The sequence below is a fragment of the Rana temporaria genome, chromosome 7 (assembly GCF_905171775.1).
Source record: "Rana temporaria chromosome 7, aRanTem1.1, whole genome shotgun sequence".
Taxonomy (NCBI): domain Eukaryota; kingdom Metazoa; phylum Chordata; class Amphibia; order Anura; family Ranidae; genus Rana; species Rana temporaria.
In genome coordinates this window covers 112,376,979-112,521,157 of record NC_053495.1, presented here as the reverse complement: position 1 = coordinate 112,521,157, position 144,179 = coordinate 112,376,979, and the positions used below count along the sequence as shown (strand labels likewise).

Genomic DNA, 144,179 nt, shown 5'->3' with positions numbered 1-144,179 from the left:
CAAATCCAATGATGCAGCCGCCCAGGGACGGGACGAGTCATACACTCTGTGTCTATGGACACAGAGTCTATGACAGGGAGCATGCTAGCAAGCTAACCTCCTCGGGAGGGAGCTTCCCAGAGGGGGTTAGCTATTCCAGGGAGGAGCCGAGACAGCTGCCAAGGGACCCTCTGTACAAAACAAACTGCACAGTGGAGGTAAGTATGACATGTTTGTTATTTAAAAAATAAACCTTTACAACCACTTTAAAGCTCTAGGAAGTTATCACAAATTGTTATCAAAATTGTTTTACATTTTTACATGGGAATGCATTACAGAAAATGCAGTGCACGTGTAACCATGTGTGCTTGTGCACGGCATTATCTGTAATGCATTTCTTTGGACAACAATTTGCTGCAGCTGTGGCTCCCTGGTGCCACAACAACAGACATATTTTGCACTATATACCCATGCTCTGTACTTTATAGCTGGTAATAAGGCGATAAACTGTGTGAACTGTTCAAAATGGTATTTTAGGCAAACAAGGGGTTACGTTTTACAATTTCACCCTTTAATAAACATAGGCTATACACTGTGAACCTTGATAACTGGCTGAATTCCCCACACAGCCCTAATACATAATTAAAAATTTTAGGTATCCAATGATTTCTGCTTTATATGAATGGAAGACTTAACTGTGCTTTTCTTGGATATTGCTGTTGATATACCCTTGACTTTATCTACCATAATGTAGATATGCCCATTTTAAATTGGCAATGCACATCTTGCCATTTTTTTCATTAAATATTGAGTACAATGAAATGTATGATAATACAAACTGTATTCATGACTTTTACAAATACTTTCAATTATCCCATCTATTTCTGATTCTAATAGACTTTCTTATTTCAGTTTTGGGCCTGTTCTTTATATACAGGCATACCCCACTTTTAAGTACACAATGGGGTTTATTTACTAAAGCAGGAAAGCGCAAAATCAGGCTGACTTCTGCACAGAAACCAATAAGCTTCTAACCCCAGCTTCTTCAATTAAAGATTCTGTAAGAAATGTGAAGGCATGGGTATAGTTTGGATAAGGTAAGACAGACTGGGAAGGATTGCCATTTTAAATATACTGTTGTGTTGAAATCAGTTAAATATATTTCTCTTTAATTGAACAAGCTGGGGTTAGAAGCTTATTGGTTTCTATGCAAAAGTTAACCTGAATTGCGGTTTCCGGCTTTAGTAAATAAACCCCATTGTGTACCTAAAAGTGGGGTATGTCTGTATATATATATATATATATATATATATATATATATATATATATATATATATATAAGTTTTGGTTGGATCATGGGTGCAGTTGAAAATATTTTGTGCTGTATATATTTTGTATCAATACAGCCAATCACTATTTCCCTTACATCGGTTAGTTATAGAAATGGACTGCCCTCTACTGGTAAACCCATAGATATCAGGATCACTGCCCAGTGTGACTATTTCAGGTGATAGTCCTCTCATATCCACAGACCCCTATTGTCAAAGAATGTCAGGTGCATGTTAGCAGATGCGCATTTTTTCCCGGGGAGTTTTCAGCTTTGGTGTTAAAAAAGTTGTAAAATGGATAGTCTTCACAGGACCAGCTGTAAGCCCTCAGCTGAGACTGACACATTTTTCTAGGTTGTTGTTTGCTTTCATAGCAAAACTTTTCCTTCTTCGTGAAAGATTTCTCGGCACATTTGCCAGTTTTATAGTGTTGTGAGGAATTCGGCTGCAGCAGTTAGTGGATTTTTCTCACATAAAGGGGTCATTTGTCATGATAAAAGGTTTAAGGTAAGAAAACGAGCTGTCATTTGTAACTGGATAAAAGGGAAAGTACGTTGTATAATGCATTTTTAGTCAGCACATATTACTAGGTCATGCAATATTTTATGTATAAGTAAAGAAGAGTCTGGCAAAAAAAAAACTGTCAATGAGTGGAGTTGCAGTCAAAGTAGTTTCTCTCGGGCCTCGTACACACGACCGTTTTCCTCGAACGGAATCCATCATGAAACTTGGTGGCAGAGCATTTTTGCAGAGGAAAACAGTCGTGTGTACGTTCTCTTTTTTCTCGTCTGGAGTCTCAATTTCCTCGTCGTGTTTCTCGTCGGGGTGGTTTACGACGAGAAACACGTTCGTGTGTATGCTTAGAAACCCGCGCATGCTCAGAATAAAGTATGAGACGGGAGCGCACCTTCGGTAAAAGTAGCGTTTGTAATGGAGATAGCACATTTGTCACGCTTTAACAGACTGAAAAGCCCGAATCGTCTGTTACCAAATTTTTACTTAACACGCAGTAACATGAGATTAGCGAAAGCAGCCTCAAGGGTTGTGCCAGTGGAATCGAACTTCCCCTTAATAGTGCAGTTGTACGTGTTGTACGTCACCGTGTTTGAGAACGACAAGATTTTGTCTTGACAGTGTGTACGCAAAGAAAGCTTGTCAAGATTCTCGACAAGCCTGACAAGGAACTTGTCGAGCAAAACGATGTTTCATTTACGACAAATTCCTCGGTCGTGTGTACGAGGCCTTAGACCTCGTACACACGACCGTTTTCCTCGACAGAATCCATCAAGAAACTTGGTGGCAGAGCATTTTTGCAGAGGAAAACGGTCGTGTGTATGTTTTTCGTCGAGAAAACTGACGTGGAACTCGACGAGAAAAAAAGAGAACAAGTTCTCTTTTTCCTCGTCGGGAGTCTCAATTTCCTCTTCGTGTTTCTTGTCGGGCTGGTTTATGACGAGAAACACGTTCGTGTGTATGCTTAGAAACACGCGCATGCTCAGAATAAAGTATGAGACGGGAGCGCACCTTCGGTAAAAGTATCGTTCGTAATGGAGATAGCACATTTGTCACGCTTTAACAGACTGAAAAGCGCGAATCGTCTCTTATCAAACTTTTACTTAACACGCAGTAACATGAGATTAGCAAAAGCAGCCTCAAGGGTTGTGCCAGTGGAATCGAACTTCTCCTTTATAGTGCCGTCGTACGTGTTGTACGTCACCGCGTTTGAGAACGATAAGATTTTGTCTTGACAGTGTGTACGCAAAGAAAGCTTGTCAAGATTCTCGACAAGCCTGTGGCCTCAAACACACGACCAAGTTACTCGTCGGGCGAAACACATCATTTTCCTCGTCGAGTTCCTTGTTAGGCTTGTCGAGGAACTCGACAAGCTTGCTTTGCGTACACACTGTCAAGACCAAATCTCGTCGTTCAGGGGAAGTTCGATTACACTGGCACAACCCTTGGGGCTTATTTTCCTAATTTCATGTTACCGTGTGTTAAGTAAAACTTTGGTGATAGAAGATTTGCACTTGTCAGTCTGTTACAGCTTGAAAAATGTGTTATCTTCATTACAAATGCTACCTTTACTCCCGTCTCATACTTTATTCTGAGCAAGCGCGGGTTTCTTAGCATACACACGCTCGAGTTTCTCGTCGAAAACCAGCCCGACGAGGAAATTGAGTCTCCCGTCAAGGAAAAAGAGAACTTGCTCTCTTTTTTGCTCGTCGAGTTGTTCGACAGTTTCCTCGATGAAAAATGTACACATGACCAGTTTCCTCTGCAAAAAAGCTCTCCCACCAAGTTTCTTGATAGATTCTGCCGAGGAAACTGGTCGTGTGTACGAGGCCTGACAAGGAACTCGTCAAGGAAAACAATGTTTCATTTACGACGAGTTCCTTGGTCGTGTGTACGAGGCCGAAGAATTGTCAGGAGTTGTATGCTTTAATGAAACATCAAATTTCTTAATGTCGTCTGGGTGTCTCCATGTGGTCTGCCAAGAAGACATCACAGTTTCAAGCATTATATCAGTGTTAACCTCCTGAAATGAAGTTGTGTCAACTTAAAGCTACACAATATGTTTTATTTGGTGAAATAAAGACATTTTATATTTCATTAGAGCAGAAAACTCCTGCCAATTTTTAGACACACCACTTTGGGCGCCTCTGCAGATCAAACCACCACCACTTTTTTTTTTTAACCAGGCTCTTCTTACTTATTCATTACACCTTCCTCAGAAACCCACTGAGAACCCACAATGGGAATCCCAAAGCTTAGAGAGAGACCACTTGGACCCTGAGAAGAGACAGCTTCAACTCTGCACTTGAAAGGTTGCGTGTTTCCCACCCAGGGTTGCCACCTCATCCCTTTAAACCCAAACACATATTAATTACAGGTTCTCTGGCTGTCTAAGGTGTTAATTAAATCCACTTGGTACCTTATCTGAATTTAATTAGCCTCAGAACCTGTTTAATTCATATGTGTTTGGGTTTAAAGGGATGAGGTGACAACCCTATTCCCACCTTTTTGAGTGACCACAGCCTTTACATATGTAAGCCTACTTTTATCTTTCCTCTAGCCACTGTGGAATCTCTCTCTATGGTTTCCCCCCCATTTTGAAGCCAAATACTCTCTTTGTGTAGTACTTAACTACACTGTAAGGTCTCTCCTGCCTCCCTCTTTTATTTTTTGGTGGATACCCTGACCTATACAAGAGACCCCTGGCCAACTATTGAAGATTCTTTCAACCACTTTTGACCACCCCATCTTGTACCCCATACACATTTTATATCATTTTTATATAATGTTTTGGACAGATAGACCTTTCCTTTGGTGATATTTATTAACCACCAGTTTCCTTTACCTTGTGATAAAAAAAACATACTGTATTCAATAAAAATGCCAGGACAGCCCCCTCTTCCCTTCCCCTCCAAAAAATACACCTTTTAGAAAAGTGATACCCCAAGGTGATCTAGTTTTTTTGCCACATTTTTGGGAAATGAAGAAGCATGCTGGTAATGAGAGGGTTCAAACATGGCACTTAGAAAAAGTACAGTAGATACATTAAATGTACAGGTCATGCACAGAGGTAAAAGTATGTGAATGGAGTAATGTACAGGTCACAAACAGTGGGAGGATAGAGATTAACGGTGGACTTACATGCAGTGATAAATGATCATTTTCAGTTCTGATCAATCTCTTCTAAAAGGAATATTCAGTCTATAGTTGTCAACCCATTCGATCAAATGCCACACACAGGAAAGTGGATTTTGGTCGATAAATAAAACACACATTTAATTTACGATTCTAAGATATTGGTTGCTGCTCTGTTTCCACCATGTAATCTCAAAAATTGATTGAAATACGATTGTAAATATGAACAAAGTATCTCAGTGATGTTGATGCAAAATTATGCAATGATGTCTGCCCTGGCTTAATCGAATTCGATCTAAATCAAGTTTAAACCGATCGGCTTTGACATCAACTTTAAACCACTTCTAATATCCAGTAAAACTGACTTTTCCTGCTGGCTCTGAAATATGTTTTCCTGGTTTCAACACAACAGTATATTTAAAATGGCAATCCTTCCCAGTCTGTCTTACCTTATCCAAACTCATGCCTTCACATTTCTTACAGAATCAAAGTTTTACCTTTCTACGCTTTCTATAGGCCAGAATGCAGGCTGAAACTAACCAAATTCATTAAACTCTAGACGGTAGGTTAGGATTTCCTGACTGAGTTAGATATTATAAAGCCGCACATCTGCATTAAAGAACATTGCTTTGAGACAACCTATTTGTTTAGAATGGGCTGCAAACACACCTAAGCAGATAGAAAATGTAAATTTCATGGTGTAATGCACTTAGTAATGTAGAGGTGCAATGGGGTATCATTCAGCTGACACCTAAATCAAACAGTCCTGCATTTTGTATGTGTGTGCATGGCACTTTTTAAATGTTTTTTTTTATTATATTCATTTATTTTATTATATTTCACATGTTTAAACACTTTTTATTTTATCATGTAACTATATTGCTATCTCAAGGAGGTTTACAGGCCACTGTACAGAGTACAACCAAATATTACCCCTGTCCAATAGGATCAGGCGATCCTATTGGACACCAAGAAGGATGAAAGAGGAGATGCAGGGCGGAAAGCTTGAAGGAAGCCGCTCGATCAGAGGACACCGGAGCTGCAGCCCGCAGTCCGCCACACTTGAGGACACTGGAGCTGCTGCCTACAGCCCGCCACCTTAATGGCGTAAGTGCTGGACCAACCGTCAGACAGCGGGAGTGGGGGACCCGCCGGCAGCCCGGGGGGGGGGGGGGTAGTTTGCACCCCCCAAAAAAACACTAGCTGCCACTGCTAGGAACATAAGAGAGGGTGATTCACAGACCTCAATAAAAGCCTAACAGGGGCTCTAACTTTCCTACTCTATACAAAGTTGAACAAAAAGTTTGAGCTTTACATACACTTTAGATTGTTTCATATTTGTTACAAAATATCTATATACAGTAGTAACAATTAATTTATGAACATTAACAGTGTATGTTGAAAGAACTTTGAGAAAAGCTACTCTGAGGACATCTAGTGGTGAGTTCCTAAAACTATGTAACACGCAATTCATGGCTCTGCAAGAGAAAGGCCATACTGTACCACTTTACTACAGTACTCAATACAGATATAATAATGAAATATCACAATACGAGATCAGTCCATAAGACTTATTTGTTTATTTTTGTGGATAAAGGCCTGTCCATTATGAACTTCCTATGGCAGAGCTGTGAATTGTAGCTTAAGTCGTTTTAATAATTCACCACTAGATGTCCTCAGAGTAGAGTTTTCTACATTTTTTCAACTTTCTCTGATTTAAAATATAAATGAATACTTGAAAATGTTTTAACAAATACAGGGTAAATGAAAGTATAAGTATAAGACATGGCTACATTGCCTAAACAGCAAAAACACACCAAATTTCACGTGTTTTAAGTTTTCACACACACATTAAAAGCAGCATTTGTTGCTAGTTAATGATATAGATCAGTGGTCATCAACCTTGTCCTGCAGGGCCCACTAACAGGCCAGGTTTGCAAGATAACTGAAATACATCACAGCTGATATCATTTGCTCCTCAGTGATTGCAGTATTCTAGACTGCATCTCCCCAAGGTAATACATAAAACCTGGCCTGTTAGTGGGCCCTGCAGGATAGGGTTGATGACCACTGATATAGATGACATATACAGTTAGGACCATATATATTTGGACACAGGCACAATTTTAGTTTTTTCAGGTATTGTATTCAAGCTATAGTATAATGGTTTAGGAATTACAGCTTTTAAGAATAGCAACACCCCCTTTTTTCAAGGGACCAAAAGTAATTGGACAATTGAATAATAAAGCTGTTTCATGAACAGGTGTGGGCTACTCCTTCATTATTTCTTCATCAATTAAGCAGGTAAAAGGTCTGAAGTTGATTCTAAGTGTGGTATTTGCATTTGGAATCTATTGCTGTGAACCTACATCATGCGTTCAAAGAGCTGTACATGCAAGTGAAACAGGCCATTGTAAGGCTTCAAAAACTAAACAAATCCATCAGATAGGTAGCAGCAACATTAGGAGTGGCCAAAGAAACAGCTTGGTACATTCTGAGGAAAGAAGAACACATTGGTGAGCTCAGCCACATAAAAAGACCTGGACGTCCACAGAAGACAACGGTGGTGGATGATCGCAGGATTCTCTCTATGGTAAAGAAAAAAACATTCACAACATCCAGACAAGTGAAGGACACTCTCCAGTAGGGGTGCTGAATATAATCGTTGCATCAATGCATCGCGATTCTGGTGTCCCCGATGCGGCATCGATGCATGTGAACCCAATAATCGATGTCGAGTGATGTCATCCCGACTTGCCCCTCCCCTCCCGGGAGAGTGCTCCGAGCGTGTCTATTAAAATACCCGTTTTGTAAAACATGCCGTTATAATCCATTAAGTGGCCACCGCTGCATGTGCTTTTTAAAATATACAGTGTTTCATACCTATATTTCTGTTTGTATACAGTGTATATTCCGCTCATGTCACTGTTCGCTCGGGCCCGCCTCTCACCTCCCACGTCTCTTCTGACGTCAGCCCCACTCGCCTCTCTTCTCATCTGATAGCTACAGTCGGTGGGCGGGGCTGAGAACTCCCACTGAAGTCAGGAAAGAGGAGAACGAGAGGTGAGAGGCGGGCTGGACCAGACAGAGTCACATGTGCGGAATATACAGAGTATACACAGACAGAAATGCAGGTATGAGAAGCAGAATATATTTTAAAAGGCACATACAGCGGTGGCCACTTAATGGATTATAACGGCATGTATTCCAAAACGGATATTCTAACAGCAGTATGCTTTCTCCTACACATGCTCTGTGTTGAAATGTCCCTGGGCTCCCAAGTTTGCACATTCCATTGTGTTAACTCCTAGTGTGCTGGAATGTGCAAACTTAGGAGCCCAGGGAAATTTCAACACAGAGACAGTACAGGGAACTTGCAGTGGATTCTAATCCCTCCTGACCTCCCACCATCCACATGTGTGAATTCCTGTACCCTGTAGGGCACCGTATTAGTGCACTCTTTATAGTGGAGTTCCACAGTTTTTTAGTTTAGTAAAAGTCAGCATCTACAAAAAGTGTAGCTGGTGACTTTTATTAAACCGACACTTACCTGTCCCACAGTCCAGCGATGCGGCCGCACAGAGCACCGTACCTTTCTCCGCTCCTCTCCTCGACACAGTCATATCTACTGTGGGCACCCGGCAATGATATGTTACGGCTTCATGGCCAGGCGCGCACTGTGCTCTGCCATTGGCCAGCCAATCTTCTGGGACCTGTGTTGTGTCCCAGAAGATCGCTGGCAGGGAGGGGCCACCTAGGGCGAGAGGAGGAGTCACCTAGGCGGCCGGGATAGGAAGTCCCACTAAAAAGAGGGGGGCCCCATCAGGGATGCCAGGCTCAGTAAAACCAGGGACAGTATGTAAAAATCTGTGTTTTTTTACATCTGTCCCTGATATGTCCGAAACTGACATGCTTTTGATGTGAAAATCCTGAGATTTTAGCTGCCCCGCCTCTGCACTGCCTCCTGGCATGGTGGCCATCTGTAAGCCCGGGGGCCCCATAATCTTCTATTGCCCGGGGGCCCCATGAGTTGTCAGTCTGCCCCTGCTTGTAATCCAAAGCACTCGTATATCAAAACAAGATTCCCCATAGGGATCAATGGAAACTCAGACAATTCTTTCCAGTGTCACTGCTAGTGTATGCAGTACCGCATGTGGCCAGAGGTGGGGGGAGACACTCGGGAACGGAGTGTTTCCGAGTGTTTCAGATCGTCTCCGAGTGTCTCACCAGCACCCCCCCACCTCTGGCCACAGGCTTGAATTCTGCTCCTCTTGCGAGACAAAGCTTGCAAATTGAGTCAGGATTTAAAAAAAAAAAACAGCTTGTATTGCGAAACGCTCATAAACCGCATTACACGCAATCTGAGGTTTTGTATACACCACTGTGACTTGATCCAAACAGTGCAACCCACCATCAATGTAAGGATTGCAATCGCCAACTTAGGTTGCCCAAAATATGTTAGCCACTAGCCGACCAGCCGCAGTTATACGGCGGAAGGTCGGCTCGGCTGCGCGAGATCACGTAGCTATATGTCATCTCGCGATTCAGCCAATAAGAGTGTGTGCGCGCCGCCGGAGGCGTGTGCGCACGCCCCCCGATCTCCCCTGGTCCCGCGATCGCTCGTTACAGAGCGAGAACCGGGAGCTGTGTGTTTAAACACACAGCTCCCAGGCCTGTCACGGGGAGAAATGACTGTTCGTCTGTTCATACAATGTATGAACAGCGATCTGTCATTTGCCCAAGTCAGTCCCACCCCCCTTCAGTTAGAACACACACAGGGAACATAATTAACCTCTTTCTCTCCCCCTAGTGTTAACCCCTTCCCTGCCAGTGGCATTTTTATAGTAATCAATGCATTTTTATAGCACTGATCGCTATAAAAATGCCATCGGTCCCAAAAATGTGTCAAAAGTGTCCGAGGTGTCCGCCATAAGGTCGCAGTATCGATACAAATCGCTGATCGCCGCCATTACCAATAAAAAAAAATATTAATAAAAATGCCATATAACTATGCCCTATTTTGTAGACGCTATAACTTTTGCGCAAACCAATCAATAAACGCTTATTGCGATTTTTTTAATGAAAAATATGTAAAAGAATACGTATCGGCCTAAACTGAGAAAAAAAATGTTTTTATATATTTTTGGGGATATTTATTACAGCAAAAAGTAAAAAATATTATTTTTTTTTCAAAATTGTTGCTCTACTTTTGTTTAATAGCGCAAAAAATAAAAAACGCAGAGGTGATCAAATACCACCAAAAGAAAGCTCTATTTGTGGGAAAAAAGTTACATGAAAGCGAACCAACCGACCAAATATCGTGAGACCAGCTCACAGATTTTCCCAGATTTATCAGGAGAAACGCTATCGCGTAGAAGAATATTGAAGCCACTACTGGAGCTTCTTAGATCAAATAATATTCAGTATACATGGGGTTTTCCTGCCTGCTTGACTGGCCGTAAGGAGGGCCGATCGGCAACACTAAGATTTCCAGAGGAGACCCCAAATTTCTGTAGGAGATTGAATATAGATCTAATTGAGATTCCAGGATGGTGGGAGAATCAAGAGCAAATTGATAACTCAGAGGAAGCACAGGAATGGCAGCCGGTTTGGAAGAGACCACAGGGGAGAAAGAAAATGTAGGAAAAGATAGAAAGGGCATGAAAGGGTATGGGTCAACCAGGAGAAGGAAGGGAGGAAAAGGGAAAAAAAAAAAAGAAAAAAAAAGAAAAAAGAAAAAAGAAAAGATTAAGTCGCTTGCTTAGGGATACATAGGTGGAGGTAGCATATGTGAGGACGCTTCAGAGGGATGGAGCTGGAGGGGGTGGACACGGGTGTGCAGGGTGATCGGTTTCTGCCCTCCTTCAGAGCTCAACCTTGAGGAGGAGAAGCCAGGGGGCCGGGAAAAGGAAAGGAGGGCCACGGCCAATGGTCTTGGAGAGACCAGTATTTCCTCCAAGGGAAAGGAGGGTGGGGATGGAAGAGGGGGGGGAAGGGGGGAGTGGGATGGAAGTAGAGGGGGGTGAAGACAGGGGAGGGGGGGAGGGGGGAGGAGGGGGGGATTGGGAGTAGGGAAGAGGGTACCCCAGAAATCCACGAAATACCAAGATTATCTTACAAAAAATGTCAGAGATAAATATAATATCTTATAATGTGAGAGGCCTAAATGCACTCATTAAGCGCGCAAATATAATGAAGGAGCTTAGTTTATTGAAGGGGGATGTGATTATGTTGCAGGAGACCCATCTTACTATAGAAGCAAATCGCAAAAATATGACACAATTTTACCCGGTATGGTATTTCGGAGACTCCCCAATTAGTCGAGCGAAAGGGGTCGCTATTGGTTTTGCCAAAGAGATCAGGTTTATAATAGATGAGAGAAGGACAGATCAGAGGGCAGTAGAGACCTCATTGGCAAACATATACTCCCCAAACAAAAATCCTATCCGCTATGTAATGAAAACGATAACGGAGTTCATGGAATTTAAACGAGGAATCGCCATAATAGGAGGGGACTTTAATTTCCACATGGACCCAGATCTAGATAGTACGTCTCGTGCACAGGGGACCGGAATGGCATGGAGAAACAAACTGAAAAAAAAAACTCCACCAGTTTCAATTAGTTGATGTATGGAGGATACAACATAATAAACAGCAGGACTATACATTTCGTTCTCCAGTGCATGAGACCTACTCGAGGATTGATTTCTTTCTGGCAGAGCGTAGATCTTTGGAAAAGTGACTGGAAAGTGATTCCAGTATAGGTATAGCAACCTTTTCTGACCACTCGCCAGTTTTATTACGACTAAAAATAGGGGAGAAACGGGTTAATAATATGAAGTGGAGGCTAAACGAAGAACTCCTGCAGGACAAAGATATAGAAATCAAAGTAAGAAGGGAGTTGGAGGAATTTTTTGAAATAAATTTGACAGAGGATGTCTCAGAGGCTATAGTCTGGGATACACATAAGGCTTTTGTGTATTAATTAAGATCGGGGCGGAAAAAAAAAGAAAAAACAATGAGAATAGATTAACTCTCATAAAAGAAACCTATAAATTAGAACAGCAATTTAAAGAAGATAGAAATAAAGAAACTTTGTTAAAATTAAACATTAAGAGAGAAGAGTTAAGAGAGGAAATAGAACAAGAAACTAGAAGTACGTTTAATCAAGTAAAGAAAGAGAGGTACTTATGGGATAACAAACCAGGGAAACATCTTGCAAAATTATTAAAAAAGAAAAAAAATCTTAACTTTATTGAGAAAATACAAACAAGTCGGGGGGAAGTAGTGCACAAATCTACTGAAATAGTAGAGAGCTTCAAGGAATATTACGAAAAACTTTATTCAATTAATAAACAGGAAAATTTGGAGGAGCAAAGATTAAAAGGAAAAAAAACATATGAATTCTTAAAGGAAATAGAGTGGGATGAAATTTCTGAAGATAATCTCAACAAGCTAGAAGCTCCGATCACAGAAAGAGAAATCAGAGAAATAATTAAAAACATGCCAAACGGTAAGAGCCCAGGACCGGATGGCCTAACGGTGCTATATTATAAAAAGTTTATCGACATTTTGGCCCCGAAAATGTGTTCGTATTTTAATGGCTTAGGTGTGAAGTGGGACATGAGTAAAGAAGCTACTGAAGCTACTATCACCTTAATTTTGAAAGAGGGGAAGGATAGCACATTATGTGCGAATTATAGACCAATTTCTTTACTAAATTGTGACACTAAGATCTTCTCCAAAATCTTAGCAGAGAGAATGAAAGGTGTAATGAAGGACCTGATCCACCCTGACCATGTGGGTTTTGTACCAGGACGGGAGGGGAGAGATAATGGGATAAGAACGTTGCTAGCCATTCAGAAAATAAGTGATAGGGGTGCCCCAGGCCTACTCTTATCGATAGACGTGGAAAAAGCGTTCGATAGAGTGGCTTGGGGCTTCATATATAAGACGCTAGAGAGAATAGGAATAGGCCCAAAAATGTTAAACTGGATCAAAGCACTGTACAATAAACCTGTAGCCAGGGTAAAAATTAACGGGATCCTCTCAGGGGCGTTTGAACTCCATAACGGCACAAGACAGGGCTGTCCCCTATCCCCCCTTTTGTTTGTTCTAGCATTAGAACCACTTCTTAGGAGAATAAGGAAGAGTTCTGACATAAAGCGCATAGAAGTAGGAAGTGAGGAACACAAACTCGCGGCATACGCGGACGACATCCTGTTCTACCTAACACGCCCAAAAACAACGTTATCAAATTTATTAAAACTAATGAAAAAATATGGAGAGCTTTCTAATTTTAAAAAGAATCCAACTAAATCTGTAACTCTCTCTTTCAATATAGCTAAGAATGACCAAAACACCTTTCAAAAGGAGTTTCCATTTGTGTGGGGGAAAAAGGAAATAAAATATTTAGGGGTAAAAATAGCCACTTCAAAAGACAGGATCTATAAAGAAAATTTCGCACCTTTGCTGGATGATATTAAAACAGAACTCAGTAGACTCTCTGCAGGTCAGATATCCTGGGGGGGAGAATGAATATTTTTAAGATGGTAATCTTGCCTAAAATTATGTATAAGATACAGATGTTACCGATCGCTCTACCTCAGAAGTACTTTAAGACCCTACAAACGATTTTATTAAAATTTGTCTGGCAGGGTAAAAAAGCGCGCATCAGCTGGGCAACTTTAAAAAAAAATAAGACACAAGGGGGATGGGGAGCACCAGATATCAGAAGTTATTATGAAGCAGTAATTCTCACAAGAGTGATTGACTGGATTAGGGACACTAAGCAAAAAAGGTGGGTAAGCATTGAATACCATATGAGCAAGGTTCGTTTAGGGAGTATTATCTGGATTCCAGATAAATATAGGGAGTTAGATATACAATCACATAGCATTACACGGAATGCTATCAAAACCTGGGATAGAGTTCACAAGAGGGAAAAATGGGATTTTAATTCACCATTTATGCCATTAAATGATTCAAAATATTTTACACCAGGGTTAGAGAAAATTTATGGGAAATGGATCAAAAAAAAAAATGCTCAGCTGAAGGATGTCATGACGCAAGACAAATTAGGTACCTATGAGGAATTAAAGGCCAGAGGGGAGGTAATAGAGATAAACGAATGGCGATATGGCCAGTTAAAACACTTTTTTGAGGCTCTCCCACAGCCACATAGATCTGTGGAAAACCTACGTCCCCTGGAGAGAATTTGTCAGGGGGATTCAGGGAAAGGAGTTATCTCAAAAATTTATAAATGTCTAATAGAAGTGGGTCACTTGGACATTCCACCATATATCAAAAAATGGGAGGAAGAATTGGGATCCTCTGTGAGTCTCCTCGAATTAAAACAAATATGGAGAAGAGTGCACACCGCGTCAGCTAATAGTAAAATAATTGAACTAAATTACAAATGTCTGATGCGATGGTATATCACTCCAGACAAGGCTCATAAATATAAAAAGGAAGCCTCAGAAATGTGCTGGCGAGGATGTAGACAGATCGGAGATATGGCGCATATATGGTGGCAATGTCCAAAAATTAAGTGGTTCTGGAGAAGGATTAGACAGTTAATCACTAAAATAACGCACATAGAGATTCCAGATGATCCGTGGGGATGCTTGCATCAAAGGATCAGACTACCTATGAAACAATATCAAAAAAGTCTTATACCCCATCTTTTAACAGCTGCCAAAAGCCAAATAGCCAGTCACTGGCAAGACAAGGAAAGTCCCCCCATTAAAGAATGGTGCAACAAAATAAACTTGATTCAAAATTTAGAATCCCTAAGGCTAAGTGACACAGATGGCATAGAGGAATATGAAAAGACATGGTCAAAGTGATCAGAGTTCAAACATTCCATGGTATTTGCGGAGTTAATGGGTGCATAGGGCATAGGGTTTGAGTATGTAAGATTATTTAGATATCCAGGGCGGGATACAATTTAAGAAAGCAACTAGATAGAAGATAAGACTGAATAGAAGATACAGAAAGGAAACTGGAGGTACAGGGGGAGGGGAGGGGGGCGGGGAGGGGAGGGGAGGGGGGTTGAAGGGCCACGAAGGCACTAAAGGGTTAAAGTGTTATTTATAAAAAAAAAAAAAAAAAAAAATCCTACACTAGAAATTGAGGTATCTATTTGCTCCTCGTGGATCGGGGAAAAAAGGAATAAAACTAAGAACAACAAAAAAAAAAAAAAAAATATATATATAAACGTATAAATAAAAACTACCACATATGATGCAAAACCAGAAGGAGATTTGTTGGGCAAATGAATGGCAGGAAAACCTCGCCACCTTCCTCCGGTAAATGGTTAAGTCTGAAGTGAAAAAAAAAATAAAAAAAATAAATAAATAACGCGCTCCCGCGTATACCGTGCACCCCTAAAGTTGCCCCCAATCCTGTGGAAAAAAAGTTTTTTTTGTACTTACAGTTTTGGTGTCTTGCGCGGCGTCCATTGGCGGCCTCGTCGGGTCCGGCGTTCGTCTGCGGCTTCGGGTGTCCTCTTCGTCGGGTCCGGCGTCCTTCTGCGGCTTCGGGTGTCCTCTTCGTCGGGTCCGGCGTCCTTCTGCGGCTTCGGGTGTCCTCTTCGTCTGGTCCGGCGTCCTTCTGCGGCGTCCTTGCGTCCTCCCCGCTCGTTTCCCGCGCCGAGTTTTGAATACTGCGCCGACATATACAGAGCGCAGTACACTCGTGTATTGTCGGCAATGCTCGGCTACCCGCGCTGACGTCCTGTACGTCCAGGACGTGAGCGCGGAAGGAGCCGAGACTGCATGACTATACCCGAGTGTACTGCGCTCGGTATATGTCGGCGTAGTATTCAAAACTCGGCGCGGGAAAGCGGGTATCGGCGTATACCGCGCACCCACGATTTTGCCCTGATTTTCAGGGCAAAAAAGTGCGCGGTATACTCCGATAAATACGGTATATATATATATATATATATATTATTATTATTATTATTATTAAAGGGCCCAGAGGTCTCCAGGGCCCCCGGATGGCAACCCCCCCTTTTTATTTTTTATAAAAAAAATTATATATATTTTTTTATTTTTATTAAAGGGCCCAGTGGTCCCCAGGGCCCCATGTGGCAACCCCCCCCCCCTTTTTTTTTATAAATGTTTATTTTTTTATTTTTGTTTATATTTTTTTTTTTACACAAAGGGAGAGAGAAACACGGGGGGGGGGCACGGAGGGATACACGAAGGGAGAGAGAAACACGGAGGGAGAGAGAAACATGGCGGGGGACATGGAGGGAGGGAGACTGCAGCAGAACAAAGGGGGGCTGGAGGAGGACACGGGACAGTCAGCGGTGATCGTGTGTGGGGGAGTTTCAAGCACCGATCACCGCTGATTTTAAAGCAGCTGAAAGCTGAGGGAGGGAGAGAGAAGCGGAGAAATTACTTTTAAATCTATACAGTGGTGATTGGTGCTTGTAGCTTCCCCATGCACTGATCACCGCTGATAGTACAAGTATCGGGTGAAGCATCGGGAGCATTTGCCCGAGTACAAGTACTCGGGCAAATGCTTGGTATTGGTCCTGATACCGATACTAGTATCGGTATCCGGACAACCCTAGTTATAATGGATGATGGCAGATGGGGAGGATTGATGCAGACAAGATCAGAACTTCTCATATACAGGCATACTCAAAACCAGATATGCAAATGACAAGATAGACTGAACATAGTGTAATCCCATTTAATAAAAAAATTTAAATCCAAGTAACAAGCCAAGTGGCCGCTTACATTTGTGGATGCCTCGGACCCGGCACTGAGGCTGGATAGCAGTAACTATGGCTGAGTACACAAGAGTCCCGTAATGGAGATACCTGGCGTGCGTTCCACCTGTGACGGCGGTGAGCCAGGGGGACCGGAGGTGATGTAATCACGTGACCTAGTTGCGCCTCGACAGCTGTTTCGTCATCAGGAAGTGTGCTTAGGTCACAAAGATACTTCCATTATAAAGGCTGTCAATTAACTATAGATGGGAGGAGTAAGGAAACTGGATCCAGCCTCTGACCCGGGTCCTTCCATCCCATGCAAATAGCATGATAACTGATTAATTAGACACATAATACCTCTAAGCTAAAATTAGCTACTTTTAAATAGATATCACATGAGACATCGTCACAAACAAGTAGCTAATTACTACAGAATTATTAATTGACATTAATCGTAAAACAACATACTTTAAAAGCCACCTAAAATAAAAAAAATATATTTAAAATTAACAATCCTATAACCATAGAAATATAGTACCTTAGGAGTTGAAAATTAAAATTTAAAAATATGTTTATAAAATTAGCTCAGATACAAAGAAAGGTGGAAGAACTAATAATTATATAATACAACTACTTCAGACACCCCAATATTAGTAGACCTAAATACACTGTTATTCATTGGTTAAAAAACAATTGAGGTCCAGCTCTATATTGAGTCCCTTGGGCTGCATAGTATCCAATCGATACAGCCACTGGGTCTCTCTTTGGCATACGGCCTTCTTGAGGTCTGTTCCTCGCCAGTTGTATATGGCTCTATCTATGCCATAAAACACAAGCTGACGGGGATCTTTGTTATGACATTGGAGAAAGTGACGTGACACACTGTGATTAGAAAAGCCCTTGGTAATGTTTGTCACGTGTTCATTAATCCTGAGTTCTCTCGTAGTGCGCCCCACATATTGTAGGGAGCAGGGACATTCCAACACATATGTTACCTGTTTAGAATAGCAGGTTATTAGAGGTTTGATCATAAACTCCTGTTGTGTTACAAATGATTTGAATTTGGTGATTTTTTTCGATGATCTAGAGGTAATACGACAAGCTTTGCATCAGGTACAGTAATGAAAATCTGACCCATCTAAAAATGTTGGAGGTTTCTTAGGAGGGTCTGGAACATTAGGTGAAATCATGTTCCTCAATCCTGGAGCCCTCCTATAAATGAATTTAGGTCGTGGAGGCAGGAGTGATTCCAAATCTCTTTCCTTTAATAATATTGGCCAAAACTTTTTGAAAACTAGCTCCATGCTTTTGTACTACCTGCGAAAACCAGAGACGAAAGCCAGCTCTCCTGTATGAGGGGATTTTTTTTATAGGTCAAAAGTGTGTCTCTACACATGTTGGCATCCTCATTCTTGACTTTGGAAAGCATATGAGCCGAATACCCCTTTTCATTAAACCTTTCGGTGAGTATTGCCGACTGCATATCGAAATCACTCATGCTATCGCAGTTACGCCGGTTGCGCATAAATTGCCCTTTGGGCACTGCCCCCAGCCACTGGGGATGATGGCAACTATTAGTCAACACAAATGCTTTTCTGTCTGTTGCCTTAAAAAAGGTTTTAGTTCTAATCCTATGGTCTTTTTTATACAAGGTGAGATCTAGGTAATTGATCGTACTCAAACTGAATTCAGCTGTAAACCTAAGGCCATATTGATTTTGGTTAAGGCATAGGAGGAAACCCTCCAAAGATGTTTGCGATCCTGCCCACAGCAAGACCACATCATCTATATACCTCTTGTAAAACAGCAGGGCCTGAGGGTTGTCTCTATAAATGGTTTCCCCCTCCCACTTATTGAGTACTAAGTTGGCTACACTGGGGGCATACCATGCCCCCATAGCTACCCCCTTTACTTGATTATAAAATTTCTCTTGGGCCCAGAATTAGTTGTTGCCCATAGCTTTCTGGAGCCCTTCCACCAAGAAGTTCACCTGAGACTTTTTTAACTGTGATTCCTCCATCAGTGCTGATTTAACTGCCACTAGGGCATCCTCCTGTTTGATGTTAGTGTAGAGTGATTCTATGTCAACTGTGACCATTAGGGTGGTCTCAGTCACCTCAATGGTTGACATTTAATCAACTCTCGACTATCTTTTAGATAGGACTTCCCCCGCGTGACCAGGGGTTGTAAATAGATGTCGAGATACTCCCCCACTCTGAAATATAGTGAACCTATCCCACTTATTATGGGTCTCCCAGGAGGTTGTTCTTTGTTCTTGTGGATTTTGGGTACTATGTACAAAACAGGGGTACGCGGTACCCGGGGTATGAGGTATTGAGCCTCTTTAGTATCCAAAATATTTTGGGTAACCCCTTTATTAACACCCAATTATTTAACTCAGCCTTTAATTTAACTAGGGGGTCAGCTATAAGTGGTTTGTAGGTACTTGTGTCACCTAATAAACGCTGGATCTCACCATAATAACTCTCTTTGGTAAGTACCACCACACCTCCACCTTTGTCCGCTGGTCGGATTACTATGTTTTTATTTGTTTCAAGTTGTTTAATCCCCTCAATCAGAGAATGATTAGTCTTAGCCTTCTTGACCTCTATTTGTTTAACCTCGTCCTGTACCTGACATTTAAAGACCTCTATATGATGATGTGTTCCCTTTTGGGGGTTGAACACTGAATTATTTTTCAAACCACTATGGGCCAGATTCAGAGAGACTTATGACGGCGTATCAGTAGATACGCCGTCGTAAGTCCGAATGAGCGCCGTTGTATCTTTGCGCGCATTCTTTAAATGAGTTACGCCTCACTGTTGCCAAGATACGACCAACGTAAGTCTCCTACGCCATCGTATCTTGGCTGCATATTTACGCTGGCCGCTAGGGGCGTTTACGTTGATTTACACGTCGAATATGTAAATGAGCAAGATACGCCGATTCACGAACGTACGTAGGCCCGTCGCAGTAAGCTACGCCGTTTACGTAAGACATACACCGGCGTAAAGATAAAACACCTCTCTAGGTGGCACAGCCCATGAAAAGTATGGACGTCGGAACTGCTGTCAGATTTTACGTCGTTTACGTAAGTCATACGTGAATGGGGCTGTGCGTAAGTTAGGTTCACGTCGTACGCATTGAGCCGTTGTATCGTAGGGAGTATTTGCGACGTGATTCTGATCATGCGCGCACATGCACCGTACCAACAGCCATTAATTTACATGGGGTCACGGTTACTTTACATGTAACACGCCCACTACCTGCCTAATTTGAATTAGGCGGGCTTACGCCGGCCCATTTTCGCTACGCCAACGTAACTTAGGGAGCAAGTGCTTTGTGAATACTGGCCTTGCCTCACTATGTTACGTCGGCGTAGTGCAAATGGGATGCGCTACGCCGGCCAAAAGATGCGCCCAGGTACGTGAATCTAGCCCTATGTTGGTACCCAGTTTCAACACCCCCCAAGGGGTTGGTGAAAGACCAGGAAGCAAAAAACTTTTTTATATTTAGCTTCCTAATGTATTTCTCAATGTCTATAAATAACTGAAATTTGTTGAGATTTTTATCTGGTGCAAATTTCAATCCCTGTGCCAGATTAAAGATCCCTGCATCTAGTTGTCCATTGGTCTTTTTCTTTCTGGCTCCCCCTCGTTTACCTCTTTGTCTATATACTCTTTGGGGTACTGTGGTGTAGTAGGTGGGATTTTGTAGGGTTCTTTCCATCCCCTCCATCCCCCCCCTGCTGGTAGTTATTTTGATATGGGGCTGGTCTACCCCTAAAATTACCTCTATAGTTACCTCTGGGAGGCCTAGGTGGATAGTGAAAGTGGGGAGCCAGAAAGAAAAAGACAATTAGACGCAGGGATCTTTAATCTGGCAGGGGTATCCTTTTCAGAAAATGAACTGAGTATTAGCATAGGGATTGAAATTTGCACCAGATAAAAATCTCAACAAATTTCAGTTATTTATAGACATTGAGAAATACATTAGGAAGATAAATATAAAAAAGTTTTTTGCTTCCCGGTCTTTCACCAACCCCTTGGGGGGTGTTGAAACTGGGTACCAACATAGTGGTTTGAAAAATAATTCAGTGTTCAACCCCCAAAAGGGAACACGTCATCATATAGAGGTCTTAAAACGTCAGGTACAGGACGAAGTCAAACAAATAGAGGTCAAGAAGGTTAAGACTAATCATTCTCTGATTGAGGGGATTAAACAACTTGAAACAAATAAAAACATAGTAGTCCGACCAGTGGACAAAGGTGGAGGTGTGGTGGTACTTACCAAAGAGAGTTATTATGGTGAGATCCAGCGTTTATTAGGTGACACAAGTACCTACAAACCACTTATAGCTGACCCCCTAGTTAAATTAAAGGCTGAGTTAAATAATTGGGTTAATAAAGGGGTTACCCAAAATATTTTGGATACTAAGAGGCTCAATACCTCATACCTCGGGTACCGCGTACCCCTGTTTTGTGCATAGTACCCAAAATCCACAAGAACAAAGAACAACCTCCTGGGAGACCCATAATAAGTAGGATAGGTTCACTATATTCCAGAGTGGGGGAGTATCTCGACATCTATTTACAACCCCTGGTCACGCGGGGGAAGTCATATCTAAAAGATAGTCGAGAATTGATTAAATCTTTGTCAACCATTGAGGTGACTGAGACCACCCTAATGGTCACAATTGACATAGAATCACTGTACACTAACATCAAACAGGAGGATGCCCTAGTGGCAGTTAAATCAGCACTGATGGAGGAATCACAGTTAAAAAAGGCTCAGGTGAACTTCTTGGTGGAAGCGCTCCAGCAAGCTATGGGCAACAACTAATTCTGGGCCCAAGAGAAATATTATAATCAAGTAAAGGGGGTAGCTATGGGGGCACGGTATGCCCCCAGTGTAGCCAACTTAGTACTCAATAAGTGGGAGGGGGAAACCATTCATAGAGACAACCATCAGGCCCTGCTGTTTTACAAGAGGTATATAGATGATGTGGTCTTGCTGTGGGCAGGATCGCAGACATCGTTGATGGGTTTCCTCCTATACCTTAACCAAAATCAATACGGCCTTAGGTTTACAGCTGAATTCAGTTTGAATACGATCAATTACCTAGATCTCACCTTGTATAAAAAAGACCATAGGATTAGAACTAAAACCTTTTTTAAGGCAACAGACAGAAACACATTTGTGTCGACTAATAGTTGCCATCACCCCCAGTGGCTGGGGGCAGTGCCCAAAGGGCAATTTATGCGCATCTAGCGTAACTGCGATAGCATGAGTGATTTCGATATGCAGTCGGCAATACTCACCGAAAGGTTTAATGAAAAGGGGTATTCGGCTCATATGCTTTCCAAAGTCAAGAATGAGGATGCCAACATGTGTAGAGACACACCTTTGACCTCTAAGAAAAAATCCCCTCATACAGGAGAGCTGGCTTTCGTCTCTGGTTGAGGAACATGATTTCACCTAATGTTCCAGACCCTCCTAAGAAACCTCCAACATTTTTAGATGGGTCAGATTTTCATTACTGTACCCGATGCAAAGCTTGTCGTATTACCTCTAGATCATCTAAAAAAATCACCAAATTCAAATCATTTGTAACACAACAGGAGTTTATGATCAAACCTCTAATAACCTGCCATTCTAAACACGTAACATATGTGTTGGAATGTCCCTGCTCCCTACAATATGTGGGGCGCATTACGAGAGAACTCAGGATCAGGATTAATGAACACGTGACAAAAATTACCAAGGGCTATCCTAATCACAGTGTGTCACGTCACTTTCTCCAATGTCATAACAAAGATCCCCGTCAGCTTGTGTTTTATGGCATAGATAAGGCCATATACAACTGGCGAGGAACAGACCTCAAGAAGGCCGTATCCCAAAATGAGACCCAGTGGCTGTATCGATTGGATACTATGCAGCCCAAGGGACTCAATATAAAGCTGGACCACAATTGTTTTTTAACCAAGGAGTAACGGTGTATTTAGGTCCACTAATATTGGGGTGTCTGAAGTAGTTGTATTATATAATTATTAGTTCTTCCCCCTTTCTTTGTATCTGAGCTAATTTTATAAACATATTTTTCAATTTTAATTTTCAACTCCTAAGGTACTATATTTCTATGGTTATAGGATTGTTAATATTAAATATATATTTTTTATTTTAGGTGGCTTTTAAAGTATGTTGTTTAATGATTAATGTCAATTAATTATTCTGTAGTAATTAGCTACTTGTTTGTGACGATGTCTCATGTGATATCTATTTAAAAGTAGCTAATTTTGGCTTAGAGGTATTATGTGTCTAATTAATCAGTTATCATGCTATTTGCATGGGATGGAAGGACCCGGGTCAGAGGCTGGATCCAGTTTCCTTACTCCTCCCATCTATAGTTAATTGACAGCCTTTATAATGGAAGTATCTTCGTGACCTAAGCACGCTTCCCGATGACGAAACAGCCGTCGAGGTCACGTGATTATGTCACCTCCGGTCCCCCTGGCTCACTGCCGTCACAGGTGGAATGCACGCCAGGTATCTCCATTACGGGACTCTTGTGTACTCAGCCATAGTTGCTGCTATCCAGCCTCAGTGACGGGTCCGAGGCACCCACAAATGTAAGCAGCCACTTGGCTTGTTACTTGGATTTACATTTTTTTATTAAATGGGATTACACTATGTTCGGTCTGTCTTGTCATTTGCATATCCGGTTTTGAGTATACCTGTATATGAGAAGTTCTGATCTTGTCTGCATCAATCCCCCCCATCTGCCATCATCCATTATAACTACAAGCACATTAGACCTCTTTTTTAATTAAAAAGAGTTCTGGTTCTGGTAAGCTGCCATCCTTACCTTGAGCACTTTTGGGTGTCGTTTATTTGCAACTGTGGTGAAGGTGAATGTAGCAAGTCACTTTAATTTTTGGATTGTTTCCTTCAACGGACGTTTTTTTCAAGAAAATCATCACCAAGATTGTTACTACAATTGTGTTTATGCACTAATTTTGTCTTGAGGACTTTATTAGGACTGGCTCTGTTCTGTTTTGATATATTTATTCCAAGCAGCATCACTTTATGGATCTAGTCCCATTTAGTTGGGTATAGAGTCAATTTACCAATCGGGTTTACACAGAGGTGTTCACATTTGTTTCACAACAACACGCGTGGTTTATATTTTATGTGCACTTTATTACTAATCTTAATTTGTATATAACAATTATTTTAGGTTTACACACTATTTTTAGCAATTTAGATGGTGTGGGCAGGCTGGTGTCTATACTATTAATCAATTAGTTTTTGAGCGCCCCCATTAATATATTATTTTATATAAATTGTTTTCATTCCTTTACTACTGCTATATGCACCATTCACCCCTAGGAATTCGGAAGAGCCACAAGGTAAATATGCCACCCAAAACAAACCAGCAGCTCCTCTGGGGGTAGTGCTACACTATGAAAGCTTTCTACATTTTATTAAATGATTACACTCACATAAAAATGATAAACAGAGCCCAGCATAAAGTAGAACTATAGCAATCCTCTCTCTCTCAAGCAGCTATCAGTGTGTCAGATCTAATTGCGGCCACTCCATCACCAATCACTAAAGGTGCAACAAATGGAAATTTTGGTACTGAAACAGAAAATACAGGATGCACTTGGCCGAAAAATGGCAGTTTTAAAAAAAATATTTATATTTTTATACATAATTATATTATATCCGACATTTGAATTATTATCATCAATTTAAATGAATATGAATTTATTGTCGCCCATTATTGGCATCTTTAAGGCTGGTTCCCACTGCTGCGATGTCAGACATGTGATTCGCACCACACTGCTGTGCAAATCACATGCGATGTCTGTGTAATGCAAATTCAGCCATACAGCTTGTAAAGCTGAATTTGCATCGAATTCAAACCCATCTCACACAGGACCCTCTTTTTGGTCCACACCAGAATTGGATCGCATGGGTGTATATACCCATGCGATCCGATTCCTGCCCGAATTGACGGTTCGCACTGCGATATGCAAACTGAAATGGGGATGTCATTAACTTTGCATTGACACTCGCGGCAGTTCACATAGGGCAGTGTGAATTGCCTGCAAGTTGTATGCGATGCGGAAACCCACACTGGATTCCCGCATCGCTGCAGTGTGAACCGAGCCTTAGCGCAAAAAAAGCTCAAGAAAAATGTATCCCTTTCAATTCTATGTATGTCTTTACACTGGTCTGTTGCGCTTCCATCATGGTGTTAGAAATCCAGCTTGCTGCGTTTTTGGTCAGTTATAAAAAACGCACAAAAAACGCGCCTCCCAGTTCAAATGCATTGAAAACGAAGCAAGAACGCATCAACGCACCCGTGTTGTTTTTGATGCGTTTTTTTGAGTCACATGTTTTATGAAAAACACAACATGAGCAAAGTAATCATGGTAAAATCAGTGCAAAATCACAACAAACTCCTGGTAAAATCACGGCAAAATTGCCTAGAATTCACGGCAAGGCCCCTTCAGACTGCCGCAACTTGGCCACGATTTTCCTGTGATTTCAGTGAATGCCTGTGTAAACTTGAGGTCTATGGACCACAACTCCCATCAAAGTCGGCCAAAGTAGTACAGGGACTACTTTGAAGTTGGTGCGACTTGAAGTCGCATATATATGAATGGTTATCATTGGGAATCATGGGGTATGACTTGTCATGCGACTCTGATGTCCAAAGTTGCAGGAAAAGACAGAAAAAGTGTGAAAGAGGCCTAAAATCGTGGCAAAATTGCCTAGAATTCACACTAAAATCACGGCAAAAATGCAGTGCGTTTTCAGTGCCATTATCACCACCTTTTCTGTTATCTGCTTTCTGCCAATAACACAATTTTTGGTCATGTTTAGGCAGATGAAGGTTTGGTGCATCTCTGATCACTGCAGAAGGTGCACACCTTTCGTGATTTTGAAGCTTGGAGGAGGATATGCTGTGAGGCTTGGACTGACTCATCCATCCAATCAGGATTTCTTGCTGTTTGAGCCCAAATTACCATACCCTATAATGTCAAAAGTTTTAGGACACCTGCCTTTACACACACATGAATTTTAAAGGCATCCCAGTCTGAATCTGTAGGGTTCAATATTGAGTTGGCCCACCCTTTGTAGCTATAACAGCTTCAACTTGTCAGACAACAACTTGTCTGGGAAGGCTGTCCACAAGGTTTAAGAGCGTGTCTATGGGAATGTTTGATGCATTTGTGAGGTCCGGCACTGATGTTGGATGAGAAGGCTTGGCTTTCAGTCTCTGCTCCAATTCATCCCAAAGGTGTTCTATCGGGTTGAGGTCAGGACGAATCAAGTTCCTCCACCTCAAACTTGCTCATCCATGTCTTTATTGGACCTTGCTTTTTGCACTGGTCATGTTGGAACAGGAAGGGGCCATCCCCAAACTGTTCCCACAAAGTTGGGAGCATGTAATTGTCCAAAATTTCTTGGTATGCTGGCGCCTTAATATTTCCTTTAACCGGAGCTAAGGGGCCAAGCCCAGTCCCTGAAAAACTACCTCACACCATAATCCCCCCTCCATCAAATGATTTGGACCAGTGCACAAAACGGGCCATAAATACATAGATGAGCGAGTTTGGGGTAGAGGAACGTGACTGGCCTGCACAGAGTCCTGACCTCAAGCTGACAGAACACCTTTGGGATGAATTAGAGTGGAGACTGCAAGCCAGGCCTTCTCATCCAACATCAGTGCCTGACCTCACAAATGGGCTTCTGGAAGAATGGTCAAACATTCCCATAGACACACTCCTAAACCTTGTGGACAGCCTTATCAGAAGAGTTGAAGCTGTTATAGCTGCAAAGGGTGAGTCAACTCAATATTGAACCCTATCAACTAAGACTGGGATGCCATTAACCGGTTCCCGACCGGCTCCTGTATAGATATACACATGTTGCTTTGAAATTCCCGCGCGTCCCTGCCGCGAGCTCCGTGCCCGTGCCCGCGGGACCCGCAGACTCGATGTCCACCGGTGTCCCGCGATCGGGTCACAGAGCTGCAGAACGGGGAGAGGCAAGTGTAAACATGCGTCTCCCCGTTCTGCCTAGTGACACTGTCACTGATTGTCTGTTCCCTGTGATCGGGAACAGCAATCAGTGATGTGTCACATGTAGCCACGCCCCCTAACAGTAGGAATCACTTCCTAGGGAACACTTAACCCCTTCAGCGCTACCTAGTGGTTAACCCCTTCACCGTCAGTGTCATTTTCACAGTAGTAAGTGCATATTTATAGCACTAATCACTGTAAAAATGACAATGGCTCTTCCGAATTCCTAGGGGTGCATGATGCATTTAGTAGAAGTAAAGGAATGTCCGCAACAGGTGCTCTTTGCTGTGCTCTTTATTACCTAGCCGGGTAAAAACAATAAAACTTGTGGTGAGGAAAGTAAAGTTGAAGGAAGAAAGGAGAATAGCAAATTCAGGCGTAATGATAGGGAAACAGTCCTGCTCCCAAACGTAACACTTCTCTGCGCCACTCCTGCCAGAGTGGGATTAGCGTACCCGGACAGGCCTCTCTCACTGACCTGGCAGCTGGAGTATCACTCGAACATTTGTAGGATAAAGTCCCTGACACAGACCCTCCTTAGTGAACTTGAACTTGAGGAAAAGTCTCTGCCACAGACCCTCCTTGGTGAACGTCAGGGAAACACCTCTGCCACAGGCCCTCTCTGATTGTAGTTACGGAGGAGATGCTCCTTGGGTGAATTACACCTGGGTCTCCTTCAACTTGTCGCCCAGGTATCGACTGACAGGTGATCAATCCTTCAGTGTCCGGCTACCTTGATCCCCGGTGGTTTGTCGAGGCCCTTTTGGACCGCCAGCCTCTCAATGACGCTCCTCAGACGGACTCCCCACCGAACAGCACTACCGCTTGGGATCCTCAAAGGTGGAAACCCAGTAGCTCACTGGGTCCCTATCGCTGCTCAAATGTTCCAGGCCAACGTGGCTCCGGAACCAGGAACACCACATGGCATGCACGCCCTGGCCAGGTAGGCCATAACGCCGGGGGGGCCGTGATGTGGCCACCCTAAAGGTGGGTGCCACACTGGACGAAGAAGAACCCAGAACCAATGGCGTCTGCCCCATAAATACCCTCCCCCAGCAAGGCCAAACCCTCCTGATTGGCTGCTGGGGAAGAGCACCCAAACCTTGACCTTACTGCTGCCACCTACTGCACAGGGGTGGGAAGAACACCCCAGCACAGCAGAATAAGCCCACAGCACAGCCAAGCTGAGACAGAGACCCTGTTTTGCACATGACAGTTTGGATCAGAGTTTAATTACACTCTAATCTCCCTCTAAATTTAAATAGCACCGGTACCTAAAGTAACCAGGCGCTACACTAGTAAAAATAAATTATTAATAAAAATGCCATAAAACTATCCCCTATTTTGTAGACGCTATAAACTTTTTGCGCAAACCAATCAATAAATGCTTATTGCGATTTATTTTACCAAAAATATGTACAAAAATACGTATCAGCCAACACTGAGAAAAAAAAAAATTATACGTTTTTTGGGGATATTTATTATAGCAAAAAGTTCAAATTATTGCTTTTTTTTCAAAATTGTCGCTCTATTTTTGTTTATAGAGCAAAAAATAAAGACCGCAGAGGTAATCAAATACCACCAAAATAAAGCTCTATTTATGGGAAAAAAATTACGTCAAGATTGTTTGGGAGCCACGTTGCACGACCTCGCGATTGTCAGTTAAAGCGACGCAGTGCCAAATCGCAAAAAATGCTCTGGTCTTTGGCCAGCAAAATGGTTTGGGGCTGAAGTGGTTAAAGTTCATGTGCGTGTAAAGGCAGGCGTACCAATACTTTTGACAATATAGTGTATGTTAGGCAACATATGTTGATGAGTGCAAATCCTTAAGTTGGTGGCAGGTTGCACTCAGGGGTCAAGTCCTGGGAAAAAAAGTGTGGGAACTCCCACCCAAGATCCATTCCCCCACCAAAAATAAATAAATGATACGCTCATATGCATAATTACTAAACCGCATGTTTTTTTTTTTGATCCACTGTACCTTAGTAGTCCTTTATGTAACTGGCCGCTTCCTGTATATGGATTCATCGGGTAGTGTGCAGGTATTCCGTCACTTCCTCGATTCCGCAATGTCTCCAGTGAGGCCCGGAGCAAACAGGGAAGAATGACAGTAGTGGAGGGCCGGGCATGACAGGGTGTTCAGGACCCAGCACAGCAAGGGTTAAGCATTTGAGGGGTGGAGAGCAAGCAGAGGAAGGCAGATGGTGGGGGTGCGGCATTAGAAAAGGAGAGGCGGGGCCGGAAAAGGGAACAGTTTTCCGGGACATTTAGTGGAGGAGGCAGTTTTTCCCACCCTCCCTCCCTGTGTTTTGATATTTGTGTTGTTGTTGTGTTTTCTTTTTTGCAGGTGCACGGGACGAGGGTCGTCCTGACAGCTGTGAGATGGCGGTGTTTGTCTGTTGGTCTTTCACGGTGACAGTAAGAAATGTGATGGAAAATGGGTGGGGGGCTCATCGGTAGTATGTGCCCCTCCGGTGTATTCCAGCTGAAGGTTGGCTGGAATAACGTAATGGTTGCACTGCGGGCGGGGGTTTTTCTCCGAGCGGACTACACGGCTGGAGGCCTAAGGTGTTCTATGGGCCCGCAGTGCATTGGTTATAGATGTGTTTGAGTTTGGGGGGCTGCCCAGAAAGACCAACAGACTTTGTTAATGATTTTATGTGTTATTGTTCTTGATTAATTTTAATTGGAGTTCTAACCCACATTGTTTAAATATATAGGCTGTTATGGCCACTTTTACTCCAAAACCAAGGTGTGGTCTCGTTACTTTATAAGTTAAGTATGGGGTGGGAGTAGTAAGTGGTGTAACGGTTTTAAGGGTGGGTAACTCTGGACTACACCAGTCATGGGAGCTTTTGTCATTGTTCCCAGGAGACATTGCAGAGGTCTGCCGCAAGTTATCGCGGGATTTAGAAAGAACTTTAACCCCCCTGGCGGTAACCCTGAGCGTGACTCGGGTTGGATTTTTTCTGCTGCGATCGGTAACCCCGAGTCACGCTCGGGGTAGATATGCAGAGCCTGCAGCGTGCGCTGGCTTACCTTGTCCTGGATCCAGCGATGTCACCGCGCTGTGTGAGCGAGCGGGACCTGGCTCGATTCACACGTCCTCCTGTGCCGCCGATCTCCGTTCCCTGCGACGTTACGACGCACGGGAGCGGAGATCGGCGCCAAATTCAAAAACATAAACAAACACCTTACATACAGTATACTGTAATCTTATAGATTACAGTACTGTATGTAAAAAAAAAAAAACCCCCCTTGTCCCTAGTGGTCTGCCCAGTGCCCTGCATGTTCTTTTATATAATAAAAACCTTTTTTTCTGCCTGCAAACTGTAGATTGTCCATAGCAACCAAAAGTGTCCCTTTATGTCAAAAATAGTTTTAGATCAGCTAGAAAACAGCGATAATAAATTATAATCACTTGCAGAATTGTGCGATAGCGATTTGTGGGGAAATTCGTCATAAAAAAAAAAAAATTATGACAGCGACAATTCTGCAACTGAGAACATTTCAGTGATTTTGAGTTGATTACATTATTGAATAATTTTTATTAGAATTATATAATTATTTGTTATAATTATTTATAATTATTTATTATATTATAATTTATCATTTTGTTTTTAAAAAAATGTCATACCCGGGATGCCTATTAGATTCTTGTTTGGTCAGATTTAAGTGAGTTATTCCTAAAAATTACAGGCCTACAGTATAAAACGCCAAATTTCCTTGCAAATAATTGTACCGCTTTTGGTACGTAATTCCAGACAGAATCATACCGCCAGGGAGGTTAAGCAAGTTCTTTCTAAATCCTGTGATAACTCACGGCAGACCTCTGCAATGTATCCTGGGAACAATGACAAAAGTTCCCAGGAGACATTGCGGCATCGAGGAAGTGACGGAATACCCGCACACTACCCGATTAATCCATATACAGGAAGTGGCCAGTAACATAAAGGGTTACTAAGGTTCGCCTGCCCGACAGTGACTCGAGCTGGGCATCGCCGCTTAATGAAGGATTGGCTCGGGCGACTCGGCTGCTCTCAGCTGCTCTAGTCCTGCAAAGGGAACTGCGTTCCTGCTGTGAAAAAAGTGCAGGGACTCCGTTCCCACGCGTTCCCGCAGGACTTGAGCCCTGGTTGCACTGTTCGGATCAAGTCACAGTGGTGAATACAAATATATAAAGACGGACTGAGGCTGATACATAAAGAATTAAATATTCTGTGGATTGTGTTATGCTGTGTGTTTGTTAGGTGGGGCAATATTAAAAAAAAAATTTGTGGAGAAACACTTTAAGTGAAGATATAGCAATGATCAGTTTGTGTTATTTTTTGCACCTATGCAGAAAAGTATTTGAACATAAATGCCTGCTTCTTGATAAATTGTTCCTTCATGGACTAACATTTTAATCTTTAGCATATTTGGTCTAAAGTTTCTTCCTGTTAGAATGCAGAGTAGTACATTTTTCATAACAAACACTTTTCTGACAAACGTGACTTCCCCTTTTCCTTGAAGGAAGGAAATATTAATATTATAATACCATGAAAACAGATATGATGGGCTCTGTCATTTCGTGTTGCAACAAATAAGGAGCACAGCTAGAGCTGCATACATATGCTAGAAAAGATTTGTAAACCCCTCAGGCCTCGTACACGCGAACGAGAAACTCGACGGGCGAAACACATCGTTTTGCTCGTCGAGTTCCTTGTGAAGCCGTCGAGAAACTCGACAAGCCAAGTTTCTTCATTCCCGTCAAGGAAATAGAGAACATGCTCTCTTTTTGGCTCATCGAGTTTCTCGACAGTTTCCTCGACGAAAATGTACACACGACCGGTTTCCTCTGCAAAAAAATATCTCCCAGCAAGTTTCTTGCTGGTTTTTGCCGAGAAACTCGGTCGTGTGTACGAGGCTTCAGAAGTGACTGGCTTGCTGTTGGATTGTCTCCAAATGTCTGAACTCCTTGTAAAAATGGAAAAACGCAAGCTACGGTACTTAAACTAAAAACATGTGTAGCGCAGACTCCTTGACTGGTCCCGTGTTTTTATATTTCTGGATAACTCAGATAGGGCAAACGAAGCTGTGAGATGCTGCAGAATGTTGAACAATAATGGGAGTACTCCCTTTATCCTTCAGCTATTTCTTAGAAATGTCCCTTAGCAATATCTTTGGGAATGAACAGCACTGGGACACCATGAGCAATGTTCCAGGCCAGGCAAGCCTCAGTCACTGTGCAACAGGGGGGTTAACAACAGCAGAAGTCACCCAGATCCTGCCCTCAGCTCGGTACTCAAATACAAATTCTTGCCCTCAGAATCAGGCAGACAGTTATTTAGAGAACTCTCCAGACTGGACCCTAGATGAAATCCCCTTTCTTTAGCTTGAAGTCCCTCAGAAAGTAGGACCCCAACCACAGCTTAGCTGGGGCCTTGCTGGGCTCTTGATAAATGTGCTGGGATGCCTAAGAGGGTGGCATCACCCCAGGCTGGGTGCTTCTCCTACTGTACAAAACCACAGATTATTTATGTGCTCTGCAACCATCTACTGGGCACACCTCCTCAGGAATTTGGCTAAAAAAAACATAAATATTCAAACTGCTCATTAACCTCATCCCCTCCTATGTTCCGAAGCTTTGCAGAAAGCAGAGAGAAGCAATCAAGCCTACAGCCTGGTGGACCCCGATCTACATTTTCTTCACAACCTAGCTTCTAACTAGAAGGGTGCCACACATGCCAAGAACTTTACTTGTTTATGTATTTTTTTTAACACACAGTGGGGGTTATTTACTGAAACCTGAGGAGTGTAATATCTGGTGCAACTGTGCATGGTAGCCAATCAGCTTCTAGTCTCAGCTTGTTCAATTACGTTTTGATAAAAAATAGAAGCTGATTGGGTTCTATGCAGAGCTTTACCAGATTTTGCACTCTCCAGTTTTAGCAAATCAACCCCAGTGTACACATTGTCCATGTCCATGTTGGAAACGTTTAGGACAATTGCATTTAGCAATTAATTAAACAACTTTTTGCAGAAGTAACTTTTACCATAAAATACCTGTGGCTGCTAAAGTGAACAGTGGTTGGCAGACATGTCAAACCTATGTTCTATACAAAAGTATTTATGATTGTTGTTATTTCTGCCATTTCATGCATGTACATCTGTCTTTAAGTCATCCAACCATATCTTGTATAGAATGTGGTTTAGACTTTGACTTCATCATCCCAGAATACAAATATTGCTCTCCTGTTTAAGCCATTCAGTTATTCATATAGGGCTAGATTCAGAGAGGAGTTACGTCGGCGTATCTCCAGATACGCCGTTGTAACTCCGAATGCGGGCCGTCTCATCTCGGTGCCTGATTCATAGAATCAGATACGCCTCAATGTTGCCTAGATATGAGCGGCGTAGTCTCCTACGCCGTCGTATCTTAGGGTACATATTTACGCTGGCCTCTAGGTGGCGCTTCCGTTGATTTCCACGTAGAATATGCAAATGAGCTAGATACGCCAATTCAGAAACGTACGTCCGCCCGAGGCATAGATTTATGTCGTTTACGTAAGGCTTTTTTCGGCGTAAAGTTACCCCTGCTATATGAGGCGTAGTCAATGTTAAGTATGGACGTCGGGACAGCGTTGAATTTTCCGTTGTTTACGTCGTTTGCATAAGTCGTACGCGAATAGGGCTGTGCGTAAGTTACGTTCACGTCGAAAGCATTGCCTATTTGCGGCGTAATTTGGAGCATGCGCACTGGGATACTTTCACAGACGGCGCATGCGCCGTTCGTTAGAAGCGTCAAATACGTGGGGTCACGGGTAATTAGCATACAACAGGCCCCCTACCAGCCTATTTTGAATTAGGCGGACTTACGCCGGCCCATATACGCTACGCCGCCGTAACTTCTGGCGCAAATTCTTTCTGAATACGGGACTTGCCTGTCAAAGTTACGGCGGCGTAGCGTATATGAGATACGCTATGCCCGCCTAAAGATAGGCATTTCTCTGTGAATCTAGCCCATACTTATTTACTTATTTGATCTTTCTGAACAAACTGTCCAAGTCTTTGGACTGGTAAAAGCAGCTGAAAATCAAGATAGACCCTCCACCATGCTTCAAGGTTGGGATGAGGTTTTAGTAAGTGGTATCTTTTCTTTAACTACTTCTCTACCGGGCCAGTTCTGATGTTTCTCTCCTACATTAAAAAATCATAATTTTGTTTGCTAGAAAATTACTTAGAACCCCAAACATGATATACTTTCTTTAACCGCTTAAGGACCTCCTCCTGCACATATACGTCGGCAGAATGGCACGGCTGGGCACAAGCACGTACATGTACGTCCTCTTTAAGTGCCCAGCCGCGGGTCGCAGGCACTTAAGCTCCGTGACCGCAGGACCCGCGGACCCGATTGCCGCTGTAGTCACGAACGCCGCTCCGAAGCTCCATGACCGCGGCCGCGGGACCAACGGACCCGATCGCCGCTGGAGTCCCACGATCGGTCCCTGGAGCTGAAGAACGAGGAGAGCTGGGTGTAAACACAGCTTCCCTGTTCTTCACTGTGGCGCTGTCATTGATCGTGTGTTCCCTGATATAGGGAAGCACGATCAATGACGTCACACGTCCAGCCCCGCCACCCTACAGTTAGAAACACATATGAGGTCACACTTAACCCCTTCATCTCCCCCTAGTGGTTAACTCCCAAACTGCAATTGTCATTTTCACAGTAAACAATGCATTTGTATAGCATTTTTTGCTGTGAAAATGACAATTGTCCCAAAAATGTGTCAAAATTGTCTGATGTGTCCGCCATAATGTCGCGGTCATGAAAAAAATCGCTGATCGCCGCCATTAGTAGTAAAAAAAATTATTAGTAAAAATGCAAATAAAACTATCCCCTATTTTGTAAACACTATAAATTTTGCGCAAACCAATCGATAAACGCTTATTGCGATTTTTTTTACCAAAAATATGTAGAAGAATACGTATCGGCCTAAACTGAGGAAAAAAACGTTTTTTTATATATTTTTGGGGGATATTTATTATAGCAAAAATGAAAAAATATTGAATTTTTTTTAAAATTGTCGCTCTATTTTTGTTTATAGTGCAAAAAATAAAAACTGCAGAGGTGATCAAATACCACTAAAAGAAAGCTCTATCTGTGGGAAAAAAAGGACGCTAATTTTGTTTGGGAGCCACGTCGCACGACCGCGCAATTGTCAGTTAAATTGACGCAGTGCCGAATCGCAAAAACTGGCCAGGTTCTTTACCTGCATTTTGATCCGGGTCTTAAGTGGTTAAGCAAAGTCCCTAGAGAATAGAATGGTGGGGTTTGCAATTTTTAATGTCACACAGCATTTGTGCAGCGGTTTTTGTAAAGGCAAATTATTTTGGAAAAAAAATTAACTTTAATGAATTTTAGTGCAAACACAATATAATACCCATTTTTGGTAAAATGTCAAAGATGATGTTACGTGGAGACACATAACATGTCATGCTTTAAAATTAAGAAGGCTTATGAAATGGTGCCAAACTACGGTAGTTAAAAATCTCCATAGGCGACGCTTTAAAATCCTTTACAGGTTACCAGTTTAGAGTTACACAGGAGGTCTGTGTAACTCTAAGCTAGAATTATTGCTCTTGTTCTGTTGTTGATGGCGATACCTCACAGGCATGCGCGACCTACGTATGCGCTCTTTTTTTTATTTAATTATTCATTTTGTTTAATTACTTTCTTTTACACTGTCTTGTGATAGCATAGACAGTGACACATACTCTTTACTGAGACATCTGGGTCAATTAGACCCCAGATCCCTCCTCTGCCCTTAAAAGCATCTGATCAAACCGAGATCCGTTTTATCAGACGATTTCACTAGCCAGCAATGGCTTGTTTACATACTGCCGAAACCAAAAGTGACAAAATACTTGTCGGAACCGGTGAGTCAGGAGTGCCCAGAAATATGGCAGAAGATGGCGGGAGTGGGGGACCCCCTTCCTCTGCATGTAAAAGCAGTCCAGCGGCTATTTAGCTAGGAGACTAGGCAGGACATAGGAGGGAGGTGGGTCAGACTGCAGAGGAAGAGGAAGCAGCAACATCTATCTGCAGTGCTCTTGCTCCCCCTGAGGGAGGACAATGTGCCTTGGGGTTACCCATCCTAGTTCCAGGAGAGAGAAGAAAGAGCCATGGAGCTGGTTTAGCTATCTGTTTCCCTCATCATGGGTCAGAAAGAACATAGGTCCATCTAATTGCAGGGACAAGAGCAGCCACCAGTAGGGCCTGGGACCAAGGGTCTGTTACATGACTAAACTGTGTTGTTCTATTGATCCATGATTCATTGAGGCTTTCAGTATACGAACGTTAACCACATCCAGCCTTTTGGTGCCTTTATTCAGTAAGAATGCAGCTCAGGGGAGTGTGAGCATGAATTCTACCAGTGTTGCCTGGCTGTGAAAAAAAGAAATGATCCTGGACTGCCGCACTCTAATAGGCGATTTATTGAAACAAAATTAACAAAGGATCAAATCCAAAGCTGTATGACATCCAAAAAATCATGCAACACTGCAATCAATAGTAGGAAGTGGACACAGGGGACAAAAAGACTAAAGCCTCATACACACGATCAGTCCATCCGATGAGAACGGTCTGAAGGACCGTTGTCATGGGTTAACCAATGAAGCTGACTGATGGTCCGTCGCACCCACACACCATCGGTTAAATAACCGATCGTGTCAGAACGCGGCCACGTAAACCACGTACGACAGCACTATAAAGGGGAAGACCAAAGCCTTTGGTGCCACCCTTGGCGCTGCTTTTGCTGATTCCGTGTTACCACGTGTTAGTGAAAGTTTGGTTAGAACCAATTCGCGCTTTTCAGTCTCCGTGCTTTGCAGATCGTATTCTCGGGTTCAGTTTGTTCTTGTGGGTTCGTATTTGGCATTCAGTGCTTGCAGTCAGGTCGTTGCTGTTTTGCAGTGCCTTCCTGTCCGCTCGTATCTGTTTTTTCAAGTGCGTTCTTTACAGGCCTTGCTGTACTTGGTTGCTTTCTGTTTTAAGTGTTCTGCCATCATACAAGTGATACAGAAGGTCTATATTACTATATTAAGGTAAGTTGTCTCCTTTCACATCTGTGAATGTCCCCTTTGTCCCCATGCATGTTGTAAGCTTTCAATGCTCCTTTTTTGGCCTACATGCATATTTCCCTTTACTAACCTGTCCAGCATGCTATCCTAGGCCCGAACACACCTAGCCTAGTCTTTTTACAACTTTTGTTTTGTCTGCTCCATTGTAGTTCAACCCCCCCCCCCCCCTTAAAATGTGTCCCAATGTATGTTTTTTCATTCCATTTTGGCAGAGTGCTAGAGTGTTTATTTTTCTGGGCCCAAACTAAGCTTGAAACCCCCCCCCCCTTACTGGATTACCCCCCAGAACTGCTTGAGATGCCCGTGATATATACATTGAGTACTTCACTGGTAGAGGGGCCATTGCTATGCCAGACCATATTTATTTTAAAACAAAAACCAAAAAAGACAGAGGCGCATGTCCCAGCTGGAGGAAGAGTTTCTGCAGGACATTAGGGAGGCAGCTGAAATCATGTGGGCCCCCTTAACCCTGTTGAGGACTACAGCACCTACCTTGCTGACCAGCTGCAAAAAAAGGATGAGTGACAACGGGCCCTGGCAAAGGATTTTTAAGCCAGAGAATATGATGCGATTCATCGAGAAATATTGCACTTTTACAAACCTCTGCCTGGAAACTGGAAATTGTCCATAGCAACCAAAAAGTGTCCCTTTACATCAAAAGTGTATTTAGACCAGCTAGAAAACAGCGATAATTTTTTTAACATCACTTGCAGAATTGAGCGATAGCGATTTGTGGGGAAGTTCGTCATCAAACAATAAAAATAATGACAGTGACAATTCTGCAACTGAGCAAATTTCAGTGTTTTTGATTTGATTACATTATTGAATCATTTTTATTATAATTACATTATTATTTGTGATAATTATAGTTATTTATTATATTATACTTTATGATTTTGTGTTTCAAACTTTATCATACCCGAGTTGTCTACTAAACTCTTGTTTGGACAGATTTAAGTGATTTATTCCTAAGAATTGAAGGCCTACAATATAAAACGCAAAATTTCCATGCAAAATAATTGTACAGCTTTCAGCACCTAAGACCAGAAGGAATCATACCGCCAGGGAGGATAAAGGAATGATGTAAAAAAAACTCTGCTGAAACCAAAATGAAAGAATTCCCTTTCCTATCCATCATTAACTGGGAGGCCCCATACACACGAGAGGATTTATCCGCAGATACGGTCCAGCGGACCGTATCCGCGGATAAATCCTCTCAAAGATTTCAGAGGATTTCTATGCGATGGCGTGTACACACCATCGCATTGAAATCCGCGCTGAAATCCTCTGCCGATGACGTGTCGCGCCGTCGCCGCTATTATGACGCGGCGACGGGCGCGACGCTGTCATATAAGGAATTCCACGCATGCGTCAAGTCATTACGACGCGTGCGGGGAATCCCTTTAGACGGATGGATCCGGTAAGTCTGTACAGACGAGCGGATCCATCCGTTGGAATGGATTCCAGCAGATGGATTTGTTGAGCATGTCAGCAAATATCCATCTGCTGGAAATCCATCCCAGGGGAGATTTATCTGCGGATAAATATCCCACGGAGTGTACACACCATAGAATCTATCCGCTGAAACCCGTTTGCACGGATTTATCTGCGGATAGATTCTATGGTGTGTATGGGGCCGGAGTGTTTTTGGATCCCCAGATAGCAGTAAAACCAGATAGGCGAGTCCTATCATTTTCCGCTTTATCTAATACAAACATGACAATGGTTTGTGGTTTGACACTTTAAAGTGTGTATTTTTAAAAAAATTGTATAGCAGTTTGCCCTATGCAAATGGAACACACACAAAAAAAAAATGCTATTGAATTATTTCCTGTACTGGTCCGGTGTTTTTCTTCAATTTAGTGGAAAATACCACATTTATCCACTAGATGGCACTAAGTATCAAAGAAATTTTGAATGACACTTAAAGCCATCTAGTGGCCAAAAGATGATAGTTTTAATTTTAAAGGTTAAGTTCACCTTTTGTAGCACCCCGCCCCGCACCCCCCGAGTCTCCATTCTCAAAACAAACGGAGGATTTTCTCCCCCGCTTGAGATTGCAATCTAAAAAAAGTGGCCATGCGTGACAGCCAGTCATGTCATTCATTTACAGTGTTCTGTGAATGGGAAAACGACAAGTTCAGACAGCCTTTGCAGCTGTTGGCTTGTGATTCTCAATGAACTACCAGAACGCTGCTGATAGTTTTATATTGTTTATTAAGCTTCCTGTCAGAGTGTAACTGCCTGCCTTTATTGGAGGTACGGCCAGACAGATACACAGACAGTCTGCAGGACCATGGCATTACACCTTATAATTTTTTTTTTGTAAAAGTGAATTTTTCATTTAAATCAATCAAAAGCATTTAACCAACACAGGACATAGCATAATAATATTTGTTTTCTTGCCCCACGTTTGATGGCATGTCACAGTGGTGACAATTGATGGCACAGTGACGACAATTGATGGCACAGTGGCGACAATTGCTGGCATAGCACAGTGGCGACAATTGATGGCACAGTGGCGACAATTGATTGGCACAGTGGCTGCATTTGATGGCATAGTGGCGACAATTAATGGGCACAGTGGCTGCGTTTAATGGGCACAGTGGCTGCAATTGATGGGCACAGTGGCAGCAATTGTTGGGCACAGTGGTGGCAATTGATGGCACAGTGATGACAATTGATGACACAGTGGCGACAATTGATGGGCACAGTGGCTGCATTTGATGGCACAGTGGTGACAATTGATGGGCACAGTGGCTGCGTTAAATGGGCACAGTGGCTGCAATTGATGGGCACAGTGGCAGCAATTGATGGGCACAGTCGTGGCAATTGATGGGCACAGTAGCTGCGTTTAATGGGCACAGTGGCTGCAATTGATGGGCACAGTGGTGGAAATTGACGGGCACAGTGGTGGCAATTGATGGCACAGTGACAACAATTGATGGAACAGTGGCGACAATTGCTGGCATGGCACAGTGGCGACAATTAATGGCACAGTGGCGACAATTGATGGCATGGCACAGTGGCGACAATTGATGGGCACAGTGGCTGCATTTGATGGCACAGTGGTGACAATTGATGGGCACAGTGGCTGCATTTAATGGGCACAGTGACTGCAATTGATGGGCACAGTGGCAGCAATTGATGGGCACAGTGGTGGCAATTGATGGGCACAGAAGCTGTGTTTGATGGGCACAGTGAGGCTGAAATTGTTTTTTTTTTTCCATTTGTTTGTGCCCCAAAAATGTTGAGCACCGGCCGCCACTGGTTGATTTATTAAAGGCAAATCCACTTTGCACTACAAGTGCACTGCAAGTACAGTCGCTTTACATCTGAGGGGAAGATCTGAAATTAGGGGAAGTTCTGCTGATTTTATTATTCAATCGTGTACAAGCTAAAATGTTGTTTTTTATTTTCCTTGCATGTCCCCCTCGGATCTACAGTGACTGCACTTGAAGTGCACTTGTAGTGCAAAGTGGATTTGCCTTTAGTAAATAACCCCCTTTGTCTCTCTGAGTACATTTTTGGCGTAGTTCCTTGTGCTGAGAAGCACGTTACTGATAATCCAGGTTTTATTAACGTATTTTACTTATATTGAGGCAAGAAAAATCAGCTTATTTAAGTATTGAAACAAAGGCAAATGCCAGTAAAGCATAGTAACTCCTGGCAACATATAAGAACTTGTTGATTCCAGAACAGTATATGATGGATTCTGGTTGGTATTGACTACGCATTACCCCGAGCACTTTGACCCTAAAGTCAAATAAGGATTTTTTTTTTCTTTGTTCAATCCCCTGGTTAAACAAAAAAAAATTGACCCATGTATGCCTAGCTTTAGACTATTTTAATGAATAAGCTTTACAGGTACTTGTGCAACACAGACATGTAGTTTCAGTAGCTGCAGAAGAAAACTTGGCTTGAGAATCGCCAGATAATATTTGTGAGCAGGAAACATCAACCAGAGAAGGATATGAACTCCTTCTTGCAAAACAGTTTCATTATTAACCTTTTTGTCAGAAGAATGAAGTCTCTGGGAAAATATATCTTCCTTATTTTTCTATTTATCGCATCATGCTCAGGAATACCTTTTGCACAGGAAAATAAACAAGGTAAACCTTTTTTTAAATTCATTTTAATCTTTAAAAAATGTTTTTTTTTTTTTTTTAATGAATGACAGCCTATAATCTAGAACAAGGAAGTAATGAAATGTGTATAGCAAGCAGAAACAGATGAGACTAGATTAACAATTTCTTAATTTTTTTCTAAAACATGTTTATATACTTAAAAAAAATGGCATAGGTTGAAATTATATTTTGTTCTTAAAAAAAAAAAATGACCTATTTCTGAACATAGCTGTCAAGCACTGGAGTGGGTTTGGGGTTATATTCCAATATTCTCTGCTGCAGGATTTATATTGAATGGCCTGACTTGTTATTTAATATTCAAATTCTGTTTGTACTCTATGTTATAGAAGAGCCCTGGGGCCATCATAAAAAAAAAATACTAAATTCTGAGTTTCAAAGTCAGAATTCTGAGATTAAAAAGACAGAATTCTGGGTTTCAAAGTCAGAATTCTGAGTTTCAAAGTCAGAATTCTGAGATTAAATGTCAGAATTCTGAGATTAAATCTCGGAATTCTGAGTTTCAAAGTCAGAATTCTGAGTTTCAAAGTCAGAATTCTGAGATTTAAAGTCAGAATTCTGAGGCCCCGTACACACGACCGAGGAACTTGACGTGCCAAACATCATCGTTCCTCGTCGAGTTCAGTGTGGAAGCCGCCGAGGAACTCGGCGGGCCGACTTTTGCCATTGAACAACGAGGAAATAGAGAACATGTTCTCTATTTCCTCGCCGAGGTCCTCGTCGGCTTCCTCGGCCGAAAGTGTACACACGGCCAGGTTTCTCGGCAGAATTCAGCTCTGAACCGAGTTTCTGGCTGAATTCTGCCGAGAAACTCGGTCGTGTGTACGGGGCCTGAGATTTAAAGTCAGAATTCTGAGATTTAAAGTCAGAATTCTGCGATTAAATCTCAGAATTCTGAGATTAAATCTCAGAATTCTGACTTTAAAACTCAGAATTCTGACATTTAATCTCAGAATTCTGACTTTAAAGCGGTAGTTCACCCTCCTTCACCCCATTATTCCATTACTTTCGGCATCGTAGCGCGAGCTACGGTATGCCGGTCTTAAATTTTTAATCCCCGTACTCACTGTGCTATTGTTGATTGAAGAATCCGACTCCCGCGGGGAATGGGCGTGCCTATGGAGAGGGAGGATGATTGACGGCCGGCTCTGGCACGTCACGCTCCCCGAAGACAGCCGGAGTAGGTCTCGGCTATTCACAGCGCCTGCGCACAGGCTATGCGCAGGCGCCGTGAATAGCCAAGCCTATTTCGGCTATTTCCGGAGAAGCGTGACGTGCCAGGGCCGGCCGTCAATCACCTTCTCTCACCATAGGAACGCCCATTCCCCGGATTCTTCAATCAACGATAGCACAGTGAGTACGGGCATAAAAAATGTAAGACCGGCATACCGTAGCTCGCGCTACGATGCCGAATTTAATTGTCTAATTAAAAAAAACTTTTTTTTTTTTTTTTAACAGGGCGAACCCCCGCTTTAAATGTCAGAATTCTGACTTTGAAACTCAGAATTCTGACTTTGAAACTCAGAATTCTGACATTTAATCTCAGAATTCTGACTTTAAAACTCAGAATTCTGACTTTGAAACTCAGAATTCTGACATTTAATCTCAGAATTCTGACTTTGAAACTCAGAATTCTGACTTTGAAACTCAGAATTCTGACATTTAATCTCAGAATTCTGACATTTAATCTCAGAATTCTGACATTTAATCTCAGAATTCTGTCTTTTTAATCTCAGAATTCTGACTTTGAAACTCAGAATTTAGTATTTTTTTTTTATGATGGCCCCAGGGCTCTTCCATATTATGTGCTGACAGCTTGTATACTGTACTTTTATATTGTTAGTAAAAGGGGTAAAAAGCATTTATTTTACAATATTTTCACTTGCCTTCTAAAATTTAAAACCTTAAGCGAGTCTTGTGCGAGTTTACAGAGTTGCGTTGCGAATTTAGTCTCCATAGACATCAATGTAAATTGTTCTGGAATCGCATTGATGGTTCACATATGTGCGAATTCCACCACACTACTCTCCACAAAAAACAGGAAGTACACAGGAAGTTAACACTTTTTTTTTTGTTTACATTATGATTCCATTGGCTAGAACATCAATCGCAACTATGTCCAACTCCTGAAATTCACGATCAAATCGCAGTAAATTTGCAGTAAATTCGCGCCCCACACAGGACAAAAAACTGAACAAATTCACAGCGCAGCAGTGTGAACCGAGCCTAATTTGTGGTTTGTTAATAAAAAGGGACATTTTCCAAATATACAGTTGCCAATGTGAAAGTGTTGTAATACAATTTTTATTCAAATGATAATACTGAAATTAAAGGGGTTGTAAAGGTTTGTTTTTTATTTTCTAAATAAGTTCCTTTAACCACTTAACCCCCGGACCATATTGCTGGTCAAAGACCAGAGCACTTTTTGCGATTCGGCACTGCGTCGCTTTAACTGACAATTGCGCGGTCGTGCGACGTGGCTCCCAAACAAAATTGGTGCCCTTTTTTCCCCACAAATAGATCCTTTATTTGGTGGTATTTTATCACCTCTGCATTTTTTAGTTTTTGCGCTATAAACAAAAATAGAGCGACAATTTAAAAAAAAATGAATATTTTTTAACTTTTTGCTATAATAAATATCCCCCAAAAATATATAAAAAAAAACATTTTTTTCCCTCAGTTTAGGCCGATACTTATTCTTCTACATATTTTTTGTAAAAAAAAATCGGAATAAGCGTTTATTGATTGGTTTGCGCAAAAGTTATAGCGTTTCCAAAATAGGGGGTATTTTTATGACATTTTTATTAATATTTTTTTTTTACTAGTAATGGTCGGCGATCAGCGTTTTTTTTCCCGGTACTGCGACATTATGGCGGACACTTCGGACACTTTTGACACATTTTTGGGACCATTGCCATTTTTATAGCGATCAGTGCTATAAAAATGCATTGGATTACTATAAAAATGCCACTGGCAGTGAAGGGGTTAACACTAGGGGCGGGGAAGGGGTTAAATATGTTCCCTGGGTAGGGCCGATCTGCCCTATAGGCTCACTATGCAAGCCGCTTAGGGCCCCACAAAACTGTGGAGGGCCCCACAAATTACTAGAGGCCCCGCCTGGTGCTTGTGAGAAGTCATTTTCGACCCCTCACCCCGCTTCTCAACTTGCTGGCTGCATGGGAGAAGAGGTAAGAAGTCAGCACCCCCCGCTTCTCACTGTAAGATGTCATTTCCGACAGCAGTGCCCCCCCCCCCCCGCTTCTCAACTTTAATGTGACATGTCAACTTTAATGTGACATCATGTAATTTTGCTTAGGGCCCCAGGGAGGTCAGGATCGGCACTGTCCCTGGGTGTGTTCTAACTGTAGGGGGGGTGGACTCACTAGGGGAAATGACTGATCTTCTGTTCATACATTGTATGAACAGAAGATCAGCATTTCTCACCCTGACAGGACCGGGAGCTGTGTGTTTACACGCACAGCTGCCGGTCCCCGCTCTGTAACGAGCGATCGCGTGTGCCCGACGGCGGCTGGTCGGCAACTAGTTAAGCTAGTACATTGTTGGTTCACTTACCTTTTCTTTCAATTTTCCTTCTTAAGCCTCGTACACACGAATAGGTTCGTTTAAGCTAGCACATTGTTGGTTCACTTACCTTTTCCTTCGATTTCCCCTCTTGAGTCTCGTACACACGACCGGTTTTCCCGACAGGAAAACTGCCAGGAGAGCATTTGGCCGGGAATCCCGGCCATGTGTATGCTCCCTAGCAGTTTTCCTGTGAGGAAAACAGCTGAGCATCCTGATGGGAAAATCGAGAACCCTGCTCTCTATTTTCCCGTCGGGATTCCCGGCAGAGTGTTTCCTGCCGAGAAAACCGGTCGTCTGTATGCTTACCTGTCCCAGGTAAACCCGCACATGTTCGATAAGAGTTTGACGCATGCGCGGTAACATACAAGTTTAGTGTGGGGTGTAGCAAGATGGCGGCGACGGCATCGAATGTGACGAGCGACGGCTCGACGTAGTCGATGACGTCACCGCGTTCTTGCCATTCAAAATAACGGCGGTTCTTTTGAATGGCTGCCTGTATGCACGGCTTTGCAAGACAAGCTTGCCAGGAATCCTGTCAGGAAAACCGAAGTTTTTTTCCTGACGGAATTCCCGGCCGTGTGTACAGGACCTAAATGTTTTTTTCTTTGTTTTCTTTGTCTGAATTTCTCACTTCCTGCTCCTCCTCTGTAAGCTGTTCTGGCTGACTAACCCCCATGGATGATGGGGGAAAGCTTACTGAGGAGAAACAGGAAGTGAGTAATTCAGACAAAGAAAAAAACATTTAGAAGGGAAATCGAAGGAAAAGTTAAGTGAACCAACAATGCACTAGCTTAACCTCCCTGGCGGTATGATTCTGTCAGAAAAAACATGCTAAAAGCGGTACCATTATTTGCAAGGAAATTTGGCGTTTTATATTGTAGGTCTGTAATTTTTAGAAATAACTCACTTAAATCTGACCAAACAAGCTTCTAATAGGCATCCCGGGTATGACATTTTTTTAAAAACAAAATTATAAATTATAATATAATAAATAATTATAAATAATTATAACAAATAATAATATAATTATAATAAAAATTATTCAATAATGTAATCAAATCAAAATCACTGAAATTTGCTCAGTTGCAGAATTGTTGCTGTCATTATTTTTTTTTTTTATGACGAATTTCCCCACAAATCGCTATCGCACAATTCTGCAAGTGATTATAATTTATTATCGCTGTTTTTTAGCTGATCTAAAACTATTTTTGACATAAAGGGACACTTTTGGTTGCTATGGACAATCTACAGTTTGCAGGGAGAAAGAAACGTTTTTATTATATAAAATGACATGCATGACACAGGACAGACCACTAGGGACAGGGGGGGTGTGTTTTTTTTACATACAGTACTGTAATCTATAAGATTACAGTATACTGTATGTAAGGTGTTTGTTTACTTTTTTGAATTTGGCGCCGTTCTCCGTCCCCGTGCGTCGTAACGTCGCAGGGAACGGAGATCGGCGTCACACGGAGGCACTATGTGAATCGAGCGAGGTCCCGCTCGCTCACACAGCGCGGTGGCATCGCTGGATCCAGGGACAAGGTAAGTAACTTTGCCTGTGGATCTAGCGAGGCAAGCCCGAGTCTGACACGGGGTTTCCGCTCGCAGCAGGAAAATCTAACCCCGTGTCAGACTCGGGAAGACCGCCAGGCAGGTTAAAGGAACCTATTTAGAAAATAAAAAACAAACCTTTACAACCCCTTTAAGTCTATATCAGGTTCTCCACGTAAGATACATTAAATGCAAATAATTTTTTTTACACTTTCTTGTTCATTGTTTTTATTGTGCATCAGGGGTAGGTGACAACAGAGCATGTGCATTTGGTAGTACAAAGAGTTACATCATCAACGTGAAAGTGAAAAAAAATGGTATGTCGCACATTCAACAGATCATAGGCTTATGATACAAATGTGATGCTTTGTGCACATGCAAGATATAACAGGCTTGTCTAATCAGAAGAAGAGAAGGTGAGGAAGTGGAAAAGACATACAAGGGTAGTGTGATCCTGAGGGTCCATTGTGAGAGAGGACGCAAGCAGAGCGTTTGGTAATGGGATATATGCAAGGATGCACAAGTGTGTGTTTTAGAACTCCAGTAGGTTCTACACCCTCTTCAAAACAGTGGTAGTGATGGTTATGGGGGTGTAAGGGTTGTATGTATGCATTTCTCTGTATATTTTAGAAGACCTGTATTTGTACTAATATGAAGTATGTCAAGCAGTAGGGATGAGCTTCGTATTCGAGTTGAACTCATGTTCGACTCGAACATCGTATGTTCCATCGTTCGTCGAATTACGAACGTTTTGGGCCGTTTGCGCCAAATTCGAGTGGCGTGTCACGTCCCATAAATCACTGCGGCATCGCAGTGCATTGCTGGCTGATGATTGGCCAAGCATGCACTATGACCAGCATGCTTGGCCAATCACAGCTTGCAAAAAACGGAGAGAGACATAATTGGCCAAAGCCAGGGTGAGCAATTATGGCTCAGGGGGTTTAGTACACACCCCACACTATAAAAGGCTGCCTGCAGGTCGTCCTTGTGTAGTGTGTTGCGGTGGTTAAGAGAGAGAAGACAGAGAGAGTGAGAGAGAGTGTCATTTTTTGTAGGTAGATAGAGCAGGCAGGCAGGCTAGTCAGTTAAAGTTACAGTGTGTAGAGGATATATATGCATCCCAGGTGTTGTATATATATATTTATACACTGTATAGTTTAGCTAGATCCGCTCTTCCTAATTTACTGACAGGCAGGCAGGTGATTGTGCTAGCTGCAGTATTCTCACGTGGTGTACTGCCTGTGTCCTCTGCAGTGTGCACCTAAAGCTACATAGTGTGTGAACTGCCTGTGTCCTCTGCAGTGTGCACCTAAAGCTACGTGATGTGTGTACTGCCTGTGTCCTCTGCAGTGTGCACCAAAAGCTACGTGGTGTGTACTGCCTATGTCCTCTGCAGTGTGCACCTAAAGCTATGTGGTGTGTGTACTGCCTGTGTACTCTGCAGTGTGCACCTAAAGCTACGTGGTGTGTGTACTGCCCGTGTCCTCTGCAGTGTGCACCTAAAGCTATGTGGTGTGTGTACTGTCTGTGTCTGTGCTATTTTTCTCAATGATTTTCATCCATATTGCAGGGACCAGACATTACGTTAAAGCTGCAAGCAGTTTTAAATTACTTTTTTCTTATAGTAATCTCATTTTGTGCAGGGACAGTTCTAAACACGTGCCACTTCACAGGCATACTATAGAAACCCAGCAGGTACGATATTTAAAGGATTTTTTTTTCACTTTAAGCATCATTAAAATCACTGCTCCAGAAAAAACTATAATTTTTTTCCATTCATACATGTTCCCTGGGGCAAGACCCGGGTTCTCAAACACGTTTTACGACAATAACTTGCATATTAGCCTTTAAAATAAGCAGTTTTGAATTCGAACGTTCGAGTCCCATAGACATCAATGGGGTTCTAAATGTTTGCGCGAACGGTCGGTCCGTTCAAAGGTTCTGGTGCAAACCGAACGGTTGTGGGTGTTCGGCTCATCCCTATCAAGCAGGATATACTGTCACATTCTTCACTAGCAAATGAAAGCAAATATATACCTTGACCTTTTATCAAAATCTATAACCTCACTATATCAACAACATAACCATACATTGGCATGGGTCAGAAAACATTTACATCTTCAACACCTTGTGTACTTTTGTGGATTTCCCAGTAATGCCTCTTTTTATTCAGAGCAACGGACTGTTTGCTCACTATTGCTTAAAATAACCGTATAACCGTGCTTGTTACCATTGTGTCATACACAGTTACCGTAAACATTGCATAATGTGTGTATTTTGTTAAAAGGTTGTTCCAGGAAAAATACTGTTTTCACTTGTGGTTTCATCTGCCAGTTAGAGGCAGTATGTTGCTACTACTTAATAGAAAATAATCAGGAACTTGAAATAGACAGAGGGCTGGGAGGGTTTTCGATTGTGTAGGTGAGTCACATACACTATATTGCCAAAAGTATTGGGATGTCTGACTTTACACGCACATGAACTTTAATGGCATCCCAGTCTTAGTTCGTAGGGTTCAATATTGAGTTGGCCCACCCTTTGCAGCTATAACAGCTTCAACAAGGTTTAGGAGTGTGTCTATGGGAATGTTTGACCATTCTTCCAGAAGTGCATTTGTGCGGTCAGGCACTGATGTGGACGAGAAGGCCTGGCTCGCAGTCTTCCACTCTTACTCATCCCAAAGGTGTTCTATTGGGTTGAGGTCAGGACCTTGCTTTGTGCACTGGTCCAAATCATTTGGTGGAGGGGGGATTATGGTGTGGGGTTGCTTTTCAGGAGTTGGGCTTGGCCCCTTAGTTCCAGTAAATGGAATTCTTAAGGCGTCAGCATACCAAGACGCTTTGGACAATTTCATGCTCCCAACTTTGTGGGAACAGTTTGGGGATGGCCCCTTCCTGTTCCAACATGACTGCGCACCAGTGCACAAAGCAAGGTCCATAAAGACATAGATGAGCGAGTCCTGACCTCAACCCGATAGAACACCTTTGGGGTGAATTAGAGCAGAGAATGCGAGCCAGGCCTTCTCATCCACGTCACATCAGTGCCTGACCTCACAAATGCTCTTCTGGAAGAATGGTCAAACATTCCCAGAGATACACTCCTAAACTTTGTGGACAGCCTTCCCAGAAGAGATGAAGCTGTTATAGCTGCAAAGGGTGGGCCAAATCAATATTGAACCCTACGGACTAAGACTGGGATGCCATTAAAGTTCATGTGCCTGTAAAGGCAGGTGTCCCAATACTTTTGGTAATATAGTGTAGGTTTCTTACCAACACATGGTGAAGGACGCCACGATTGATGATTGATATAGAGGAAAAAAACGTGTTGAGTCGTTAAAGCCCTACACCTGAAGCTAACCCCACATATGGTGTAGATATGCAAAGGCTAATAGCTCGCTCTGATTATCCTCACTACAAAAGAAGTAAGTTTAAGCCCCCACTCCAGGCAAAATATGATTTTGACAGAGCACATTGTGTGTGGCAGTTGGTGTTAGCCTGCAAGAATTAAAGTGTTTGTAAAGGTTATTTTTTTTAAATAATAAACATGGTATACATACTAGCTCTGTGCAATGGTTTTTCACAGAGTGGCCCCTCTCTTCCCCCTCTCTTCCCCCCGCATGCGCTCTCGCTTCCCTTCCATTCTGAGTATAAGTGGCTTTCTATGGGGGCACTTGTACAGACTTGATCCTGAGCTGGGCTGTGTGCGCTGTTGATTGACACACCCAATGTGGCTCAGCCCTGCCCCTGCTCCCTTCTTTTTGATTGACAGCAGCAGGAGCCAATCAACTACTGTACAACCACAGTGCCAACTTTTAGTCAGGATTTCATAAGTTTCATTTGATGAAGGACGTTTTCTTATTACTACTAATAAACTCCAAACTAGAGGCCTGGACTGCCTAAATATAGTTACATGATCCAATGACCTCCTTTGTAGACCAAGGATTATGTGATGTACCTAAAATGCATAGTACTGTTTTATGATTTAATTCTAAGCATTATTGCTGTCTGTATATTATAATATTTAGGATGAGGGAAAAGATTATTTTTCACTATGAGGGGAATATGTGCTGTTCACACCTCTGGCCTGTAGATGTCACTATCTACAGTTGTTACTTGTATACTTCTTTCTATACAAGTTTGTTCCAGTTATTTCTGTTATATACTCATAAGGCTGCCTGAGCAATCTATGACTACTCTTCCTAGACTATATGACTTAACAGTTTGCAAGAATAAGGATATACACAAAAGAAAACTGTCCAGCCTAAAATCCAGTTTAACCTTTCTTTTCTAAGTGATTTTAATAGAATTGCTAATTTTCTTTATAGCTTAAAGGGGTTGTAAAGGTTTGTTTTTTATTTTCTAAATAGGTTACTTTAAGCTTGTGCATTGTTGGGTCACCTTTCCTTCAATTTCCCTTCTAAATGTTTTTTTTTCATTGTTTTCTTTGTCTGAATTTCTCACTTCCTGTTCCTCCTCAGTAACGTGTTCAGTAAGCTGTTCTGGCTGACTTTCCACCGCTCGGATGATGGCGGAAAGCTTACTGGGGAGAAACAGGAAGTGAGAAATTCAAACAAAGAAGAAAAAACATTTAGAAGGGAAATCAAAAGAAAAGGTAAGTGAACCACTAGCTCAAAGGAACCAATTTAGAAAATAAAAGACAAACCTTTACAACCCCTTTAATCATAGGTGTGTGGGCATGTCCAGTTTAAAGCAGGTATGTCATGACCTGGTTTAACGAGAACCTTCATAGATTTACTAAATAAGCCTAATACTGATTCTCATTCTAGGGTTTGAAGATAATATTAAAGAATGTAGAAACCATTTTATATACAGTGGGGTAGATTCACGTAGCTGCGCTTCCTCTTACGGCGGCGCAGCGTATAGTCTTTACGCTACGCCGGTGTAACTTACAGGAGCAAGTGCAGTATTCACAAAGCACTTGCTCCGTAAGTTGCGGCAGCGTAGTGTAAATGGGGCCGGCGTAAGCCCGCGTAATTCAAATGTGGAAGGGGGGGGCCTGTTTTATGTTAATGTGTGATGACCTTACGTGATTGACGTGTTTTACGAACGGCGCATGCGCCGTCCGTGTACATATCCCAGTGTGCATTGCTCCCGAGTACGGCGCAACGACGTATTGGTTTCGACGTGAACGTAAATTACGTCCAGCCCTATTTGCGAACGACTTACGCAACCAACGTAAAAAAATGCAAAAATCGAAGCGGGAACATTGCGTGCGCCTCATAGAAGCAGAAGCAACGTTACGCCGTAAAAAGCCTTACGCAAACGACGTAAAAAACTACCGCCGGGTGCACGTACGTTTGTGAATCGGCATATCTAGGTAATTTGCATACGCTACACCGAAAACAACGGGAGCGCCACCTAGCGGCCAGCGTGAGAATGCACCCTAAGATACGACGGCGTAAGAGAATTACGCCAGTCGGATCTTCGGCTAATGTCGGCGTATCTTGCTTTCTGAATACAGAAAGAAGATACGCCGGCGCAGATTTGAATTTACGCGGCATATCTATAGATACGCCGGCGTAAATTCTTTCTGAATCTACCCCAGTATTTTCTGGGCAAAAGGTAACCATTAAACTGCATTTATTTTAAAGGAGAATAAACCTGAGGGGGGGGGGGGGGGGTCATAGCTGAACCCCAGAACTTATAAAAAAACTACCACCAAGATCAAATGCCTACAAATGTCAATGCTTGAATTGCACATTAACTGTGTTGAATTATTTGCAGGTATCTGTAAAGTTTCAAACTTGGAGAATGGAAATTATGTGCCAAATAAAACTATTTTTAAAATTGGAGAGTGGCTCCAATATCAGTGCGATGACGGTTATATGACAGCTCAAAGAAATATTGTGGAAGAAGCAGAGTGCCTTTTGTCTGGATGGTCAGCTGTTCTACAATGTTCTGGTACAGCAATAAGTAGTGTTTTCTTTCCTTCTTTCCTTCCTTCCATTCTTCCTTCCTATCTCTCTATAAATATATACAGTATAGATGTATATACAGTATATATATTCATCTATTGAATGGCAACAAATCAAATGGAAGGACTCTTTATTTACAGTGCAGAACACTTTCCCCTGCAAACAAGGAATTGTTTTTCACCCAGAAACAGACGAGGGTAGAGGGCTAGAATTACTAAATACCTGTTTGGCTGGATGCACACTTTGTGAGGATGGCAACAGTGCAGTCAATAACTAGCTTTTAAAAGTACAGTGTGGTCCTAGTGGGTGGGGCTTTTTGCAAAACAAACAAAACAAAACAAAAAGAAAATCTCTGCCTACAGGCTATATACTACTATATATATTGTTTATTTAAATTATCGCTATGTATTTTCTGTGATTTTCCTACAACCAATTAATTGTACTTGTGAAAACAGCTTTGATTCACTTCCCTGCTAAATTAATACTTTTCCCCAGGCTCATTAGGCGCAATAAGTAATGCCAATGGTTCTTCTAGCTCGATATCGATAGGGAGAGCAAAAGTCAGTAGATTGTGATGGTGATATTACAGACAGGGAGTGCTTTTGTGAGTAGTATATGAAGGAGAAAAACAAAGGTTTGATGCTGCAGCTTTACTTGACTATTAAGGTAGTGCTTTTCATATCTGTTGTCTTTTGTGCATTTTTTTTAATGCTGCTTGTAGTCAAATTGACCAGATAGGTCATGTAAAGTATAAGTGTGGTTTTTAACCCCCGCTAGCAGCCGAAAAAGGGTTAATACCGCCCGCAAGGCGCAGTGGCAGAGGCGCATTGCGGCCGGTATTACCGCGGTTTCCCATTGATTTCAATGGGAAGGAGCTGTATAGGAGCGTTAAACACCCCGCTCCTATACCTCTCCAAAGATGCGGCTAGCAGGACTTTTGGAGTGGTCCTGCTAGTGCACCGCTTCAGTGTGAAAGCCTTCGGGCTTTCACACTGAAGACTGCAGGGCACGATTTTCTTAGGCGGTATAGCAGAGCTATTTTTAGCGCTAAACCGTCTGAAAAAACATGTCAGTGTGAAAGGGGCCTAACTGTGAACGCTAGGAAACCTGCACCATTATCATTGATTTGGAAGTAGTGATCCCAGGTTCAGTTCAGCAGGGACTCACCAAACATGAACCCGCTGAAATGCCAAACCTGAATCCTTTTAAAATCAACGGAAGCAGAATTTATAGCACTGATCGCTATAAAAATGCCAATGGTCCCAAAAATGTGTCAAAACATCCAAGTGAAATATATAACACCAATATGTAAGGAAAAAAAATATAAAAAAACAGAATCACTGAGTTGGAAAAAGGATCACCCCCTTATGTCCGTATTTTGTTGAACCACCTTTTGCTTTAATGACAGTATTTGTCCTCTTTTGTTTGCAGAACTGCTTAAGTTCAATTCAATTTGATGGTGACCGTTTGTGGACTGTAGTCTTCAAGTCATTCCACAGATTTTCAATGGGGTCTAAGTCTGGGGTCTGACTAGGCCATGTAGGACATTCACCTTTTTCTCTTTCAACCACTCTGTGGTCATTTATGCTGTGTGCTTTGGGTCATTGGGGCTTATTTACTAATGGCATACCCATTTTGCACTACAAGGGCACTGCAAGTGCTCTTGGAAATGCAGTCGTTGTAGATCTAAGGCCGGGTACTCACGACCAAACATGTATGGTGAAAGCGGTCCGTCGGACCGTTTTCACCATACATGTCTGCCAGAGGGCTTCTGTACGATGGTTGTACACACCATCGTACAGAAGTCCGCCCGTAAACAATACGCGGGGCGTGTCCGCGGTGTCGCCGCGTCGATGACGCGGTGTCGCCGCGACAATGACGCAGCGACGTGGGCGGCCCGCCTTTAAAATGCTTCCACGCATGCGTCGAAGTCATTCGACGCATGCGAGGGACGGCGGGCGCCTGGACATGTACGGTAGGTCTGTACTGACGACCGTACATGTCCGAGCGGGCAGGATTCCAGCGGACTGTTTTAAAACAAGTCCAGGAATATTTGTCCGCTGGGAAAAGGCCCGGCGGGCAAATGTTTGCTGGAATTCGGCCCGCTCGCGCCCACACACGACCAAACATGTCTGCTGAAACTGGCCTGCGGACCAGTTTCAGCAGACATGTTTGGTCGTGAGTACGGGGCCTAAGGGTTATATTTTTAAGGAAAATAAAAAACAGCATTTTTGCTTGCACATGATTGGATGATAACATCAGCAGAGCTTACACTAATTTCAGAGCTTCCCCTCAGATCTACAGCGATCTACAGCGACTGCACTTACAAGTGCAGGTTTAAGTAAATCAACCCCATTGTCATGATGGAAGGTAAACCTACTTCCCATTGACAACTTTCTGGCAAGGGCAGCAGATTTTCCTCAAGAATTTGATGGTATTTTGCCCCATCCATTTTCCTTCTATTCTGACAAGTTCTCCAATCCCTGCTACAGAGAAACACCCCCATAACAGGATATTACCACCTCCATGCTTTACTGTAGGAATGATGTTATTTGTATGGTGAGCTGTATTGGATTTCCGCCAGACATATTGTTTAGTGTTGAGGCCAAATAATAAAATTTTAGTCTCATCTGACCATAACACTTTTTTCCATGTGGTCTCAGAATGTTCAAGGTGCGTTTAAGGTGGTCACATGAGACTAAAGTGAATTATTTGGCCTCAACACCAAGCGATATGTCTGGTCTGGTGTGAGCTGTTTTTTTTTTTTGCGGTTTTCTTTTCTGCCAATTTAAAATGTAAATTTTTCCTTTGTAAATTAAATTTTTGCTGTAGCACATCCCACAGTAAGAATGAAAAAAAAAAATTGGATTGAGTTCCCCCAAAATGACCCCTTCGGGTCTTGTTTGGATTTTAAAACAATATGTGTTAAGCCCTACTAAAAGTCCATGGCTGACTCTTATTTGAAGCATGCAGCCTGGCTGGCCAGGAAAGGTGAGGACAGGAGTGCAGTCCTCTTCCTCCTAAACTATAACAGGGCACACAACCTCAAGATAGGGGAGTACTGTGCCAGGGAGACCCCCCTGACAATGCACCTTGTCCCCATGTTAATAAGGAAAAGGGCCTCTTCCCCACTACTCTTGCCTGGTGGTTGTAGTGGTCTGTGGGTAGGGGGCTTATTGAAATCTGTAAGTCCACTTAAAAGTGTAGTTCCACCCATAAATATAACATTACATCAGTAGTTTTAAAAAAATGTCATTAGTCCTTTAAGAAAAACATTTGTTTTAGATGCCTTCAAAGTGTTGTTGCTAAGCAGAATAGTTAATCTTCCCTCTTCCTGAACCTAGGTGCTTAAGCTTCCTAACCTACACCGCACAGACTCCTGGGAATGTAGTGGGTGTAACTTTCCAGGAGTCTGTGCACTCCCCACTCTCGAAGAATCATGTGACTTGGACAGTACAGGTGCTGAAACCTGATCTGAAACCTATTACACTGCTTGTGCAGCACTGAGAATGTGCAAGATCTGCAAGGCTGAAATCCAGGAGGTCATACAGTCTGGCTTCATGATGCCCACACTTAAGATGGCCCCAGTCAATTTCTATTTTATATAGTGTCTAAATGCTGTAACAACCTAACAAAACGGACCTTAGTTTACAGACTAACTTTACTAGAATACATTAAGCTTGTGTATTACAGGGGTATTTATATTTAGAAAGTGAAATTGTGGCCGGAACTCCGCTTTAATAATAAAGGGGCTCCCAGATAACACCCCCATGTGAATGAGCATGGGGCTCCCTTCACAGTCCAGCACTCCAGTGAGCCTTGAAGGAGCAGAGCAGAGAGCCGATGACTGATAGTCACCGGCTCTCTGCAGGCTGAAGATCAAGAACGGAGTGATCAGTGGTATTTGATCGCTCAGTTCTTGGTGTTAGAGGTGGCGTGGGACAGCTGCAGCTGGGATCGGTGCTGCAACCATCTAGGTGAGCATGACTGTTTTTTTTTTATAAGCCATGCTTTAAGTAAAAGCATTAACACCTTACACATTAGGAAACTTTAACTTCCATATTTAAATATTTGCACATTGCTAAATATGCCTTAACAGAATTTTGGCATTACGTGAGGGCCAGCATTCAGGTTCTGGGCAGGTGGGTTTCTTTTTGATTTAGGGATCTTATGATAAAACGTTAGACTTGCTGGCTATTGCAACAATGCTTCTGACCGCTTCACACAAAGAGTAATTTCTAAATACAGGTGTTCACAAACTCAATCTTCCAGCACATGTTCACTTCCAATCAGGGGCGGACTGACCATTGGGGTTTTCGGGCACTGCCCAAAGGGCCCCATGCCACTAGGGGGCCCCATCAGGGCTGCCAGGCTCAATAAAACCAGGGACAGTATGTAAAAATCTGTGTTTTTTTTACATCTTTCCCTGATATGTCCAAAACCAACATGCTTTTGATGTGAAAATATGAGATTTTAGCTGCCCTGCCTCTGCACTGCCTCCTGGCGTGATGGCCATCTGTAAGCCCGTGGGCCCTATAATCTTCTTTTGCCCGGGGGCCCCATGAGTTGTCAGTCCGCCCCTGCTTCCAATTGATTGTCTGCAATAACATTTTCTGAACTTGGTTCATATTTTGTTAAATGTGTGTGTTTTCTTATCTAATGTAATAAATTATTGAATTTTTATTTTTAAAGATATGTTTCAGGAGGGTTCAGTGCTTAATATGTTATATTTATATTTATCCCATTTTTCTATTAGAAATAAAATGCTCTGTACCGCCATCCACTGGTTTTGATAAACTTCATCCAGTCTATTCCAATGGCCAAGTGGGAAAATTTTCATGTGATGAAGGAATGATACTGAGAGGATCAGCAATTAGCCAGTGTTATTACTATGGATGGGACCCACCGTTACCAGTGTGTGAAGGTAAATATTAATTTTATGTTCTCGCTTCTTTACACTAATTAAAGGGTAACTAAAGGATTTTTTTTTTTTAGCTAAATAGCTTCCTTTACCTTACTGCAGTCCTGGTTTCATGTCCTCATTGTTCGTTTTTGCTCTGATGTTGCTGTAATTCTTCTCTGTTCTGGACACTTCCTGGTTGTCTGTTTCCTGATGACCACAGTACTGGGAGATTCTAGTTTCATTTTCCAAACCATCACTGCTCTATGGCTCTGTCTAGCACAGAGGCAGTATAACATGCAAAAACGAAACTAGATGCAAAAACGAAACAAAAGGTACATTATATGATTGATTTTTATCTATTTTTAATCATTTTTAAAAGGAATCAGTTAACTATTATGTCTCCATACCCTGTAAACAGTCATTTCAGCAAAAAAAAATGTTTTCCTTTACAACTCCTAGTAATGTGTATGCATAAATGTGTGTGTGTGTACATGTATACACATTTAAATTAGTGTCTTTTTTTTACTTGCCATTACTCCTGTTGTCCAAAAATTAATTAACAACTATGTCTAGCATCAGCTGCAGGCAGAACTTCCAAGTGTCCACCTCCACCACAGCCAGCCAATACTGAAGATATTGGACAAAAATGGGACTACTTTAATGGTGAAAAAATTCAGATGAAATGCAAAACAGGTTTCAAACTTCATGGCCCTACATCTGTACTTTGTCAGAATGACAAATGGACATCACCTCCTCAGTGTGTCAGTGAGTACTTTTTACAGACTTTAAATAATACATCATTCAGTCTTACAAAATGTAGGCATTTCTGCAACATCCTGTAGAAAAAAAATAGTAAACGAAATCTATGCAGCCATGATGTAAATGCATCTGTGCAATAACTATCCCATTTTACATGATTGGGACCTCATATTATTCATTCTTAAATTCACTGGGGTCCTTTTTGAAAATTGGAACAAAGAAAATTTAACTGGAAGAGGAGTTGCTACCCAATTATACCAATTATATTTCAAAGGGTATAGAGTAGAGCAGGGGTGCCCAACCTTTTGAAATGCAAGGGCCACTTAAGCGACTTGGTAACTGATCGTGGTTCATAATCAGCGGAGCAGGTGGATGCAGAGGCGTTGCTAGGGGGTGCGGGCCGCCCCGGGTGACACCCACTAGAGGGGTGACACCATCCCGATTTAAAAAAAAAAAAAATTTTTTTTTTTTTTTTAGCTGACATGTGGGGGGTTGTCTCCCCCCCGCGACTGCAGCGATAAGCGCCGCGGAATTGGAGCGCCGAGCGCCACGGTACAAGAGGAGGGGGGGTTGCGGGGTGACACCGCAGCACCATCCATCCCCTCCTCTCACAGCCACGGGCTGTTAGCGGTGGTCGGCAGTCGGCACACAGGCACAGCCCACTCCTCTCTGTTTGTGTGTACAGAGGGGGAGGGGCCGAGGGGACCTTCTGTCCATGTGCCGTGGCGCTGCATGCGATGATCTGAGGTACTGAATGGGGAGGGGGGGTGTTTGCACCTGGGGGGATTACACTGAAGGGGTGGGGGGGGGATGTACTAAGGGGGTGTTTGCACTGAGGGGGTTTTCACTAAGGGGGGTTTGCACTGAGGTGGGGGGGGGTTTGTACTAAGGGGGGGGTGTCTGCACTGGCGGGTTGCACCGAGGGGGTTTGCACTGAGGGGGGTTGCACAGAGGGGGGATTTGCACTGAGGGGGGTTGCACTGAGGGGGGGGTGTCTGCACTGAGGGGGTGTCTGCACTGAAGGGGGGTCTGTGTAACATGCAGGGGTCCAGAGGTGCAGGTGGCTGTGTAATGTAAAAGAGGTGCAGTGATGCAGGGTGTTGTGTAATGTAAAGGGGTGCAGAGGGCTTTGTAGTGTAAAAGGGTCCAGAGGTGCAGGGTGCTATGTGATGTAAAGGGGTGCAGAGGTGCAGACGGCTGTGTATTGTAAAAGGGGTGCAGTGATGCAGGGTGCTGTGTAATGTAAAGGGGTCCAGTGATGCAGGGTGCTGTGCAATGTAAAAGGGTCCAGAGATGCAGGGTGCTATGAGATGTAAAGGGGTCCAGTGATGCAGAGTGCTGTGTAATGTTAAGGGGTCCAGAGGTGCAGGGTGCTGTGTAATGTAAAGGGGTCCAGAGGTGCAGAGTGCTGTGTAATGTAAAGGGGTCCAGTGATGCAGAGTGCTGTGTAATGTAAAGGGGTCCAGAGGTGCAGGGTGCTGTGTAATGTAAAGGGGTCCAGAGGTGCAGGGGGCTATGTGATGTAAAGGGGTCCAGAGGTGCAGGGTGCTGTGTAATGTAAAGGGGTCCAGAGGTGCAGGGGGCTATGTGATGTAAAGGGGTCCAGTGATGCAGAGTGCTGTGTAATGTAAAGGGGTCCAGAGGTGCAGGGTGCTGTGTAATGTAAAGGGGTCCAGAGGTGCAGGGGGCTATGTGATGTAAAGGGGTCCAGTGATGCAGAGTGCTGTGTAATGTAAAGGGGTCCAGAGGTGCAGGGTGCTGTGTAATGTAAAGGGGTCCAGAGGTGCAGGGGGCTATGTGATGTAAAGGGGTCCAGTGATGCAGAGTGCTGTGTAATGTAAAGGGGTCCAGAGGTGCAGGGTGCTGTGTAATGTAAAGGGGTCCAGAGGTGCAGGGGGCTATGTGATGTAAAGGGGTCCAGTGGTGCAGGGGCTGTGTAATGTAAAGAGGTGCAGGGTGCTGTGTAATGTAAAAGGGTCCAGAGGTGAAGGGGGCTGTGAGATGTAAAGGGGTCCAGTGATGCAGGGTGCTGAGTAATTTTAAAGGGGTCCAGTGATGCAGGGTACTATGTAATTTTTAAGGGGTCCAGTGATGCAGGGGGATGTGTAATGTAAAGAGGTCCAGAGGTGCAGGGTGCTGTGTAATGTAAAGGGGTTCAGTGATGCAGGGTGCTGTGTAATGTAAAGGGGTCCAGAGGTGCAGGGTGCTGTGTAATGTAACGGGGTCCAGTGATGCAGGGTGCTGTGTAATGTAAAGGGGTCCAGAGGTGCAGGGGGCTATGTGATGTAAAGGGGTCCAGTGGTGCAGGGGGCTGTGTAATGTAAAAGGGTCCAGAGGTGCAGGGGGCTATGAGATGTAAAGGGGTCCAGTGATGCAGGGTGCTGTGTAATGTAAAGGGGTCCAGTGATGCAAGGGGGCTGTTTAATGTAAAGGGGTGCAGTGATGCAGGGGGCTGTGTAATGTAAAGGGGTCCAGTGATGCAGGGGGCTGTGTAATGTAAAGGGGTCCATTGATGCAGGGTGCTGTGCAATGTAAAGAAGTCCAGAGGTGCAGTTGTGGAGAGGGGTACACAGTAGTAACAAAAATATATTGAAGGATGCAGAGGTATGCAGGGGGCACAGTGGGGTGTTTTTACCTTTTTAACGTGGGGGGTGCCAGATATAGGATCCGGCCGGGGTGCCAAATGCTCTAGGCACGCCCCTGGCCTATAGGCTCCTGAGATGTGAATTCCGGTTCTGGAGAAAGAGAGGTGGGGGGAGAAAAATGGAGAGAAAGAAGAAGGGATAGAACGAACAAGAAAGATGGATAGGGAGAGAGAGAAAAGGGGAAGAAAGGAGAACAGAGAGCAAACAGTAGGGTAAAAAATATTTGAAAAATGTTATTGGGGGGGGGGGGGGGGGGGTGACACCATATTTTACCGCACCAGGTGACACCAACCCTAGTGACGCCACTGGGCGGATGGCAGGTCCAAGGCCCCTCTGCATATGCAGAGCAGACACGGACACAGCCGGATTAGATTGGAGGTAGAACACAAGTCGTTTTACATCTGTGACTCCTTAGAGGTGAATGGAGAGTCCAATTGGGTCGGGGTGCTTTCACACTGATGCGCTGTGGATTACCCGCACAGCAGGTGCAATGCAGTGTACCTTTGGCTTTTCTGCACTTTGCAATAGACTTCTATTATATTCTGCAGGTTTGGTGCACTTCCAGAAAGCTGACCTTACCTGCACGTAATAACAGAGTCTATGGCTCAGTGCAGGTAAACCGCAGGTGCACTTCTCTGCATCTGCGGATTAGTTTGAAAGCAGCCCAGTAACCATGGCAGAACAGATATGCCCATATATACACTGTGATTTTAGTAATAAACTGACCTTTAATAACAGTATTTTATTCTATTCCATCCCAGAGCAGGAGGTCGCGGGCCACATCAGAGGGCTCCGCAGACCACATGTGGCCCCCGGGCCACTGGTTGGGCACCCCTGGAGTAGAGCATTTATTGTAAGCTCAAGCTATGTTTAACTTGCAATGTGCAAGGGAAGTTAAAAAAGAAAACGGTTGCTTGCATGTAATTGGTTGAATGATGTGAATGCAGACTTTATCTTATTTGCTAAACTAATTGCAAATTCACATTGCATGGTGCTAATTTCTTACATCTTTATAAAAATCATTATTTTTGTTTTATTACTCTAGAAAAATAAAAGCTACAAATAAATCAATATGAGCAGCAACTACACTTTTGTTCCGATTTTCTGTTTAAGTAAGGTCTGTAGCTCATACTACAAGTATGCTCAAGAGTCCTATGGGGTTATGAAGTCCTTAACGTGTAACTAAAGGCAAAGCTTTTTTTATTTTGGATAGAGTAAGGGAGGGTTATAACCCCCATCAGTTTTTTTTTGTTATCTGTGTTCCCTTGGGGAGATTTCTCTCCACTTCCTGTCCCATAGCCACAACAGGAAGTGAAAGAAAATCCTTCCAAAGTGAAGGAATTCTGGTGTTTCACCAGTGTTTCGATGTTAACCCAAAATGTGCGTTTTTCTTAAACTTTTACTTTAGATGATAATGGTAAGCAGGAAAAATAGAGAGGGCGAAGCTCCCAACAGGGCCACAGACAGAAGTGAAAACTGACAGGTGTTCTAATCCTTCCCTACTCTATTTAAAACAAAAAAAATTATACCTTTAGCTACACTTTAAAAGACAAGTTCTCAGTCCCCCTCAAGCTCCTTTTTTTGGCAGTGCTTTCTGCAAAATGTAAGGTGTCATAAGCTTCTATGTGTAGAAAGAATACACAGGTTAAATTGACAATAAATATACATCATTTTTACTTAAGGGACTTTGAAATGTAATAAACCACCATCCATCCCATTTGGGACACTGGATTCAGCAACTACAAAAGACGTATACTACAGTGGAGATGTTGTGATATACAAGTGCAGCAAAGATTTTGAAATGAATGGGGAGGCTGAAAGCTTCTGCATCAATGGGAAGTGGTCTTTGCCTCCATCATGTGGCAGTAAGTAACAGCATGTCTATATTACTGTATCTCAAAGCAAATGCTTTCTACTGTTTGCATCTATAAAAACATTCTTAAAGCGGAGTTCCGTCAATTTTTTTAAGTCAGCAGTTACAAATACTGCAGCTGCTGACTTTTAAAAATTGGACACATACCTGTCCAGGGTGCCAGCGATGTTTGCACTCGGCACTCGGGTGGAGGTGCCGCCATTTTCGGTAAGGGAATCAGGAAGTGAAGCCTTCACAGACTGGTTCCCTGCTGCTGTCTTCTGGGACCTGTGTGTCTCCCAAAAGACAGCTGGGGGGGAGAGGCACCAGACACGGCGTAGATATCCGCGGATACTGCGGCTATCTATGACCGGAAGTGGGAGCAAATACCTGGATTATATAGGTATCTGCTCCCCTCTGCCCCCTGAAAGGTGCCAAATGTGACACGGAGGGGGATTCCGAAAAGTGGAAGTTCTATTTTTGGGTGGAACTGCTTTAAGGACATTTCATAAGATAACTCCTGATGCAATATGTCAATATGCAATTTCTCTCCCTTTCACCATTTAGCAGATTCTCATAAGATATTATTAGTATTTTGAATGTTATTAGTTGGGCTAAAGAAAGCCAATAGAGGAATTGGCAGAGAGGGGTTGTGCACACTAAATGGTTTGCGAGATTGCAGCAGCATTCATGATATAAATCAAACGTGCTGTACTTTCCACTATATTCAATAAAAATGCATAATAATAATATAGGAATAAAGTGTAAAAAAAGTTAAATTCATAGTGCAAATGTCCAAAGTAAGAAAACAGTCCATTGTATTGAAGTTGGGATAAAGGTAATCCAAGAAGCCAAGCAAAGATTGGTGAAATCCTTCCCTCCACCTTCCACCTTAAAGGACACACATCAACACCCAAATGAGATGTACTCTTACCAGAGCATCTGGACTCCCTGAGGACAGGAAGGTCAAACAGGCATTTGGGGACTTATCCCTCTGTAAACACTCTAGCCAGTGGTCATTAGTCCCACGAACAGTACCACGGCATACGTCTCGGGAGATGTATCACCAACTCCAAAAATGAAATACAAAAAAAATACTCAATAGTGTAAAACCTTAGAATTGATCCTTTATTTCAAACAAATTGCTCACATTTAGTTAAAATTCACGTGCATGACTCAAAAAAAAAAAAACACAATCCCGGGCAAGGAAAATGGCATCTTCTTCCACTTCCGCATTACACGATGATGTGACCAAGCTGCTCCTACATGTTTCATCACTATAGGACTTCTTCCCTGGCATTCATGATAGCCGTAAAGGGGATAGCCTGTGTAGAGGTAGGCCAATAAGGTGGGAGTTGTGGTAGTTGAGGCAAGAGATAACGAGGGAGTAAATGAGTAGCTTGGTGGTTAAGAAAGGGCATATTTTGGAAATTTTACAGAGGTGAAGGCAGCAAGATTTAAATAGAGTTGCATGTGGGGCCTGAAGGAGAGTTCAGAGTCCAGGATTGCACCTAGCACCCTAGCACGAGGGGAGCAACTGATAGGTGTGTTACTGATTTTTATCAAAAAAAGTTATGGGAGGGAGCATGGTGGTAGAAATATTTAAAATTCTATTTGGAAAGTGGTGTGACACTGACATCCACGCTAATATATGAGTTAATAATTAGTTATGTGTGAGGAGAGGGAAGGGGTGAGCTGAGTAGCACAGGAAGTTTAATTTGGATGCAGCAGCATAGAGATGGTATAGGGAACCCCTATGGAAAGAGAAAAAGGAAGAATAGATAATGTTATAGGGCAGTGGGGGCCAACCAGTGGCCCGCAGAGCCCTCTGATGTGGTCTGCGACCTCCTGCTCTGAAATGGGGGGTTGGCATGCCTAGATCACAGGTTGCCGACCCTCCATACCACAGCATTAGTGTTGTGAATGAAGCTGGTGGTAGAGGAAGAAAGCAGCTGCAGAGCAGAGCCCCATAAGCCAATGATTCCTGTACAGCGCCAACTTTTGCCACAGGCAGAGTCTATGGCAAAGTTCAGCTAATCCGCAGGACAGTGGCGTCGCCAGCTTTCATATTTAGGGGGGGCACATGGGGGGACAGGGACAAAAGTAGGGGGGCCAACTATAAAATGCAATTATATATATATATATATCCTGGGGCCCTTTACTACGATCCCACTATGGGCCCTTTCACATGTTCTGCAGTGAGCTCCCTTCCTACTATACTGGGGCCCCCCAGGGTGGAAGAAAACAAGAGATATATGTCACCAGCACAACAAGAAAATATAAGGGTCCAAAGCAGTGGAAGAACTATCAGGGTTGCAAAGGTTGTCTTGCCACCGGGCCCTGGTGTTCTGCCACAGTGGGGATCCCCAGCTGTCCTGTCCCTGCTATTTACAGAGCTGGTCTGGCATCTGTCTCCTTGGCAGCGGCGGCAGTCTATTAGGACCTAGTGCTGGTGACATTATGGGTGCATGCAGGGGAAGGCTGGCACTATTGGTTATAGAGAGCCGAGCCCCCAGCTGGTCACCTAGCAGCAGTAATGCTGTATAACCTTCTCTGTTGACATGCTGATCGGGATGTGATCCAGGTGATGCTCCCAGTCCGATCTAATAAACAGTATTTATTAGCATCAAGAGTACAACCACATAAATATAATCAAGACCAGTCATAGACAGTTTAAATCTCAGCTGGTTCAGCAGAAACTGGCTGAGATTTGAACCATTAATGAGCAGATTCTCTTATAATTATCACTAGTGGTTGCTGTATAGTCACTGGTGATAATCACTGTTTGTCGGGAGAATATAATTGCTGGGCAGGAGGGATATTCCCCTGTCACCACTGTCTGTTGATGGGGGAATCATGCAAGTTTCTTCCTGCATCTGTGGATGCAGGAAAGAAATTTGCACCATATATTATCTGCCTAACTGAAAGTGAAAGTAAATTGTGAATGTTTTGAAAGAACAGGAGAGGGGGAGGGAGACAGATCGGGGGGGGACAGAAGGGATGGAGATAATGTAGTTCAGTGATTACAGTGTACTGCAGTCTGCAGTGCACACACTTAAACACGGCCCAGGCTAGAATATCTGGTTGTGTGAGCGCTCGCATTATGCAGTGTCGGCGAGCACAGGGAGGGGGAGGAATCCCCCGCAGAGCTGACTGGGGGCGCTCTCCCTCTCAGGGAGCAAAATACAAAAATTCCAAATTGGGGGGGCACATGGTGGGGCACAGCATGATGTTGGGGGGGTCAGGGCCCCCTCTGGCCCCCCCTAGGGACGCCTCTGCCGCAGGATAGACACAGCTGCAGTACGCTGCATCCGCGGTGTGGGCAAACCGCAGCACATCAGTGTGAAAGCAGTCTTAGGCCCTTTTCACACAATCGACCCGACCCAATTACATCCTCAATTCACCTCTATAAAGCGGCAGATGAAACAGACTTTTGTCCGCTTATGCCCGCCTACCTTCAATCCACAAAAAAAAAAAAACACAGAAGGGAATTTGTCCCCTTCCATCTGGACAGATAGGAGGGTCTATAGAATAGCCGTGACCTGTCATCCACCCGCTCCGCTCATTGTGGCCCACGACTGGTTACCAAGTTGCTTAAGTGGTCCTCGCTCTTCAAAAGGTTGGGCACAACTGTTAAAGGGGATACTGAAAGAGTTTTTAAACAAGCAGGAGAAGAAATAGGAAAGATTCTTGGATGCTAAGGAAGTGATGTTGTTTCAGTGGGAGCAGTTGATCAATTGTATCAAAGGCAGCAGAGAGGTCTAATAGTATGAGTACAGAGTAGTGCCTATGGTTTTAGCAGTTAAATATGTTGTAATTGAGTTTTAGAAGGGCAATTTAACCACTTAAGGACCCATTCACGCCGATATACGTCGGCAGAATGGCACGGCTGGGCTTTAAGCTCCGTGACCGCGGGACTCGCGGACCCGATCGCCGCTGGAGTCCCGCGATCGGTCCCCGGAGCTGAAGAATGGGGAGAGCTGTGTGTAAACACAGCTTCCCCGCTCTTCACTGTGGCGCTGTCATCGAACGTGTGTTCCCTTTTATAGGGAACCACAATCAATGACATCACACCTACAGCCACACCCCCCTACAGTTAGAAACACAAATGGGGTCATACATAACCCCATCAGCGCCCCCTTGTGGTTAACTCCCAAACTGCAATTGTCATTTTCACAGTAAACAATGCATTTTAAATGCATTTTTTGCTGTGAAAATGACAATGGTCCCAAAAATGTGTCAAAATTGTTCGAAGTGTCCGCCATAATGTCGCAGTCATGAAAAAAATCGCTGATCGCCGCCATTAGTAGTTAAAAAAAAAAAATTAATAAAAATGCAATAAAACTATCCCCTTTTTTGTAAACGCTATAAATTTTGCGCAAACCAATCGATAAACGCTTATTGCGATTTTTTTACCAAAAATAGGTAAAAGAATACGTTTAGGCCTAAACTGAGGAAAAAAAATTATGTTTTATATATTTTTGGGGGATATTTATTATAGAAAAAAGTAAAAAATATTGAATTTTTTTCAAAATTGTCGCTATATTTTTGTTTATAGCGCAAAAAATAAAAACCGCAGAGGTGATCAAATACCACCAAAAGAAAGCTCTATTTGTGGGAAAAAAAGGACGCCAATTTTGTTTGGGAGCCACGTTGCACGACCGCGCAATTGTCAGTTAAAGCGACGCAGTTGCGAATCGCAAAAACTGGCCGGGTCCTTTAGCCGCCTAAAGGTCCGGGTCTTAAGTGGTTAAGTGGAGTGTTGTGGGAGAAAACCAGGTCGTAAAGGGTGTCAAGAAGGTTGTTATTAATGGGGGTGATAGCCCAGATACTCGTGGACCGCATTTACTAAAACTGGAGAACACAGAATCTGGTACAGCTACTGTATGCATAGTAACCAATCCGCTTCTAACTTCAGCTTGTTCAAATAAAGTGATTGTACATGCTAGTTTTTTTTTCTATTAAAATACCATGTCATGCCTATCTGCTTTGTACAATGGTTTTGCACAGACCAGCCCATATCTTCTTTTAGGGTCCCCTGCCAGCTCTCCTGGCCCCTTCCCCCTGCTGAGTGTACCACATAGCAAGCCGCATGCTATGGGGGCACTCGTGCATGCTCGCTCCCGAGCTCCTCCCTTTGTGTCCATAAGGCACACAGATCGGGGCTTGGCCCCACCCCCTAGCCCCTCGTAATGTTAATGTTCACATGGCTTAGTGGCCTTGCAGTACTGGGATTCCTGGTTCAACTCCTGGTTGGAATATTATCTGCATGGAGTGCTCCCTATGCTTGTGTGGGTTTCCACTGTGTAACTGGTTTCTCCCCACACATCAAAGATTAGGGTAAGTTAACTGGTTTCTCCCCACACATCAAAGATTAGGGTAAGTTAATTGGTTTCTTCCCAAACTGGCCCTAGTATGTGTATGTACACGTGTGAGATATGGTAAGGGAGAACTGTGGGGGGAGATTTACTAAAACTGATGCACTCCGAATCTGGTGCAGTTGTGAATGGTAGCCAACCAGCTTCTAACTTCAGCTTGTTCAGTTAAAGCGGAGTTCCACCTAAAAATGGAACTTCCGCTTAACCCACTCCTCGCCCCCTTACATGCCACATTTGGCATGTCATTTTTTTTGGGGGGGAGTGGGGGCTTCAGGAGAAGGGGACTTCCTGTCCTACTTCCTCCTTCCGCCGAGGGGCTGGAATGGCGATTAGCTTAATCGCCTTTTCACAGCCCCTCCCTGTAGGCGAGCACCTGTCCAAGCGGACGGCGCCGCTCGCGCATGCGCACTGCCGCTCGCGCATGCGCAGTGTGTGCCCGGCCGTGAAGCCGAAAGCTATCACTGCCGGGTGCCCACACTAAGAATGAGGGGGGGCGAGGAGTGGAGCCCCAGCCGGCGCGTCACTGGAGCTGTGGAGCAGGTAAGTGTCTGTTTATTAAAAGCCAGCAGCTACACTTTTTGTAGCTGCTGACTTTTAATAAACTTAAAAAAAAGGTGGAAAACCCCTTTAAGCTTTGACAATACAACCTGGAAGCTGATTTGTTTCTATGCAGAGCTGCGCCAGATTTTACACGCTCCAGTTTTAGGGAATAACGCTGTGTATTTGTTGATGCTATATAAATACTGTATGTACATGTGACAGTAGTTTTCTAACTTTTTTTTTCAATATTCAAGAACAAGGACAGAATTGCTTATCTCCACCATTCGTTGCAAATGGAGAAGTGAAAGGAATAATACAGAAACTATATACTTCTGGCTCTATATTGGAATATCAATGTCAAAAATATTATAAAGCTTTTGGAAGCTTGGAAATTACTTGTAGAAATGGACACTGGACAGAGACACCAGTTTGCTTAGGTGAGAACAGAAGAAAACGTTTTTATTATTTTAAAGCTGAGCTTGTGGCCAATATACAAAAACAAAACAAATGAATGCAACTCCAGATGATTTAATAAGTCATTGCATGTGCTTTTTTAATACACACCATATAAGTACTTGAATGTAAACTTGCATCAGCTTTTTGCAGTCCCCTGTATTGCAGAGACTGGGCTTAGAGATAGAGCCAAGAGCAATGCTCATGGGTTGGCATGGGTCATGGCCCCCTTGGGGACTGCTTGGATTTACCTGCTCATCTGCATTAACATGACCCTGTGAACATTCCAACCCACCTGACACTCTGGGTTCAGACATCCTGTCAACACCTTTGAGTAACAAGACAGTACTCAATACTGTATATTTTTATTCTGTTAACGTTTACTGGAATGCCATATCTCATATCAATTGACAAGTCCTTGTCCCAGGTCACCAGGAGTCCAGACTGCTGAGCGGGCTTTTGGGGTTTGCCACATCACAATATCAATGTTGAACCATCAGTTAGCTTGTCTTTCCATCTGTACCCAATATGCTTTTTCACATGCGGTGCAAACTGCTGATAATTGTCTCAATTGCGCCTCTTAGTAATATAGTCCAATCCGCCCGAGACCTAGAGGCATATATGATCTTTTTTTGCAAACCTATGTCCCTGTGAACCCCAGATATGTTTGATCAATTTGGATTGAAAGCGTGACAAGTCAGAACAGCTTATCGCTAAGGGGAGAGAATGAAAAAGATAGAGCACAGAGTTGAAGAGTGTAGCCGGTAACATGTCATCCAAAACAAATTAATTTGTTTCGGATGACGTATTGCCGGGTACACTCTTCCACTCTGTGCTGCATTAGGGGGTTAGAAAGACACCACTAGCCACACCTTTTTAGTGAATCCACAAGGGTATTGTTTCTTTTTTCTAAACGAAAAAGATAGTACCTTTGGCAAACTTGTCATTTTAGTCGTATGTAAATGGCCCAGCCACGAGAGATCAAACAGGGACCACTAACTAAGCTTTTTTTCCAAGCGCCTAAATAAGGGCAAGTATTTAAAATGGTATAGATGCAATATAGATGAGAAGAGGTACTGGCATTGAAAAGGATAGTGATCTTCAAGCCTAGTGAGGAGATTGGGAGGTATATTAGTGTTCAGAGCCATAGATTTAGTTTCATTCACTTGAAGACCCGAGATCTCACCAAACCAACGCAGAACATGCATAATATTAGAGAGAGTCGTCAAAGGAAGGTGACAAAAAGCAATAAGCAAACATGGCATATCTGTGCATCCTGGGCCCATATTGCACCCTTCTAATGTCAGGATCATGTCAAAGTGCAATGGCCAATGTTTCATCTGCAATAGCAAATATTAGCGGTGACAGTGGACATCCCTGTCGAGTCCCACGAGCAATAAATATGGTTTTGGATATATGACCCTGCAGTTTATTTTGGGCCTTAAAGCGGTTGTAAACCCGCATGAAATTTTTTTTTTCCTCCTGTAAGGGAAAAGTCATAATGAGCTAATATGCACCGCATATTAGCTCATTATGAAATACTTACCTCGGAACGAGGTGCGTAGCACTTACCTGGTTCACGCCGAGCGAGATTTCATCTTGCCTCGGGGTGTCTTCCGGGTATCGCCGCTCCAGCGCTGTGATTGGTTGAAGCGGCGATGACGTCACTCCCGCGTGTGCGCGCGGGAGATTTAAATTTCGGCAAGGTCCGGCGGCTGCCGGTCCTTTCGCCGTAGATCCCCCCTGCGCATGCTCAGCGGCGCATTGCGAGGGGAATATCTCCTAAACCGTGCAGGTTTAGGAGATATTCTCCTTACCTACAGGTAAGCCTTGTTATAGGCTTACCTGTAGGTAAAAGTACAAAAAGTGGGTTTACAACCACTTTAATACTGAAGTACAGGGACTACAAGATTTGTAGAAACACATGGCCTACCCCCACATCTCCAAAATACTAAATAAATAGGGCCAGGACACAGAGTTCAAGGCCTTTTGTAAATCAGTATACAGCGAAAAGCCTTCCTGGGCAGGCTCTCCATCCCACTAAGAATGTACTATAGATGAGAAATTATATTGACAGATCTTCTGATCTGGTTGGGGCCTTGCCTCCCATGGATGAATCCCACCTGATTCTTATAAATATAAAGATTGATAAAAGAGGACAACCTATTTGCCCTAATTTTAGTCAGTAATTTGAGATCATTATGTAGCACCCTCTAGTGTACTAGAAGTAGATTAGTAGGTAAAATTGTTCAGGCTTGGCTGGCAGCGTTATTTTAACTGACAATTGCCCGGTGGTGCGACAATCAAATACATGTCCTTTTTTCCCCTAAAAATAGAGATTTATTTTGGTGGTATTTGATCACCTCTGCGCTTTTTATTATTTGCGCTATTAACATTTTTGAAATGACAATTTTGAAAAAAAAAACAAAATATTTTACTTTCTGCTATAAAACACATCCAATAAATTCTTCATCAATTTAGGCCAATATATATTCTGCTACATATTTTTGTTAAAACATATCCCAATAAGTGTATATTGATTGGTTTGCGCAAATGTTATAGCGTCTACAAATTATGGAATAATTTTTTTTTTTTTTTACTAGTAATGGCGGGGATCAGTGACTTATAGCTAGACTGCGATATTGCGGCGGACAAATTGGACACTTACTGACACTTTTTTGGGAACCATTGATACTAATACAGTGATCAGTGCTAAAAATATGCACTGCCATTGTACTAATGACACTGGCTGGGAAGGAGTTAACATCAGGGGCGATCAAAGGGTTAACTGTGTGCCTAGCCAGTGTTTTACTAAACTGTGGGAGGTGCTTTGACTAGGAGAAGGCAAAGATCCGAGTGCCTGCTTTGCAGGAAGAGAAGATCAATGCCTTCCCTACTGACAGTATGGCAATCTGCCTTGTTTACATAGGCAGACTACTGTTCTGCCTGTGTAATGAATGATCGGCGGGTGCTGGTGGACATTGAGTCCACGGTACCTGGCGATCAGACCCCGTTGTGTAAAATCACAGTAGCAGCATGCCCCCATCCCGGAAGTGCTGGGTCACGTATTAGGTACATGATCCAGTGCAGTGGAGCTGCTGTATATCTGAGGCCTCGTACACACGACCGAACATGTCTGCTGAAACTGGTCCGCGGACCAGTTTCCGCGGACATGTTCGGTCGTGTGTAGGGCCGACCATACCGGATTCCCGGCCTAGCGGACAGGTTTCCAGCGGACCAATGTTTCTTAGCATGCTAAGAAACATGTCCGCTGGAACCATGTCCGTCGGACATGTCCGATGGTCAGTACGACTCATCGGACATGTCTGCTCGGCCGAAATCCCTTGCATGCGTGGAAGTGATTCGACGCATGCGTGGAAGCATTGAACTTCCAGGGTCGCGTACGTCGCCGCCACGTCGCTGCAACGTCGCCGCCACGTCACCGCCTATCCTGTCCGCGGGGAATTTGGTGTGATGGTGTGTACAGCCTTCAGACCAAATGATCCCATTGGTCATGTCCGATGAAAACGGTCCGCGGACCGTTTTCATCGGACATGTCCTGTGGTGTGTACGAGGCCTAAGTGATACTGTTGGCAAGTGGTTAAAGTGGAGTTCCGCCTGGGAAAACAATTTAAATTCAGCATCTACAAATACTGTAGCTGCTGACTTTTAATATATGGACACTTACCTGTCCAGGGAGCCTGCCATGTCAGCACTCGAAGCCGATCTTCGGTTCGACTCACGGGTGCTGCCGCCGCCATTCCTGGTAATGGAACCAGGCAGTGAAGACTTTCGGCTTCACTCCTAAATCCATACTGCACATTCGCAAGTGAATTTTTAGGGTTTACATACACTTTAATGATTACTCTGCCATCAATTTTGTAAGGTTGGATATCCCCATCCATCTTTGGGTGTGGCCTATAAGGATTCAAGGGCTGAGATCTCTTAGGTTAGGTAATGTAAATCTAGAGTCTACTGAACATTGAAAACACTTTGTAATATCAGACTGCCATAAAAATCAAGCGCTTGCTCATTTTTTTGTCTTATGTGATGTGTATATCTTATGTAATGAGTACATCAGAAGTGACATTGTGTCAGTCAATATGTTTTTTATGATCTGATTACAGAGCCGTGCACAGTGGGGCAAAGGGAACTGTTCAATAATAATATCGAGTTAAAGAATTTGATAACTGAAAAACATTATTTTGAACATGGCCAAATAATTGAGTTTTTGTGCTTACCTGGATACCAGCTAGAGACATCTCCCTCAACTTTAACAACCAAATGCGAAAGAGGAAAATTAATTTACCCTAAGTGTGCAAAGAAAGGTTCTGGTAAGTCTTAACTTTACCCAATTGTTTTTATACAAGGCCAACATCCTAATACTAGTGCTTATCTAGTTAGTTTGTAATTGTATATACATGTCATGCGATGTAGGAAATTATAGGGGACTGCAAAACACTCGCAGTTAGGCACCAGCTTAAATTTGCAGACATTTTTAAAACAAAACCTAAATGGGAATATAACATCAAACTGATTGATACTCTCAAGATGCAGCCAGAATTTTCAGGCAATAGTATTGAGATATTTAGTCTACACTTGGGGGGACTAACCTGAGTTGCTTGTTACCTATAGGTAAGCCAATAATAAGGCTTACCTATAGGTACTGTAAATATCTCCTACACATGCACCGTTTAGATGATATTTACTGTACATGCAGCCGGTGACGTCACCAGCACATGCGCTCTGAAGAAACATCGATCAGGACTGTTTCTTCAGAGTCCTGTGCCATAAATGGCAACTCCCGCACGCATGCGAGGGAGGGACTTCATTGCGGCTCCGACCAGTAACACAACTTGAGTCCGGTTGGTAGGGTACTTAACACCAATGTGCATAAGGGCGGCTTTCAACTCCAAACCTATTTTTGAAGGCTGCTGTCACATACTTTGTGGCAGAGTCTGATGTGTAAAGGAAGGCCATTCTTACAGCCCCCGTCTCAAAGACCACTGATGTTGCGACAGTGGCTGTGTCATGAAGATCCTGCCAGAAACAGGCGACTCAGACTTTGCGGTTCCCGATCACGGCTGCAACCGCGCATGCGTGTGTGTGCACGTGTGCACACAGCTGTTGGGGCAAGGCGGGTTATTTAAGCCGGCCTCTCACACACCATCCCCGCTGTCTGCTCTACAGCGTTGTGTATCTGAAACCTGATCTGAAACTTAACCTGTGAAAGACCCCGGCTTACCTGTGACTAGTCCAGCCGTCCAGCCATCCGCCTGCACCTGATCCTTGGCCTGTTCTGACTACCCTTCTGTCTGCACCTCTGTACCTCGCCATGCACCCGATAACCGACCCGGCCTGTCTGACCATCCAGTCTGCTCCAGTCTGCTGAATGGTTCCTGTCTGTTCCTAGTTCCAGGCCGAGCTGAACGGTTCCAGTCTGTTCCTAGTTCCAATCCAGTCTGCTAAGCTGATCCAGTCTGCTGAGCCTATCCAGTTTGCTAAGATGATCCAGTCTGCTGAGCCTATCCAGTCTTCTAAGCTGATCCAGTCTGCTGAGCCTATCCAGTCTGCTAAGCTGATCCAGTCTGCTGATCCTATCCAGTCTGCTAAGCTGATCCAGTCTGCTGAGCCGATCCAGTCTGCTATGCTGATCCAGTTCCGGTATCCCAGTTCCTGCAAGGAAGCTTCTGCTTGACTGATCCACTTCCTCTTCCTGTTGATCCTGCCAGGCACCTGTGCCACTCCTTACTCCTGTGCCTACTGTTACCCTATCAGGGGGCCACGAGTGGGAGCCGTAAGGGAGGCCGTCCTCTGCAATTCGGGCTCACAACCATCAGGTACGTGACAGGCTGCAAGAGCACGGTGATGTACGAGTGCATGTAAGCAGCAGTGGGTAGTAGGTGCATCACCAAAGACAGGTCAGATCTCTGGAACAGCAGATGGCAGCAGAGACAGCAGACCCAGGACTGGGCATGCAGCAGGTGCTTGCCAGGCAGCAGGAAAGTAGCAAGTGCAGAATGACTGGCAGCACTCAGCAGGTGAAAGACCAGCAGAGACCAGGTTGCATTTAGAGCAGTACAGGTAGATAATTAGATGTAAGGTCAGACGAGCCAGGTCAGCAACAGACAGTCAGATACAAGCATGAACAGCAGGTAGAAAATAATCAGCCAGGTCAGCAACGTAGAATCAGGCAGATGAGCAGGAGTCAGAGAAATATCTAGAGACAAGACAAGGTCATGGCAGGAAGTATTCAAGCAAGGTCAGGAAAAGCTGGGTCAGTCTCAGGAATCCAACACAGAAGCAGATACAGGAACTCGGGAATAGCTGTAGATCAGACAGCAATTTACTACAGTGGCTGTACTTATATAGGCCACTGGGCTCCATAATTAGCCAATGCACATGTGTGCACTTGCATACAAAAGTACAAGCACACGCAGGCCTGTGCATTTGTGTGTGCCTCAGAGATTCACTTGCGCCACGGCCAGCATGTCCCTGACAGCTGCTCTCTGTCAACCAGGGTGTTTCTGGTGAGTTATAAGAGTCTGAAGACTGTGGGCCAGTATTACGTACGAGCGCGTAACTTTGTGCGGGCGTAGCGTATCCTATTTACCCTACGCCTCCGCAACTTGGACGGGCAAGTGCAGTATTCACAAAGCACTTGCTCCGTAAGTTGCGGCGGCGTAGCGTAAATTGGCCAGCATAAGCCCGCCTAATTCAAAATAGGCTAGTAGGGGGTGTGTTATATGTAAATGAATCGTGACCCCACGTAAATGACCAGCCTAACGAACGGCGCATGCGCGCACATGCTCAGTATCACGTTGAATTTACTCCATAAGATACACCAGGCCCAATGCCTGTGACGTGAACATAACCTACGCACAGCCCCATTCACGTACGACTTACGTAAACAACGTAAAAAGATACGCTTGCCGACGTCCATACTTTGCATTACCTACGCCTCATATAGCAGGGGTAACTTTACGCCGGACGTAAGCCTTACATAAACAGCGTAGCGGCCGCAAGTACGTTCGTGAATCGGCGTATCTACCTAATTTACATATTCGTTGCGTAAATCTACGGAAGCGCCCCCTGCGGCCAGCGTAAATATTGCACCCACATTGCTGCTCGTATCTTGGCCAAATCTATGCGTAACTGATTCTAAGAATCAGGCGCATAGATACGACGGCTCACATTTGGACTTACGACGACGTACATGGAGATACGCCGTCGTAAGTCCGCTGTTAATCTTGCCCAATATCTAAAAGAATGAGAGAGTGCCACAAATTAAGGATAAGTCCAGTAAAAGTTTATTGATCACAGCAAAAGGTCAAAAGGTATAACCAATGTGATTTAGAGGCTCACAGATCCCCCTTCATCAGGGCTAAAGAAAACATATTGTAGCATAACATATTGTAAATAATTTTTTTTTTTTACAGATATACAAATTTTGTTAAAATCTAGATTGCACCATAGATAACAAATATGATATGAATAGGTAAACAAGCAAATGAACAAAGAAAAGTGCAAATAAACCCACAGCAGTAATAAGGCTTATGTAAGCCAATAGAAACATAAATTAATTGACAACTGGCAAAAGATATAAATATACCCGCAGACTACAGACACCTGCAACAGGCAGGGCAATGGATACTTATTTTTTGTGGCTGGAAACACAGTCTCTGCGTAATTTTATAAGGAAACAAGAGAACTCCAGTTAGCAGTAGAAGAAAGCAATTTATTACAGCAGCAAAGGTCAAGCATAAACGCTTACAAATAATCACAGCCGGTGACGCCTGTCTGAAAGTATCCAATGTGTCTGTTTGATTTAAATGGTGAAGTGAGATGAAACTGTCCAGCGGGCAGAATTGGGAAGGTGCCTGAAGTGCTTTGATTGACAGCATGTAAGGAGTACACAGTGTCCAATGAGAGAACCTGGACTGAGATGGAGATAGACATGGAAGGTGGCAAAGGCGAGAAGCAAAAATGTAAATGATGGTGCTTGTAGCAGCAATAGATAGAGCAAAGTTGGAACGCAGAGATAAGGTAGAGTTTGAAGTCAGAGCAATACAGTAAAAAGCTGATGTAAAAAAAAGTATATATAGGCCCGGATTCACAAAGCTCTTACGCCGACGTATCTCGAGATACGCCGCGTAAGTGTATATATGCGCCGTCGTATCTGTGCGCCGTGCCCATAAACTGAGATACGCCTGAAAATAGGCTTCATCCGACCGATGTAACTTTCCTACGCCGGCGTATCGTGGGCGCATATTTACGCTGGCCGCAAGTGGCGCTCCCATTGATTTCCTATTCAAATATGGAAATGAGGGAGATACATCGATTCACGAACGTACTTGCACCCGGCGCATAATATACGTGGTTTGCATAAGTCGTATGTCCGGCGTAAAGTTATTCCCAATATATGAGGCGCAACTCATGCTAAGGTATGGACCAGGGAACACAGCCGTCGTATTTTACGTTGTTTACGTAGTACGTGAATAGGGCTGGGCGTAGGTTACGTTCACGTCGTAGGCAGTGATCCGTCGAATCTTAGGGAGTAGTTCCGACGTGATTCTGAGCATGCGCACTAGGATGCGTCCACGGGACGGCGCATGCGCCGTTCGTTATTCATATCTTTATGGCGCTCAGACCATCATTTGCATGGGGTCACGCCTCATGTGCATTGCTCACGCCCACTTCCACTTACGACAACTTACGCTTTCAAAACCCAGCGTAGATTAGGAAGCAAGTGGGAGCAAGTGCTTTGTGAATACTGTGCTTGCCTCTCTGCACTGCGTCGGCGTAGCGTATATTCGATACGCTACGCCGGCAGAAATATGCGCCGATGTATGTGAATACGGGCCATAGTATACATATTGTATTGTAATTTAGGCAATTTGCCATTTAGTTGTAGTTTTAGATTTTTTTTTTATTTGCGATAGGTTATGCTATTTTTCTTTTAGCCCTGATGAAGGGGGATTTGTGAGCCCTTAAAACATGTTGGAAATCCCTTGTGACCTCATCTTGTGATCAAAAAAATGTACTAGACTTATGCTTGATTTGTGGCACTCTTGTCCGTTTATATAAGGTTTGGCAATTCTTTTTTCCAAAAGGCCGAACTTAATTCTGCTCAATATTATTTCTGGACCTGGGAAGGTCCATAAGTACTGTATGTAAATATATAGGAAACAACACCTGGTTCTAGGAATAATAGATTCAAAATAGGTAATTAAATAGGTTACGTTATGACGGGCATTCAGGGGGTGGCTAAAAAGGGAGGCTGAGCTGTGGTTTTACCCCCCTCCCGGACACTCAAACTGTACATTTTTGACTCAGGGAGTAGAGTTTGACAAGTGGCACCACTTGTGAAAACAGCCAAATAAGCTTAATGGGTGTGCAATGTGATTGCAGCACGGTAGTGCAGCATTATAGGGTAAATCAGGTTTACAAGTTGTCCAGAACACAACAGTCAGACAGGTAACTGGAAAAAAAACCTGGGAATCAATCACCCTGTCCCTGAGGACCCTCCATTGGCTACATTTAAGACCCTTTACCTCACTCACAAAGCACTACACCCCAAGTCGCCCCCTCCGGTCAACTAACCAGAACCTCCTCCACATTCCCAAGACCCGCTACAAATCAAAAGGCGAACGAAGATTCGCAGTCCAAGGACCCCGGCTATGGAACGCTCTATCCGCGGACATCCGCTTGAAAAAAAACATCTGCCCTTCAGGAAGAAGCTTAAGCCCCATCTCATCTGAAGACACAGGCGGACACTGGCTGCAAAAGTGCCTTGAGGCGATTTAGTTTGCGTTTGTAGCGCTATACAAGTTATTCATTCATTCATTTATTCAAGAATGGGTGCACAGCTTCTGGGGTTTACCGCATGCCAGACCTAACACTTGGTTGAGTAACAGAGTGGCAGGAAAGCGTCAATAGTTTTCTAGACAATACTCTCCCACAAGAACCAAGCCTCCCTGTTGTACCGATCAGCTCCTTAGGCTCTCCTTCCAGTTCTTGTAGCTCTTCACATGGATATCTGTCAGTGTGCCTCTCTGAGCCTGTTAGCTTTCTAAGCGAGGAAGCTGACAGCCTTAGCAGGGCATGCTGACACTGGAGGCATCAAGGCTCGAATAGGGACAGCCAAAGTGCCAGATATGGCCCTGGGGCTGCAGTTTGTCCATGTCTGGAATATATATATATATATACATTAGGGCTGTGAAAATGAACTATTACTTCCTCGATTTATCGTAAATTTTTTTGATCAATCAAAATTCTTTTGATTGGTACTCACCTCTCCGCCGGCTTCTGGGTCTTCAGGGAGTTCCGTCGGAGATCCGGTGACATCACGGACACCGGCGGGGCTTGCCGTGTCCATCTGAAGGGCTCCTTTGCTGTACCTTCATATCTGCATGCCGGCGGGACCTTACTATCTGCCACATGCAAGGGCTGTTACACTTCCCTCTATCACTTCCCTCTATCACTTCCCTCTATCAACCTGGGATTCTACAGCCATCCACTGGGAGTTGTGATAGTTCCCTTCAGGGGACATCTACATGCCAACGGACTGATGTTAACCCCCTCCTCATCTGGATTCAGCAGTGGTATCGTTGTACACATTTTTATACTAGTATAATACTTGGCTACATGTTTTTATGACTGCTTTTGCTACCGTTTGGTATTACTCGCACCATTATTACAGTTTATGTAGCTACATCGATTTTATCTCCAATGCAATATTTATTTTGTTACCTACTTGAAGACTGTAAAAGTTTTAATGCTATTCCCATCGAGCTCTGCTTTTGTGTGTTTTTTGTATCCTGCTATCCATTTTTCCAGTGGTTGGTAGCTGCACTGGGAATCGGCCTGCAAGGAGATCAGCTAAAAGTAGTTGGATCTGTATGTGCGTTAAAATTAATCAAAATTAGTCGATTAATCGGTTAAAAAAAATGAACACAAACATTTTAATCAGTAACAGCCCTAATATATATATACATACTGTATATTCTTTCCTGTGTGGCTGGTTCACATCTTTTTGCTTAGTATTTTTTTATTAAAGGACCATTCACACCTGTATGGTGTTTGATACCATGCATGCTGCAACTCACATGTGCATAGGTATAAAATGGCCTCTCAGTGCTTTTTTTGCCTATCTTTATCTACATCTACATGCCAACTATTTTTTTTCTGTTTTGCCAACTATTTTTTTTCTGTTTTGCACATATATGTTTAAATGAAAGCAATCATTTCACTTACATGTCTTATGGTGTGGATAACAACATAAACTTCTAATTTCAGACGGCTGTGCAATATCAAAAGAAATCATGTTGAAAAATGGTGTTAATTTGAACAATGCCCCTTTAAATATTGCTGAGGGATATACTGTGGAATTTCAGTGTGTTGGAAATCTGGTTCCTGAAAAGACACTTTCAGCAAAATGCAATAAAGGTGAAATAGTATATCCCCAGTGCATCGAACAGGGTACGTATGTAGTCTAAATGTTTGTATTAACCCAAACATTTTCCTGTTAGAGCAGTTCTGCAAGGGGTCAAAATATGACTGTGGAGTACAATAGGCACTAGAGTTAAATGGTTTGTAAAGGAGTTTTTTTTTTATCTTAATAGCTTCCTTTACCTTAATGCAGTACTGTTTTCATGTCCTCATTGTTTGTTTTTGATCTCAAGTTGCTGTAATTCTTCTCTGATCTCCACACTTCCTGGTTGTCTGTTTCCTGATAACCACAGTGCTGGGAGCTTTCTCTCTGTGGTCACTAATCAAGGAGGTGTGATTACTGTGTGTCTAAAACCCCTCAGCACCAATCAGTTTTCCAAACCATCACGGCTCTGTATTGGCTCTGTGTCTCTGTACATCACAGAAGCAGGAAACAGCATGCAAAAACGAAACTAAAACTGTAGGTACATTATATGATTGATTTGTATCTATTTTTAATAATTTTTAAAAGGAATCAGTTAACTATTATGTCTCTACAGGGCTGGACTGGGACAAAAATTTGGCCCTGGACTTCATCCAGACCGGCCCACTTTAATTCAATAAAATGCTGCCCCCCCCCCCCCCCCCCCCGAAAAATCACGCCCACCAAAAGGCCCCTACATCCATTATTGTATATCATGAGAGGGTGAGAAAGAGAGAGAGAGAGGTGAATGTAAGAAAAAGAGAGTGAGTGTAAAAGAGAGGGGGTGAGTGTAGGACCCCTTTTTACACTGAGGCGTTTTTTAGGCGCTTTTGGGCTAAAAATAGCGCCTGTAAAGCGACTGAAAAACGCTTCCGTTGCAGTCCCAGTGTGAAAGCCTGAGTGCTTTCACACTGGGGCGCTGCCAGGGCATTACAAAAAGTCCTCCAAGCAGCATTTCTGTTTTAAAAAAACGGCCCACTGAGCCATCGGCCCACCGGGAAACTCCCTGTAGTCCCTATGGCCAGTCCATCCCTGTGTCTCTATACCCTGAGTGTAAACAGTCATTTCAGCAAAAACATTTTTTTTCCTTTACAACCCCTTTAAGTTTGGTACACACAGGCTGAAAATGATCAGAAACACTTTTTGTGTGTAAATTAGACATAGTACACTCAGTAATCACGCAGGCTGTCCCAGTTTGGTGGGTTGCTTTGGGAGCTCAAGAGCAGTTACTATATGACTTGCTGTGGGGCACCATAGAATGGACCAGTTCAGGTCATTCTTGCTTGACATAATAATCTCTGATGATTTGTCCCTGACCACTGACTTATTTCATTTGGATTAACCACTTGCCGACGGCGCACCGTCATTATACGTCCACAAGGTGGCTCTGCTGGGCGAGAGCACGTAATATGACGTCCTCTCTCCCAGCCGCCACTAGGGGCGCGCGCGCCCCCGACTCCCATGCGTGTGCCCGGCAGGCGCGATCGCCGCCGGGCACACGCGATCGCTCGGTACAGAGCGGGGACCGGGAGCTGTGTGTGTAAACACACAGCTCTCGGTCCTGTCAGCGGGGGAAATGCTGATCTTCGGTTCATACAATGTATGAACCGAGGATCAGTGTTTCCCCTAGTGAGGCCCCCCCCCCCCCCCCCCCACAGTAAGAACACACCCAGGCATACTTAACCCCTTCCCCGCCCCCTAGTGTTAACCCCTTCACTGCCAGTGGCATTTTTATAGTAATCCAATGCATTTTTATAGCACTGATCGCTATAAAAATGTCAATGGTCCCAAAAATGTGTCAAAAGTGTCCGAAGTGTCCGCCATAATGTCGCAGTACCGGAAAAAAATCGCTGATCGCCGCCATTACTAGTAAAAAAAATATAATAAAAATGACATAAAAATACCCCCTATTTTGTAAACGCTATAACTTTTGCGCAAACCAATCAATAAACGCCTATTGCGATTTTTTTTTACGAAAAATATGTAGAAGAAAACGTATCGGCCTAAACTGAGGAAAAAAAATGTTTTTTTATATATTTTTGGGGGATATTTATTATAGCAAAATGTAAAAAATATTAATTTTTTTCAAAATTGTCGCTCTATTTTTGTTTATAGCGCAAAAACTAAAAACCGCAGAGGTGATCAAATACCACCAAAAGAAAGCTCTATTTGTGGGAAAAAAAGGACGCCAATTTTGTTTGGGAGCCACGTCGCACGACCGCGCAATTGTCTGTTAAAGCGACGCAGTCCCGAATCGCAAAAAGTACTCTGGTCTTTGGGCAGCAATATGGTCCGGGGGGTAAGTGGTTAACCTGGTTAACCTATTATGTGTACAAGGCCTTAGTTTCTGAAGCACTTGACAGACATCTGTGTGCAGATCTGTGATATGGGAAACACATTAAGAATTTGGGGAAACGCCTTAAGAATTATCATCATTCCACTGCAGCAAAAGGCTTAATCTTAATAGTAACAATCATCTTGCATTTTAAATATACAGGGACTTCGGCTCGCTTGTTCAGTTGGTTAGTACCCAGCCCAAGCCATTTTTTGAGACAGATAGAGCTTTCTTTTAGTTTTTTTTAATCACCGCTGAGTTTTAAATTTTTTGCTAAAAATTTATGTAGCGGATGGTCGCTACTAGTTACTAACATCCACCATATCACCCTGCCGCCAGACCTTCATCTATCACTCTCAGAGACAATGAACAGTCATTTGCGTTGTTTTGTTTTTTGTTTATTGGAGGATATAACTTGGTTGGGGGAAAGGGAATATAGGATGCCCATAGAACGGATTGCTTGGCCATCATATTTAAAGCGGAGCTCCACCCTAAGGTGGAACTCACACTGATCGGAACCCTCCCCCCCTCCGGTGTCACATTTGACACCTTTTTTTAGGGGGGAGGGGGGTGCAGATACCTGTCTAAAGACAGGTATTTGCACCCACTTCCGGCCACAACAGTCTCGGGCAGACTGCGGCACAACGTCACCTTCCGCCGCCCCCCCCCCCCCGTTGTGTGCTGGGAACACTCGGCTCCCAGTACACAGCGGGAGCCAATCAGCAGGTGCAGCGTGACTCGCGCATGCGCCGTAGGGAACCGAGCAGTGAAGCCGGAGCGCTTCACTTCCTGGTTCCCTCACCGTGGATGGCGGGGGGAGCAGCAGAGTGACGAGCGATCGCTCGTCCTCTGCTGCGGACGGCGCTGGACTCCAGGACAGGTAAGTGTCCTAATATTAAAAGTCAGCAGCTGCAGTATTTGTATCTGCTGGCTTTTAATATTTTTTCCGGTCTTCTTCTTAAAGAACCCAAAAAACAATTTTTAACATTAGATTGAGGCTCATTTTGTCAAGGGGAATCTGGTGTTTTTTAAAAAAATCGAAGCAGTACTTACCGTTTTAGAGATAGATCTTCTCCGCCGCTTCCGGGTATGGTCTTCGGGACTGGGCGTTTTCCTATTTGATTGACAGGCTTCCGACGGTCGCATACAACGCGTCACGAGTAGCCGAAAGAAGCCGAACGTTGGTGCGGCTCTATACAGCGCATGCGCACCGACGCTCGGCTACTTTCGGAAAATCGTGACGCGATGTATGCGACCGTCGGAAGCCTGTCAATCAAATAGGAACGCCCAGTCCTGCAGCCCATACCCGGAAGCAGCAGAGAAGATCTCTCTCTAAAACGGTAAGTACTGCTTTGATTTAAAAAAAAACACCCGATTCCCCTTGACAAAAAGAGCATCAATCTAATGTTAAAAATTACGTTTTTGGGTGAACATCCACTTTAACAAAAAAGAAACCAGCACCAGCAGGAGACAAGGAGTTGCGGATGAAACCGAGAGAGAGTGCGTCTGCAACATACTCCTCCATGGCCTCGCTCCAAGACCGACAAAGGGTAAACCAGGCCACGTTGTACTCCTCCGGCACGGAGAAGAGTGAAGAGGTGCACAGGACCTTGGTTACCTTCTGGAAGCATCTCTTACTGCATTGTGGAGACCAGGACAGAACCTTAGCATGGAGCCAATCAAAAGAAGGGTTGTGTCTCTGTAACCAAGGATAACCAATAACCAGCAGAAACTTAGATGAGGAAATAACTTGGAATTGGATTATCTCATGGTGAAGAGTCCCTACGGCCATGGACAACGGAACAGTCACATGAGTCACCTGGGAAGGCTGTAGAGGTCTCCCGTCAAGAGCCTCAATGGCAAGTGGAATGGAGCGGAATTGAGTGCTTCGATACAAAGGCAGCAAGGCTCTGCAGCCCCAGAGTCGATTAGAGCCTGTATCTCGACAGACGACTCAGCCCAACGAAACAATGCCACCTAAGGTCTGTCCATGACAGGACCTCAAGGTTTGGGCGTTCCCTGGACGGGTAAGACTTCAAAAAGTGTCCAGCCTGGCCACAATAAAGGCACAATCTCTCCCTCCTCCTAAGCGCTCTCTCATCCACAGAGAGAAGCGTGAAGCCCAAGTGCATGGGTTCATCTTCACCGGCTCGGGTGTGGGACTGCAAAGCTCAGAGGCAAATGTACAGGAGGTTCCTGCAAGCGCTCCTTAAGATAGAGTCTCTCTCTGAGTCTGGAGTCAATAAGGATGGCAAACGTGATCAACTTCTCCAGCTAAATGAGTATATCTCGGGCTGCTATCTCATCCTTGTTATCCAAGAGACCATGAGAAAAAGCAGCCTCATTGTTCCAAGCAGCCTCTGCTGCCAGAGTACGGAACTACGGAGTAGGTAACTCAGGACCATGGGTTTTTGCGTCTCCCATAGAGGGTTTGCCCAGGCCAAGGCTCCGTCAGAAAGCAAAGATATCACGAAACCCACTTTGCTTCTGTCGGTGGAAAACGCCTGGGGCAGCATCTCAAAGTATATCTCAATCTGGTTGAGAAACCCTCTGCACTAAACTGGATCGCCCCTAAATCGCTGGGGAAGTGGAGCGGAACCAGACATACCTCTTAAAGATGTAAAACTCGAGGCGGGTGCCTGCACAGAGACTACTGAGAGGCCACAGTAGGAGCCACAGTAGGAGACTCTAAATGAGCCGTGCGCCTCAGGAGCGACTTTATCGTCGAGGCAAACTGATCCATGTGGTGACCCAGGTTATCCAATCTGGAAAAAATATTATCAACAAGTGGATTAGCTGCATCTTCTGAAGTCATGGCCTTCGTCTACTGTGAGGAACCATGAATCAAACAGAGACAGAAGTACAGTTAAATCACACTTGTTTAATAATAAAAATAAAAGGTAAACAGAGTAAGCATAGTCAAAACATGCCAGAGTTCAGTAACCGGATCGGGTAGTCGGCCAAGCCAATGTCCAAGAGCCAGGGATAAAGGTAGTAGTTCAGCAAGCAGGATCTGTAGCCAGAGGGAACGTAGTCAAGCAGGTTGAAAGTCTGTAGTGATGTTACCACAGGCGAAGGAAAAGAGCAAATGAACTGGAAGGCTATGGGCTCTTTCACACGGACGGATCATCATTCGTCATGATCCTCCCTGTGAACCTCTGCTTGCTCAGCGGGGATCGCTCCGCTGATTCCCGCTGAGCCGGCAGATGACAGGGCGGTCCCTGCACAATGTGCAGGGACCGCCCTGCCAGATCTCCACTCTCAACTATGGGGGGATCGGATGAACATGGACCGTCTGTCCGTGTTCACCCGATCCGCAGACGGATGGAAAAATAGGGTTTTCCTCCGTCTGCAGAATCGGAGGATTGCAGACCCGTATGAGATTGGGTGTCAACGGATGTTCATCCGCTGACACCCGCAATCTCATAGGGATCAATGTATGTCCCTTTTTCATCTGTAAATGGATGGATGAAAAAGCAGACATACGGTCCGCATGTGTGAAAGAGCCCTTTAAGTAGGCAGTCTGACGAACGGGATCATCAACAGGTGGATCACTGTGGAGAGATGGGAGCTGGCAATTAGCTGACAGCTGAGCTGCCAGCACAGAGAAGGAAGGGCTCAGCCCTGACACAGGCCTAGCATGCAGCATAGGCCTGCCTAAATTTACCTGCCTGTTAGCTTACCACACAAAAATCCTCACTCTAGCACCTACCTATGGTAGAGGGTGCTACGTTAACTGCTTGTCGATCTGCCGCCGTATAAGGTCGGCTCCCCTGCGCGAGAGCCGGTAGCTATACGTCGGCTCTCGCTCAGGCCACTAGGGGCGCGTGCCCCCAACTCCTGTGCGGGCACACGCGATCGCTCGTTACAGAGCGAGGACCGGGAGTTGTGTGTGTAAACACACAGCTCCCGGTCCTGTCAGGGAGAGAAATGCTGATCTTCTGTTCATACAATGTATGAACAGAAGATCAGTAATTTCCCCATGTCAGTCCACCCCCCCACTGTTAGAACACACCCAGGGAACATACTTAACCCCTTCCCCGCCCCCTAGTGTTAACCCCTTCACTGCCAGTGGCATTTTTATAGTAATCCAATGCATTTTTATAGCACTGATCGCTATAAAAATGCCAATGGTCCCAAAAATGTGTCAAAAGTGTCCGAAGTGTCCGCCATAATGTCGCAGTACCGAAAAAAAATCACTGATCGCCGCCATTACTAGTAAAAAAAAAATATTAATAAAAATGCCATAAAAACTATTTTTTTTTAAGAAAAATATGTAGAAGAATACGTATTGAACTAAACTGAGGGAAAAATATGTTTTTTTATATATTTTTGGGGGAAATTTATTATAGCAAAAAGTAAAAAATATTATTTTTTTTCAAAAATTGTCGCTCTATTTTTGTTTATAGCGCAAAAACTAAAAACCGCAGAGGTGATCAAATACCACCAAAAGAAAGCTCTATTTGAGGGGAAAAAAGGATGCCAATTTTGTTTGGGAGCCACGTCGCACGACCACGCAATTATCAGTTAAAGCGATGCAGTGCAGAATCGCAAAAAGTGCTCTGGTCTTTGACCAGCAATATGGTCCGGGGGTTTAGTGGTTAAAAAAGATTACAAATAAAAAATAAATCATTTTTACAATTTCTGTTATAATATTTTGCAAATAAAGTATCACCATACTCATGAAGAGTAGCGGATTGTGTTTTGGGTTGTAATTCTAAGTTTGGTGATACCACATGCCGTTTTAACAGCCTAGCCAAATAGAAGGACTCAAAGTCCAAGCAGCGCCTTTATGCTTTCTAGGGTCATAAATTATGCATCTAATTTCCTGAATACCTATCACATTTTTGGAGGCCCTGGAGCCTCAGGACAGTGGAAACACCCACGATAAGAACACATTTTGGAGAGTTAACACCCTAAGTTATGTGTCTTTTGAAGACTTCATTTTTTTGCCACAATTTTTGGGTAAAGTGCAAATATCTTTTTTTTACACCAAGTTGTAAATTAATAAAATAATTCTAACACGCATTATAGGCATACTTAGAATTACATCCCATAACACATTCTGCTACTCCTTCTGAGCCCGGTGACTAGTGTAGCAGTGATCACGGACACTGGGACTGGTGTGATGGTAATAAGGGACACTGTAATTGGTGTGGCCATAATCAGGAACACTGCGACTGGTGTGGCAGTGATCAGGGACACTGTGACTGGTGCAGTGGTGCCAATACCCCTTCTCTAATCTTCTTGCTCAGTTTTTCTCAGTGTACTCAAGGAGGACTTTGTGATTGTCCCCACTGCAGAGTCTTTACAATGACACTTCCAAGAACCACTGCATACAGCCAGACATTGAGATGGCAGCAGTTGTGCACTGAGGGTTGCATAAAGCACCCACACACTATCTGCGTCAAAGCATACGTTAGTGCGCATGCAGTGCTTTATGCAATCCCTGGTGCCCAACTCTGTGAAGCCGCCTCTTCTAATGCATCCCAATAGGTGGCTGTATGTGACGGCAGTGGGTTAGGGAAATGCCATTATGCAGGCTCTGCATGCTGTACAACTCCTGTATGGCCATGTGCATGAAGCCTTAGGCCCCGTACACACCATAGAATCCATCCGCAGATAAATCCCAGCAAATGGGTTTCAGCGGATAGATCCTATGGTGTGTACACGCCAGCGGATCTGTTTCCGCGGATATATCTCCCCTGGGATGGATTCCAGCAGATCGAATATTCGCTGACATGCAGAACATATCCATCTGCTGGAATCCATCCCAACGGATGGATCCGCTGGTCTGTATAGACTCACCGGATCCATCCGTCCGAAGGGATCCCCCGCATGCGTCGTAATGATTCGACGCATGCGTGGAATTCCTTATATGACAGCGTCGCGCACGTCGTCGCGTCATAATCGCGGCGACGGCATGACACGTCATCGCCAGAGGATTTCGGCGCGGATTTCAATGCGATGGTGTGTACACGCCATCGCATAGAAATCCGCCGAAATCCTCGAGAGGATTTATCCGCGGAAACGGTCCGCTGGACCGTATTCGCGGATAAATTCTATCGTGTGTATGGGGCCTTAGAGGTTGGGCTACAATTAAGTTTAGGGTTGGGAATTACTGGTCTCTCTAGTAGGGATAATCACAAAATTCATCTTGGGGGCACTAAGCACAACCGAACAGGAATATTAGAGGAGATATATTGGTCTTTAAGGGCTGGCCTCAGCATTTTGTGCCTAGTGCCCAAACCCCCACAGGTGGCAGCAGGGCCATCTTTTTATTTTTTTTTACTTTATATTTTATACAAATTTTATCTTGATTGTACATAGTAAAAACACATTTCCCGCCTAAGTGGAAATATACTTTAAACATATTGCCCCCCCAACCCCCCACTAGCCTATACCCTCCATCCCTCTGTTTACCCTCCCCTAAACCCCTTACTTCACACTCTTGATTTCACCATATTTCTTCGTTAGTTTAAACTTTTTACACTCTTCCCATCTCTTGGAAAACCCCTCTCTTGTGTCTTCATAGCAGTGTCTAAGATATTCCATATTCCGTATTGCTTCTATCTTATCAAACCATTCGCCTATCTTTGGGCTTTCTACTTCTTTCCAATTTTTCGGTATCAAGCTTTTTGCAGCGTTCATCATGTGTATTATCATGGAGTTTTTATATTCCTTTATCGGGATGTTAACTCCATGAAATAGACATGTCCAAGGTTCCTCAGGTAAGTCTACCTTAGTAATCTCTTTGATATAGCTTAGTACTTCCTTCCAATAGATCGCTATCTTGGGGCATCCCCACCATATGTGAGCCTTAGTTCCCACCTGCCCGCACCTCTGCCAACACTCCGTTGTTTGTGCTATTTGATACTTCCCTAGGATATCAGGAGTTCTATACCACCTAGTTATGCATTTATCATTAATTTCCATCATCTTATTATTTACTGATGATCCATGTACAAGTTTCAATATTTTTCCCACTTCTTGATTCCTTCCTCGTTTCCCCGATTCCTTCTCCCAGTTTTTTATGAATGTCGGTACTTCCAAACCTTCCACTTCCATCAAAGTTTTATATATTCAGGATATATTCCCGCAAGTTTTTTCCATATTACATAGAAGCTCCATTGGTATTAGATCATCTCCTTCTCTTAGCGGATGAGGAAGTGCCGCTATGAAGTGCCTAAGCTGGAAGTACCTCCACTCATTTATATCCATTAAATCCTTTCTGTTATATCCTTTGTGTTGTGAGGGACACAAGACTCTGGTCTGGAACAATGGATGTTTATTCAGTACAGGCTGTACACTGCAACATGCATCTCAGGACAATACATATCTCTGCTTTCCTACATGTGCTCTCTCTAAGATGGCTACTATGCCCCTTGTCATCACTGCTGGGTGGAGCCAGCCTTAAAGTGCCAGTACATGTGGAACCCTTCAGGTATAACACCTTCCATCCATCCCTAAAAAAAACAAAAAAAATAAATAAAAAAAACACAACAAAACAATAACAGGCACAAAACATTAACTGCTAACTGTCAAATAACAGTCCTCCAAACACAGGAGAATTATGGGACTTCAAGCTTCCAGGAACCGTTGCGGGGTTAATATGTCATCGGATCACTTTCGTCGGCCCCGTCGAAAGTCTCGTAACCGCTCTTGCAACTGAAACCGGTCAGGAGGGCGACAGTGTCGTTGAGGCCGGGCATCCAGCGATTCGGGACCGGAGGAAACAGGGCTGGCCGGAATGGGTACCGGCGGGGCCAAGAAGGGATCCCCCAGCTCAGAGGGTAAACAGACCTCCGGACCAGAGCTGGAGGGCTCTGTTGGAGCTGAGTTCAAAAGTTCAGAGTCCCCACAATCATCAGTCTCTGTGCATCCTGATTCGCTGGGAGCAGATCCTTGAGACACTGGTGGTTCAGCTGGCATCAGGGATTCGGGCAGTTGAGAACGAGGACGCAGTTGGTCCGCATGACGTCTGCAAATGGAACCATCTTCCAGGCGGACCTTGTACATCTTGGGTCCCAAGGTCTCTGCAATGACAGCAGGAAGCCAACGGGTGTTGGAGGCCCCATAAGATTGGGCCCATACCTTTTGTTGGGCTGTGAATCGGGGGAGCTCATTGTGTTTGACCATCTTGTCTTGGGACTGTAGTACATGTTCCTGGACTGTTTGAGGGCGGAGCATATCCAAAACAGTCCATGGCTGCCACCCCAGAAGGAGTTCTGCTGGAGTTTTCCCAGTGGTTGCATGTGGTGTGTTTCTGTAAGCAGAAAGGAAGGAGTTCAGCTGCTGGGGTGACAGGGACTGTTGTTTACTTGCAGCCACTGTAGCTTTGAAATAAAGTCTGCACAAACCGCTCTGCTTGACCATTTGTAGCCGGGTGGTAAGGTGCGGTCAACTTGTGCTTGATGTTGTGGGCAGTCAGGAAACGCTGAAACTCCTGACTGGTGAATTGTGCACCGTTGTCTGTGACGATTTCTCTGGGGTATCCAAACGTAGCAGCGAGATGTAACAGTATGGAAACCGTTGCCTTAGTCGTTGGCTGAGTAACAGGAATGACCTCAGGCCACTTTGAATGGGCGTCCACTATGATCAAGAAGGTGTGTCCTCTGATCGGCCCTGCAAAGTCCAAGTGTAGGAGAAACCAAGGAACCGTGGGCCAAGTCCAGGGCTGGACGCACCCTCGAGGAGGGTCTCTTGCCGTTTGTGCACATCCAGCACAAGCATTCACATATGTTGTGATATCTGAGTCTAGGTTTGGCCACCACACATAGCCTCTGGCCTTTTGTTTCATACGTGTGCTCCCGGGATGACCAGTATGTAGCAAGTCCAGAATGTGTCTCCGGAGGGTCTGTGGAATGATCACTCGGTCTCCCCATAAAACACAGTTGCCAGCCACAGTAAATTCCATACGCCTACGGAAATAAGGTTCATACTCCTGTGTGACAGTTGCAGGCCAACTGGAACGTACCCAGGAGAGTATGGTTTTCAGAAAGGTATCCTTGGTTGTATGGGCTGCTATCTCCCCAGAAGACAAGAAGGACAGGCTGGTGTAACGACAACTCTTGACCGGTGGAGAAGAGTCCATGGACCTCCCTGTCAGTCGGGACATAGCGTCCGCATTAGCATTGGCATCATGACCACGATACTGAATTTTGTAGCTGTATGCCCCCAAGAATAGGGCATAGCGTTGGAGGCGGGCCGCAGTAGTCTGGGAGATGCCTTTGTCAGGGCTAAAGATCTGAAGGAGTGGTTTATGGTCAGTCAGTATGGTGAATTCCCTACCATACAGGTAAAGATGAAACTTCTTAATTGCCCATATCAGCGCAAGAGCCTCTTTGTCAATGTGTAAGTAATTGCTTTCTGCTTTTGTCAAAGACCTGGAGGCAAATGCCACTGGTTTTTCTGACCCATCTGGTAAGATGTGAGATAGTACCGCCCCCAGACCATAGGGTGAGGCATCACAAGCCAAGGTGAGAGGCTTCTGGAGGTCATAGTGCACGAGCATGCGTGACGCCAACAGCTTCCGCTTGGAAACTTCAAAAGCACGTTGGCATGCAGCCGACCAGTCCCATCTGGAGTGTTTCTCCAAAAGCTTGTTCAACGGAAACAAGGTGTGTGCCAGATCTGGCAGGAATTTGTGGTAATAGTTCAGCAAGCCAAGGTATGATCGCAGCTGCTGGACGTTGGTTGGAGCTGGAGCTTTGACTAAAGCATCAACCTTGGCTTCCGTGGTGTGTATACCTTCTGCATCCACAAGGTGGCCACAAAACTCCAATTTAGGCACCATGAATTGGCATTTTGCTAAGTTCACTTTCAGACCCTGTTCTTGGAGTCTCGCCAACACAAGCTCCACATTCTGCTTGTGTTCCTGGTCGGTCCGTCCTGTAATGAGCATGTCATCTAACAGGCACTGAGTGAAAGGAATGTCCGCCAAAATCTCGTCCATTTTTCGTTGCCAAATGGCTGGGGCAGAGGCTACCCCAAACACCATCCGATTATATTGATACAGTCCCTTGTGGGTGTTGATGGTCAGAAACTTGCGGGAAGAAGGATGGACCTCAAACTGTAAATATGCTTGTTTGAGATCAAGCTTGGTGAACTTTTGACCTCCTGCAAGAGAGGCAAAAATACCATCTACTCTGGGTAGGGGATACTGGTCTATTTCCAGTTGAGAGTTCAGTGCCATGCGGAAATCGCCACAAATGCGCAAGTCCCCATTCGATTTCTTTACCGGTACAACTGGTGATGCCCACTCGCTGTGCTCTACCTTTGAGATGACACCTTGTTCCTCCAGCCGACTTAGTTCTGCTTCCACACCTGCTCGGAGTGCGAAAGGTACTGTCCGAGCTTTGAAGAACTTAGGCTGAGCGTTGGGTTTCAGCTTGAGTCTCACACAGTCATGCTTTATTTTTCCCAACTGGTCATCAAAAATCTTTGGGAACCGCTGCTTCAGGGACACCACCCATCCCTCATTATCTCCTAATGGAATTGTAACGGTGTTACAGGGACTTATGGCGATGTCTGGCATCCCAAAGTGAGCAATCCAGTCTCTCCCAAAGAGAGGGGGTCCCCCATTTTCTAGGATATATAATGGCAGTCTCTTTGTCTGACCCTTGTACAATACCTTTACTTTTGCGTAACCCAGTGGGTGGAGTATCTGTTTTGAGTATGTCTGCAGTTTGATTGGTGTTGGGCGGACAGTTTTTCGGGTCTGAAGTTGTCTCCATTGTTTCTGGGTGATAACTGAAACTGCTGCTCCTGTGTCTACATCCATCTTGAGTCTCTTTCCCTCAATGGTTACATCTACAGTCATTGCGGAGGGTGCAGAATGCATATGATGTATGTCTAATCTGTGGAGCACTTCCTCATCCTCTGACTCAGATGATGATGTATATCTTCCCACCATATATGTCTTAGTCTTGGGGTTCAGAGGTTGTTTATCTCGCACCTTCTTGCTACGGCAAACTCGTTTCAGATGGCCGGTCCTACCGCAATTATGACAGGTCTGATCTTTAAACTGGCAGACTTTGTAATCGTGGTCTGTATTCCCACAACGGTAGCAAGCTGACTCTCGGCTTGGTGGGGGTCTGTATTTCCAGTTTGCAGCAGTTGGCTTGACTGCTGTTCTGAAAACTTCCTGCTTCACCTCTTCCCTTCTGCTCTGGGGGTTCAATTCCTCTGTATCTTTCACAGCCATTTCCATCACTGAAGCTATCTCAATTGCCTTTGTAAGGGTAAGGTCTTTTTCTGTTAACAGTCTCTTTTGTGTTGACTCACAATTCAGTCCCATGACAAACTTATCTCTCAGTGCAGTAGGTAGGTAGTCCCCAAAAGAACAGGTAGAGGCTAGTCTGCGAAGGGCGAGCACATAAGCTTTAATCTCTTCACCTGTCTGCTGCTGCCTCTGATAGAAGCGAAATCTTTCTGCAATTTCTAATGGTTTAGGCTGGAAGTGATTCTCTAGCAGTGTCAGCAGCTCTGCCAATGTCTTAGCTGCTGGTTTTACGGGGAAAGCAGATCTCTAAGAGTGTCATATGTCTTGGCCCCAACCACTGTCAGAAACACTGCTACTTGCCTGTTGTCTGGGATGGCATTTGCACTGAAATACTGTTCCAGTCTCTCAACCCAGGAACTCCAGGATGTCTGTTCTCCATCAAACTCACTTAATGTCCCGATTAATGACATTTTCCTGCTGGGATCTGTGATTGCTTTTATCCAGGTGACAATCCACAATGTCTTTGTCTCTCTCTCAGACTGATAGACACTTTTTAAATCCCATCCTCGTCGCCACTGTTATATCCTTTGTGTTGTGAGGGACACAAGACTCTGGTCTGGAACAATGGATGTTTATTCAGTACAGGCTGTACACTGCAACATACATCTCAGGACAATACATATCTCTGCTTTCCTACATGTGCTCTCTCTAAGATGGCTACTATGCCCTTTGACCCTTGTCATCACTGCTGGGTGGAGCCAGCCTTAAAGTGCCAGTACATGTGGAACCCTTCAGGTATAACACTTTCTTATTTTTAGTTCTTGTATGGTGCATATTTTTCCCCCTTGCATTATATCTCGTAATTGTGCGTTTTCTTTTTTAATCCAATTTCCTCCCATTGAATTTTTCCCAGGTGGAAAATAATTATTTTCCTTTAGTGCTATCAGTGGTGAATTATATTTCCATTTATTTTTCCTATACATCTTATCCCATGTTTTCAATACTATCTGTGTCAGTATGTGTGTTTTGTTCCTCAGTGTCCTATATTGTAGAGGTGTCCATATGTCCTTTCCTAATTGCATGTTAGACATTGTGTATTCAATGTTAACCCATCTTTTCTCGTTGGTTGTTTTCGCCCATTCCACCACCTGTGTTAACAAAACTGCCTCATAATAATTTTGAAAATCGGGCACACTCAGTCCCCCTTAATTTTTTTGTTTCTTCAGTGTTGACAGTGCTATTCTAGGTTTCCTATTGTGCCTATTATTCATTTTGTAGTTAGTGTCCTTAATATTCTAAAGTATGTTGGGGGTATGTATATGGGGAGCATCTGAAACTTGTACATGATCTTTGGGAGTATTATCTATTATGTAATCTGTTGGCAAATCCAGGAGCTGCGGGCGGCTGTTTGGGGGCAGGTTCAGCATCACTACAGGGCAGGTTGAAAAAGTCAGCAAGAGCAAATTGTCTGCACCCACTGTTCGCTACGGCACACTATGCACACCACATTACTACTCTCCTTGGGGCGCCAAAAGGTGTCCCAGGCCGCTACAGTGTTCGGGTTTGGCTTGAAGAAAAGGTGACAACCCTAGTACACCCCCCCCCCCTTCAAGTCGATATCCCACACAGTACATATTTCAACTAAAAGCCCCAATCTTCTAACAGTACAGATCTTCCCCCACACACCTGAATTCCCCCTACCACCCCACGACCCCAGTACAAACCCTTATCCCAGCTAACCCCTCAGTACAGACCCCCCAAGTACAGACCCACCTTCCCTCCTAAACCCTCAGTTCAGATCCCCCTGCTAAGTGCAGAAACCTCTCTCAGTGTAACCCATCAGTACAGACCCCCCCCTTCCAGCTTAAGAAATTAGTATAAACTCCCCTCCCACTATCACTAGATCAACTCCTCTTGAACGCGAATGAAAATACGTGTAGCGAAATTCGTCCAGTTCCTGCTGTACCATCTGAATTTCAATCCATGTATTATCAGCTTTACCCCTCAAGACAGACCTTACGCTCAGCCAAATCCCTTAGTACAGCCCCCTGGTAAAGACACCTCCCCAGTACAGACCCCCCTCTAAGCATAACCCCCAGTACAGACCCCATCAGTACATAACCTTCTCCCAGCCTACCCACTCAGTACCGACCCACCCAGTACAGCCTCACAGTACAGACCTCCCCAGTACAAAACCCCATACACAGCGTAACTCATCAGTAGAGACCCCCTTCCAGGCTAACCACGCAGTACAGACCACGCCTTGTACAGTTCCCCCTCCCAGGATAACCCTCCAGTACAGACCCCCCTTCCTGCCAACTCCCTCAGTACAGACCCTCCCCTGCCAGCCTAACCCCTCAGTACAGACCCCCCTCCCAGCCCAATCCATTAGTACAGCCCCCAGTATAGACACCTTTCCCAGCTTAAACTTCTGAGCACAGCACAGCCCCTCCAGTACAGACAGTCCCAGTGCACCCCCGTACAGACCCAATCAGTACAGACATCAGCCCACTACAGACTCCCTCTTACAGCCGAACTCTATAGGCTGCTTTCACACTGAGGCGCTTTACAGGCGCTATAGCGCTAAAAATAGTGCCTGCATATCGACTGTAAAGAACCTCTCCTCTCACTCCAATGTGAAAGCCCACGGTGCGCTGGCAGGATGGTAAAACAAGTCCTGCAAGTCGCATCTTTGCAGCACTGTAGGAACGGTGTATACACCCATTGAAATGGGCAGCACCATCGGAATGGGCAGCACCACTGAACCAAACCACCGGCAAAGCGCCCTTTTTCAGGCGCTAGCGGGGGTTAAAAGTGCTCCGCTAGCGAGCAAAAAGCTCCGCAAAAAGACGGTAAAGCACCACTAAAAATAGCGTCGCTTTACTGCCAACACCCCCAACGCCTCAGTTTGAAGGTAGCCTTAGTACAGACAGCCCGCATTACAGACCTCCCTCAGTAAAGACAACCCTCAGTGCAGACAACCCCCAGTACAGACCCTCCTCAGTAAAGACCCTCCAGTTCAGATCCCCCTCAGTATAGACAACCTTAGTACAACCCCCCTTACTACAGACATCCTCTAGTACAAATCCCACAGTATAGAACCCCCAGTACAGAACCCCCCAGTACAGAACCCACTCAGTACAGACACCTGCCAGTATGGTCTCCATTCAGTAGACCCCCCTTGGTACAGGCCACCCTCAGTACAGATCCCCATCAGTGCAGACAAGCCCTAGTATAGACCCCCCCAGTACAAACCCCACTCAGTCCAGATACCCTCCAGTACAGAAACCCCATTGGTACAGACACCCCTAATACAGACACCCCCCAGTACAGACCACCAGTAGTACAGATCCCCGGCAGTGCAGACAACCCCCATTATCCAGTACAGGCCATCCTCAGTACAGACACCCTTCAGTACAGACCCTGATCAGTACCGACACCCCTCAGTGTAGAAAACCCCCTTAGTACAGACCCCCATCGGTACAGACACTCCTTAGTGCTGACAGCCCCCAGTATAAACAGCCTTACTCAGTACATACATCTTCCAGTATAGATCTCCATCATACAGACACCTCTCAGTGTAGACAACCCACAGTGCAGACCCCCAGTGCAGATCCCCTCAGTACGGACACACTGCAGTACAGACACCCTCAATACAGGCCCCCCAGTACATACCTCTTTCAGTACAAAACTCCATCAGTAAAGACAACCTAGTACAGACCTACCTCACTACAGACCCCCCCCCCCCTTAGTACAGACAACCTCTAGTACAGAATTTACTTGGTACAGACACCCCCCTCACAGCCTAAACTCTCAGTACAAACACCCCTAGTACAGACCCCCCAGTACAGATCCCTCTCAGTACAGACAACCTCCAGAACAGACCACCTTCAGTACAGACCTCCCCTGCCAGCCTAATCCCTCTGTACAGACACCTCAAGTACAGACCCCAACTCATTATAGACACCCCCTCTCAGGCTAACCCTCAGTACAGACACCCCTAGTGCAGTTCTACTTACCAATCAGCAGGCAGTTAAGAGAGAATGAAGTCCTCCCCTTCACTGTGACATGTGACCAGAACAGGAGAGGAGCCTCCCCTTGGGCTCTGAACTGCTGCTGTCAGTCAGGCAGAGTTATAGTTCTGTATACTAGATCTACAGCACCACTTCTGTCTGTCTGCCAGAAAAAAAAAATGTTGGCCTACTGGACAGTCAGCATCTTCAGAGTGATAGTACCCCCCCCCCCCCCTAGGTACACCACTGACCCTTAGCAGGCTTACAAACTTAAGTACAGGCTACGTAAGAGGCTTCTGGGTGCATATAACTATTGGTGATTCATTTCCCATAAAATGATTATGAATCTTCAGTGTTTTTATTTATCAGGCTCAGACTCTTGCCAACTTTCTGAAGAAAAAATCATCCAAAATAACATATTATTACCAAGGAGTGCTTCCCACCGTAAAGTTTTCAAAAGTGGTGAGATGATGCTAGTCAGGTGTAAGCCTGGATTTTTCTCTATATCCCCTCCTTTGCAACTGAAATGTCTGGATAGAAAACTGACCTATCCGAAATGCACACATGAACGTAAGTACTCCACTTATATTCAAATATAAAATACAGTTGCTTTGTCTTGTAACCTGTAACAGCAAAAAAGGGATAATATCAAAATTGCATCAGAGTCAGAAAAAAGTTACATACATGTGTCAGTACACAACCAATTTCATTTTAGGAAAACAAAAAATTAAACAGTTTACAAACAGCATTTTATGTATCATTAAGTTACACATATGAATAATGTACATGAGTCCAAATTGGAGCAAACAGTATACTGTGTGTGGCTGACAATTAGCCAGCATGAATAGGCCTTATTCCCCATACACACAAGCGGAATTTCCACCAGCAAAAGTCTAATGTGAGCTTTTCATCGGAAATTCCGACCGTGTGTATGCTCCATCAGACTTTTGCAAGTTTGTCTTGAGGGCTAATGCCGCGTACACATGATCATTTTTCGGGTTGTAAAAGACTACGTTTTTCAGCCTCTAGAAAAAACAATGTTTTTTTCAACTTCATCATTAAAAAGACATTGCCTACACACGATAGTGAAAAAAATATGCTCTAGCAAAGCATGGTGACGTACAACATGTACGACGGCACTATAAAGGGGAAGTGTCATTTGGATGACGCCACCCTTTGGGCTGCTTTAGCTGATTTAATGTTAGAAAAGGACGATTTGTGCTTTTCTGAAGCCCCATACACACTATCAGTTTTCCTGACGGTTTTCTCTTCAGGTTTACCAAAACCATCTAATATGAGGTCAAACCTCAAGAGTTTCAATTTGTATGCAATCAGGCAGGCCCTTGCACTACATGGTTTTGGTAAACCTGATGAGAAAACTGACAGGAAAACTGATAGTGTGTATGGGGCTTGACTGTTACAGCGTGATGAATGTGCTTACTTCATTACAAACAGTAGTTTTACCAGAACGAGCGCTCCCGTTTCATAACTTGCTTCTGAGCATGCGCAGTTTTTTTCACATCGTTAAAGCCCACACACGATCATTTTTTACAACCCGAAAAACGACATAGTTTAAAACGTTGTGAAAAAATAGAGCATGTTGAATTTTTTTTTTGTCATTTTTCAGAACCCGAAAAAAATGATCGTGTGTACGCGGCATATGGCCTTCTTCCTTTCCGAAATGACAAAAAAAAAAAAAAAAATAGGACTTTTTAGGCACTATAACAGTACAACAAATTTGGATAAAGTACAAAATCCTTAAGACAAATTAAAATAGCAGGCTGACATCATGGCATATCAATTAACCAAAGATAAATACACCAACATCTTTGGTAATGTTGTGATGCCAGCCTGCTAGTTTAGGTTGCCTTAGGGCAGGGGTCTTCAAACTACGGCCCTCCAGTTGTTCAGGAACTACAATTCCCATCATGCCTAGTCATGTCTGTGAATGTCAGTGTGTTACAATGCCTCATGGGATGTGTAGTTCTACAACAGCTGGAGGGCCATAGTTTGAGGATCCCTGCCTTAGGGATTTTGTACAAAAAAATTGTTTTCTGTATTTTATCCGTATCCATTTGTTGTACTATTATAGTGTCTAAAAAGTTAAAAAAAAAATTGTTAATTAAGTTGTCTTTTCACCTTAACCAGGACACTGTTCTCCTTTCTCTTTGTAATGCTTCATGATACCCTTGCCTCCATTGGGCCAGATTCAGGTAGGAGAGCGAATCTTTATATTGGCGTAACGTATGTCATTTACGTTACGCCGCCGCAAGTTTTTCAGGCAAGTGCTTTATTCACAAAGCACTTGCCTGTAAAGTTGAGGCGGCGTAGCGTAAATCACCCGGCGGAATTCAAATTCGGCGGGTAGGGGGCGTGTATCATTTAAATCAAGCGCGTCCCCGCGCCAAACTAACTGCGCTTGCGCCGGCCGCGACTGAATCCCAGTGCGCATGCTCCAAATCACGTAGCTAATTGTCAATGAAAGCGACGTGAGCGTAACTTACGCCCAGCTCAATTGTGAATCGTCTTACGCAAACAACGTAAATTACTTCTGTCCCGACGTCCATACTTAACATTGGCTGCGCCTCACTATAGCTGGGGTAACGTTACGCCGGGCGTAAGTCTTACGCAAACGACGTAAACAGATACGCCGGCCTGGCGTACGTTCGTGAATCGGCGTATTTGCTCATTTGCATATTTAACAACGGGAACGCCACCTAGCGGGCAGCGTAAATATGCATCTAAGATACGACGGTGTAAGTGCCTTACGCCGGTCGTATCTTAGCAACATTTAAGCGTATCTCATTATAAGCATACGCTTAAATTTGCGCGGGCTCAGATTAGGACTTACGACTGTGTATCTACTGATACGCCCGTCGTAAGTCTTTCTGAATCTGGCCCATTGTCTCTAGATGCATTACGTGATACAGTATCTGAGACTATCTCCCAGCTACAACATCCCTTAGATGGTATGACTATCTGTTTGTCATGGGACAGCAAGCAGGAACATTTGACCATATACATAAATACCTTTAATTAAATTAAAATAAATAATTTAAATATATAAATAAATAAATAAATAACAAACAATCCTCTGGGGTTTTTAAGGCCGCGGCTGCTTTATTATTGGTTTTAACATCAAATTGTATTCAAACCATTAAATTTATTCCAAAAATCAACTTCTTAAACAACCTAGTCACACGGCTCAGGCTGTATTTATCATAAAGTTAAAAAATTCCAAAAGACAGGGGGGAATTCATGCCCACCTGTCACCAACACCCACAACCGCGGCCATTTCAACACAGGAACTCAAACCCGTGTTGAAAATGTCCAATCCAATATTGGACAGGTGAATTCCATCAGCCCTAAACAGACCAGGAATCAACCCCTCCAATTCCGTGTGCCTGTAACAAATAACACCCAGAGGAGACAGTAATTTAGACAAGGCCCTATTTATGCGCCGACAAATTTTCTCCAAAGGGCGCAAAGGGGGGAAGGAAAGCCATCTCCACCTTTGCACAATCTCTGAAAAAACAAAAACAGTATTCGGGAAAGACAATTGGAGCCTATGGATGTCATCCCTGACTTTAAAGATGATATCCAATGTCCTCAGCTTTCCAATATCATTCCCCCCCAGATGTAAGATAAGAACATCTGGAGGAGAATGATGGCGAAGAATCTGACTAATTTCCCAAAATAAACTTGACCAAATCATGCCTCTCCTACCGAACCATATAACTTTGAAAAGCGCCGGATCCAAGCCCAGATTGCTAGTGTAGTGCGGGTCAACTGCTCTCTGATGAGCCCAAAAAATAAAGGAATGCCCGACGATCCAGATCGTTCGGACGTTACCTGAAATGAATCAAAAGAACAAGTTAGGGCGGACGTATGACAAGTATCAATCAGATTTCCACCTGCCCACCCGTTTGATTATGCTTTCATCCAAACCCAACCTGGCAGCTTCCGTTGCTGCTCCTATTCTGAAAGAGTGCGAAGACAACACCCTTGTATTTAAATTGAGCACCTTCAAACATTTTCGGAACACGCTATTGAACTGAAATTTGGTGAGATGCCGTCCGGACTCGTGAATGAAGAATTTCTGAGAAAAACCAGGTCTTACCTTAATATAGTTCCTGAGTAATTTTACTGGACATGCCAACGATCTTTCGCAAGCCGCTAAATTGATCCAGATGCCTTTTCCCATCTGGTCTGTTTTAGAACGACGCAAAAATACCCGAACCGCCTCGTCAGAAAGAAAGACATCAGATACTTGAATAATGTCTAAATCCGATACTCGAAGTGCTGCATAAAACATTAATGAAAATACAGCCTGAAACAGTACAGCTTCAAAATTAAAAAATCAAACCTGGCCCGTAACCGCGCATAATTCTGTCAAAAGCGCACGGCTTGGCGCACGGAAAAATAACTTAGGCATGATGGTAAACCCTTGAATTTGCAAAAGAAAGACACTCCTGCTAACGTCTTTGAAACATAAGACCAAGAATATTTCTTTACAAATAACGATTGCATAAACAACAAAACTAAATGTTCCGAGAACATGCCAGCCGGCTGTCGTATAGAGTTCAAGAAGGCTAACCACATCAACCAGGCCGATCGGTATCCAACCCAGGTTGAGTGTGCCACAGAATTCACAATATACTCAGAGATAGGTCTCAGATTAACATCCATAGCTGAGGAGGACAGTGCAGACCTATCGAATCCGCCTCTGGAAAAAGCCGAAAAAAACGATCCATCTGTTGGCGAGACAAGGCATCCGCCAAATCATTATCTTTCCCCGCCACGTGCACCGCTTTTAACCATATATTCAAGCTTAAACACTTGGAGATAACGTGGCGGAGCAAGGTAATGACCGGCGGAGATTTTGATGATAGGCAGTTGATCGCAAACAATACTCCTTTATTATCAGTTCTGATAATGATCCTTTTGTTCTTAAAAAATGTTCCCCAGAGTTCCAGAGCCATAACTATGGGAAATAATTCCAAGAAAACTATATTTTTTAATACACCTTTCTGTTTCCAGCTGCAATGCCATCGTTCAGCGCACCAATGGGTTCTCCATAGCGCGCCAAAACCACAAGAACCGGCCGCATCAGTAAACAGAAAAAGCTCCTTGTTGGAAATAAATTCGTTTTGCCATACCATCTTTCCATTAAAGTGGTGCAGAAATTGCAACCATACCATGATGTCTTCCTTCATCTCAGATGTGACCCGTAAATGCGAACAGGGGGATTTTAAACCTGAAATGGCCAGGTATAGTTTCCTAGAAAATACCCTACCCATCGGAATTATTCTTGTCGTGAAAGCTAATGATCCTAACAGAGACTGCATGTCTTTCAGACACACCTTTGTTTTCCTGAGAACTGCTACCAGCAAACCTCTTAACTTTTCTAATTTTTCTTCCGGCAATCTAAATTCCATGAGTTCTGAATCTATTGTGATGCCTAAAAACTCCAGACAAGTGGATGGCAAAGCCGTCTTTTCTAATGCTAACGGGACCCCGAAACGATTACAAATTTCGAAAAATGCATGTAAAGCCTTATAACAATCATCCGAATCCGCTTTTCCTAATAATAGAAAGTCATCTAAATAGTGAATTATAAATTTGGAACCCGACTCTGAACGTACTACCCATTCCAAAAAAGTGGAAAATGATTCGAAATAAAAACATGATAAAGAGCACCCCATGGGGAGACATTTATCAAAATAAAATTTGTCCTGGAAACAAAAACCTAACGAATTAAAACAAGATGGGTGAATAGGTAGCAGGCGGAAAGCAGATTTAATATCTGCTTTAGCCAAAAGAGTCCTGTGACCTAACTGTCTAAGCAGTATCAAAGCATCCTCAAAAGATGAATACCTGACAGACGCTAGGTCTTCGCTTATTTGGTCATTCAACGAATCATCCTTCGGGAATGATAGATGGTGTATTAACCGAAAATAATTTTTTTCTTTCTTGGGTACGATTCCCAAAGGAGATATCCTGAAATCAGGAAAAGGAGGGAACTGAAATGGACCCTCCATCCTGCCTTCCAGGATCTCCCTTGAAATTTTTTCAAAAACAATAGAAGGAAATAGTTCTGCGGATTTTAGATTCCTAACGACTTTACAACCTGAACCTAAAAAAGACGGCAGTAAAAAACCTTCTTGGAAACCGTCAATTAGTAGCCGCGCCATCCCCTTGTCTGGGTAAATTCGTAGCCATGGGGACATACTTTGCCAATTCACCGGCGTGATTGCCTTTCTGAACACTAGGCCCTGTTGATTGGTTGGCTGCGGCCATCTTATTGAAACATTTGGATACCGCGTGTGTTCCTGAACAAAAAGCACACTCATGCCGGTATCTGCAAGAGTTTGGCCATTTACATTGTCCATCGTTAAAGTTAAAGCAAATACCCTTTTTGTAAACTGCTGATGTGGAGGGCTGTGCCGTGACCTGTTTGCCATAATTAGACTTTTGGGGGAGAAAAAGATTCAACCATAATCCGACATCTTTAACTCCCCATTTTAAGGACGGATGCACAGATAGTTTTTGGCGAAATGCCTCGTCGTAAGAAAACCATGCTGTACCGCCAAAATTTTTATACGCCTCAAGAATTATGTCTAGGTGCTGAAACAGGCCCGTACTTTTTTCCGGAAATTTCTCGCAGAGAACTCCTGAAAATATGAAAAACGATTGCAACCAATTGTTAAAGGATTTGGTAACTGGTCTGCGTCTGTCGTCATCTTCCTTCTTATCCTTAAACATGAACTCTTTGGCTGAAGGAAGCAAAGAAAGCATGTCGACAAACTCACCATTCCAAATCCTTTCTTTGATTGCTAAAGCCAAATGATATCCCAAAGGAGAGACCTCACATTGTATTGGGACTTTCAGACAAGTCTCGGGTAAGTTCTGAATGCGAGCAGAGTGAAAAGAGGACATAGGAGTAGAATCAGAAATTTTTTCTGTGTCATTAGCAATTTGACCACAAGATGGCGCCCATATCTCCTGAGTAGCATCTTGTGGTGGCAAAACTTGTTTGTTCTTTAAATTTTGAACGGCCTTAACTAAATTAGACAACAGCTCAGACATGTTAGACAACAATGTCATGTTGACTGACTCACCTGATTCTTGCGCTGGTCTCAAAGGACAGGCCTGTGCTGACACAGCCTCCGCTGTACTTCTGTGTTGAATGCAGCGCCGTCATCGATCACCCCCAGGCTGATGGAATCTTCCTCTTGCCTGGCCAGCCGACGCCAATCATCCGCCAGGGACAGCTGTGGAAAGACAGGATTCTCCACCGCTCCAACTCCGCTCACATGGGTACCTCCAGCTGGATAACCAGCCGAGTCATACATTACCCTTGCTCCGCCTTTCACGCCCGCTCCGCCTCTTGTCGCCGTTCCGGATCCTCTTCCGCGACCTTTCGGCTTCTTCCCGGTAGCCTTGGATGCCGACGTACGTGGCGGGGACGGGGAGAGCCGTAGCAGCGGCATGCGCCGCCTCTTCGCCGACGTGTTCCGGTCACCGGACCTGCTGCCGACGCTCCTCCCCCGATCCAAGTCGTCTTCCGGCGGAGTGACGCCATCTTCTTCCGGGCGAAGTGTAGGCTCATAACTGTAGGTGCCGCTGACCGCCGAGATGCTCTCCGCCGACGACCGGGCTGCTTCAATTGCCAATGCTGCCGCTCCCACCGGAGCTTCTTGACTTGATGTCCGGGGTAAGTTCAGGCATTCCCTGACCCAGTCTTCTCCGCCTTCTTCACCCGCTCTCTCAATCAGCTGACGGAGAAGGGACATCTTCTGGCCTCAGAGGAACCTGTTTGCTCAATGAGGAATACCTCTAGAACACCACAGGTCCTATCCTCTGAGGCGAATTGGTTCCGTACCCACAAAGCCAGTCTTATATAGCCCCAAAAACAGCTGGCTGGAACCAGATAAGACCAGCTGAGCAGTCCACTTTCTAAAAAGACCGGGAAACAGCGCGTGCCATTACTTTCCCGCCCGCGTGATTCCTGCCTAGTTCCCCCAGAGATAGTGGAACTTGAAACTGCCACTGTGGCTAACATTAACTATTTTTTTTAAGTCCTGCTGCCGACCCATGAGAAAAGGGGGGAATTGAAACCGTTTTCCCCCCTTTTCTTACATTCCTGAAGGTCCTTGTATGGGACAGCCTGCTTCTCTTTCCCATATCACCTGGTAGAATTGACAAGTCATCATACAAGGTATAGCCCTAAGGACAGGGTTCTGCCTTTTCCTTTCAAAGCTCAATCAACCGGATCAGTTAATACTTATTTGGCTTTTCCACATCAGACATATTTCTCAGATTTGCAAGGCTTCCACGTGGTCTTCTGTTCACTTGTTTGTTTAGGTGGTTGTAAAGGCTAAAGGTTTTTCACCTTCATGCATGCTATTCATAAAGTAAAAAAAAACATCTGGGCGCTGCTCTCCCCCACAACCGCCTCTAATACCTACCTGAGCCCCCTCTATTCCAGTGTTGTGCACAGGAGCCTCCATTGTCCCGGGTCCCTCTCACTTCATTGGCTGAGACACAGCAGCTAAGCCATTGGCTCCCACTGCTGTCAATTACAGCCAGTGAGCCAATGAGGAGAAAGTGGGGGGCAGCTGTCATCCTCAAATGTTGCTGAGAACGTCACTGCTACCATCCATACCTTGAGCTGGCTGGCGCCCTGTCATCCTTGGTCTCTGTTTGCTCAGTGAAGCCTACAGCCTCACACTGATCACAGCTACTTGGTCTCAGGTGTTCCCTACCTATACTGTTTCATGTTAAATTCTATGTAAGTGTGCTGATTACCTTTAATAAAGTGATTTCCATTTAAAACTGACCTCAGCACCCTGCTGTTTATTTTTTTATTTTTGTCCATACACACAGTCTCGTTTATTGCTGTTTTTGGGCAGTTGCGTTTAACCTCGTTTTTCCAGAAGCAAAAAAATGGGTTCAGACGCAAACGTTTTCCACGTTTTTAGACGCAAGATGCGGTACCAGCGTTTTGCCGCGATTTCGTTAATAGGCTTTTTTTTAAAGGTGAACTATTTTTTTACATTAGAAATCTCAAAAATGATGGCAAATGATGAAAAACCATTAACAAAAACATAAAAAAAATGTAATTGCTTGCATTGCATTGTGGACAATCCACAACGTGTGGCAGGTGACGTGGCAGGTGATATGGCCAGGTGACGTGGCAAGTGGACAATCCACAACTTGTGGCAGGTGACGTGGCCAGGTGATGTGGCAGGTGACGTGGCAAGTAACGTGGCAAGGTGATGTGGCAAGTGAACAATCCACAACTTGTGGCCAGGTGACGTGGCCAGTGGACAATCCACAACTTGTGGCCAGGTGACGTGGCAGGTGACGTGGCCAGGTGACATGGCCAGGTGACGTGGCAAGTGGACAATCCGCAACTTGTGGCAGGTGACGTGGCAAGTGGACAATCCACAACTTGTGGCAGGTGTCGTGGTCAGGTGACGTGGCAAGTAGACAATCCACAACTTGTGGCAGGTGATGTGGCCAGGTGACGTGGCAGGTGGCGTGGCAAGTGGACAATCCACAACTTGTGGCAGGTGAAGTGGCCAGGTGACGTGGCCAGGTGACATGGCAAGTGGACAATTCACAACTTGTGGCAGGTGACGTGGCCAGGTGACATGGCAGGTGACGTGGCCAGTGGACAATCCACAACTTGTGGCAGGTGACATGACCAGGTGATGTGGCAGGTGACATGGCCAGGTCATGTGGCAAGTGGACAATCCGCAACTTGTGGCAGGTGACGTGGCAAGTGGACAATCCACAACTTGTGGCAGGTGTCGTGGTCAGGTGACGTGGCAAGTGGACAATCCACAACTTGTGGCAGGTGATGTGGCCAGTTGACGTGGAAGGTGACGTGGCAAGTGGACAATCCACAACTTGTGGCAGGTGAAGTGGCCAGGTGACATGGCAGGTGACATGGCAAGTGGACAATCCACAACTTGTGGCAGGTGACGTGGCCAGGTGACATGGCAGGTGACGTGGCCAGGTGACGTGGCCAGTGGACAATCCACAACTTGTGGCAGGTGACATGGCCAGGTGATGTGGCAGGTAATGTGGCCAGGTCATATGGCAAGTGGACAATCCACAACTTGTGGCAGGTGACGTGGCCAGGTGATGTGGCAGGTGACGTGGCAAGTAACGTGGCAAGGTGATGTGGCAAGTGAACAATCCACAACTTGTGGCCAGGTGACGTGGCCAGTGGACAATCCACAACTTGTGGCCAGGTGACGTGGCAGGTGACGTGGCCAGGTGACATGGCAAGTGGACAATCCGCAACTTGTGGCAGGTGACGTGGCAAGTGGACAATCCACAACTTGTGGCAGGTGTCGTGGTCAGGTGACGTGGCAAGTAGACAATCCACAACTTGTGGCAGGTGATGTGGCCAGTTGACGTGGCAGGTGACGTGGCAAGTGGACAATCCACAACTTGTGGCAGGTGAAGTGGCCAGGTGACATGGCAGGTGACGTGGCCAGGTGACATGGCAAGTGGACAATTCACAACTTGTGGCAGGTGACGTTGCCAGGTGACATGGCAGGTGACGTGGCCAGTGGACAATCCACAACTTGTGGCAGGTGACATGGCCAGGTGATGTGGCAGGTGACATGGCCAGGTCATGTGGCAAGTGGACAATCCGCAACTTGTGGCAGGTGACGTGGCAAGTGGACAATCCACAACTTGTGGCAGGTGTCGTGGTCAGGTGACGTGGCAAGTGGACAATCCACAACTTGTGGCAGGTGATGTGGCCAGTTGACGTGGAAGGTGACGTGGCAGGTGGACAATCCACAACTTGTGGCAGGTGAAGTGGCCAGGTGACATGGCAGGTGACATGGCAAGTGGACAATCCACAACTTGTGGCAGGTGACATGGCCAGGTGACATGGCAGGTGACGTGGCCAGGTGACGTGGCCAGTGGACAATCCACAACTTGTGGCAGGTGACATGGCCAGGTGATGTGGCAGGTGACATGGCCAGGTCATGTGGCAAGTGGACAATCCACAACTTGTGACAGGTGATGTGGCAAGGTGACGTGGCCAGGTGACATGTCCTGGTGACGTGGCAAGTGGACAATCCACAACTTGTGGCAGGTGACATGGCAAGTAACGTGGCAAGTGAACAATCAACAACTTGTGGCAGTTGACGTGGCCAGTGGACAATCCACAACTTGTGGCCAGGTGATGTGAACAGGTGATGTGGCAGGTGACGTGGCCAGGTGACATGTCCAGGTGACGTGGCAAGTGGACAATCCACAACTTGTGGCAGGTGATGTGGCCAGATGACATTGCCAGGTGATGTGGCCAGCGGACAATCCACAACTTGTGGCCAGGTGACGTGGCTAGGTGACGTGGCAAGTGGACAATCAACAACTTGTGGCAGGTGACATGGCAGCTGATGTGGCCAGGTGATATGGCAAGTGAACAATCCACAACTTGTGGCAGGTGACGTGCCCAGGTGACGTGGTCATTGGATAATCCACAACTTGCCAGGTGATGTGAACAGGTGACATGGCCAGGTGAAGTGACAAGTGGACAATCCGCAACTTGTTGCAGGTGACGTGGCAAGTGGACAATCCACAACTTGTGGCAGGTGACGTGGCCAGGTGATTTGGCAAGTGGATAATCCACAACTTGTGGCAGGTGACGTGGCAAGTGGACAATCCACAACTTGTGGCAGGTGTCGTGGTCAGGTAACGTGGCAAGTGGACAATCCACAACTTGTGGCAGGTGACGTGGCCAATTGACGTGGCAGGTGATGTGGCCAGTGGACAATCCACAACTTGTGGCAGGTGACGTGGCCAGGTGATGTGGCCAGGTGACATGGCAAGTGGACAATCTACAACTTGTGGCAGATGACGTGGCCAGGTGACATGGCCAGTGGACAATCCACAACTTGTGGCAGGTGGCGTGGCCAGGTGATGTGGCAGGTGACGTGGCAAGTGGACAATTCACAACTTGTGGTAGGTGACGTGGCAAGTGACATGCTAAATACAAGTACACTGCTGCTCTCTCAGCTGCTACTCACTCTGGTCTCACAAAATGGCTGAAATGGTAAAATTATACTGTTTTTTGAGATTAGGGAGGGTCTTATGATGTTACTTAACCACTTACCGACCGCCCACTGTAAATATACGTCGGCACTTTAAAGATGGATATCTCGGTAACTGCAGCAGCTGCTGCCACAACCGAGATATCCATCTCTTCAGTGAGTGGTCCTGTAAACAATAACGGTGGTCTCCGTGGCAGATTCACCGCTATATCGCCGTTATCGGTGGCGGGAGAGGGCCCCCCTCCCGCTGCTCTCCCGCGCCCTCCGCCGCTTACCGGAGCCGTCAGTATCGTCGGAGGCGATCGGGTCCTGCTGCCTGCTGTGTGAGGATGTGAGTGAGGGAAAGATGGCCCCCACCTGTCCCCATAGCATTGCTGGGCGGAAGTGACGTCAAAACGTCAGTCCCGCCCAGCGTCTTAAAGAGACATTTTTTTGTTGTCATTTTTTTAAATGACAACATTTCCATTTTTTTTTCTTTGCATTTAAGTCTAAATATGAGATCTGAGGTCTTTTTGACCACAGATCTCATATTTAAGAGGACCTGTCATGCTTTTTTCTATTACAAGGGATGTTTACATTCCTTGTAATAGGAATAAAAGTGCTAATTTTTTTTTTATTTCAGTGTAAAAAATGATAAAATAAATAAAAATAAATAGGAAAACTTTTTTTTTTTTTTAAGCGCCCCGTCCCGACGAGCTCGAGCGCAGAAGCGAACACATACGCGAGTAGCGCCCACATATGAAAATGGTGTTCCAACCACACAAGTGAGGTATCGCCGTGATCGTTAGAGCGAGAGCAATAATTCTAGCCCTAGACCTACTCTGTAGCTCAAAAAATGCAACCTATAGAATTTTTTAAACGTCGCCTATCGAGATTTTTAAGGGTAAAAGGTTTGACGCCATGCCACGAGTGGGCGCAATTTTTAAGCGTGACATGTTGGGTATCATTTTACTCGGCGTAACATTATCTTTCACAATATATAAGAAAATTGGGCCAAATTTATTGATGTCTTATTTTTTAATTAAAAAAAGTGATTTTTTTCCAAAAAAAGTGTGCTTGTAAGACCGCTGCGCAAATACGGTGTGACAACAAGTATTGCAATGACCGCCATTTTATTCTCTAATGTGTTAGAAAAAAATATATATAATGTTTGGGGGTTTTAAGTAATTTTCGAGCAAAAAAAAACAGTTTTAGTCTTGTAAACGCCGAATCTGAAAAACAGGCTCGGGGGTTAAATGGTTAACTAAACGCTAATAAACGCAAACGCGGTAAAAAGCCGCGAAATTCACGGCAAAACGGGCGTTTTTAAACCTTTGTGTTTAGCAGAGTTTGCACTGGCGTCCCGTGTGCATGGGGCCTAAAAAAATGGGTTCAGACGCAAAAGTTTTCCACGTTTCAGGCTCCATGCACACTGGAATACAAAAATTTGCTTCTACAGGAGTTTTGTGTTCTGCCTGTAGAAGCAGCTCAATGTTATCCTTTGTGTCTATACACATTAGGACGTTTACAGGCATATTTTTGAGAACAACGTTTAGAGGCAGGAAAAAAAAACCTTCTCATTCTCGTTTCTGATTGGAGCTCACTGGCAGAAAAAACGTAAAACTCTCCTAAACTCGTCTAAACTTTGTACAAAAAATTCTCTATATGGACGTTTTTTACTCCAAAAAGAACAGATGTTTTTTTAAGCCCAGTGTGCATGGAGCCTCGGACGCAAAATGCTACCGGCGTTTTGCCGCAATTTAGTTTATAGGCGTTTTTAAAGGTGACCTATTTTTTTACATAAATCTCAAAAATTATGGCAAATGATGAAAAACCATTAAAAAAACAAAAAAAAAATGTAATTTCTTGAATTGCATTGTGAACAATCCACAATTTGTGGCAGGTGACATGGCCAGGTGACGTGGCCAGTGGACAATCCACAACTTGTGGCAGGTGACATGGCCAGGTGACGTGGCCAGTGGACAATCCACAACTTGTGGCAGGTGACGTGGCCAGTGGACAATCCACAACTTGTGGCAGGTGACATGGCCAGGTGACGTGGCAAGGTCATGTGGCCAGTGGACAATCCACAACTTGTGGCAGGTGACGTGGCCAGGTGACGTGGCCAGTGGACAATCCACAACTTGTGGCAGGTGACATGGCCAGGTGACGTGGCAAGGTCATGTGGCCAGTGGACAATCCACAACTTGTGGCAGGTGACGTGGCCAGTGGACAATCCACAACTTGTGGCAGGTCACATGGCCAGGTGACGTGGCAAGGTCATGTGGCCAGTGGACAATCCACAACTTGTGACAGGTGACATGGCCAGGTGACGTGGCAAGGTCATGTGGCAAGTGGACAATCTACAACTTGTGGCAGGTGATGTGACAAGGTGACGTGGCCAGGTGACATCCTGGTCACGGTAAAACTCAGTGAAAAGCGGTAAAACGCAGCGAAATTCGCGGCAAAATGGGCGTTTTTAAACGCCGGTTTTAGCCTTTAAAAATGTGTGTTCAGCAGAGTTTGCACCGGCGTCCCGTGTGCATGGGGCCTAACAGTACTTAGTAGCTGAGCTTATTTCTGGCAGATCAACAGGCATTTTTCTGTACTTACAGAGTCTTTAAATGGTTAAAACATGAGAAATTGTGCATGTATTGCAGATATGTAATGCATATATTTTCTTTTGCCCTGGCATACACTTGAAGGTTTCAACAAAACATTCATTGGAGGATGAAGGTCTCATTCACATCTATGCATGGGTTTTCCTGTTTTCCTGTGCACACATGGCTGTGAATGGGCCCTTTACAGCGAAGGGAGACTTTGGTGCAATATAGTAAAGCAAGAATGTTTGGGCTAGTATTTTGTAAAAGATAGAAAACCTCTGCAATTATTCATATATTACAACTGTCATGACTGGAATGGTATTAAAATGACCACGAGGCTCCAAAATGTGCTTGCTTTGTAGAACCTTGCCGAATATCTCAAGAGAAAATGGATGAGAACTTCTTGGAGCTTACTACAATTGAGGACAATAAAGTTTATTTTGAGGATGGAGCAAATATTCACTTTGCATGCAAACCAGGATTTTCCTCTGAATCTGATCTCATTGGATTATGTTTTAAGCAGGATATTTTATATCCTCTGTGTCATAAAACAGTTATTGTAAGTAGTGTTGCTGCAACATAATGAAAAAAGTCAATTTTGGTAAAAGGAAGCATTATTTATAGCTAAATTGACCCTTTTACATATGGTATTTACACTTCAATTTCACAGGAGCAATGGTTCCTTCTGTAACAGTCGCTACACCTTCATATAAAGTGAATCTGTGCAATGAACAAAGAAAATGCTAAGCTATCATATAAAGTGACTCCGTGCAAATGTAAAATTGATTGGTTATCTATCACACAGTGTCACATTCTTAATAGTCCATTATATTGAAGATGCACCCAGGAATTGTGATAAGGAAAGATGTAGCTTCTACCTCTACACACACTGGGCCAGATTCACAGAAACAGTACGCCGGAGTATCTGCTGATACTCCGGCGTACTTTCAAATTTGCCGCGTCGTATCTTTATTTGGAATTCTCAAACAAAGATACGACGGCATTTGGCTAAGATCCGACAGGCGTACGGCTTAGTACGCCTTCGGATCTTAGGATGCAATACTTCGGCGCCCGCTGGGTGGGGTTTGCGTCGTTTTCCCGCGTCTGGTATGCTAATTAGCTGTTTTTTACGGTGATCCACGAAGGTACGCGCGTTCATCGCATTCTCTTACGTCGTCGCTAGTCGGCTTTTCCCGTCGCAAAGTTACGGCTGCTATTTAGGTGGTGTAAAAATAGACAGCCCATGTTAAAGTATGGCCGTTGTTCCCGCGTCGAATTTCAATTTTTTTTTTTTGCGGAAGTCGTCCGGGAATACGAAAGGACGTAACACACGTCGCCGTTCAAAACATTACGTCGGGGCGACGTCATTTCGCGCAAAGCACGGCGGGAAATTACAAAACGGAGCATGCGCAGTACGTTCGGCACGGGAGCGTGCCTAATTTAAATGATACACGCCCCATTTGAATTAGGCGGGCTTGCGCCGGACGGCTTTATGTTACACCGCCGCAAGTTTACACGCAAGTGCTTTGTGAATCAGGCACTTGCGTTGAAAACTTGCGGTGGTGTAACGTAAATGCGATACGTTACGCCGCCGCAAATGTCTATGAATCTGGCCCACTGCCGCTTACCCACTCCAAGTGATCTCCTATTACGAGATTACTTTCAAACCTTCATATAAAGTGAATCTGTGCAATGAACAAAAAAAATGCTAAACTTTCATATAAAGTGCAATGCAAATGTAAAATTGATTGGTTATCACATTGGGGGTTATTTACGAAAGGCAAATCCACTTTGCACTACCAGTGCAAACTACAAGTGCAAAGTGCACTTGAAATTGCACTGAAAATGCACTTGGAAGTGCAGTCGCTGTAAATCTGAGGGGGACATGCAAGGAAAATAAAAAAATGCATTTTAGCTTGCACATGATTGGATAATAAAATCAGCAGAGCTTCCCCTCATTTCAGATCTACTCCTCAGATTTACAGCGACTGCACTTCCAAGTGCAATTTTAATTGCACTTTGCACTTGTAGTGCAAATTGGATTTTCCTTTCGTAAATAACCCCCAATGTGATAACCAATCAATTTTACATTTGCACGGAGTCCCTTTATATGAAAGTTTAGCATTTTCTTTGTTCATTGCACAGATTCACTTTATATGAAGGTTTGAAAGTTGTTGTTTTTGTGTGTATTTCACAGGAAGTTGCAGCTTGACTTTCTAAAACGTTCATTCACTATTTCACTAGATTTGCAAGACAGCGCAGTAATTTTATTTAGTCACATGCTTATTAGATAAAATCAGTTTCAGATTAGTTTAAATCGCCACATACTTCCCAATTTTCTGAGACAAGAAAAGGAACAGTTTTAGGAAATGTTATACAAGTAAAAGATACACATCTACAACACCCCAACATATTGGGAACATAAAAAGAACAAAGAATCATTTTTTAAATCCACCATTTTTTTTATTACTACTTTTCCTTTTTACTGATTGCCTTAAAGTGGAGTTCCACCCATAAATATAACATTACATCAGTAGTTTAAAAAAAATGTCATTAGTCCTTTAAGAACATTTTTTTTTTTTTTTTAGATGCCTTCAAAGTGTTGTTGCTAGGCAGAATAGTTAATCTTCCCACTTCCTGCACCTAGGTGCTTAATGCTTCCTAACCTACACCGCACAGACTCCTGGGAATGTAGTGGGTGTAACTTTCCAGGAGTCTGTGCACTCCCCAGTCTCGAAGAATCATGTGACTTGGACAGTACAGGTGCTGAAACCTGATCTGAAACCTATTACACTGCTTGTGCAGCACTGAGCATGTGCGAGATCTGCAAGGCTGAAATCCAGGAAGTCATACAGTCTGGCTTCATGATGCCCACACTTAAGATGGCCCCAGTCAATTTCTATTTTATAAAGTGTCTAAATGCTGTAACAACCTAACAAAACGGACCTTAGTTTACAGACTAACTTTACTAGAATACATTAAGCTTGTGTATTACAGGGGTATTTATATTTAAAAAGTGAAATTGTGGCCGGAACTCCGCTTTAATTTTAAATAGATGTCCACACATTAGAGAAGAAAAAAGACAATTAAAAAGGAAAGAGGGACAGAGGGATTTGGTTTCAAAAGAAGGGCCATCGCACCAAATGATGAACATTTGGGCGTTATTTATTCAGCATTCATGTGTAGCTTTCCTTCCTTCTCTGTGCATTATTGTTGGAAGATCTGAGCCAACTAAAGAAACCCTGCACCTCTTGGGCTTCTACCCTTCTGCCAGTAGATGGTTGATGATGTGTAGATAGTAACTGCTCAAGGAAAATGAGAGCTATGACATGTAGAGTTTGCAGGTTTGAATACGTGGAGAGCACAGGAAGGCCTCGTCACTTTGGGGATCCTTACTTATAGACAAGGGGAGGCATGAAAAAGTAAGGTGACGCAGGGAGATACAAGAAGATCTAATGAGATGGTGGTATTGTCATTTGGCTCCAGTGGCCGGTCTGTGTTAATGGCTCACAGAAGTAAAGTAAGCCCTTCCTGAGCAATACAAAGAAGCTGCCATTTCTGACTTTCTACTCTGCAAATGCTAGTTGCCTGGTCGTTCAAATGACCACCTGGCTTCAATACTTAGGGTCACAGACCCAAAACAGGTAAGTGGATAAGGACTTTATTTTGACTTACTTGACCTGCATATCTGTTCTGGTTCAGTGACACAGAAAGTATTGAAGCCAGAGTATCAGCGCAGCGGATGGACAACTAGCATTGCCAAGAGATTAGCATTGGGTGCTTTCATATTTCTTTTTCTTTTCAATTACAACAGTTTACATAAACATGTATAAAAGATAGTACTACAGCGCTACTAAATATTAAATAATATGTGACATCAAAAAAAATACCAAATAAAAATCGCAGCATATAATATGTGAGTCAAACAAATAAAAATCAATATAACTGGTATATGCGCTGATTAATAACTTCCGTGATGTGAAACCAGAATCCTGCTAAGATTCAAAATTCAAAATACAATACATGCGCAAAAGAAATAGTCCAAATGTAGGCAAAACAAACAATCAAATCCTCATTTAGGCTGCTCAGCATACGATGTGTCTCCTCATTCGGATGTATAATCCGTCCCGTTCGTAGCTCCTCCCCCGCGCGTTACGTCACTAGACACGTGACTTAGTCATGGGTAACTCAAGGCATCTGGCATGTATTTGGACTATTTCTTTTGCACATGTATTGTATTTTGAATTTTGAATCTTAGCAGGATTCTGGTTTCACATCACGGAAGTTATTAGTCAGCGCATATACCAGTTATATTCAGTTTACATAAACAGACTTCAGGTGTTTTCTGATTTTAGTACAATATATATCTTGCCCTCAAAACAATTTTTTTATATATTTGAAAGAGGAGAGGAATTAGAAATACAATGTACACACCAGCAAGCATTATAGAAAAATATCATACAACCATACTACAATAGTACAAAGATTTACAACTGCTTATCAAAATTACTACAAATGCAATCCACAAGTATTTAATGTTTTAATAATATTAACATGGGAGAGAAAATGTGGAGAGAGGGGCAAGGACTCATAAGATACTATGTAACCATGATATCATGTGAGACCTAAGATAAGGGAGAGAACCAACACACAGCATTAGGTAAAAATTGTCATTGTCAAACACAGTAACCAAGTGACCTTTTAAGAAGCACTGTCTAAATCAATCCAAGGAGCCCAAGTTAAACAAAATGTTATGAAAATAACTTTTAGGCCCCATACACACGGGAGAATTTATCCGCGAATACGGTCCAGCGGACCGTTTCCACGGATAAATCCTCTCAAAGATATCCGCTGATTTCGATGGGATGGAGTGTACACACCATCCCATTGAAATCCGCGCGGAAATCCTCTGGCGATGACGTGTCGCGCCGTCGCCGCGATTATGACGCGGCGACGGGCGCGACGCTGTCATATAAGGAATTCCACGCATGCGTCAAATCATTACGACGCGTGCGGGGAATCCCTTTGGACGGATGGATCCGGTAAGTCTGTACAGACGAGCGGATCCATCCGTTGGAATGGATTCCAGCAGATGGATTCGTTGTGCAGCACAACAAATATTCGATCTGCTGGAATCCATCCCAGAGGAGATTTCTCCGCGGAAAGAGATCCGCTGGCGTGTACACACCATAGAATCTATCCGCAGAAACCCATTTGCTGGGATTTATCTGCGGATGGATTCTATCGTGTGTATGGGGCCTTAGATTATGTTTCTTAAAGCCATGCTACAACTTTCACCTATCCCTGAGCAGCTGGCATTTAAAATAAAATACAAAAAATAAAAAATCACCTAACAAAGTGTGTGGTGTAAAATATACCATGCTAAATGCAAATAAATCAGTCCTATAGTGCATATGATTTGAAGCACTAGATAGGATTTATGCAAATAAATGTAGTTACAGTATTTGCATTTAGTGTGGCATACTTTACAAATAAACCTTTTAGAGTATACTTTATTTCTTCTTGCTGCATAAGCTTTTTTTACATACTGAAAAATAGGAAAAGGAAGACATTCTGATATTTTTAATGAGCTCATTGCTCCAGTGCGCTACAATGCTACCAACGGGCCAGTTAGGAAAAATTCTCAACAAATAGAAAACAAGGACTTTCCAGCTCAGCTTTAAATGGAAAAAATACTGTGAGCCATATTTGTTCTATTAAAAATAAAAATCATAAAACAATTCAGCAATTGTGTTTTTTTATGTATAGAAATATTTTACACAAATTGAAAGGGCTGCAAGGGCTGGGACAGTGATAATAATGGGGAATTTTAACTACCTGGAAATTGACAGGAGTAATGGCACTGCAGGAACAGTTAGGCCTCGTACACACGACCGAGGAACTCGTCGTAAATGAAACATCGTTTTCCTCAACGAGTTCCTTGTCAGGCTTGTGGAGAAACTTGACAAGCTTTCTTTGCGTACACACTGTCAAGACCAAATCTCCTCATTCTCAAACGCGGTGACGTACAACACATACAACGGCAGGGGAAGTTCGATTCCACTGGCACAACCCTTGGGGCTGCTTTTGCTAATCTCATGTTACTGCGTGTAAAAGTAAAAGTTTGGTTTAGAGACGATTTGCACTTTTCAGACTGTTACAGCGTGACAAATGTGCTATCTCCATTACAAAAGCTACTTTTACCGAAGGTGCGCTCCCGTCTCATACTTTATTCTGATCATGCGCGGGTTTCTTAGCATACACACGAACGTGTTTCTCGTCGAAAACCAGCCCGACGAGGAACACGACGAGGAAATTTAGACTCCCGTCGAGGAAAAAGAGAACTTGTTCTTTTTTTTTCTCGTCAAGTTCCTAGACAGTTTTCTCGATGAAAAACATACACACGACCGCTTTCCTCGCCAAAAAAGCTCTGCCACCAAGTTTCTTGATTGATTCTGTCAAGGAAAACGGTTGTGTATACGAGGCCTCAAAGGGCCAAAATGTATTAGAGCCCTTTCACACGGGCCATGTACGGATGAAAAAAGGACATACATTGGTCCCTATGAGATCGCTGGTGTCAGTGGATGAACATCCGCTGACACCCGATCTCGCCCGCCTCTGCATTCCTCCTATTTTTCTTCCGTCTGCAGATCGGATCGGGTGAACATGGACAGACAGTCTATGTTCATCCGATCCCCCCATAGAGGAGAGCGGAGAAAAGACAGGGCGGTCCCTGCACAGTGTGCGGGGACCGCCCTGTCATCCGCCGGCTCAGCGGGGATCAACGGAGCGATCCCCGCTGAGCAGGCGGAGGTTCACGGGGTGGATCATTACTGATCCGCCTCGTGTGAAAGGGCCCTTAACCTTTTACAAGACAACTTTATGGTACAGTTCATAGGGACCCTGACTAGCAATAATGATCTGCTGGACCTGGCAATCTCAAACTATGAACTAATGTTCATATAAAAAAAAACATCTGGGTAGCAGTGACCATACCATTATTTTATTTAATGATAGCTATAAACAACAAGCTCATACTGGAAAGATAGATAAAAACACTTAACTTTAAGAGAGCAAATTGTCCAAGGAGGGCTGCTCTCCAAGACTGATGCCGCGTACACACGACCATTTTTCATGTCATGGAAAAAACGTTTTTTTCCTACGTGATTCCTCTCAAGTTCCTTGCATACACACGATCGTGATAAAAAATACTCGAGAAAAGCGCAGTGACGTACAACTTGTACAACGGCACTATAAAGGGGAAGTTCCATTTGAATGGCGCCACCCTTTGGGCTTATTATGCTAATTTCCGGTCTCATAACTTGCTTTTGAGCATGCACGTTTTTTTCCGGTCATTAGAGCGTACACACGACGACGTGAAAAATGACGAGAAAAATGCTTGTCGAGAAAAATGCTCTGGGGCCTACACACGACTGTGTTTTCATGACAATTCTCATCATGAAAAACAGTCGTGTGACTGGGAGGCATTAGACTGCGAGGAAATATTGACATCGATGAACACAGAACAGAAATGGAAATTCTTCAAAAAGACTGTTCGTGAACACACTGCAAAATACAGTATATTCCCATGGGAAAGAAGTTTAAAAAGATAAAAATAAAACCTGTGGCTTATGGTAAAAAATAAAAAAAATTATAAATAATCAGAAAAGAGCTTTTGAAAAATATAAAAATGAAGAAAACACAATCATTGTTTAAATATTACAAAGGATATAACATAATATGTAAAAAGGAAATCAAGGCCACACAAATTCCAAAATGAACAACAGATTGCAAAAGATACTAGGACAAGCCCCAAGAAATGGTATTGACAAATGATCCACAATCGCTCAAAAATGGATATGGTCCAGAAATATTTAGAGAACAAAAGGTTCTGGAGCATGTGGACCAGATGGCATATGCCCACAGGTCCTAAAAGAATTGAACTCTGTCAATTCAAACTCACTTTTATGGACAAAGTCCATTGTGGTGTCTGTATTTAAAAGGGATCAAAGTCTTTACCTCTAGACCTGTTAATTTTAATTCTATAGTTAGGAAGATACTTGAGAGTTTATTAAAAGTTCACATATATGAGTTCTTGTTGTAAAAAAATATTTTAAGAAACAGACAGCATGGATTCATGGAATACAGAAGTTGTGGGTAAATGAGGTTTAATGTTGAACATTTTTAAGTTATTCACTTGGGGGCTAAAAATATGCATGCATCATACTTACTAGGGGGGATACAACTGGGAGAGTCTATGGCGGAGAAGGATCTGAGTGTTCTGGTACATCATAAGCTTTATAATAGCATGCAATGTCAAGCTGTGGTTTCCAAAGCATGCAAAATCCTCTCTTGTATTAAGAGACATATAGATTCCAGAGAGAGACATCATTTTGCCCCTGTACAAATCATTAGTAAGACCTCAACTGGAAGATGCAGTTCAGTTTTGCGCACCCGTTCACAAAAAGAATATCAGGGAACTGGAGAAAGTGCAGAGTTGAGCAACTAAACTGATAGAAGGCATAATGGAGCTCAGCTATAAGGCAAGATTAGAGGAACTAAGTGGGAGTAAACTCACCTGCCTAATTTGTACCTATAGGTAAGCCTATAAAAGGCTTACCTCATAAGCGTGGACCATTTAAAAGATATTTACTGTACAGCTGGTTACATCACTGGTGCATGCGCTCTGAAGGAACAGCCATCCGGGTCCTGTGCTGTATACGGCAGCTCCCGCATGACAGAAGACCGGTTGAAGATGGAAGCCTTGTCAACGGTGACAGCTCGCCACTGGAAGCCTTCATTCTAAGGTAAGTTTCACATAATGTGCTAGTATGCAATGAATACTAGCACATTATGGCTTTACCTTTTTTTGCCTTCTTCTGGATCAATGGTGGGTATAGAATTGTGTATATAGAATTGTACAATTTAAAAAATAATCAAGACTAACTATGAAAGAAATATCCAAAATACAACCTAAAAATCTTGAAATATGTAATTAAATAAAAAAAGAAAAGGGGAAGTGATTCCGCGCCACGGATATTTTAAATAAATTAGAACTGGCAAATGTGAATTATAGTGGCAGCCTCCTGCATAATAACTCCACCTAAATGGAGAAGGTGCAATGATTGTGTGATAGCAGGTGGTGGCGCCTACTTAAGTGTGGAAAATAAATAAAATGGAATACAAATGTAATAAAGTGTGGTGTGTGTCCACGCAAGAAATATGATACAATAAAGTGCTGTTGCTTATCCAAAATATTGCAAAAAGTGTGTCAAAATAAGTCCAGTTTCCAATGATAATTCATGCATATAAAGTGCTGCGTGCTCCGTGCAAAAACAAACTATGTTGCAAGCCTTCAGTAAATCACTCAGTGCTCTCTCCCAATGGTCCCGCACTAACCGGATCCAAATCCCCCTACAGGGGTAACAGGCTCTCACAATCACTTATCCGTGCTGCATACCGCCAGGACTCTCAATGCATAGAATTCTCAGCCGCTCAAAGAAGAGATAAATAAAGAGCTTCTCTGATAAATTAGTATGTAAGGTACTCAATCCTCCTACTAGGCCATCAAGTTTCTGGGACTGTGATGGCTTCTATGCATGCCGAAAGTGCAGAGCATGCCGGGAAATCACACGTCCTCTGAGAGCAGTAAAGAAATTCACCTCTAGTTCCAATAATAAGGAATTCACTATTGGTGAATTTATCACTTGTAACACCATACATGTGGTATACGCTCTCCAATGCCCTTGTGGGTTATTATATATTGGACGTACTAAACGTCAACTTAAGGTACGTATTGGAGAGCATATTGCCAATATTTTGTTAGGATTTAAGGATCATAATGTCTCGTTACATTTTAAACTTTTTCACAATCAGGACCCTAGGGGTTTGAAGTTCTGGGGCATTGATCATTTGAAACCTACATGGAGAGGATCTAATCTGGTTAGAGATTTATCTAAAAGAGAGACCCAATGGATATTCTCGGCCGATACCCTTGCCCCTAGGGGCCTTAACATTGATTTAGACATCAATTGTTTTATCAGTGATTATTGATTGATTGGTCTAGATTGTATAATTATTAGCTATTTATGCTCGATTTTTCTTTTATATTGTCTGATTATATGGGATAGTTATGATTATTATGGTGTGTTTTTTGTAATAGGAGATACTTGTGGTCTTTTTTAGCTGTGTTTTTTGACCATTAGTATAATTTTCCTTCGATTTCTGTTCTTGGCTGTCCTGCAAATTGGTCTTGTAGGCTTGCCTTTTTCAGACATTGAAGGTCCTATTAGATATACTAAATCACCACAAGATGGAGCCTGCTTGCCATCTCGGCTGTAGTATATCAATCAATACACATTGTGCAATACATTCTTGTAACATGTTGTTTTCTTTTTTTATACTATGGAGCCGTTCTTTTATTCTTGATATTTCTATATATGTATGTGTTTTCTATTTATATATATACTAGCTGAATACCCGGCGTTGCCCGGTCTTCCTATCTTAACCTTTTGGGGAGGAAAATCATAGTAATATAAATATACCCATCTTTTATATAAGGGTGTAGGTAAGGGTTAATTTAACTGTCATATATTTTTATTTGGCATATAAGTAATATGTGTACCAGGTATTATTGAAATATCTCCAGGCATACAGAAGTTATGTGGGAACATACATTTCCCATTTGGATTTGCATGGGACTTTAAACAAAAACCCCAACCCTCACAAATGGGGGTAGTTAAGGGATAAATTAACTATCCTATAGTTTAAGTGGACATATAAGTAACATGTGACCAAGTGTTATCGAAATATGTACAGCCGTTTGGAAGTTATGAAGTAACATGTATTTCCCATAGAGTTGAATGGGACTTTAAAAGAAAAACCCTGACCATGGCAAATGGGGGTGGGTAAGGGTTAAACCACCTATCCTATGTTTGTTGCTGACATATAAGTAACATGTGTGCCAAGTTTCATGTTAATATCTTTAGCCGTTTGGACGTGATGCTGGAACATACATACATTGAGTTTTATATATATAGATATATATATGTATTTTATATCTGTGTTATATATGCTCATATCTATATGTGTATTCACATATGCAGATTGATTATGAGGTTGGTTTTATTCTCCTTCCTGTTTAGGAGTATGTTTTTAGTAATGTTTTTTTTTTTTATTAATATGAATTGCCGTGAAATAAGAGGTAGTTTACTATGTAATCATCTGATGTCCGCAATCATCTCATACTCTGCCGTGACTGGTAGTGGTGATGTATGTTGCACGGGACATAGGACTTTGTGGAGCCCGATTCTGTCCGCTCCCATACGCTGTCAGTGATCAGCGGTAGGACGGGACAGGCACCTTTACCCGCCCTCCGCTGCACGGTGATTGGAACGGAGCTGAATGGTCTGCCTATTTAAATCAGCGTCTGCCGTCGTATAGCCACGCCCTGTGTCGAAGTCCTATGACGAAACGCGTCAGGGCGTGGCTTCTTACGACGCTCAGGAAGTGACCTCTGCGCTCCACCAGAGCCTCGGCTGGAACCAGGACATCTTGTCTTCCATGGGAATACACCAGGCCAGTACGACGCTACTCCGACTACCGGAGACGGTGACTATTATGCGCAATTGATTTTATTTGAATGTACGTGCACTGATTGAAGGGAATCTTTTCTGTGGGATGTTTTTTTCATTTCATTAAAAACGGAATTACGCTATGGCATTTCTCTGTGTTTTTTTGGCTTGATTTGGAGATTCATGACAGATGATTCTGATTGCCCTTTGAGAAGAGTAGTATCAGTCTGGAGTTACCTATACATCGCCTTGCATTATTTGCTTTTCGGTGAGTGCGTACCCCAGAGGGGGCTTATTTTGTCCCACGTGGTGTCTCTCAAGAATTTAGGTGGAAGGTACTTGCTATATGCTTACTTTTGGACCCTACTTTTAATGGACTTTTTCTCCTATCATACTGCTACACTCTTCTATTTGATGTTGCACTAAGTGTAGAAGTGGTGCCTTTTTGGGATCTACGCTAAAATTTTCCACTACCAGCGCTGTTTGTGATTTTACTATTTGGACATTTTAATGTTTTTATAGTGTTTTGATCTCTTTTTATATGTTTGCATTTATTTAAACGGCTGCTTTTTGTTAATTTCTGACTGTGATTCACGGTCTTTCATGTCATCTTTAGATATCTGTTATTGATTTGTTTGCAGTTTATAATATAATTTTGACCACCTTAGGTAATGTGCTTGAGAAACAGGTTCGCACATGGTGGGACATTTGTACATTTGAAAAATATGCAAAGGAAAATATCATAACTAGGAGCTTACGTTGGGATGTTGTGCCGCAAGACGGCCTTGATGACACTGACTCTGTAAGTGAGTGGTATCATTTTTTCCATAATATGGGTGTTAAATTACAGGACCTTGTACTTAAACGTAAAAGGAAGAAAATGAGTATCTTGGTTGGAAAAATCAATGAATTGAAAACACAGCTTGACCCAATAAAAGATACTCAACAGTTAACCGACTTTAATACCCGCATTAAGAAGAAACTTGAAAAGGTTAATAAAGAAACACAAAAGAAAAAAACTAAAAAATGTCACCGTGATTTGGGGGATTTTCATTCAAATAAAGTTTATCTTTGGCAACAAACTAGACAGAATGAAAATGAGGCCACCACACATATGGAGGTCGCATCTGAGATCACCCTAGGGGTTACACCCACTCAGAATCCCAGTGAAAGTGTGAGGATTGTTCTTCCTCCAAAACCTCCCAGAAACCAGTCTACCTCTATCCGGCCCAATGGGAATCAGGTAAAAGGCAATACAGTAAGGGATCCTCAGAACCCTGACCATCCAAGTACATAAAGCGACAGACAATATCGCGTCCCAGTTCAAAATCGTTTTGAACCTTTATGGGATGACTATAATAGAAGCCGTCCCCAATCTCCCAAGCCTTTTTTAGGGAGAGGGAGGGGGGGGTCAGAGACGAGGACGGGGTGCATCACATTGGAGGGGCAGACCACCCCCCTATCACCAACAGACAACAGGCTATGTAGAACAACAATGGAGGGAACAGCCCCCCCCTTGGGAACGGGATTATGTGTACTATCCCAATACAAGAATAGAAGATCGAGAGGATGTAGATCGGGAGTCTAGGCATGTGCATTTCGTTTCGTTCCGAATCGAAATTCGGACGAATTTTTCATTATTCGGACATTCGGATGCATACGAATTCCCGAATTGCAAAATTAATGAATTTACCGAATCCGAACAAACGTTTTCGATTCCGAATCGAAAACCCGCGGACAAAATTAGATCGGAATTCGAATTTTTTTTTTTTTTTTTTCGAATTCCGATCGAATTTCGTCCGCGGGTTTTCGATTTGGAATTCGAAAAAAAAAAATTATTTTTATTTTTTTTTGGAATTCCGATCGAATTTCGTCCGCGGGTTTTCGATTTGGAATCACGATTGGGTCAATACTTGGACCTGTATCTACAAGAAAGCGTTATACATACTCGCGCGTATCTGAAAGATACTAAAAGTCTCTTACAATTGTTACAAAATATTGACCTTACTAAAAAAGAGGAGGTATACCTTGTAACAGCAGATGTTACATCTCTGTACACGGTGATCCAGCATGATGATGCTCTTTTAGCACTCAATTGGAGCCTCAGTCAACGTGATGACATCTCTCATAATAAAAAAGTATTTTTAAGAAATGCATTGGATTTTTGCCTTGGGCATAACTTTTTTTGGTACGGAGGGGAGTTTTATTCCCAATGCCGGGGAGTTGCAATGGGAGCTCGTTTTGCCCCAAACATACCTAATATGTTTATGGGTGAGTGGGAGGATAAAGTAATTTTTTCGGTCCCACGTCCATCTCTTTTGTTCTATAAAAGATACATTGACGATCTGTTTTTTATATGGGACGACCCACTTCCCTCTTTACAAACATTTTTAGATGAACTCAATTCCAATACTAAAAATATTGTACTTACTAGCACTATCAGCCGGAATAAGGTGAACTTTTTAGACCTGGAAATTTTCAGGACTGATTCTGGATTGTCCACAAAGGTATTTTTCAAACCAACAGATTCGAATAGCTACCTACCTGTGAGTAGTGGACACCATCCGATGTGGTTGAAAAATATTCCCAAAGGTCAGCTTACTCGTGTAAAGAGGAATTGTACTAACACTACTGACTTTTTGGCTGAAATCATAAAAGGAAAATTTCTAGAGAAAGGGTACAAAAAGGAAAGGTTGGATACAATCATAAGAGAATTAGCCTCACAACCTAGAGACCATTTTCTCTCAGATAGAACAGTGGTAAGGCCCTCCAATAATCATGAATGGAACTTTATATCTGGGTATCATGCCCAATATAAAGAGATAGAGGGAATCTTTTCTAACCACTGGCACGTTCTGCTGATGGACAAAGTGCTAATGACAGTACTACCGGATAAACCAGGCTTTATTTACAGAAGGGCTCAGAGCTTCTCTGATAAATTAGTATGTAAGGTACTCGATCCTCCTACTAGGCCATCAAGTTTCTGGGACTGTGATGGCTTCTATGCATGCCGAAAGTGCAGAGCATGACGGGAAATCACACGTCCTCTGAGAGCAGTAAAGAAATTCACCTCTAGTTCCAATAATAAGGAATTCACTATTGGTGAATTTATCACTTGTAACACCACACATGTGGTATATGCTCTCCAATGCCCTTGTGGGTTATTATATATTGGATGTACTAAACGCCAACTTAAGGTACGTATTGGAGAGCATATTGCCAATATTTTGTTAGGATTTAAGGATCATAATGTCTCGTTACATTTTAAACTTTTTCACAATCAGGACCCTAGGGGTTTGAAGTTCTGGGACATTGATCATTTAAAACCTACATGGAGAGGATCTAATCTGGTTAGAGATTTATCTAAAAGAGAGACCCAATGGATATTCTCGGCCGATACCCTTGCCCCTAGGGGTCTTAACATTGATTTAGACATCAATTGTTTTATCAGTGATTATTGATTGATTGGTCTAGATCGTATAATTATTAGCTATTTATGCTCGATTTTTCTTTTATATTGTCTGATTATATGGGATAGTTATGATTATTATGGTGTGTTTTTTGTAATAGGAGATACTTGTGGTCTTTTTTAGCTGTGTTTTTTGACCATTAGTATAATTTTCCTTCGATTTCTGTACTTGGCTGTCTTGCAAATTGGTCTTGTAGGCTTGCCTTTTTCAGACATTGAAGGTCCTATTAGATATACTAAATCACCACAAGATGGAGCCTGCTTGCCATCTCGGCTGTAGTATATCAATCAATACACATTGTGCAATACATTCTTGTAACATGTTGTTTTCTTTTTTTATACTATGGAGCCGTTCTTTTATTCTTGATATTTCTATATATGTATGTGTTTTCTATTTATATATATATATATATATATATATATATATATATATATGTATTTTATATCTGTGTTATATATGCTCATATCTATATGTGTATTCACCTATGCAGATTGATTATGAGGTTGGTTTTATTCTCCTTCCTGTTTAGGAGTATGTTTTTAGTAATGTTTTTTTTTTTTATTAATATGAATTGCCGTGAAATAAGAGGTAGTTTACTATGTAATCATCTGATGTCCGCAATCATCTCATACTCTGCCGTGACTGGTAGTGGTGATGTATGTTGCACGGGACATAGGACTTTGTGGAGCCCGATTCTGTCCGCTCCCATACGCTGTCAGTGATCAGCGGTAGGGCGGGACAGGCACCTTTACCCGCCCTCCGCTGCACGGTGATTGGAGCGGAGCTGAATGGTCTGCCTATTTAAATCAGCGTCTGCCGTCGTATAGCCACGCCCTCTGTCGAAGTCCTATGATGAAACGCATCAGGGCGTGGCTTCTTACGACGCTCAGGAAGTGACCTCTGCGCTCCACCAGAGCCTCGGCTGGAACCAGGACATCTTGTCTTCGATGGGAATACACCAGGCCAGTACGACGCTACTCCGACTACCGGAGACGGTGACTATTATGCGCAATTGATTTTATTTGAATGTACGTGCACTGATTGAAGGGAATCTTTTCTGTGGGATGTTTTTTTCATTTCATTAAAACGGAATTACGCTATGGCATTTCTCTGTGTTTTTTGGCTTGATTTGGAGATTCATGACAGATGATTCTGATTGCCCTTTGAGAAGAGTAGTATCAGTCTGGAGTTACCTATACATCGCCTTGCATTATTTGCTTTTCGGTGAGTGCGTACCCCAGAGGGGGCTTATTTTGTCCCACACGGTGTCTCTCAAGAATTTAGGTGGAAGGTGCTTGCTATCTGCTTTCTTTTGGACCCTACTTTCAATGGACTTTTTTTCCTATCATACTGCTACACTCTTCTATTTGATGTTGCACTAAGTGTAGAAGTGGTGCCTTTTTGGGATCTACGCTAAAATTTTCCACTACCAGCGCTGTTTATGATTTTACTATTTGGACATTTTAATGTTTTTATAGTGTTTTGATCTCTTTTTACATATTTAAAACCACTTAGGTGGACACACACCACACTTTATTACATTTTTATTTAATTTTATTTATTATCCACACTTAAGTAGGCGCCACCACCTGCTATCACACATTCATATAATTAAATAAGCTACTCAAAAAAGCTGTTCAAAAACTCATGATACACTTGAGTTTTGGTTCCAAAAGACATTGTTTTCTCCCTTGCTAAACCCAGTCATTGTAGCCTGTAACATAAGTCCATTTGCTGCACTTAGTTATTGTGTACTGTCATATTGGATATATTCAAATGCATAGATGCATTTTTTTAAAGTCATTAGCTGCCCTGGAGTATGTTCAGGCAGCTGCATATGTATAACCCCAACTCTGTTGCATACAAATTGTTACCTGACAATTTTGCTTCAAGTGTCTAAGCCCAACTCTGTGCTTTAGACATCCCCCTCCCCTCCTTGAGCACCCTCCCTTAACTGTGTGTATTTTATGATTTTTTATTTTTATTTTATACTGTATATAAATTCCCTCTTCAGGCAGGTCAAGTGATGAGAAGTCCTCTTTGTATCTTATTCCAGTGGTGGGTCGCTCATTATTGCAAAGAGTGGCACTTATGTAATGACATCACTGTTGCCAACACCCCCTCAGGGCTGATATTACTTTCCATGCTTGCTACTGTAAAATGATGACTGGACTGGTTATTTAGCTGATAGAAGGCTGTGTGTTGACTAAGTATACACCCACTGCCTGCTGTCAATTACAAGGCAAGTGGACCTGATGGAGAATTAAGTGCCTGTAAATCCCCATCAAGTTCCACACCCCAGGTACAAACACAGTTGCACTCTGGAAAATACTGTTGGCAATCCAGTGTGTAAACAGCATACAAGTCCTTTATTGAATATTGAGGATACATATAAAAAGCACTAATGAGTTTCTGCCCCTGGTGGCCTTGGTCATAGCTGACAGCATCAACAAAACACTACAATAAATAGTTTCTCTGATCATGAGTGCTAACCATATTTGAAGACTTTTTGAAGTTCCTGCAAGTATATGCAGGCATCTTCAGGTGTCCACACTTTATACTTGTAGCAGTTTTCAATTTTTTTTTCTAGAGACAGGGTATGTTTAAACAAAAATCTTGGCCCGGATTCACAAAGCACTTGCGCCGACGTATCTCGAGATACGCCGCGTTAGTGCAAATATGCGCCGTCGTATCTGTGCGCCGTACCCACAAATTAAGATACGCCTAAAAACAGGCTTCATCTGACCAACGTAACTTGCCTACGCCGGCGTAGAGTGGGCGCATATTTACACTGAACGCATTTGGCGCTCCCATTGATTTTCTATTCAAATATGCAAATGACGGAGATACGCCCATTCACGATCGTACATGCGCCCGACACAGGCTACGACTGGTGCGCGTAAGTTGTACGTCCGGCGTAAAGTTAAGCCCCATAAAGCAGGTGTAACTCAGCAGCAGACATGGAAAGGTCTGCACCAGGGAACTCAAGCCCGCGTATTTTACGTAGTTTACATTGGACGTGAATATGACTAGGCGTAGGTTGCGTTTACGCCGTAGGCAGTGATCCGGCGTATCTTAGGCAGTTGTTCCGACGTGATTGTGAGCATGCGCACTGGGATGCGCCCACGGGACGGCGCATGCGCCGTTCGTTATACGTATCTGTCTGGCGCTCGGCCCTTCATTTGCATGGCTCACGCCTACTTCCACTTACACCGACTTACGCCTTGGAAACCCAGCGCAGTTTTGGGAGTAAGTGCTTTGTGAATTCAATGCTTGCCTCTATGTGCTGCGTCTGCGTAGCGTATCAGAGATACGCTACGGCGGCATAAATGTGCGCCAATGTCTGTGAATCCGAGCCCTTATCTTTGTCTTTTCTTTTACCTGCATGTCTTACACAAATGCACTGAATAAAAGTTTACAGAAAAACAGATTTTAACACGCTGATAGAAACAATTTATTTTTGTTGATATTATATTACAGGTTTTCAAGGTATTTATAATGAGGCACCAAATACAAACTTGTCACATGGTGGTACACACTGGAAATGATTATATACATGAATTATTGACACACACAAGCATAGAAGGTATATAGGAGTACAATCATCCAAATTATCTAGAACAATTATCATCCTCAGTCAAAATCTGTACATTTCCTGTTCCTATCACAATATCTGACTGATGATCTATGAAAGATGTTTATTTATTAAAGTGTTACTAACCAGTGTCATTACTCATTGTTATCCAGTGAAAAAAGGGACAATGACAGGGACTAGAATAACAATTATTGAAGAATATAAGAAAATAATTTGGGGTAGAGGGTTTCCAGGTAAAAGAAGGGGTAGCATATGATTGGTACAGTACTAAGACAAACAGCAGGGGTAGAAAGGGGAGGGAAAGTTCCACCTCTCTCCACTATGACCAAAACAACAAAGAACTGTATTGAAGAGGATGCCATAAATTGAAATTCTGTGTGGAATACAGTCCAGGAACTCCAAGTAGTTGTATACTGGTTCAAGCTATCATCTTATGCTGCCAAGAGCTGTTCTAAGTCCATAATAGAATCCAACTCTAACACTTATTCTGTTCAGAAACAATTTATTTTAACAGTGTATGTATAATATAAAAATGTAATTCCAAGCAGAATAAAGAGATTTAAATGCGCTGTTGTGCTCGTCAGCCCCTGTAGATCTATTTTGCTTGCTTTCTTCATCTTAGGTGCAATATTCTTCTGAAACCAGTTCTTAGTATATGTGAGGCTCACTTTCCACAGAAGGCTGAACAGTAATTTCATCTGCTGCTATACGAAAGAAATAGGGAAAATGTAAATTTGTAAGTTGTTGACACTGTTTAACAAGCACTAAGTTTTTATTTTCTTTGACATACGATAGCATGATTTATTGAAGTGGAGTTCCACCCATAAATATAACATTACATCAGTAGTTTTAAAAAAAATTCATCGCCACATACTTCCCAATTTTCTGAGACAAGAAAAGGAACAGTTTTAGGAAATGTTATACAAGTAAAAGATACACATCTACAACACCCCAACATATTGGGAACATAAAAAGAACAAAGAATCATTTTTTAAATCCACCATTTTTTTTATTACTACTTTTCCTTTTTACTGATTGCCTTAAAGTGGAGTTCCACCCATAAATATAACATTACATCAGTAGTTTAAAAAAATGTCATTAGTCCTTTAAGAACATTTTTTTTTTTTTTTTAGATGCCTTCAAAGTGTTGTTGTTAGGCAGAATAGTTAATCTTCCCTCTTCCTGCACCTAGGTGCTTAAGCTTCCTAACCTACACCGCACAGACTCCTGAGAATGTAGTGGGTGTAACTTTCCAGGAGTCTGTGCACTCCCCAGTCTCGAAGAATCATGTGACTTGGACAGTACAGGTGCTGAAACCTGATCTGAAACCTATTACACTGCTTGTGCAGCACTGAGCATGTGCGAGATCTGCAAGGCTGAAATCTAGGAAGTCATACAGTCTGGCTTCCTGATGCCCACACTTAAGATGGCCCCAGTCAATTTCTATTTTATAAAGTGTCTAAATGCTGTAACAACCTAACAAAACGGACCTTAGTTTACAGACTAACTTTACTAGAATACATTAAGCTTGTGTATTACAGGGGTATTTATATTTAAAAAGTGAAATTGTGGCCAGAACTCCGCTTTAAGTACTGAAATCTTATATTGCATACCAACAGTGGCAAATTAACAAATATCACATGTGATGGCACTGCATCACTTATTAAAGGAAAAAAAACATTCCAGGATTCAATTCCAAAGTGACTCTACATGCCGTGGTTTCTCCCTTTAACCTCCCTGGCGGTATGATTCTTTCAGAAAAAAGATGCTGAAAGCGGTACCATTATTTGCAAGGAAATTTGGCGTTTTATACTGTAGGTCTGTAATTTTTAGGAATAACTCACTTAAATCTGACCAAACAAGAGACTAGTAGGCATCCCGGGTATGACATTTTAAAAAAAAACTAATTATAAATTATAATATAATAAATAATTATAACAAATAATAATATAATTATAATAAAAATTATTCAATAATGTAATCAACTCAAAATCACTGAAATTTGCTCAGTTGCAGAATTGTTGCTGTCATTATTTTTTTTTTTTATGACGAATTTCCCCACAAATCGCTATCGCACATTTCTGCAAGTGATTATAATTTATTATCGCTGTTTTCTAGCTGATCTAAAACCATTTTTGACATAAATGGACACTTTTGGTTGCTATGGACAATCTACAGTTTGCAGGCAGAAAGAACAGTTTTTATTATATAAAATGACATGCATGACACAGGACAGACCACTAGGGACAAGGGGGGTGTGTATTTTTTACATACAGTACTGTAATCTATAAGATTACAGTATACTGTATGTAATGTGTTTGTTTACGTTTTTGAATTTGGCGCCGTTCTCCGCTCCCGTGTATTGTAACGTCGCAGGGAACGGAGATCGGCGGCACAGGAGGACGCTGTGCGAATCGAGCGAGGTCCCGCTCGCTTACACAGCGCGGTGGCATCGCTGGATCCAGGGACAAGGTAAGTAAACACAGTCTGTGGATCCAGCGAGGCGAGCCCGAGTCTGACTCGGGGTTACGCTTTTGGTATGAAAATCTCACCCCGAGTCAGACTCGGGAATACTGCCAGGGGGGTTAATACAGGATGTACAAGCCAGTAAGAGCCATCATTCCGTGTCGTGGGTGAGAAAGGTATGTGATTTATTCAGCCAATCAACTACCTGCAGTGGTCAGCTAACAGCAAAGAGATGGTGTTTTTAAACCATTGTTTACTTGATGAGTGAGGGAAAAAAAAAAAAGAAGCTATACAGTCTAAGCTTGGGCAGAATGAGGCTTTAGATGCTTTATTCCGATTTGACCCATTTTGAAAAGAATCAACATAAGAATTATAGAAAGCACTCAGTATTCTGTGTACTTACTTATTTTAAAGCATTTTGAAAACACTATAAATCCGCTGAGACATTTGACTTTTAATTTCTCATGCTCAGAAGTTTCATAATCAGGTAAACACGTCAATTCAATAGTCTAGTTTTCCCTAATTCTACATTTTTTTTGTACCTGTTGATTTCCACAATGCTTATTACCACTTTTCACTGTGATATTGTTTTCTAGCATTGTAATTTCATTTAGAGAACAAGGTCTCGTAACTTAAATATATGCTTCAGATAAAAGACATTTAGTTATAGACATATGAGTATTTTGTGCAGAAAAAAGATCATACATACAGTTAGGTCCATATATATTTGGACACAGGCACAATTTTAGATTTTCAGGTATTTACCAAAACATATTCAAGCTATAGTTATATCATGGATACAGGCTGAAAGTGCACACTCGCAGGTTTAATTTGAGGGTATGTACATCCAAATGGGAGGAAGGGTTTAGGAATTCCAGCTCTTAAGAATAGCCACCCCCCCCTTTTCAAGGGGCCAAAAGTAATTGGGCAATTGAATCAAAAGCGTTTTCATGACCAGGTGTCGGCTACTCCTTTGTTATTTCTTCATCTATTAACCACTTCCCGCCCGGCCTATAGCCGATTTACGTCCGGGAAGTGGTTATGAAATCCTGACAGGATGTTCTAGAACGTCCTGCAGGATTTCATGCCGCGCGCGCCCGTGGGGGCGCGCATCGCGGCGATCGGTGATGCGGGGTGTCAGTCTGACACCCTGCATCTCCGATCTCGGTAAAGAGCCTCCGGCGGAGACTCTTTACCACGTTTACCAATCACGGCTGATCACGATGTAAACAGGAAAAAACGTTGATGGCTCTTCCTCACTCGCGTCTGACAGACGCGAGTAGAGGAGAGCCGATCGGCGGCTCTCCTGACAGGGGGGGTTTGCGCTGATTGTTTATCAGCGCAGCCCCCCCTCGGATCGCCACACTGGACCACCAGGGATGCCCACCCTGGACCACCAGGGTGGGTGGGCAAAAAAAAACTGCAAAAAAAAAAGTCTAAAAAAGAAAAAAGATGCCAATCAGTGCCCACAAATGGGCACTGACTGGCAACCTGGCACAATCAGTGCTGCCCCACAGTGTCCATCAGTGCCACCCCAGTGTCCATCAGTGCCACCCCACAGTGTCCATCAGTGCCACCCCACAGTGCCCATCCATGCCCAGTGCCCACCTATCAGTGCCCATCTGTGCCACCCATAAGTATCCATCAGTGCCACCCATAATTGCCGCCCATGAGTGCCCATCTGTGCCGCCTATGAGTGCCCAGTGCCGCCTATGTGTGCCCATCAGTGCCGCCTATGTGTGCCCATCAGTGCCGCCTATGTGTGCCCATCAGTGCCGCCTATGTGTGCCCATCAGTGCCACCTATGTGTGCCCATCAGTGCCGCCTATGAGTGCCCATCAGTGCCACCTCATCTGTGCCCGTCAGTACTACCTCATCGATGTCCATCAGTGCCATCTCATCGGTGCCCATTAGTGCCGCCATATCAGTGCCCGTAATTGAAAGAGAAAACTTATTTACAAAAAAAATAACAGAAAAAAATAAAAACTTAATTTTTTTCCAAATTTTCAGCCTTTTTTTAGTTGTTGCGCAAAAAAAAAAATCGCAGAGGTGATAAAATACCACCAAAAGAAAGCTCTATTTGTGGGGGAAAAAGGACGCCAATTTTGTTTGGGTACAGCGTCGCACGACCGCGCAATTGCCATTCAAAGTGCGACAGTGCTGAAAGCTGAAAATTGGCTTGGGCGGGAAGCTGCGTAAGTGCCTGGTATGGAAGTGGTTAAGCACTTAAAAGGTCTGGAGTGACTTCTAAGTGTGGTATTTGTGTGCATTTGCAATCTATTGTTGTCAACCTACATCATGCATTCAAATGAGCTGTCCATGCAAGTGAAAAAGCCAATTGTAGGGGTTCAAAAATTAAACAAATTCATCAGAGAGATAGCAGCAACATTAGGAATGGCCACATCAACAATTTGGTACATTCTGAGTAAAGAAGAAAGCACTGGTGAGCTCAGCAACATAAAAAGGCCTGGACGTCCACGAAAGACAACAGTGGTGGATGATCGCAGGATTCTCTCTATGGTAAGGAAAAACCTATTCACAACATCCAGACAAGTGAAGGACACTCTCCAGGAGGTAGGCATATCATTGTCAAAGTGTACAATCAAGAGAAGACTTCATGGGCAGCACAGTGGTGTAGTGGTTAGCACTTTCACCTATCAGCAAAAAGGGTCGCTGGTTCAAATCCCAACCATGACACTACCCGCCTAGAGTTTGCATGTTCTCCCTGTGCCTGCGTGAGTTCATCCGGGTACTCCGGTTTCCTTCCACACTCTAAAGACATGTTGGTAGGTTAATCGGATCCTGTCTAAATTGGCCCTAGTATATGTATGAATGTGTGTTAGGGACCTTAGGTTGTAAGCTTCTTGAGGGCAAGGACTGATGTGAATGTATATGTAAAGCGCTGCATAAATTGACAGCGCTATATAAGTACCTGAAATAAATAAATAAACAACAGAGGGTTCACTACAAGATGCAAACCATTCATAAGCCTGAAAAATAGAAAAGACAGATTAGACTTTGCCAAAAAACATCTAAAAAAACAGACCATTTTTTTTTAATCTGTACCAGAATGGTGGGAAGAAAAAAGTGTGGAGAAGGCTTGCAACAGCTCATGATCCAAAGCACACAAGGTCATCTGTAAAACATGGTGGAAACTGTGTGATGACATGGGCATGTGGAATGATATGGATTTCTGCACAAATTGGTCATAAAATGTGATCTGATCTTCAAGTCACAACAATAACACACAAATAATTAAATGTTACATTGTTTTTATTGAACACACCATGTAAACATTCACAGTGCAGGTGGAAAAAGTATGTGAACCCCTAGACTAATGACATCTCCAAGAGCTAATTGAAGTGAGGTGTCAGCCAACTGGAGTCCAATCAATGAGATGAGATTGGAGGTGTTGGTTACAGCTGCCCTGCCCTATAAAAAACACACACCAGTTCTGGATTTGCTTTTTACAAGAAACATTGCCTGATGTGAATGATGCCTCGCACAAAAGAACTCTTAGAAGACCTACGATTAAGAATTGTTGACTTTCATAAAGCTGGAAAGGGTTATAAAAGTATCTCCAAAATCCTTGCTGTTCATCAGGCCACGGTAAGAGAAATTGTCTATAAATGGAGAAAGTTCAGCACTGCTGCTACTCTCCATAGGAGTGGCCGTCCTGTAAAGATGACTGCAAGAGCACAGCGCAGACTGCTCAATGAGGTGAAGAAGAATCCTAGAGTGTCAGCTAAAGACTTACAAAAGTCTCTGGCATATGCTAACATCCCTGTTAGCGAATCTACGATATGTAAAACACTAAACAAGAATGGATTTCATGGGAGGATACCACAGAGGAAGCCACTGCTGTCCAAAAAAAACATTGCTGCACGTTTACAGTTTGCACAAGAGCACCTGGATGTTCCACAGCAGTACTGGCAAAATATTCTGTGGACAGATGAAACCAAAGTTGAGTTGTTTGGAAGAAACACACAACACTATGGCCCGGATTCATAAAGCACTTACGCCAACGTATCTCGAGATACGCCGCGTAAGTGTAACTATGCGCCGTCGTATCTGTGCGCCGTGCCCCCATCTGAGATACGCCTAAAAATTGGCTTCCTATGACCGACGTAACTTGCCTACGCCGCCGTATCGTGGGCGCATATTTACGCTGGGCGCATTTGCCACTCCCATTGATTTTCTATGCACATATGCAAATGAGGGAGATACGCCGATTCACAAACGTACTTGCGCCCGGCACATAATATACGCGGTTTGCGTAAGTCGTACGTCCGGCGTAAAGTTATTCCCCATATATGAGGCGCATCTCATGCTAATGTATGGAACAGGGAACACAGCCGTCGTATTTTACGCTGGACATAGGTTATGTTCACATCGTAGGCAGTGATCCGTCGTATCTTAGGGAGTAGTTCCGACGTGATTTTGAGCATGCGCACTGGGATGCGCCCACGGGACGGCGTTCGTTTTAAGTACTTCTATGGCGCCTGGCCCATCATTTGCATGGGGTCACGCCTCATTAGCATGGCTCACGCCCACTTCCACCTATGCTGGTTTACGCCGAGGAAACTCAGCGTATCTTTAAGAGCGAGTAGGAGCAAGTGCTTTGTGAATCCAGTGCTTGCCTCTGTGCGCTGCGTCGGCGTAGCGTATATTAGATACACTACACCCGCATAAATATGCGCCAATGTAAGTAAAACTGGGCCCCTGTGTGGAGAAAAAGAGGCACAGCACGCCAACATCAAAACCTTATCCCAACTGTGAAGTCTGGTGGTGGGGGCATCATGGTTTGGGGCTGCTTTGCTGCATCAGGGCCTGGACAGATTGCTATCATCAAAGGAAAAATGAATTACCAAGTTTATCAAGACATTTTGCAGGAGAACTTAAGGCCATCTGTCCACCAGCTGAAGCTCAACAGAAGATGGGTGTTGCAACAGGACAACGACCCAAAGCTTAGAAGTAAATCAACAACAGAATGGCTTAAACAGAAGAAAATACGCCTTCCAGAGTGGCCCAGTGAGGCCCCGTACACACGACAGAGGAACTCGACGTGCTTGGCACGTCGAGTTCCTCGTCTCGTTTTGGGATGAAGCCGCCGAGGAGCTCGGCGGGCCGCCTTCTCCTATAGAACAACGCGGCCAACGAGAAAATAGAGAACATGTTCTCTATTTTCTCGTCGAGCTCCTCGGCGGCTCCATCGAGCCAAAACTGTACAGACGACAGAGATTCTCGGCAGAATCCGGGTTTTGACCGAGTTTCTCGGCGAATTCTGCCGAGAATCTCTGTCGTGTGTACGAGGCCTCAGAGTCCTGACCTCAACCTGATTAAGATGCTGTGGCCTCAAGAAAGCAATTCACACCAGACATCCCAAGAATATTGCTGAACTGAAACAGTTCTGTAAAGAGGAATGGTCAAGAATGACTCGAGTCCTGACCGTTGTGCACATCTGATCTGCAACTACAATAAAAGTTTGGTTAAAGTTATTGCTGCCAAAAGAGGTTCAACCAGTTATTAAATCCAACGGTTCACATACTTTTTCCACTTGCACTGTGAATGTTTACATGGTGTGTTCAATAAAAACATAATAACATTTAATTATTTTTGTGTTATTAGTTTAAGTAGACTGTGAATATCTATTGTTGTGACTTAGATGAAGATCAGATCACATTTTATGACCAATTTGTGCAAAAATCCATATAATTCCAAAAGGGTTCACATACTTTTTCTTACAACTGTATACTTTCAGCGCAGATTCAGCCCACTGCAGCAAAGTTGAAAACAGCTGCAGTTAGAGCCTGGCAAAGCATCAGAAAGGATGCCAGTCTTTGGTAATACCCATGGGTTTCAGACTTCAGGCAGTCATGGCCAGTAAAGGATTCTCAACAGAATATATATATATAAAAAAAAGGAAAATTTATTATCAGATACTTACCGTAATTTTCCTTTACTGATGGACTCCACGGCAGCCTACGTGTGGGTTAATCCCGCCACCTCTCCAATGCTATGGGACCCCATACCCATAAAAGTCAGCTCACCTCCCAGTACTGTGCGAAGGCACCGTTGTACTGAGTCCGTTCAGAAAATCAAGAACCAGGGGAAGATCCCACTTGGGGAATCTTGGCTTCCTTTGAGGCTTCAATCTTGATTCTCCTCGGAAAAATTGCCTAACTAGTGGGTGTACTGCCCACGAGATCCCAGAGAAGGCTGACAGGGTCGAGATTTGAACCCTCAGAGAGCTGACAGACAGGGGAAGGTCTAACCCTGTTTGAAGGAAGCTGAGGATGTCTTGTATTTCTGAATAACACAGATGCGACTGCCATTAACAGGAGATCAGACCTTGCCAGCCGAGGATGCAGATGAGGACACACCGCAGCAACATCCCTCCATGGTATAAGTTGCTGAAGCTCACCACCCGCCCATGGCTGGGCTCCGAGCTGCACCGCTGTAAGTGTGTTTTCCAATCTAACAACTTTGAACTACTGTGCATCCCAGGACCGTAGGAGGACAAAAAAGGAACACAGTACTGGGAGGTGTGCTGACTTTTATGGGTATGGGGTCCTATAGCATTGGAGAGGAGGCGGGATTAACCCACACATAGGCTGCCATGGAGTCAGTCGGGAAAAACGTTTTTTGCTTTTAAGAACATTTGCATTACAAAAATGTGCAATTCAAAGTGCTGACAGAACTTGCTAAATAACACCTGAGCCCTAAAATGGACTTAATATTAAAGTGACAATTTTGTTCCCCTTTTCCACACTGCTAATACTTGCCTACACTTCACTCTCCTGCCAATTGCGAGCAGTATGCACGGCCAAAACTAGGGGGGGGGGGGGGCTGTGGGTGAGCTGCCACAAGCACGGTATTGAGAGGGGAGCTGCAGCTGGTACTGATCTTCCTGCAGCAGCTGAAAAGCCGTTTCTCCTCCTCTAACCCCCGCTAGCATTCAGCTGCTGCAGATTTACAATTATGACTTATTTATGTTCACTTCTCAATATGTGCATCATTCTCAAATATCAAATGTTATTAACTTTTACAAATCGTGGCCTGACAGCTTGTAATGTCTTCATATTTCTTCAGTAGCATGAACTGTGTGTGATATTGTACCATATAACTTCTATTCCTGATTAAATAAATTGTGGACTACATTTATACAGTAGCTGTAAGGCAATATGTTTTATTTTTTATTTTTTTTATCAACTTAAAGCATATCTAAACCCCAGTATTAAATTGTAATGTGTTGCAGCCTACCCATTTTTAGATGTGGTGACCACATTAGTTTTCTTTTTAACCACTTCCCGACGGCCGTACGACTATATACGGCCGCAGGGTGGTTCTACATCTCTGGGGCGCCGTCATTTGACGTCCGCCCCTTTCCGCGTTCCCCGCGCGCGCTCCCGAGCGCGCAGCGGGGAACTGCTGTGCTGGCCGTGTCCCTTGGACACAGCCAATCACAGATCGCCGTGAACAGCCAATCGGAGTGGCCGTTTGCTAGGCGATCTGTGCGGCCAATGAGAGATGATCTCATATGTTTACATATGACATCATCTCTCATTCCCGGCTCTCGCAGACAGCGGTGCTGTCAGGGGAGAGAGGAGACGGATCTGTGTCCCTTGTACATAGAGACACAGATCGGTCACCCCCCCAGTCACCCCCCTTCCCCCACAGTTAGAACACTAATTAGGGTACACATTTAACCCCTTCCTCACCCCCTAGTGTTAACCCCTTCAATGCCAGTCACACTTATACAGTAATTAGTGCATATTTATAGCACTGATTGCAGTATAAATGTGAATGGTGCCAAAAATGTGTAAAACGTGTCCGATGTGTTCGCCATAATGTCGCAGTCGCAATAAAAATCGCAGATCGCTGCTATTTCTAGTAAAAAAAAAAAAAAAATAATAATTCTGTCCCTTATTTTGTAGGCGCTATAACTTTTGCGCAAACCAGTCGCTTATTGCGATTTTTTTTTTTTTTTTACTAAAAATATGTACAATACGTATCGGCCTAGACTGAGGTTAAAAAATGTTTTTTTTTAAAAAATTGAGCTATTTATTACAGCAACAAGTAAAAATGTATTTTTTTTTTTTTTTAAATTGTCGCTCTATTTTTGTTTATAGCGCAAAAAATAAAAACCGCAGAGGTGATCAAATACCACCAAAAGAAAGCTCTATTTGTGGGAAAAAAAGGATGTCAATTTTGTTTGGGAGCCACGTCGCACGACCACGCAATTGTCAGTAAAAGCGACGCAGTGCCGAATCGCAAAAAGTCCTCTGGGCAGGAAGGGGGTTTAAGTGCCCAGTAAGGAAGTGGTTAAAGGCTTTTTTTCTTTTATTTATACCTAGTGACCCTGCCAGTAACACACATATAGCCAGATTCACGTATGGCGGCGTATCTTTATGCCGGCGTAGCGCATCCCATTTGCACTACGCCAACGTAACATAGTGAGGCAAGTACTGTATTCTAGGGCTGTGCAAATTAACTTTTAATTAATCGATTAATCCTTAATTTTTTTGATCGATCAAAATATTTTTGATTGATTAAAATTCTTTTGATTGATTAAAATTCTTTTGATTGGTACTCACCTCGCCGGCTTCTGGGCCTTCAGGGAGTTCCGTCGGAGATCCAGTAACGTCACGGACATCGGCGGGGCTTGCCGTGTCCATCTGAAGGGCTCCTTTGCTGTGCCTTCATATCTGCATGCCGGCGGGACCTTACTATTTGCCACATGCAAGGGCTGTTACACTTCCCTCTATCAACCTGGGATTCTACAGCCATCCACTGGGAGTTGTGATAGTTCCCTTCATGGGACATCTACATGCCGACAGACTGATGTTAACCCCTCCTCATCTGGATTCAGCAGTGGTATCGTTGTACACATTTTTATACCATTATAATACTTAGCTACATGTTTTTATGACTGCTTTTGGTACCGTTTGGTATTACTCACACCATTTTTACAGTTTATGTAGCTACATTGATTTTATCTCCAGTGCAATATTTATTTTGTTACCTACTTGAAGACTATAAAAGTTTTAATGCTATTCCCATTGAGCGCTGCCTTTGTGTGTTTTTTGTATCCTGCTATCCATTTTTCCAGTGTTTGGTAGCTGCACTGGGAATCAGCCTGCAAGGAGATCAGCTAAAGTAGTTGGATCTGTATGTGCGTTATAATTAATCGAAATTAGTCGATTAATCGATTAAAAAAAAAAAGATTAATCGAACAGAAAATTTTTGATCAGTAACAGCCCTACTGTATTCACAAAGCACTTGGGGCCAGATTCACGTAGAACTGCGGCGGCGTAACGTATCGTAGATGCGTTACACCGCCGCAAGTTTTCATCGCAAGTGCCTGATTCACAAAGCACTTGCAATGAAAACCTACGCTGGCGGCCTCCGGCGTAAGCCCGCGTAATTTAAAGGGGCGTGTGCCATTTAAATTAGGCGCGCTCCCGCGCCGGACCTACTGCGCATGCTCCATTTCGAAATTCCCGCCGTGCTTTGCGCGAACTGACGTCATTTTTTCGAACGACGACGTGCGTAGCGCAATTCAGTATTCCCAGACGTCTTACGCAAACGACGTGAATTTTTAATTTTCGACGCGGGAACGACGGCCATACTTTATACAGCACATACGTGTGATGTGTAAAGTTAAGGCACCCAAAACGACGACTAACTTTACGACGGGAAACTAGACTAGCAGCGACGTAGCGAACGTGAAAAAACGCAGTGGATCGCCGTAACTCCTAATTTGCATATCCGACGCTGGTTTACGACGCAAATTCCCCCCAGCGGCTGCCGCGGTATTGCATCTTAAGATCCGACAGTGTAAAACAATTACACCTGTCGGATCTTAGGGCTATCTATGCGTAACTGATTCTATGAATCAGTCGCATAGATACTCTGAGAGATACGACGGAGTATCTGAGATACTCCGTCGTATCTCAGTTGTGAATCTGGCCCTTTCTCCCTAAGTTACGTCGGCGTAACCCCGCCTAATTCAAAGTAGGCATGTAGTGGGCGGGCTTCATTTAAATTAACCGTGACCCCATGTAAATGAGGGCCGTTGGTACGGCGCATGCGCGCGCATGCTCAGAATCACGTCGCAAATACTCATTGCTTTCGACGTGAACGTCACCTACGCCCAGCCCCATTCACGTACGCTTACGCAAACAACGCAAAATACGACGGCTGTTCCGTCGTCCATACCTTGCACGGGCTGCGCCATCTTTTTGGTGGTTTATCTTTACGCCGGAAAAACGCCTTACGTAAACAGCATATTGGGCGCAAGTACGCTCGTGAAACGGCGTATCTAGGTCATTTGCATATTCGACGCGCAAATCCACGTACACGCCCCTAGCGGCCAGTGTAAATATGCACATAAGATACAACTGCGTAGGAGACTTACGCCGGTCGTATCTTAGCCAGATGTAAGCGTATCTGGGTTCCAGAATACGCTTAAATATACGACGGCGCGCATTCGGACAGTTTAATACACAAGTAGAAAGGACACTGGATTTCTATCAGGATCAATGGGTATTTCTCTGTACTTTCAGGAAATTGTACTTTATGGTCTTGACTAGGGATGAGGTCCAGGTTTGGCACATTGTAGGGTTTGACCCAAACTTTGCATTTGCAGATCAGTGGAAATATTTGGCCAGTTTACCAGTACCAAACATACTGCTGCTTTTGCAGCAGCAACTTTATTGGTGGTTTACTACAGCCATTAAATTAATACTTCTTCTGTGCAGGCTGACATCTT

The 144,179-nt window shown here is 43.6% G+C and overlaps 2 protein-coding genes across 8 annotated transcripts in view; one reads left to right on the top strand and one right to left on the bottom strand.

The window, feature by feature from the left end:
• Nucleotides 1-40,768: 40,768 nt before the first annotated feature.
• Nucleotides 40,769-113,083, top strand: LOC120945567 (complement factor H-related protein 1-like). 3 transcript variants are annotated; one of them, XM_040359828.1, is made up of 10 exons: nucleotides 40,769-41,014; nucleotides 51,931-52,107; nucleotides 56,878-57,045; nucleotides 57,604-57,789; nucleotides 62,111-62,293; nucleotides 68,453-68,635; nucleotides 72,779-72,985; nucleotides 79,950-80,132; nucleotides 98,006-98,206; nucleotides 112,664-113,083. In XM_040359828.1, exons 1-10 carry the CDS (start codon nucleotides 40,876-40,878, stop codon nucleotides 112,882-112,884), a joined length of 1,848 nt encoding a protein of 615 aa, XP_040215762.1. In that variant the 5' UTR covers nucleotides 40,769-40,875; the 3' UTR covers nucleotides 112,885-113,083. The 3 variants fall into 3 exon arrangements, with proteins under 3 accessions (XP_040215762.1, XP_040215763.1, XP_040215761.1); XM_040359827.1 differs by having other exon boundaries at nucleotides 40,771-41,014; nucleotides 57,598-57,789; XM_040359829.1 differs by lacking the exon at nucleotides 57,604-57,789.
• A 17,691-nt stretch (nucleotides 113,084-130,774) lies between these two features.
• Nucleotides 130,775-144,179, bottom strand: part of LOC120945566 (complement factor H-like) — a 129,766-nt gene continuing 116,361 nt past the window's right edge. For 3 of the 5 annotated variants that reach the window (XM_040359825.1, XM_040359823.1, XM_040359821.1), the window contains one exon: nucleotides 130,775-131,643. In XM_040359825.1, the coding sequence (XP_040215759.1) occupies nucleotides 131,588-131,643 (56 nt within the window). In that variant the 3' untranslated portion in view covers nucleotides 130,775-131,587. The remainder of the gene's footprint in view (nucleotides 131,644-144,179) is intronic. The other 2 variants (XM_040359826.1, XM_040359822.1) reach the window with 1 other exon arrangement.

Coding starts and splice junctions, on each gene's coding strand:
- LOC120945567 (XM_040359827.1), top strand. CDS start 40,876: ATGAACTCCTTCTTGCAAAACAGTTTCATTATTAACCTTTTTGTCAGA. Junction 41,015..51,930: donor TGCACAGGAAAATAAACAAG/GTAAACCTTTTT, acceptor AATTATTTGCAG/GTATCTGTAAAGTTTCAAAC. Junction 62,294..68,452: donor TTTGCCTCCATCATGTGGCA/GTAAGTAACAGC, acceptor TCAATATTCAAG/AACAAGGACAGAATTGCTTA.